General features: G+C 39.8%; 4 protein-coding genes across 8 annotated transcripts in view; 3 read left to right on the top strand and 1 right to left on the bottom strand.

The window, feature by feature from the left end:
- Nucleotides 1-51514, top strand: part of QSER1 (glutamine and serine rich 1) — a 53714-nt gene extending 2200 nt beyond the window's left edge. For 2 of the 3 annotated variants that reach the window (XM_075094904.1, XM_075094903.1), the window contains exons 2-13: nucleotides 15401-15510; nucleotides 16803-16967; nucleotides 20299-24006; nucleotides 33211-33506; nucleotides 35045-35161; nucleotides 35779-35912; nucleotides 38183-38394; nucleotides 40006-40143; nucleotides 41476-41573; nucleotides 45065-45217; nucleotides 46653-46748; nucleotides 47345-51514. In XM_075094904.1, the coding sequence (XP_074951005.1) occupies nucleotides 15401-15510; nucleotides 16803-16967; nucleotides 20299-24006; nucleotides 33211-33506; nucleotides 35045-35161; nucleotides 35779-35912; nucleotides 38183-38394; nucleotides 40006-40143; nucleotides 41476-41573; nucleotides 45065-45217; nucleotides 46653-46748; nucleotides 47345-47485 (5368 nt within the window). In that variant the 3' untranslated portion in view covers nucleotides 47486-51514. The remainder of the gene's footprint in view (nucleotides 1-15400; nucleotides 15511-16802; nucleotides 16968-20298; nucleotides 24007-33210; nucleotides 33507-35044; nucleotides 35162-35778; nucleotides 35913-38182; nucleotides 38395-40005; nucleotides 40144-41475; nucleotides 41574-45064; nucleotides 45218-46652; nucleotides 46749-47344) is intronic. The other variant, XM_075094902.1, reaches the window with a different exon arrangement.
- Nucleotides 51515-61219: 9705 nt separating this feature from the next.
- Nucleotides 61220-70673, top strand: DEPDC7 (DEP domain containing 7). Its single transcript, XM_075094901.1, has 9 exons — nucleotides 61220-61363; nucleotides 63652-64039; nucleotides 66045-66175; nucleotides 67072-67261; nucleotides 68049-68263; nucleotides 69530-69672; nucleotides 69871-69996; nucleotides 70089-70167; nucleotides 70356-70673. Exons 1-9 carry the CDS (start codon nucleotides 61291-61293, stop codon nucleotides 70568-70570), a joined length of 1560 nt encoding a protein of 519 aa, XP_074951002.1. The 5' UTR covers nucleotides 61220-61290; the 3' UTR covers nucleotides 70571-70673.
- Nucleotides 70674-72173: 1500 nt separating this feature from the next.
- Nucleotides 72174-90410, top strand: TCP11L1 (t-complex 11 like 1). 3 transcript variants are annotated; one of them, XM_075094899.1, is made up of 10 exons: nucleotides 72174-72246; nucleotides 76619-76784; nucleotides 79194-79326; nucleotides 82433-82553; nucleotides 83104-83324; nucleotides 84414-84550; nucleotides 84997-85193; nucleotides 85554-85735; nucleotides 86400-86572; nucleotides 86786-90410. In XM_075094899.1, exons 2-10 carry the CDS (start codon nucleotides 76631-76633, stop codon nucleotides 87019-87021), a joined length of 1554 nt encoding a protein of 517 aa, XP_074951000.1. In that variant the 5' UTR covers nucleotides 72174-72246; nucleotides 76619-76630; the 3' UTR covers nucleotides 87022-90410. The 3 variants fall into 3 exon arrangements, with proteins under 3 accessions (XP_074951000.1, XP_074950999.1, XP_074951001.1); XM_075094898.1 differs by lacking the exon at nucleotides 72174-72246 and adding an exon at nucleotides 72731-72877; XM_075094900.1 differs by lacking the exon at nucleotides 72174-72246 and adding an exon at nucleotides 73192-73345.
- A 2-nt stretch (nucleotides 90411-90412) lies between these two features.
- CSTF3 (cleavage stimulation factor subunit 3) lies at nucleotides 90413-142274 on the bottom strand. The gene is made up of 21 exons (XM_075094895.1): nucleotides 142068-142274; nucleotides 132098-132199; nucleotides 131873-131968; nucleotides 107249-107281; nucleotides 106765-106862; nucleotides 105265-105331; nucleotides 105136-105170; nucleotides 104903-105029; nucleotides 102187-102264; nucleotides 101831-101993; nucleotides 101197-101306; nucleotides 100669-100785; nucleotides 99424-99498; nucleotides 98008-98151; nucleotides 97804-97906; nucleotides 95851-95920; nucleotides 94340-94535; nucleotides 92795-92948; nucleotides 92302-92396; nucleotides 92114-92174; nucleotides 90413-91109 (listed from the first exon to the last, which is right to left on the bottom strand). Exons 1-21 carry the CDS (start codon nucleotides 142095-142097, stop codon nucleotides 90907-90909), a joined length of 2157 nt encoding a protein of 718 aa, XP_074950996.1. The 5' UTR covers nucleotides 142098-142274; the 3' UTR covers nucleotides 90413-90906.
- Nucleotides 142275-144179: the final 1905 nt, after the last annotated feature.

Genomic DNA, 144179 nt, shown 5'->3' with positions numbered 1-144179 from the left:
TGGAGCAAGAATGGATCTGTCTGGGACCTCAGAAGAAGCACAACTGCTTGATGATTATGTTCTATATTGAAAAAAATCCTCTAGTTTCAAAACATAACTTTGATCTTTTACATAGCTGCTATATTAAGGCAATATTGTATATTCTGGGAAGTCCTTAATTGAAATGGTATGGAGAACAGTCCCAAGACAAGTACTGTGCAGAAGCTCATTGGATCAGTGCCTGCTACCTTTACCAATGAAATTGTTAGTTTGAAAAAAAAATCAAATTAATATTACTGAATCCATTCTTGATATGGCAATATTTATGCTCTACTTCAGGAAGCAATTTCAAGAAGCCCTTGCTTTCAGTTCTCAAAAGTCTCATCTGGAGGCTGTGTAGATGGTGATGGGCGATAAGCTTTAAATGTGCTGACTGAAATGTTTCAGCTGTGGTGGTTTGGTTTTTTTGGTTCGTTTGGTTTTTTGTTTGTGTGGGGTTTTTTGTTTGTTTTTTTTTTGTTTGTTTGTTTTAACCAGAGTAAGGGCAGGGAAAATACTATGAATCATATTTTGCGCTTGAAGTTCTGCTGCACTGGGTTCTTAGAGTTCACATCATTTTAGTAAGAATTAAAATGCTCTGTCTTCAGCAAGATTTAAAGAATTGAACCATGTTGGACACAATGTCAAATACGGTCTGGGCTTGCATAGGTGTTTCTGGTTCTTCTATCACTGATAACATTTGTCTTTGTGTGGATGGAGCTGGTTGTTGGGGAATTGGGTTGTGAGAGTCATGCCTGTCACTGCCAAGGCTTGTACCAGCTGGAAGCAAATCGTGAAGGTATAGATGTACTGTAAGGGAATATGCTGTCAAGGTTCTTGACTTGTGTTACAGAGCACTTCACATTTTTCAAAATGGTGGTTCTGACTGTGGTTGACAGGTAGTGGTCTAAACAGCTGAAGCTGCATTAGCCTGATGTTAAATTAAAAAAAAAAAGCATGTAATTCATTTGGTACTTGTTTAAAAAGAATTCAGCCTTTAGGTGGTATAGATGACAATATTTCATTCAAATTTCATTTCCTATTTATGCTGTTGCAGGCTGTGTTGTGGCAAGCTATGTTCCCTTTGTGTGGAGAGCCGTGTTCACAGTCTCAGCTCATCAAAATGATTTCTCCTCCCTACAAGCGTTGCTCCTGTCTTCCTGTGCTTAACTTCAGCCATCTGGTTTTTATCCTGCTCCTTATTTCTTGCAGGCACTGTTTTGTCTGTGCAGTGGCACTATTCCTATCAGCTGAAAGGAAATGTGTGGTGAAGTATTATAAGGACATTGCTACCAGGCCTGCTGTGACATAACTTTTCCCATGGAATAGGAGAAGATAGTGAAATGGGGATGGGAGCTGATGAAAATCACCTGAATCACTGCGTTAATGGAGCAGAGATCGCTCCCGCTGAATAATATGCTTGGACAGTGCAGCCACGGCAGCCCTGTAGCAGGGGGCTGAAAGGGGTGCTCCTGTCTTCTGCGTACCCCTTCCTCCCATACCTCTTACGTAGGCTGTCAGTGTCTTCAAGGAATTTCTGATGGTTCTGTGGGCACACTGCCACTTTTGACCTTTTTCTGTAGCTGTTAGAAACCCTTAATTCTGTGCTGAAACTCTCTCTTTGTGGCACGGTCTAAAGCTAGTCCTGTATTGAATACCAGACATGTATGTCATGCTTACTCTTTACTTGCTCGAGAAAAGTGTAGTCTTCAGAAAACAGGTGAACATGTCATAGTTTGATAGACTCTTGTAACTGCTTGGAAAGAGAAATGGAGGTAGATGATAACAGATGAGGTTTCTGGCTGAGTGTATGTCTGACTTGGGGGTACTTCTAGGGTTTCATTCAGAGAAGGATTTTTACTAGTGGAGGGTTCTTACTGTTCTTGTTTGGCTTTTACCACAGCTCTAAGACCCAAATTTTCTGCTGTATGTGATCGAATGTCAGTCACAGTTACTTTGTCATTGTTATAAATTTTATGGTGTCTGCTCTGGTCTCTGACGTTTCTTTATACCTGGTAGTCTTTGTCCATCTCTGCCCTACCCAAACATGCAAGGTTTATATAATTTAATTCAAGATGGTTCTTTACAATAGGTAACGCTGACATTTGGTTAGTGCAGCCTGTATTTATAGCAGCTAATCTGAGATAATGAGGTAGTTACAGTGATAGTTCATATGCAAAGTTAAGTAAGTGGGAGACTTAAACTTTTATCATAAAATGGTTATGATGATTTTTTTAACTTGTATTTTTGCATAGCTGTCAACCTAATATTTTAACAACTGTATGATAATTGTGATTTAGTTAAGGTTCAGTTTTAAATTCTAAGGTATTTTTGCATAGCTATAGGAACTCTAAAAGTGCAGATAATGTGTTTTAGAAAAGCATAGAATATTTTCTTTCATCAAATTAAATTGTTCTGAGAGGTAAAAACTATGTTTGTTGTTAAACACATTTCCTACAAAAAATTCCCTACGGTGTAGTATTTCAAATGTTGAAAAGTAAGCTCATAAACTGTGAATATATTTAGAACACTTGCTATTAAAAGAAAAGGCACAGAAGGATTAAATAAACTGTATAAACATATAAAAAGGTAGGTCATTACAAACTATGACAGAAAGTTTGGTACGATTTTAAATCTAAAACATTTATGCACGCAAAATAACATCCAGGTACTCTACAATGTAGCACCGAAACCTTGCAGAGACTTGCTAGCTTTTGTCAGTCTTTTCTTTTACTTTCTTGTTTTATCCTGCATTCAGTACACACTGAAATAACAGCTGTGACAAGGTCAAAGATTGACTGAACAGAGAGGCTGAACGCATTCTTGCTGCATGCCCCTCAGCTTTTCACAGATGTAGATGTATGGTCATCTTGTTAAATCTTTGCTGGAGTTTCAAAATAAGTCCAATAGGCTCGTTTGGAATTACATGCTGCTTACCTGTCTAAGATTTCACGATGACTTTACATAAAGCATTTTAAGCATTTTATGTCACTTTGATGCAGTGAGAAGTGGTGACATAGAGCAGTGTGCAGAAGGAACGAGTTGAAACTTAGTCTGAGGGTGCAGTTACATGAGATGGCTGAACTTGCTGCTCAGGCTCACTGCTGCTGAAAGGGGCTTCCTTCCTCCTCCCTTGTGTTAGCTCTGGTGTTTGTGCAACTGCACAGGGAGCTGATACAATTTGTTAATCCATCAGAAAATTAACCTGACTGAGAAGGTGAATAGCTTTCTCTTGAGTTAGAGCGCCGTGCTGGTGTACCTGTGCTGTCAGGCAGGAATCCAGAGGTAGCACCAGGGGATGGGCAGGGAGCGGAGCTGTAAGGAGTGAGCCATGTAGCCTCACTGGGGACTCTGCCCTGCGACCCTGAGTGGCTTCTAGATGGGCTCAGCCTTGCCATGTCACTATCTTCAACGAGTGTCCCACCCAAATTATACTGCCTGGTTCCCTATGGGAAGCACTTAGTAAGTGTCCACGTTAGCTGAGCGCTTGACCTGTCTTTAAATCACCTAGAATGATATTTCAAGTTGGGTCCCTTTCCCATGGACCCAACAACTTCAACACAGGTTACTGAAAGGAAGGGGTCTTTTATTGTTCCAGCTATGTGAAAGGTCTTTCAGTCCCATATGTGTATTTTACCTTACATCCTGTTAACTTTAATTGTAGATGTTTACTTTATAGTGGCAGAAAACAACCTTTTTTCCCCGTTGTTTCTTCTGTACTTTTGCCCACCTTTGATTTTTTTCTTGGAGATGCTGTTGATTCTCACACAATGCTGTTATAGCAAGGAGGTTGTTTTTAGAAGAACCTTTGTTCCCGTTAGGAAAAAAGCACATATGACTGGATTATATTAATTCAAAACAATATTAGAGCTCCTTATAGAGTGGGTGTATTTTCCTAGGATTTTTTTTTTTTCTGGTATTTAGTCAAAATATTCACAACTTTGCATGCCAAAAAGTTATTTTATAGGACAAGTGCCTATTCTATCCATTAAAAAACAAACAAACAAACAAAAAAACCCCAAACAAAACCCAGTTAAAAGGCAGTACATTAATAGTCTCACTTCAAACCTTCCTCAGCAGCCATGAGAGTGACAGAAGTAACTTGGAGCAGCATGCAGGTTCAGCCTTTTCAGCATGGCATTTCTTGCTGTACCATGCAAGTGACAGAGAATTTTTAAGCAGAGAGAAATAAAGTGCTCAGAGAGAATGGAGCTCTTAGTTATTAAGTACTGGATTTACTTATCTCATCAGACAGATTTCGTAGTTTTGGTTTTGCTTCTGCTACTCTTTGTCACCTCTTCTTACATTACTTCCTCATTTTATTACTCTGAACAGACTGTTTTGGATGAATGGACACTTAGAGCCTCTTCAGAACCTCTTTGACCATGGGTTACAATAAAGAGGGGCAAGGAGCTTTTATGCCTGAATCCCCGCACACTTGGACTTCCTTATGCCAAAACAATTTAGCAAGTACCTACATAAGTTTAGACAAGCTTTTATCTGCCTGCATTGCTTTTCTTGTTTTTCATCTTCCTTCTACATGCCTACCTCTGTTGCTTAGGACTTGTAGAAGTGTAACCAATTACACTCCGCAGGAAGAAGGCACCCTTAGGCATCCTTATCTTAGAGTAATAGTGTTTACATAGGAGGATACTAAGGAATATTTATTCCTTAATAACCCCATATGAATTATACCTGGGGCTGTCATACATCTAGATTTCATTGGAGATAGCCCTCTTTTTCACCTGGCAGTGTTGTGTGAGAAGAGTTAGAGGGCTCTGGCCCTTCATCTAGTGCTTCCAGATGTCTGGCCACTTGTTCTGAAAGCTTTTGGACATCCAGAAAGCGCCAGACAAATGGCCACTGTGCCTACGTGGTGTGTGTGCAGTCGGGCTGGTGTTTTGTGGCGATACTGAATGTACCAGTGTGTGCTGCACGTTCCATGTTGCACTTTTTTCTGACCAGGAAATCCCTTTCAGAAATATTGCAACTTAGTGTTTCACACCACATCCTGTTTACTCTCTCTCTTCTTCGTGTCAAAAATTCCAGTGCTAGACAGTGAATAATCCTTCAAATCCTATGTTCCTCCTGTTTCATTATTCTGTACTGAGTCTGCCAAGGGTAGGATTCCTAATAGTTTTTTCTTGATTGTGAACATTTGCTCATTTGCTATACAAAGAATGATCCTAGAAAATTAACTCTTTAAGACTTTCAGCAGCAGCCATTTGTTAACTACCTCCAGTTGTTGCTGGAACTGGTGACCTGGAGGTTAACTATGCTCAGTGCCACTGAAGAGAGCTGAGGTTTTCTTCTTTTCCCCTCCAAAAAAAACCCCTTTTGTTATTCTTTTTGTAAGGGAATACAGGTTTTTCACCAATTAAAGGAATTTTTTAGTTTGTGTGTGTGTACTATTTTGATCTCTGTTGATACTTGTTTTGTTCAGACATCTGCCTGAATGTCAGGAAATCTTAAGTCAATACCTGGGGCATAGTTAAGGCCTTTGTTTTATATAGTGAAGTTTCTCCCATCTCAAAAGAAATGTCGTGTAGTTGTAACTATTTTTCTACAGTTGTGAACAGCACACGTTTTCTAGCTGAAGCATGCATATGCAACTGGGTTCATATGGTATTTTCAGCTAAATAGTAACTGGTGACAACATGGTGGCCACATTTCTAACATCTTTGCAAGGTTGGAAAGGTAAATTTAAACCTGTTTCGGGATGAAGAGAGCACTGATGAAGAGGTGTAAGAGCTAAATCCAAGAACTATGCTAATTTTTCGTTTAAAAGTAGGTAGTAACATCCCATGATGTTTCCTTTAATGTAAATGACTCTTGCTGATGCATTTTACAGTGAACTGTTTGTTGTTCATATGTTAGATCTGTCCTGGGCACACCTCCTAAACTGGGACAGAAGTGGTGTTAGTCATAGGGATGCCTCTTTATTGAATTTAAAGGAGTTCGTACGAGCTGCTTAGACCTTGTAGTGTGTTGTGGGAGAGGGGAAAAAAAACCACTGTACCAGACATGTAGGTGTGCTGGAAGACTTATAGATATTTAAGAGCCTTGAATTGTAGGCTGCACAGATGACCAAGGATAGGGAAGGTTTGTGGTCTCAGGCATAGGGAGTGAGTAGATGCCTCGATTCTGTGCAAGTTCTGCGTTTGTGGGGTGTGAAACCACTGATCTTCACAGTGGTTCAGTATGTTGCATACTGAGCTTTTAGAAATTTTGACTTCATGAAACAGTCCTTATTTCATTACCAAGCGTTTGCAACTCAGTTGTGAAGGCTGACCTCTTTTGTGAATCTGAGTGGGTTAGTGTTTGTGCATTAGTTTCCCTGGGTTAAAGGAGAAGATATTTCATATGGAACTGTAAAGTGCTTGGAGATTTGGTAATGAAAAGTGGTGTTGCCTGAGATTGCTCTGTCAGTCAATAGGACGTGTATTTGCACCTCTTACCTCTTTTATGATTAATACCTCAACTTCAGCATCGTCTCTTCAATATAATTGGAAAATAAAGGGCTTGTCAAGAAATGGGATAGCAAACATTCCTGTAGTATCCCGAAGGTAATACTCAAGCTTGCCGCAAAATATGGTGCTGTAATAACTGTGGGAGGATAAGGGTTGAGAAGCATTTTGATAGCTGAAATGAATTGTATTTTTAATATGGCACTGATGTGGCTAAAGCCACATCTTGAGATAATGCTCTGCTGATTTTTATATTTTGAAATAAAATTTTATTATTAAAAGTAATGAAATTTTTTTGTGCGTATATTGGCCAGCCATAATAGAGTATCATGCTGTGTGCTCAACTATTAATGCTGTGATCGTCTTGATAAGATTTTCAAGTGTCTCCAAGTATGCTCTTGACAACAGAATAGCATCTCTTATTGGAGAAAAAGTGCTAGATTTCCATTCCTGTCTGTTACAAAAATCTTGGAAATTGTGAGTAAAGCTCTGTAGGAGAGAAGTATTACTAATTTTAAAAAAATTACAGCTACTATCTCCATTCTGGCTAAAGAGAACATTCATTCATAGAGAAAAGGTAAGAGAAGAGGATAAATAAATATAGTGACAAAATAATCCAGTGCCTCAAAAGGTGAGAAAAGACAATTGTGGTCCTTTCTGTGGTGTAAACCACACAGACCGTAGTGGGTGCTTGTGTTTCAGCAGGGAGCAGTAGAGTAGAAGCTCTCAGGGAAGATGTGTGTACCCCCAAGACATTGCTTGACAAACAATTGGCTTAAAGTTATTTCTGATGCTGCATTATAATATAAATTGGGTGGTGAATGTGGGCATATTGGTGTCTGTTTAGATGTGGGGAGTGGCAATACTGAGTTAATGAGGGCATCAAAGTTAGACTTCAACATTCAGAGCAGGGACACTGAAAGCTCCTCTCCAGACCCTGAAGTCTTAAAAAGTGCATCAGGAGCTCAAAACTGGCATTATTATATAATAGTATAGGCAGGCTGTAGCCCGGTTACAGCAGGAAAGGGATGGGGGGAAAGTAGGTAGTCTGTAAAGAGCTTCTTAACTAGTGCAGTGTTCTGTGGTCAGTTTTATTTGCAATGTTCAGATCTAAACATGGTTGGCAATTTTTCCTGTGGGATGTTTCATGTAATCAATTTTAATGAATTCCTTGAAAATTCCTGATAGGGCACAGAGGGGTTTCTAACAGAAACCTGCCTTGGTGCTGCCAGCCCTGCTTGCCCTGCGGGGTAACGGCCGGAGGGACTGCAGTGATGTGGGGCTGCCACGGCCAGGCAGTCACCCCTGACCTGCAGCCCCTGCTCCTGGGCACGTGGCGGGGAGCCTGAAAGCCCTGGATGCTCCCCTGGCTTCTGGGTTCTTGCTAGTGGGCTAGGAGCTTTGGAGTTCCTCATTAAAGGAATTTGAAGTAGTTCATATTTAGAATTTTAATTCTAAATTTAAAATACCGTCACTATTTTTTGCCTTTTGTAGTGTATCTGGTTTTTGTAAGCCGCAGAATTTCTTTTAGAAAGTTGCTTCAGTTAGGCTACTGAGAATTTTAGTCAAAGCCAGGAGAAGTGCTAACTGTATTTGCCATTAAAGTAGAAAAACCCGAAACAACTTTGCTGAATATATTTGCTTTTCAGCTGTATTTAACCTCAGCAAAAAGATCGTTTACATTGTATACCTTAAAAAATAAGAACATGAGGTAGTGTGCCCAGTCCTTCCATAGTAACTGAAGTTTATAAATAGCTCATTTCTATCTGAACATTAGTTTTCACATACCTAGTTTCAAGACATAGTTTAACTGATTTTTATGAAAACAGAATTATAATTGTCTTTGTTATTAAGAACTCCACAGGTTACTTAATCAGACAAGCCAGCACTTGCACTCTGGTATTGAAGTACCATTAAGACTATTTTGGCTTTCCTGAAGCTATTTTGGGGGTTTTATTTTTAAAAGGATCAAGCATAAAAAGTTCAGACACATTAACATAGGAATAAAAGGGAGATGGACCTTTTTTGCCATAAATTCATTTTCTTCTCTTAAGGTACAACATGTATTCAGGTCAAGAATCACAGGAACCGTATGAACTTTTGCTCATTCAGGCAGTTCCCTGCATGTAATTTTCTACCTCAGAGTCTTTCTCAGAAGCTCCTATCTCAGCTCCTAGAAGGAAAGGAAGTAATGAGTGTTTCCTCTCCCAAGTACCTCGAGGCAGTCTTCAGTCCATCTCGTGGTGGTCTCAGCCATTCTCTTGGTGGCTCGGCATATGAATTGAGGTGGGAAGTTAACACTGTAACTTCATCTTTAATGAAAGAGTGAAGCGTGATTGCCTCTGGTATGTTATGATTTGATGTATTCTACATTGAATGTGTAATCTGTAATTACATTAAAAGGGAAGAATGCGACATAACCAACAGACGGTTGAGATTGTTGATAAAATATTACCCTTCTGTGTTTTACTGAAATACCATAGTACTGGAGTCTTATTCTGTATTTTCCGACTTTCTAAAAGTCATCTTCTGTCTTGAATAATAATATTATTAGATAGTTAATAATCCTTTAAAATATTGATATCAATTTACTTTTTATGTGATAATTCAAAAACAAGCCAGGCAAACGCTGAAGATGTACGCAGTTCCCAAAGGAACTCTCTACATACCTTTTAAGACCTATTAACTTTAGAGATGCTTTTCTTATTTCTTGGTCGTGGACTTTATTTTTCAAGTGGCAGATTATTTTTTCTTTTGTCTCGTGGATACCATAACTATTCTGGACTGTTAAATATTCTTTTCTTTGTGCAAGTCGTTTGAATCGTGTGGTGTTTGAATCTTCAAATGTTAAGGATTGTCTTGTCTTGTATCATCTTATGAGAGGATCAGGGAATTAGATGCAAGGTATAGGCTGGTTTCCATTTTTTCCTGAACCTGCCAACGTTTGCAACCTTTGAACCAACTTTCTTCTTGCAGTGTCTTTCTTTTTTTTTCCTCTGCCCCCCAGTCTGTCTGTGGCTGGGAAATAAAGGTGAAAAATCACATAATTGTATACACTTCTAGATAAATATTTTGCACTGAAATGAGTCTCTGGGCTGATCAGTAGTTTGTTTTCCTTTGTTTTCTATTGGAATTAATTTTTGAAACATTTTCTGTTGTCTATACGGGCTTGCTTTTAAACCTCCAGAAGTGCATTGGCCTGTCCATTGGACAGGATTGATTTGACGTTATCAAACTCATTTAAGTAGAACTTTCTTTCTAGGCAAATCACTCCGTTCTTCATGATTCTGCTTTCTTAGAGTCATTGCCTTTTAAAAATACAAGATCAAACTCATTTTTTTATTAAATATATCTACCTATAACAGTGCCTTTAAATTTTAATTTTATTGTGAGCTGCAGGTAGATGAACCCTAGATGCTGAATTACATTCTAGTCAGACTGCAGTAAAAGATGCTGAACTCCTTTGTGGTTAGATTGGGCAGCTGAAGTGCATGCTGGCTAAAAGGCCATTTACCCTCCATTTTATCTGTATTAAATTCAAGTAATGTTCCCAAACAGTATTCTTCCATTCTGTCTCTATGGGATGCTGTGAATAAAGGCAAATTAACAAAGCTAAATATTTAAGCAGAATATTAAATATCTAATATTAAAACAATTCTAAATATGAACCTGCCAGCAGATAATGCAAGCTGGAACTGTATTTTACGCATGTAAAATCAAATATAGAGGACAAAAAGGGATGTAAGCTGCATATCAGTTTATATATCTTATATCTAGAACAGCATTTTTCATATTTAGAAATGTGTTTGTCATTTTTGTGGTCTTTTGGATCTTAAGCGGCTTTGTTTTCAGCCTCTGACCAGGAATCGCTATTGCATAGCCAAGGAGCTGGTTGAAGAGAGACTCCTTTGCCAAGTACCTGACCTTTGGGGTAGAAGGGGAAATTCGAGTAATATTTCTCCTATTTCGCATGTATGTCAAGTCAGATAAAATGCAAAGTGTGAGTTTTAAGGTATTTCCTTGTCAGTACAAGGCTATCACTGTTTTTTTTAATCTCCTTTTTGGTGATTTAATAAGAAGTGGACCGTATGCCTGGTCATCTCCCTGCAGGAGTAGGGAAGCTCTTCTCATTTTCAGTAAGGTTGAGCAGGCTGCCCAAAGGTGAAATCAAATCGTTTCCCTCATCTGCCTCAAATCTGGTCACTTGTATGGTGCGTACTGGGTTGTTGCCTTTTGTCTCGTTGGGTTTGGTTGTTTTGGATCTCAGAGTTGTTAGTCTGGGCAGGAGCCTGAGGTTGGGGCGTGGAGGCTTCCCCTCTTGGGGCAGCGGGAGCACAGGGGCCTTCCCAGTTCTCCTGCAGTCAGGAGTTTCCTGTGCAACTACTTGTCTTGCAGGTGTCCGGTTTCACTTTGAGTGCAGCCTGCACCGTTTCAATACTTTGAAAATGCTCTGTGATTTAATGTGGTTTTTTAGCAATTTTCCTTTATATCAGAGGCAGAAGTAACAAAATGCCTGAGAACAAAAGAACAAGATATTGCACCCAGAAGCATGCTTTGCTGCTTAAAAGTCCAGGTCTGCTTTTGTCGCGTAGCATTGTATGTTTCCCTAGAGCTTGAATAATTGCTGTTAATAAACTTAAAAGAAAAAAAATCTTAAAAATTGCTAAGCTCTAATGAAAATTGATTTAGAAAATAAAGTAGAAAGATGGAAATGCGCTCATTCCATGTAGCGATACTTTTTGTATCAAGTAAACTAAGGTAGGTTGTTTTGTTTCTGTATTTCGTTCTTTATAGAAGCCTAGGAGAGCAAGGTTATTTCAAGAAAAAGAGAGAATTAAAAATAAAGCCTTACTTGTATGTCTAGTGCTTATTGCAACTAAATTTTGTTTCCTTGTGAAAGTGATCCTTCATTCTGAGTTTGAAATTGAGAAATGCATCTATCACTTGTGTAAAGAGCAAACCAGATAATTGTGCTGGCAGGTGAGGAGAGTGGTGAGTGCAATGTAACCCAATAACCTTCTGCAGCTGGGGACCTAAATTCATATGAAACTATTAGATTGAAGAATGCTGTGGAAACAAATTATCATAAGAATAGCAATATAAACAGAAGAGTTGATTCAGGAAGGACTTAATATGGGCTAACAAAAAGGAGTTGTAAATCAAGGTTGAGGAATTTTAGAAAACAATTAAGTGTAAAGAGTGTACTTTTTCTTCCAGAAATTTTACTGGAGAGGTAATGATCTATTTGCCCAACTGGTGGAGCTGAAAAATCCAGATTAATATTTGAGCCATTTCACTTCCATTATCATAAGGGTTTTTTGATTGCATCATTACAGCAGTGACAAATAATGATGGCTCTAAAAGGACACTTAAATATTTTAAAATTGAATGGACCTTTTCAGTGAAAAATACTTCAGTGGAACTATTTTCCAAATTTGTATGTCAAATTTGTGTTACTTTCTAGCAGTAATCACTTCATTGTGCAGTTAACTATACCAGTAGAAGTGAGAAATCACTGACTTATCACAGTGATTTCTAAGCAGGAAGTGTTTTTGGAACACTATACAGCAACTAATGATAATAAATAACAATGCACCAAGTAATGTGAATGTGTTTCTTCAGTAACTAATCTGACATTGAGTACAAGCAAGAACTCATGGAATTTTAACAAACTTGGAAAGCAGAGTACAAAAGGCTAGATAGCCATAATGTTATTTGCCACGCTTAATGTATTTTTGATATGTGAATTACATGCTGTGTAAGCTCATCTGTTTAAAAGCTAAATTTTATAAAAAGAAACCCTAAGGCAGTAATCTTCTTTCAGATTGCTGTGCTTGTGTTTGGGATAAGCTTATGTAAACTGAAGGCATATATGCAGGGTTGTGTTTTTTTTGAGATAAGAATCTACATTCCAGCAACTAGTAATTATATAATAAACAATTAACTGTTCTAATAAATACAATGTTTTTATTGAAAGACAGATTCATTTTTGAGGTTGTGGTTGTGTTAACTATGACCTGGGAGTTTGTTTTTTAAAAAACGTCATCATATACTTTGCGTATTCTCATGATGCTCATAATTACTAGAATTTTGAGATTCTGGTAATTAAAAAGGTTTTTGAGATACTAAGTCCAGAGGTTATTTTGTATCCCGGTGTTAATTCAAGCATCCTCCATGCTACAGAGTCTTTGTCTAAGTTTCTTTTACAAGTTGCTTTTATCGTTCAAAGTGTTCTGTGTCACCTCTACAAGTTTGTGTTTTAGGCTATCTTGTAGTCTTTGAGTATACAATACGTTTCCTTTACAAAAAGGATGTTTGTTGCAAGGGAGTGAAGAGGGGAAAATGGATCACAGTCTTCACCAAGCAACCAGAACAAGTAGAAGTTTCAAATTAGAAAAAAACCACACCGAAAAAACAACAACAAAAAAACCCAAAAAACCCCAGCAAAGTAATTTTTCAATTTCTCAAATTTTCAGATGGTTAATTTCAAGTGAAGTTCATACACTTTTTGCTCATGAGCTTCTACTGTGACAATGTAAGAGGAGGAATGGTGCAGTATCACTTGATGTAACCTGTACTGGCTTTTGTGGGTCTCACCTCATCTAGAAGGATGTTGTTGCAAAGCGTAGGCCCGCTTGCCTAGAATACCACTACAGTGCCAAAAGCCTCTCAGCCTGAAAATACCTGAACAGGGGAAAAGAAGGGGTTCCGCTGTATGAGCAATACATGTAGTATCACTTCATAGTTTGCCTTTTAAATGTATATGAAAGCAGAGTCAGCATCACCTACTTTTATGTAGGTAAAAGCTTTAAGAAAACTTGAGAGTAAAACTAAGTAAAACCTATTACACATGGAAAGTTTTCACAAGATTAGTGTTTGTGTTGGTGAAGATAACTCTTGCTAACAATGCATGTGCTACAGGAGAAAACAATTTCTAAACTGAATCATGGTAGCACATTTTTATTTTTTAAAAAATCTGAAGAAAACATTATGTATCCTAAGTGTTATGTTTTTTCTAGCTATGCAAGTTTGTCCAAAAAAATCAAACCACCTTAACTTTAAAATTTGTCTTGTAAAAATATTTGCATCTAAATTGGCATTATTACATGCATAATGTTTTGAGCAGAACACTACTGTAATTTTTTAAATATTAAAAACTTTAATATTGTAAATCAGAAAATAACCTAGTGTCATGTAATCATGCCTGCCAGTTGTAAAGATGCAAATCGTTAGATTTCAGCCAGCACATAATAGAAATCTGTTGCTGATACATGGTGTTGAATTGTGCAAAGATCTGTCCTCTAGGACACAAGCACATCAATGTGTTGGCTCTGAACTGACGTTTGGCTATTCTCTAAAAGGTAATTGTTTCTGGGGAAGGTGTTAAAGTGCTAGACAGGGACTGCCACTGAGGAAAGCAGCAGCTGAGGTTCGTTGTTTTTTCAAAGGATTTTGGTTCATTCTCTATGCTTGTGCCTTAGTCTGGCCTGCTGACTGTAGGAGCACTGCTATGCTCTAAGGAGCTGAACTGGAAAATATGTCCTCTGTTAGTGCATCTCAGGCATGGAGGTTAATCTAAAATGTTGTGTCCCTTGCAGACAGGGTCTTGCTAGTTCATAATGTGTGGAGGTCACGGTGCTCTTACAGGCTCATCAGATCTCTGCTGCATCCTCTTGTCATCTTAATGAAAATGAAGCAAATCCAGTGGTGTTGCCAATTTTTATGTTGTTTGGTGACTTCTATAAAAGTTTCCCATGATGTCATGATTCCTGGCATCAAGTGTTCAATTTTTCCCTTATGCAGAGTGACTGCCCCCTCATCCCAGGGGATGAAACAGAGTAGGGGAAGTCTCCCTTACAGCAGTCAGCAGGGAGGGTTGTGGGTTTCACTGTTTGGGGCTTTTTGGCATGTTTACAATTGAATTTTGAATTTAAAGCAATCTCACACGTGCACTAGAGTAAGTAGCAGCTACCTGTAAACTTAACATCCAAAACACAACAAGAGAAGATAAATGGTTACTAGGGCATGCTGGCTTTCAAGTTTTCAGTTTCACAGGTGTTGTATAGAGCTGAACCTGTGGAGTCTTGAAATCTTTGAGATTTTGTTTTGCTTCCCCCTCCTTTTTCTGCCTTTTAAGTTGGAAATCATTAGCACTTTTGACAAGTTCCTAATGTTGCTTGATGTTTAGATAGCATTTTTTTATTTTCTGCATTATTGCTTTTGCATGGCCTAGACACTGTATGTTTTCAGTTTCCTTCCATTAAGTCTGATTAAAACATCATGTTAATTTTGATGACTCATTTCAAAATGTTAAATAAAAACTGTGCATCTTTAACTTATATTTCATACTAGGAGGTCTGAAGACTGAGATTTGTCACTTGCTAGCGCTCTCACTGTCAGTTTTGTTAGAATTGTACCAAAAAACCTCAAATCTTTAAAACACCTGTTGTTCCCACAGCTTCCTAGACATGCCAGCCTTTGTATTAAATCTGGTCCTGTAAGTTTTAATGGAATCAGAAATTGAAATGTTAAAGTGGGCACGTAGTCATCTGCTTTGCAGATTTACATCAGTAAATCATTACAAAAAGTGTCCATCCGGTGTTCCTTATGGTTCAGCTAGGAAGCCCTCTCTTTTTCTGAACTAGTTCTTTGTAGACTTTTCCATGATCAACTTTGATTTTTGTAAGGTTGGTTTTGGTTTTTATCCCCCCCTCCTTTAGCTCATTAGGTTTTGTAGTACTTTTTAAAACTGCTTAACATTTTCAGTGATGTCCTAGCACAACCACATCTGTCAGAGCTCGGGCTTGTGTTCTCTTTTATTTCTGCAACTTTTTGGTTTGTGGTTGGGATTTCATAGTTGTACTTTGTTTCTATAGTTGTATATTTTTGTTAATAATGTTTAATTTATTCCTTAGCTTAAGCTATGGAGGAGGACATTCATCACATTCAGAAACAGATCTTCACAGACAGACATACACAGCTTCTCATCAGCTCTCTGGATACTCTACTACACACCATCCTGCTGGTAACTATCCATATCATGAGATTACAGTTTAAATAGCTAAAGACAAAAAAAAAACCCAAACCTGCTATGTAATTTAGATTTAAGTTGATTAATTTTATAATCGGAGTTTGTCATACAGATGGTGGCAAGTGGTATTAGGAAAGCCAAGCTTGTGGTAGAAAGTTAAGAATCAGTTCCTAGCTTTTATCAACATGTCATAAGTAGAAAGCAAAATATGAGGGGGATTATGCTCAATAACTTACTACTGGTTCTTAAAGAAACTGCATTTATTCTTTAAAATAGAGCTTTTCAGGATTTGTCCTATGCATAAGGGCCAAGCGTTAAGTATGCCCCAAAGCCAGCTGCAGGAATCATGCCAATTCTTTTAGACAGAAGCAAATGCAAAACTAATGCAAGTTTGAACAGTGTTGCTAGTACTTACATGTGCAAACTAAGCCAGGGTTGGGGAAAGTTAAAATTTACTTCAAATATATTAACAGGTCAGGTGATGTTACATCTGCATCAGGATCTGTCTGTGATCCTGATGGTATCCTCTTTCCACATCAGGAGAAGACAGGGCATGACCTCTTCACACTTGCTTTGCAACAGTTTCTAAGGAAAGATATTTGAACTCACCTACTGGCTGGAATGTGTGGTCTCTTGGCCAGGTTCCCAATCAGGATGATGGGGAGTCAGAACTGCAAAGAACGTTTCAGGGTGCAGAGCCTGCAGTCTTGACATGATCTCTTACTCAAAACTCTGGGTCTCTCCAGTGCTTCACATCAAGCCCCCTGCCCTTGAGAGGTGTGAGCAACAGGGAACATGCAAAGGTGTTTGATGAAATAGGATTTGCAACCAGAACCCCTTTTCTTGTGCCCATCCTACAGAGAAGTCCAAACTGCTACAAAGTCCAACTGCTGCCCAAAGGGAGGAAAGGTTGATGCAGAGAAGTTGAACCCATTTCAGCAGGAATTATGAATGTTTAAACAGTTCATGTAAAAAGTGGAACAGCGAATCTTCAGATGAAGGGAGAATTTTATTGGTTGACCTAAATACTGTTTTCAAGCATCGTATTTGGCATTTAATAATAGATTTTAAAATGTATACTCAAGTTTCAGTTTACACTTTCCAGTTTGCAACATTGTAAAACAGTTAAACACTGAATAATCAATGTACTTTAATCATATTGCTAATGTTTCATACATTATACATTCATAATTTACTAAAAATATCCTTGTTATTTGATTGAGCTTCTTATAAGTTCATCTGAATTGTCTGTTTCTTTTGTTTCATTTCCCTCCACCCTCATCTAGGTCTTTCAGGAATATTTGATACCAGTATGCACAGTGCTGGGAGTAACACTAAGGAAACTTCTTCAGTTATGAATTTTCTCTCTGCTATTGAGTCTCGTACCGCTCAGGCAGTCTCTTCAGGATCTACCCTTTTACCACAATTCAGGGCTCCTTCCTGGCAGACAGGTGAAAAATTTCTCTTGAAATAAAATTTTGGCATGATTATATTGAATGTTTGGGAGAACTTGAAACAAAAATATCCTGAGTAGCTGAAAAGGCTACATGTCTTCCACCTCTTTTCCTTCTCGGTATTTAAAAATCTCAAAATCAATGAAATTGTATTAGGAGAAGAATTCTACTAGAAGAATTACATGAGCAGAAGTTCTAATTGTGTAGAAGGAATTTAGATGTATAGGATATTATTTTGTCTAATGAGTCAAATTTATTCTCCAACTTTGTTTGGAATTAGTCTAACACCATAAGCGTATTCAGGTACTTGTAGACCCTAGCAGATCTTTCGTTCTCAAACTCTGTTTCCTGTCATAGTTCTTCTTCTGTGATGTTATTACTAAAAGTCTGTGGATAACTTCAGCACCTTTGTACACGGAAGTAATGAGGAAGGTGCTCTCAAAAAGAAGGTCCGAGGTTCATGTCGCATAGAAATAAGTGATCTAACTTACAAATAAACAAACATGCCATCTTTTTTGGCAGACTGAGTGCCTCCTATAAACCTCCCCCATCTGTCAAGCCTTCTGTGCAGAGCAGGAAACTTTGCATATTTTGAGCTTGCTATAGATAGCCACACCAAGATAAGTGTTGCAACTGCATCTGTGGGTAGCTTCAAGTTATGCTTAATCTTATGTAGTGATTGTGCAGCTGTACAGTGAATCAGATCTATTCACTGATCTGACAGAAAATGTTTGGGTGGGTGTTATTGGGGTTTTTTTCCATTGGTGGGATGGTTTTCCACTGTATCAGCATGCTGATCTGTGCCTCCATGCAGCTATATGATTGCTGGTTCTGATTTAGGGGAGGAGGCATAAGGTAGGAAGAAGGAAGAGTTGAGCAATCCTTTCGTTGAAGGTTTGCACTTGGTGTGTTAAGTGTAACGTGCAGCTGCATTCTGTGAAGAGCTACTCAAAAAGTTGAGGAGAGAGAATGGGGCTTTTTATTCACCATGGATAAAAGCAGAAATGTGGGAGCACAGGTGAAGACGCGCTGTTAGTCTGTAAAAAAAAAAAAAAAAAAACACACAAAAAACCAAACCCTTAATATTAATCAGTGGTGTTTAGAGTTGTGATGACCCATCCTCAATCAGATTATCAGCTGGGAAGAAATCTCTTTTTCTTTTCATCCTAGCATTTTCTCCATTGCAGCCTGCCTAACAGTGAATTGTGAAGAATGGGGAGACATGCTGTGGGTCGGGTTTGGTGTTGATACCAGTGATTGAGAGACTTCTCAGTACTCATTACTAAGAACTCCTCAGTAAGCCCACTTTCAACATTGCCAGTTCTTTGAGCTTTCTGTTGTCCTTTAATACTTTTGCTTTTCTGTATCACTCAGTCCTCCCAAGTGCCTTCTGAGAGCTTTGTCTTCTACAAACTTTTTTTGATGAGGGAAAACAAGTGCTCTTTACTCTTCTTTAGAAGGGTTTTTTACTTTGGGTTTTCTTCTGCACCCTGCAACTGCTGATTTTTGGGGGAAAAGAGGAACAGCATGTTTATTATGTTGTCCTACCAAGCCTTCCTTTGATGCAAGATGTGTTATCAGTGTTCTCATTTCTTAGGGTAGTGGGGGCTGTCTGTGCACACAACTTACTACCTTTGCCATACCTTTTGTCTGCTCTTCTATGAAAAGTAAAATGTAAAATCCAGGCGTTCTATCATAATAGTGCTTCTGTGGCTGGCTCTTTTCTGGGTTAAGAAATTACCTTCATATTAGGAAGGGCTTTAATTTATGGAAGAGAAGGCAAAAATACAGGTTAGATGAGAAATTAACATCTGCAGTTAAAATAGGTATAAATTCTTTCCCGTCTTTGATGCTTCTGGATGCCCCTACCTTTGTGTTAGTGGTAGGCATCAGTAAAAGAGAACCCAGTTGTACATGATGTTGCAGTTTTTTAGAATAGGGGGGAAAAACCGCATTAGAACACTGCTTATGCTTTTTTACTCAGAAAGACCTTATTGTTGACTCATGAAAAAATACCTTGGTATTCCTTCAGTATCACGCCTCTTCATATCAGTTTGTCTTGAACTGAAAGGGTGAAACAAAGACTTTCTTTCACAGCTTCATCTGGAACTTCCGAAGAATTGTGTGATTAAGTTGCAGTCAGTTTCAGAGGACTTAATATATTTTAAAATGAAAATCTGTCTCAAAATAAGCTTTATTTACTGAGAGTTTTTTGTTTATTCTTAAATGATCTGAAGCTAAAAGCTGTTTCAAGTATCCAAGAACTGAAAAAGGTCAATTTATTCCAGTGATTTTAATTTTCTTTTCTGATTTGCACGCTCTTGCAAATTTCCCAGTGGAAACTGATTCCTTTACAGGTTCCATTACATGAAGTTTAAGCCTCTGAGAATAAACTTCATTCTCCACTTTCATTCATAGACTTTGGAAATAGTACACAAATTTCACCAGTACCTATAAGTTACAGAGTGAAAAGCACTGAACATTATGGATCAGTGCTGTAAGCTCCAAAGCTGGCAAGGGAATTTCACACTCATATTTCAGTTGGAGTCGTATATTCTGTTGAGAAATCTTATTTAACCCAGGATGTCATACCAATGTCCAGGTGCAAATAAGTAGTAGTATACCTTTCAGTTGGATAGTTGCTATTGCACTGTGCAGATAGTTGCTGTCTGTGAGATATTTTGGACTCTCGCTTTAGAAAGTGTACAAATCATATTCAATCTTTTTATTGAAAGTTAAAGCCCTCTTTTAAGAAACATATATTGCAAAGTGTATAGGCCCTTGCCCATTTCACTGTAAGCTCTGAAATGTTTCCCATAAAGTGAGTTATAAAGTATTGGCGGGAGTAAATGCAGGATTGCTCCTATAAGTGTATATGTGTTACAGTTGGTAAGGTGTAGTTTTGCCTTTTTACTATATATTAAAGGTGTCCAGGGCTTTTGATCAGTTGTCCTCTACTACAAACTTCTTTTTAAACTGAAAGAAAAATGAATTAAGAGCCTTCAGTTTCAAAGCAGAATTAATCTTGTATGATTTTTTTATCCACGATTTGTATCTAAAAGATATGAGGTTTTTCCCTTGGCAATTCTCTGTAGGTATAGAATTTAGAATTCTTAAAAAATCCCCACACTTCCAGTTTGAAAATTACCCACAATAAGTGCCTCCCTTTATATGTTTTTGTTGAAAAGGGTGGTGACTCTAAAGGAGGTTATATTTGTAAATGCTGTAAGATTTTACAATTAAATGAGTAATAGAAATGCAGATTGTTGTAACTTGTAAAGCTCTTATGCTGTTTTTCCTGTCTTGTTTTGTTTTTGTTTTTTTCCAGGTATGCATTCGTCAACAGCCACAGAACTATTTGTTACTGGAGCTTTGCCAACCTCTGGAACATTTCCACCAACATCTGCTTTATCAGCATATCAGCATCCCAACACTTTCAGCAGTAGAAACTTTGCTACTACTCCTTCTCTTACTCTTCAGGATACTACTTTCAGTGCTACGTCAAATGGTCTCTTAACTACCCATGATCCTTTATTACAGATTAAAACGTCACAAGGCACTGTTCCAACTCCTTTGACATTTGAGCGCCTAGGCAGTTCTGTTTTAAGTACCAGCATACCACCTCAGTCATCAACATATCGTTCTGCTCAAGAATCTGCACCCCATCTTTTGCAACCTCAATTTAGTTTGTTGCCTTCAACTCTTGGAGGAGCTCAGCAGGTTTCTCAGGCATATAGCACATCTGTCTTTACTGGTTCTACTGCTTCTATTGATAGAGCACTTCAGCGAGAATGTAGTGTTATTAAACACCATCAGCGGCCTTCAAGTACTCAGTCTGTTCAGGCTCAACTGACTGTTTCACAGCATTCCTTACACAGCTATTTAACGAGTACAAGTGGTGTTAATTTTCAGGATACATCTAGGCACTCAGCATTATCCTGCAGTCCAGTTGGAGATGTTACTCAGGTGAGCAATGGAGGACCACAGCAGAAGGCTTCTCAAGTCACGGTAGAACTTGCTCAGTCATACACATCTGCAATTCCCTCACCTGGTTTTCCATCTGCTTCCACAGCAAAAGTGAAAAACTGTTCCATGAAGCAGCCTCCCAGGTCAACGAAGACCCCCAAACCTCAAAGTGTAGCTCCTGCTGTGCAGACACAAAGCTATGCCAAAACTGCACAAAACCAGAGTTCTGTCGTTGCAGGCCAAGCACAGATCTATTCTACAGCACAGCTCCCAAGCCTCTTGTCAGTCAGCCAGTCCCAAAACTATGTTTCATCCCAGGCTCAGAATGTGCCACCTGTCAGTCACTCACAGGATTTCTCAACCAGCAAGGTTGAGAAGCTGCCCTCACTGTATAAAACATTGACTTTTTCTGGGCAATCACAAGCTATTACTTCTGATAGTCAAACTCTGACTTACTCCTCAGAGGAACAGGTATTGACTTCAGTTCCAAATGAGAACTACTCTGGGCAAACAAGGGAACTTTCTTCAGTCAGTCAATCTCAGAGCTATTCTTCTGGTCACTCTCAGGGTTTATCTCCAGTTAGCCAATCCCAAGTTAGTTTTTCATCTCAATCACAAGTTTTATCAGCTGTTAGTCCTTCAGAAAGCTATTCTTCAGGACAGTCATTAACATTAACATCACCTTCTCTTTCCTTTAATGCCTCTCCTCGGATACAAACTCTTCCAGCCTCAAGTCCTAACCAGAGCTACATTTCTTTACATTCTTCTCAGAACTCTCAGTCTCAAGAATCCTCCTCACCGCAGTCTCAAAAGTTTTTGCCATGTGTTCAGTCTCCTCCTTTTGCATCCCCAGCTCATTCACAGGCACTGCAGAACAACAGGCCTCCCTCGGAAACAAAGTCATACGTTAAAAGGAAGTCTGACTCTAATTTGTATGCCTCATCAAAACAAGAGGAGGAATTATCAATGCAGGATATGCAGGCATTGCAACAGCAAGCTTCTCTTGAATCTTCTACTCAAAGGCTAACCGATGAGGAAATCAATGCTCAGGATGCATCCTATAGGGTCTCAAAAGCAGATGACAGATACTCTCAAAGTGTAATCAGAAGTAACTCTCGTCTTGAAGATCAAGTTGTCGGGCTTACTCTTCAAGGAACAAAAAAAGATGAAAGAATGGTCAATTCTGTGGAACAGCTTTCACAACATATTGGCCATATCACTAGCCTAAGCCATGATATAAAAAAGACAGCTAATTTAATGCAAACAACCCAAGTAACTGTGAGTGCTAAAGAACTAAACCAGCAACATTCTCTTATGCATAAGGTACATGAAAGTAAAGCTCACGAGCAGCAAGGCCAAGTCATTTCGCAGGTTCAACCTCATGCTTTAAGACATGGTCATCAGCTGTGTTTGCCCAGTGCACAGGTACTTCTGGAGTCAGCCTGTGACTTGCAGATTCTTCATCAGTCAATACTGCAGTCGGGTTTAGGACAAGCTAAGGCATCACCACAAGTGCAAAGAATACAGAGTCCTCAACAAGTGACTCATCCATTCCTTCAGATGGATGGCCATATTATTCAAAGTAATGGGAGTCATTCTCAGCAACAGCTTCATACTCAGAATTCAGAAGTAATGAAAATGGACATTTCCGGGCCCTCAAAACCACTACAGCAACATTTGACAACAAAAGATCATTTTACTCAGACAAATCAACACGATTCAAAGAATCAGTTTGTTTCTCTAAGTTCAATATGTTTCCCAGAATCTATACTTCTCAGTGATGAAAGGAATATATTATCCAATGTAGATGACATCTTGGCAGCAACAGCAGCAGCTTGTGGAGTGACACCATCTGACTTTGCCAAATCAGCTTCTAATGAAGAGGAAATACAGTCTGTTGAAAACAGGGAGGAGTCTAAAACACAGTTCCGAACAATGGATGTAAGACATGTGTCTTCTGGTTTCAGCGCCTCACCTGCTATAGTCGGAAAGCCAGCAAGCATAGGTAATATATCTCTGAATGGAGGCCAAATTACTATAAATCTTACACCAGTGTCAACAATACAGACAAAAGCTGTAAACCTTGATCAACAACACCTTGAAACTTCTGATCAAAATGTACCAGCGAGGATGACCTCTCCAACCCTTGGCTCTGGCCAAGAGGAGCAAGAACAAGGGTCTGCTTCAGTTAAGAAACAATCTAGCATCAGTCACGAGTCTGAAGAAGACAATGATGCTTCTGCTGATGGTATACTGAATGCAAGAGAGACAGAATTTGTTTCAAGCGGTAAGAGTCTAAGTGAAGAAAGTGCTGCTTCAGAGAATGATTTTAATATGGGTGGTGATGATGGCACAGTAGCAAGTAACCAGTCAAAGTGTCCATTGCAGCCACTATCTGTGCCCCACAGTGGAGACGGAACCATTGGTAGAGCTGAAGAAGAATGCCAAGATTTAACTCAAGGGAACCTTCAGAAGAAAAAAAGCAAAGGAAAAAGCCAAAACAAAAATGCTGCAGAAGATGACAGTGCGATTCAGAAACAGGTAAAAAGAAGTGGACAGTGTAAACTTCAAAATTCAAGAGGAAATGACTCATGTTTGACATACTCTTCTCCTGTTTCTGAAAGTTGTTATGATACTTACCAGCATCAGGAAAGAATGAGGCAAAAAATTAAAGAAGTTGAAGAAAAACAGCCTGAAGTTAAAACAGGATTTATCGCATCTTTTTTAGACTTTCTAAAGTCTGGGCCTAGGCAACAGTTTTCAGCTCCAGCTGTACGAATGCCAAATAGGACTAGGCGACCAGTTACCCAAATAGTTCGCGCCCCTTGCCTGCAGTCCTCTGCAAAGCCTCAGCCAGCAGCAGCAGCAGCAGCAGCAGCTGCAGCTGCTGAGGTTAGTGGAGAAAGTCCAACCAAAAAAGTTGATGAAGAACTTAAGAAAAATTTAGAAACATTGCCTTCATTTTCTTCTGATGAGGATGATTCTGTGGGGGGTAACCATGATCTTCAGAAGAGCATCTCTACTGCATTGTCAGCCCTGGATGATACATCTGACAGAAAGAACAAATCAGGTAAAACAGTTACTACAAGTGCATATGTTGAAGGAGATGCCCGTAGCTGATGGGGAAAAAATAAAGAATAATTATAGCTGTCTTCAGTTCAGGTAAAGGTTTTGATTGGTTTTGGTTCTAATCACAGCAATAATTAAGAGTTCTGTTCAAAAGGTGTGTTCATAATGAACTACACTAGTGTTTTCCACAATTAGAAAATACGTAGATAAACTTTTTTGTGCTACTTAAGTAGGATTCTTCTAATACCAAAAAGTTATTTTAGCCCAGAATTGGAGTACATCGACTGTTCTCCTCTGGCTTAGAATGCCAAATAGGATTTTCATCTGAAAACCTCAACAAACCATTATATCAGAAGTTTTAAATCTGTTCTAAAAACATTCTAGCAAGAGAACATATTAATAATTGCTGTTGGCAGATAGCAATTCCCAGGTGGAGTTAAACATGCACTTTCTGTGATAAGAGTTGTACAGAATATGTTTATGAAAGCAATTTTTGCACTTGTAAGCTGAGCATTGGTTTGGCTAGTCTTGTTCCAGATGGGAGTCATTTGACTTTGATTTCAGCCATATTAATCAGGAATGTTGTAGCTTCATGTTGATTCATTGCTAACAAAAGAACAAAATCTGGGAAGGGTTGTATTGGGCAGGGAGGGGCAGGCAGCAACCACTGATCACAGCAGTAGTTAGTTTTCCACACAGTTTTCAGTTTCACTTGCATTACATCTGTGCAGTACGTTACATTGTCAGTGTTCACAGCTTTTAACTGATGCTGCTTTGTTTTAAAGTATTTTCAACATATAGCATATTTTTGCCCAGGTAGACCTTTTCAGTGAAGTCTGTTTTCTCTGGTAAGCGATTACAAACTCTCCAGCCAATCACATAACTGTACCAATTCAAGAGAAATACCATTACCTTCCAAAATAATCACGGGGACAAAATGAAACTTCTTTTAAACTCTTCTCAGGACCCAAGGCCCATAGGCTGTTCTTAACAAAATAGAATGAAGCAAATTTTTGCCTTTTTAGATTGAAGGAGAGAGGGAGATGATTTTTTCCCTAGGGGTGACATGATTTACTGAGAAATACATAGCACAACTGGTAATAAACAGACCTAGAGTCCTGGAAAAGGATTGGAGAATACATCATGTACTAAACAATACTTCATCTTAATTACTGTTCTATTTCTTTTTGTGGATATTTCTATTAAGTTTGTGCATTCTGTAAAGTGTCGTGGTTTAGCCGGCAACTCAGCCCCACACAGTTGCTTGCTCACTCCCCCACCGGTGGGATGGGGGAGAGAATCAAAGGGTAACGTTCGTGGGTTGAGATAAGAACAGTTTAATAATTAAAATAAAAAAAACAACAACAAAAATGCAATGGAAAGGAAAACAACAAGAAGTGCAAAACCCGGGGAGAGGGGGATGAACCACCAAAACAAACCACACATGACGCAGCCGCTCACTGCCCGCCGACCTGACACTGCACCAACCTGAGCCACAACTACCCCCATTAATATACTGGTCATGGTGTCACATGGTATGGAATGAACATCCCATTGGCCAGTTGGGGTCAGCTGCCCTGGCCATGGCCCTGCCCCTCCCAGCCCCCTGCCCACGTGGCAGAGCATGGGAAGCTAGAAGGGTCCCTGACCACCACATGCACTACAGTGAAGAGAATTAACCCCTTCTCAGCCAAAACCAGCACATTCTCCACCCCTTATTCCATACCATTTACACCATGCCCAGGTCCCATACGATCCAATACAACATTACCAACCACCACCCCTCCCCTTCCCATCCTTTAACATAATACACAGACATCAGTCCTTAGTCTATGGAATTTCCATGTAAAATGTTCATAAAAATGTCCATTGAGTTCACTCAGTCCATGACTCTGGGCTCGATCTCTTGTATCAGTCTTTTAGGGTGGGAGAGATGGTGTGTGTGGCGTTGGGTTGCTGCATACCGAGTCAGTCATCGTTCCATCACTGCTGCACTTGCTTGTTTCATCAAAGTTCATCTTGCATGGATTGGGAGGTTTGTACTATGATATCATTGATACAACATAGAGATGGCACACGGTATTATATAGCAGTTTGCATTGTGCCATTCAGTCATCGACTGTTTTTGCCAAAAGTCAAATCCCCTTGAGGCACACATCAGACTTCTCCATCCTCATGCATCACCCACCAAGTGCACCCAGGTCCTTGAGCAAAAGCACTCCCACAAATGGGTTTGCCTTTGCCTGAGGCAGGAAGAACCCAGACTGTTTTCCCCAGCATATTTTTTTACATGCACTACAGGCACTCTATCCCCTTCCACAGTATGTAGGATTTCTGACTGGGCAGGGCCAGCTCGATTAGCAGATCCCCTTGTGTTGACTAACCAGGTGGCTTTTGCTAAATGTGTATCCCAGTGCCTGAATGTCCCACCCCCCATTGCTCTCAGTGTAGTTTTCAACAGTCCATTGTACCATTCAGTTTTCCCAGAGGCTGGTGCGCGATAGGGGATGTGATACACCCACTCAATGCCATGCTCTTTGGCCCAGGTGTCTATGAGGCTATTTCGGAAATGAGTCCCGTTGTCTGACTCAATTCTCTCTGGGGTACCATGTCGCCACAGGACTTGTTTTTCGAGATCCAGGATAGTGTTCCGGGCAGTGGCGTGGAGCACGGGGTATGTTTCCAGCCAGCCAGTTGTTGTTTCTACCATTGTAAGCACATGGTGCTTGCCTTGGCAGGTTTGTGGGAGTGTGATATAGTCAATTTGCCAGGCCTCCCCATATTTATATTTCAGCCATCGTACCCCATACCACAGAGGCTTTACCGGCTTCGCTTGCTTGATTGCAGCGCATGTTTCACATTCGTGGATAGCCTGTGCAATAGCATCCACATTCAAGTCCACCCCTCGATCATGAGCCCACCTTTATGTTGCATCTCTCCCTTGATGGCCTGAGGTGTCATGGGCCCACCGAGCTAGAAATAGTTCACCCTTACGCTGCCAGTCCAGATCCACCTCAGCCACTTCAATCTTGGCAGCCTGATCCACCTGCTGGTTATTCCAGTGTTCTTCAGTGGCCCAACTCTTGGGGACGTGAGCATCCACATGCCGTACCTTTACAACCAGGTTCTCTACCCAGGCAGCAATATCTTGCCACAATGTGGCGGCCCAGATGGGTTTGCCCCTGCGCTGCCAGTTGCTTTGCTTCCACTGCTGCAGCCAGCCCCACAGGGCATTTGCCACCATCCAGGAGTCAGTATAGAGATAGAGTACTGGCCACTTTTCCCGTTCAGCAATGTCTAAGGCCAGCTGGATGGCCTTTGCCTCTGCAGACTGGCTCGATTCACCTTCTCCTTCAGCAGTTTCTGCTATTTGTCATGTAGGACTCCATACAGCAGCCTTCCATCTCTGGTGCTTTCCCACAAGGCGACAGGACCCATCAATAAATAGGGCATACAGCTTTTCATCTTCTGACAGTTTGTTATAGAGTGGGGCTTCTTCAGCACGTGTCACCTCCTCCTCTGGTGATAATCCAAAATCTTTGCCTTCTGGCCAGTCCATGATCACTTCCAAGATTCCTGGGCGACTGGGGTTTCCTACTCGAGCCCGTTGGGTGATCAGTGCAACCCATTTACTCCATGTAGCATCAGTTGCATGGTGTGTAGAGGGGATGTTTCCTTTGAACACCCAGCCCAGCACTGGCAGTCGGGATGCCAGGATCAGCTGTGCTTCAGTACCAACCACTTCTGAAGCAGCTCGAACCCCTTCATATGCTGCCAATATCTCCTTTTTAGTTGGAGTATAGCGGGCATTGGACCCTCTGTATCCCCGACTCCAAAACCGTAGGGGTCAACCTTGGGTCTCCCCTGGCACTTTCTGTCAGAGGCTCCAGGTAGGGCCATTCTCCCCAGCCGCAGTGTAGAGCATGTTTTTTACATCTTGTCCTGCCTGGACTGGCCCAAGAGCTACTGCATGAACGATCTCCTGTTTAATCTGTTCAAAGGCTTGTCGTTGCTCAGGGCCCCATTTGAAATCATCCTTTTTCTGGGTCACTTGATAGAGAGGGCTTACGATCAGACTGTAATGTGGAATATGCATTCTCAAAAACCCACAACACCCAAGAAAGCTTGTGTTTCCTTTTTGCTAGTTGGTGGAGACATGGCTGCTACTTTGTTGGTCACATCCATTGGGATCTGACGACATCCATCTTGCCATTTGATTCGTAAGAACTGGATCTTTTGTGCAGGTCCCTTCACCTTACTTTGTTTTATGGCAAAACCAGCTTTCAGAAGGATTTGGACTACTTTCTCTCCTTTCTCAAAAAATTCTTCTGCTGCATTGCTCCACACGATGATGTCATCTTATTGAAGGTGTTCGGGAGCTTCTCTCTGTTCTAGTACAGTCTGAATCAGTCCATGACAAATGGTAGGACTGTGTTTCCACCCCTGGGGCAGTCGGTTCCAGGTCTACTGGACGCCCCTCCAAGTGAAAGCGAACTGTGGCCTGCACTCTGCTGCCAGAGGGATTGAGAAGAATGCATTAGCGGTATCGGGTGTGGCATACCACTTGGCTGCCTTTGACTCCAGTTCGTATTGAAGTTCTAGCATGTCTGGCACAGCAGCACTCAACGGTGGAGTGACTTAATTCAGGCCACAATAGTTTAATGTTAGCCTCCACTCTCCGTTAAATCTCCCCACTGGCCATATGGGACTGTTAAAGGGTGAGTATGTCTTACCGATGACTCCTTGGCTCTCCAGTTGGTGAATGAGCTCATGAATGGGGATCAGAGAGTCTCAGTTGGTGCGATATTGCTGCCAATGCACTGTTGTGGTGGCGATCGGCACCTGTTGTTCATTGACCCTCAGCAACCCCACAACAGAAGGGTCCTTCGAGAGACCAGGCAAGGTAGACAGCTGTTTAATATCCTCTGTCTCCAAGGCAGCTACACCAAAAGCCCACCTGTACCCTTTTGGGTCCTTGAAATACCCTTTCCTGACGTAGCCTATGCCAAGGATGCACGGAGCCTCTGGGCCAGTCACAACGGGGTGCTTTTGCCACTCATTCCTGGTTAGGCTCACTTCAGCCTCCAATGCAGTTAGCTCTTGGGATCCCCCTGTCACACCAGCAATACTGACGGGTTCTGCCCCTATGTTGTTTGATGGCATTAAGGTGCACCGTGCACCGGTGTCCACTAAAACTTTATACTCCTGTGGGTCGGATGTGCCAGGCCATCAGATCCACACAGTCCAATAAACCCGGTTATCCCTTTCCTCCTCCTGGCTGGAGGCAGGGCCCCTCTAGTCCTGATCATGGCATTTGAACTCACTTCCTGTAAATGTGACTTACGAGTCTCTCTATTAAGCTCAGAAATAAAATCAGCACTTCTACTCCTCTCTCTGGGGACCTGCTCACTGGAAACTGGAGCAGCAGCTTTCCTGGAAGAACCTCCCTGACTGATTGCTCTTCCTTGCAGTTCACGTACCCGTGCCTCTAGGGTCGAGGTAGGCTTGCCATCCCACCTCCTCATGTCCTCTCTGTGGTCACGCAGGTAGAACCATAGGGTGGCCCGTGGTCTGTATCCTCTCCTTTGAGCCAAAGGACGCTTATTCCTAACAGCTGAGACACTACTCTGTAGAGGTGGGGCGCAGGACATATCTTCTTTGAGTTGCTGGACCTCTCAGGATAGTTTCTCCACAGCAGAGACTAGCAAGGAAGAGATATTTGCTTCGTAATCCTGGAGTCTGTCAATCACCTCTGCCACTGTTGGTGCCTCGTCCCCTTTCCAGGACATTACTGCCAATGAGGTTGCATACAAGGATGGTGCGCTCCGTACAAACTTCCGCCACATGGGTCGTGTGCACTGGGCTTCATCTGGATCTTTGGATGACTGTTGATGGTCCAGGTCACCATAAATCACCTCAAGCGCAGCTAGTTCCCTTAGATACTGGATGCCTTTCTCCATGGTTGTCCATTTTCCTAGGCAATATGTAACATCTTTAAAGGGATACCTTTCCTTCACTCCGGACAGGAGTTGCCTCCAGAGGCTGAGGGCTTGTGGGTTTTTTCCAATTGCTTTGTCAACACCCCCTTTCCCAGAAAGGGATCCCAGTTGTTTGGCTTCTTTCCCCTCTAATTCCAGGCTACTACCTCATTATCCCAGCATCGGAGCAGCCAGGTGACAATGTGCTCACCTGAACGATGGCTAAAATCTTTTCACATGTCTCGCAACTCACTCAAGGACAGGGATTGGGTGGTCTCTGTTTCATTTATGACTTCTTCCTCTTCTCGTGATGGCCCTGCTTCTTCATCATCCCGTTCTAAATGAGTTGACATCCACTTCCAATATTTCTTCTTGTGTATGGGGGTGACTGATACTGGCACGGGTTGATTCTTTGAGTCAGCTCCAGTACTTGCCATGCAGGTTTGAGTAGCCACAGTGCTTGTCCTGGGGGTTTGAGTGGCCGCAGTGCCTGTCACTTTGCCTTTCAATCCAGAGACCTTCTCTTCCCCTTGGGAGCACTGAATACTGTTGAGCAGGGCTCGGTATGCATGGGCCAGGCCCCAGCATGTTGCAGTTATCTGTGTCTCTCTGGAGTTCCCAGCGTAACAACATACTTTCTCCAAATATTCTACTAGTTTTTCATGATTCTGCATTTTTTCAGGGGTGAAACTCCAAAATACTGGGGGTGCCCACTGCCCTAGGTTTTTGCCCATGCTATCCCACATGCCCTGCCACTCGTAACTGTCAAGCCTTGGGGCAGATTTCTGGGTGATATTCTTAAGTTGCTTAGTCAAAACCAAAACAACATGCCCAAAACCTAACAATAAATGCACCTTCACCACCCAAGGATGTTCAAGATACAAAAAGGTTGTTGTAACAAAGGCACAGACATCATAGAAAAAAATTGCAAAGATACCATTCTGTATCTCCTCCATATAAAGTCTCTCCGAGGAGGAGGTATAATTGCTAATCGCCTCAACAAGGTGGTATCCAAAGTACAGTAACGGTTTCAGCAAAAACCCCAAATACCAGATAAAGCTGAAAATGAGTGTTTGTATGACAAATCTTGTAGGCAAAACGTTACTGATCACAGCAGAACACAGCAGACTAAACAAACCAACACCAATCTTTAACACAAACCGCAAAAATGACAATATGGTGCTGTGACCAGCAGCTGTTATTATCTCCAACCCTTGAGCCCCATGTTGGGCACCAAAAAAGACTGTCGTGGTTTAGCCGGCAGCTCAGCCCCACGCAGTCGCTCGCTCACTCCCCCACCGGAGGGACAGGGGAGAGAATCAGACGGGTAATGCTCGTGGGTTGAGATAAGAACAGTTTAATAATTAAAATTAAAAAAAACAACAACAAAAATGCAATGGAAAGGAAAACAACAAGAAGTGCAAAACCCGGGGGGGGGGGGGGGGGGAGGGGGGAGGGGGATGAACCACCGAAACAGACCGCACGCGACGCAGCCGCTCACCGCCCGCCAACCCGATGCCGCCAGTCCCCGAGCTGCAACTGCCCCCTGTTAATGTACTGGTCACGGCATCACATGGTATGGAATGAACATGCCATGGGCCAGATGGGGTCAGCCGCCCTGGCCATGGCCCTGCCCCTCCCAGCCCCCTGCCCACGTGGCAGAGCGTGGGAAGCTAGAAGGGTCCCTGACCACCACATGCACTACAGTGAAGAGAATTAACCCCTTCTCAGCCAAAACCAGCACAGAAAGTCTGTTACAGAAGTTGAGGTTCCTCGTGTGTCTACATATACAGCTTAATGTGTATGTTAAACAAGAAAGTAGTTCTTTATATTTATTATTCATAAGGATGTAATATTGATACCACCGATTCCTTGAACTCACCTTCTTGTTTTGTTGTATACAAGACTGTATTTTATACAAGATGCTTAGTAGTGACTTCTTTCTTACTTGTTGGTGTTTTGCAGACTTTTTTTAGTAACTCCTTCTTTCTGTTTTTGCACATAAATGTGGAAAATCAAACATTAAAACATAGCCTTTTGTTGGTAGTATTAAGTAGCGTATGTACATTAATCTGCTGTTCTGAAGAACATGTAAATATATTTGGGGAACTAATACTGTTGTGTCTAAAGCTGTCATAGCTTTCACTGAACAAAGAAATACAACACATTTGCAATAATGTGATATGATATATCCAGAAGAACGTATTTCATGGCTTAGCGATTTGCCTGAATTGTTTCAATGAAACTTCACATATCTGGTATATAGTTATTATATTGACACATTAATTTAATATTTAAATCACTTGTTTTAAATCACTTTTAATAAAATATATGTCATATTTTTTTCTATTTTTTCAAGGGAGAAAATCAACAATTAACAGTGATTGTAACAAAACTGTAAAATGATTATTTTCTTACCAAGTTTGAAGCCAGTTTCCTAAGTGGTATTAGTAATTATGTTATAGCTAATATAACTTGATTTATTATAGATCAGCAAGTCAGTGTTAAAACTAATGTGTATAAAAGAGTGTAAAGTAATATCTAAAATGGATTCTACTTTTTTCCAGATGGGAAAGAAAAATAATTTTGAAAGATTCCTTTAGCTCTGGGGCACAGATGAGGAGAAGAATGTTCCTTCCCTTCTTTGTTTTGTATAATCAGTTCTTATTGCTCACCTCTGTTAATACTAAAAATTCTTAGGATATTGCTAAAATTTTAATCTGGAACTTCCAGTTATATTGTCGCAAGATATAAATGATAGATGTCCAAAAGTCATACAGCAAATGTTTTTATATTTCATGTGTATTTCTCTTTCCTTAATCCAATTTAAAAAGATGTCAGCAGCAGATTGGAAATAAGATTCAGTGTTGTAACCTTTACTGTTGTATTTGCTTAGTCACACAAAGTACAACAGTATTTCCCATTGATCATGTCTGTAACTATCAAATTGTTTTCTAAAGAGTTAATCTTTGTTATTTCTAGATGCTAATCAATGCAGCATTTTCATACAAACAGAGGTATATTAGCGACAATATTTTGGTTTTATTTAAGGTTTAGTTGTGGCCAAGGTAATGCTTCTATTTTAACTCTTAGAACACGCTTTTTTCCTAGAATAGTTGTTTTTCATATGTATTGTAACAGAAAAGGAGAAAAATTAATCTAGTTCCCATTTTACGTTGCTAATCCTTGATAATTTGTTTAACTAAAATTTGGATTTTTTTCTTCAGAAGCTGAAAAAGTAGCAGTTCTTACTGCTGCAGCCGCCGCCACTACGGCTGTAATAAAGCAGGAATCTCCGCAGACAACTGCTCCTGTAGTCAATGCGCAGGAGAAAATGAATCCAGCTGACCCCTTAAAAGTAGCTCAACAGGATGCTGTGACTTCAGACCAATTGGCAAAAATACAGGCAACTGTTGCAATAGAAGGATGTACTGATGAGGAGGATACGGACAGCGGAGGAGAGGGCATGTATAGAGAACGTGATGAATTTGTAGTGAAGATTGAAGATATAGAGACATTAAAGGTAATCTGAATACTTCCTGTGGGAAAGAAGAAAAAAAATCTCAAAAAATCATCCACATGAATTTAGCCTCAAGAAACTACCAAAAGGGGAAAGGCTGCAGATTAGTTTTCCGTTTCTATTCTAATATCCCCTGGCTGCGGCCAAAGTGCCTTACAGGTGGCTTTCTAGTGCAGGTTATGAATATGTTTTGTATGTACATGACCCATTTTATACTACATACATAATAAAGTAAATCTATGTGCTGGTAACCTCTGTTAGAACTTGGAATTACCTTTTTTAATATTGGCATAGATTTTTCATAGGCTGCTGGCTACCTTTTTTTTTTTTTTTAAGATAGCAGTAGGCTTTCAGTTGTAAGGCGTTGAAGAGATGACTTTTGGACTTTCGCAAAAGATCTTGGAGTTGTCTTTTTTTTTTAACGGAAGAGGGTCTGCTTGCTATTCCAACAAGAAATGTCTTCCATGAACAGCCAGTACAGCTCTCCGCATGAGTTTATGGGAATGTTCCTTGTTGGTCTTGGTTTCTTGTTTTGTTCTGGTTTTGTTGCCTGTTCATTTTAAATTCTTCTGCATGCTTACCTTTTTGTTGCTATCATAGCCAGCAATATTCTTACTTTCTAATACTTTTGATTACGTCTTACGCATTCAATCCTCTTGAGCTTAGGTTTTAAATGAATTCATGTAGCTTTGTCACATAAGACAAGTGTTATCAGTTTTAAAATATTCCCATGTCACTTATAAAACAGATTAAGTTTTATTATGAGGTATTTTGAATTTTAACCTTTGTGGTGTTTATTTCTTTAGTTATTTAAACAGTCATGAAAAAGGAGCCAATGCTTGATTATGTTTTCCAAAAAGAGTTTTTAACGTAGTAGTTTGTGTGTAGGAGTTACAGAGAATTCTCATTAGAGACAATAATTAAAAATTTGGTTTTTATCATTGTTTATTTCTTAAACTACATGAAGAAGAAAATCAGCTCAAACTCTTTTTTTTTTTTCTCTCTTCTTCCTTACATGGTTAAGTGGAACTGAAAGTACAAACTCTGGTTCACTAATTTATACTGAACTATTTCTTTTCACACTAGTGCAGACATCATGCTGTAGTGTACCTGGGCTTCTGCGACAGAATCTCTAGGGACCTCAACAAAAGCTTTTTGCTAGTTGTTGTGATTCTTGCATTTTTGTTCTAAAAATTATTTCATAGAGCAAAAGAATAAAAAATTGGAAAAATGTTATATTGTTTTAAAAAATAAAGATCTGTGGCTCAGTTGCATAGTACATGAGCTAAGACATCACACCGTAGGTAAAGCCAGTAGGCACAACTTCTTCACTGTGGAAGTAAAATTTGTAGACTGCATTACGTAGTTCATGTCCTACTCTCTTGGTGCGTATGGCACATAATGACTACGGGTTTCGAATTTTGAATTATTTATTTTCATTTTATCCCTGGGTAACTTGCTCAAAAAAAAGGTGATGCACAAACACACTAGTGGGAGAAGATTAAGCACTGCTTTTAGCAAATGATTTTCTGCTCTTACAGGTTGCTTTGCAAACAGGAAAAGAGCCTCCAGCTATTTGGAAAGTACAGAAGGCTTTATTGCAAAAGTTTGTTCCTGAAGTGCGAGATGGACAGAGAGAGTTTGCTGCTACTAACAGTGTGAGTCTTAAATTCCTTGTGAAGCTTCACGGGAACTGATGTCCTTAATGGAAGTCTAGGAAAAAATAAAATGTGATTCTGACATACATTCTTAGCAAGCGTCCTTCGGCAGGGGACGGGGACGGGGGTTCTTGATTTCCTGCTACTCTAAAATTCTCTCTGAATATATTCATGGGCAGATTCTTTACTTTCCAGCATGGGTTCTTTGATATCATTCAGGCTGTGTAAAGCAACAAGTTTTCACAACCAGAACAAAGTCAGTGGAAGCAGGCTTGTGAACCAACTGCTTTATACAATGGGAAGGATACAGATAGGATACAATTTCAACAGGCAGCCCTTTGCCAGGCAGATAATCCTTTTGGAATAACACATGGGGAGGATTAAACAAAGAGAGAAAATGAAGCCCAAAGTACCTCTTGTCTTATTTCTTACTTTAAACATTATTGGAAATCCAATAGAGAATTTCCTTTAAATTATAAATGCTGTAGGATGGCTCATCTTTGTATGTAAACAATTTGATTTTAAACTGACTTTTTTTCTTTAGTATTAAAATTTTTGATTGTTAAACTGAACAATTTTATTTAACAGAAACACTTGTGTATTTTTTTTTTTTATAGTATCTTGGGTATTTCGGGGATGCAAAAACAAAATATAAAAGAGTGTATGTGAAGTTCATTGAAAATGCAAACAAAAAGGAATATGTCAGAGTATGTTCAAAAAAACCACGAAGCAAGCCTGTACAGTCAGCAAGGTATTTCATTTTAATTTGTTTTTCATATTGACATACTGTTTTCATATTAAGAACACACACCTGTTTTAATAAACAAGACTTATAACTCAGGATTATGATAATTCTGCTTTAAGTTGGAAACTGAGAACAGTGTGTTTTGCTTTAAGAATGAGATACAAATTACTGCCATATCAAGACTTCCCTACCTTGAATCTGTGGATTGCAATAATAATTCGTTTTGGAGGTGTTAGGGCTCCACACACTATTTCTTTCTGTGATCTTTTGCCCTGTTATTCAACATAAGGATAGAAGCCTACAGGTATAATGGTTTTAAAATTTTGTGTTTCTCCTATCCTGTGGACTTTGCAAGTTAGGTATGTTTATCTGGATTGCTTTCATGACCATCCTGTACCCAGTATACTAGAAGCACCATGCTTTCTTCTCAATCCTGGAAAGTTAATTTATAATCAAAAGTTAATTGTTGAAGTTGGTTGTTGCAAGGATGTTTTTCCTTTTGTATGTCCTTGCACCATGAGGGTATTTTACTTTTCTCATTGCACCTGCCCTACTCCCCTCACCCTGCCCCAGAAAAACGTATTGCTTTGAGTCATCCCAGGTCCATGCCTTAAAATCAGGAATTCCAGTTGTATTGCTTTTAAACCACCAACAAGGATTAATAAAACCCAAACAAATCTGTCACTCTGGAGAGCCATGTAAAGAACCCAGGGCAAACATAGTTTTGATTATTCTAGTAGGTATACTACTGGTCCTACAGAGAGTTGTGACCATAAGCATCTCTCACACAGGTACATAAGCTATCTCTGAGATGTCCTCTGTCACCTTCCTTCTGACAAGATTTTCACTTCAAGTCATTCACTTGCTAAGGGTTTTGCTGTTGTGTTTTGTGTTGACTTTTGATTGTGCTTGTGGAAGATTGCAGACTCTGTATTGTACAAACTTTGTCATGCTTTAATGCTTAGTTTATTTTCTCAGAACTTCAGATGATATCTGAAACTTTTCTGTCTGTATGGCTTTTCAATAATTACAATTTAATGCAGATGTTTTCTTTATTAGATGTTAGTAAACAGTAATAAAAATACTACAGTGCTCTTCATTCAAGAAATAACTGGGGTTTTAGGTCCAGTTGCTCTCAAGAAAAACATGCCATCAGCTAATCAATTTTACAAAAGGATTGTGATCTACTTAAAACTAGCTAGGATTCTGATGCTCTTTTTTTCTTGGGCTACAGTAGGCTGTTCCAGAACCTGTTTCGCCAGTGCTCTGAAACAATCCTGTCTTTTAGCCAGAACATGATCATGATTAGCTTGTATCCATATATTCTGTTCTTAATACTGCCTTTGGCTTTTATTTCTGTCTTTCCTTGATGTTTTTACTGCATGATGTGTTTCTGGAGATCAACCAGATTCCACCTCTGTCTTCATTTCATTAAGCCGGATTAATCAAGGTCTTTCAACTTCCTCATCTTAGGCAGGCTTTCCATTCCTCTTATCACCCTAGTATCTATTGTCTCCATCCATTTCAGTTCGAAATCTTCATCTCTGACAGGTGACTAGAATTATTCACAATATTCCGGAAGATGCTAGCAATGTTTCTACTGTACATTTCTTGCTCCACCATTTCAACTTTCCTGTTTGGACAAAAAGAATCTTGCCTGGTGCTTCCCAGAGTTGTATTCCCCACTATGTTCTCAAAACTGTACGCTGCATTATTAGTCCTAAAGTACATAACTTTGTATTTATGATACTAAGTTTCCTGTTTGCTTTCCTGTTCTGGGTGGTGGGAAGAGAAAGGAGAGGAGTTGTCTGGTTTCATGTTCCAAGATCCTGCATTTCCTGCATTTCTTCCTGGTTGATATTCTTCCATCTTTGTATTGATACAATATCCCAAATTCACTTTGTCGGTGAATCTTATTGATTACTAGTATTTGTTCAAGTCTGTCAAGTCTGCTTTTTTTTCATTACATAATCAATTTCAAGATTAGCTCCAACCTCCTATAGAAATTCAACTAACATAGGGCAATTTAAACTTCCTATGCCTGGTTATAAAATTGGAATACTATTTAATCATAGGTAGCTGAGAATAATCGTTAATTATTGTATAAAAAATATAGTAGTGTAGTGTATATGACCTAATTCCTAGTTACATGTGACAATGAAATTTATATAATCTGTGGGCAATATGTTCTGATTAAATAAAGCTATAGCTATTTTATTAATGCCAAAACTTGTGTAGTAATTATTTTCATAAAGGTTGTCTTTATAACGTTGCAGGACTATTCATTGCAAACCTAGTAGTAGCAACAACAAACCCCCTGATCCACCAGCGCCAAAACCAACTGCAACAAAAGTCTCTTCTGTGAAACCCAAAGCTAAACAGCCAAAGGTAAAGGCTGAACCACCACCAAAGAAAAGGAAAAAGTGGAAAGAAGAGTTTTCATCTTCCCAGTCTGATTCTTCACCTGAGGCCCAGAGTGATGAGGATGGTGAGCACGATATTATTGTTAGCGTCCAGACCTATTCAAACTTAACTGAAAATAGTGTTGTAAAAATATGCTGCTCAGTCTTGCAAATTTTTCTTCACTAGCCTCAGAAAAAAACCCTGAAATTCGATAGTGCCATGCAAATTTAATTTCTTAAAGCTTGTTGTTTGTGTATGAACAAATATGCGCAACTGAAGTTATCTCAAACATAGTTTATCAATTAGATAAATACATTTTACTACTTACTTTTGAAGATGGCTACAATTGCAGGAGAAGGAGCTGATTTGATTTTCGAGTACATCTCAAGAATCGAGTTCTTCATTAATTTTCCATTGCAACGCCATGTCATGTCTGAAATAACATTCCTGCAATGCCTGCCTGCATGCAGATGTGGGCAGAATTCAGAGGTTACTGTTGTTTTTTCAAAACCTAAGGAGAAGCAGCAGTTGACTCTGGCTGCTTTGTTGCTTGTCTAAATTCCAGCTGTTCAAATGCAGCCTGCTGAGCAGATTCATGGTGTCTTGGAACGTTGAGAAACGATGTTTGCAGTAATTCTCCAGAACAATAAGGAATTTTTGAAGTGTACTGTTTTTATAGATTACCTGTGGTAGCAGATGCACACTGGTTTTTTGCAGTTTTTTGTTTATTTCCTGTATCTTTGATGTTGAATGATGTAGTACCCATGCTTTGAATTGCAGTGTTTCCAAAGCGTGCTGGCCTCAGTGACTTCAACTCTACATTAAATAGTGCTGGTGGACTGGAACAGTGCCTGTGCTGAAGGCAGCACCTTTAAAATAAAGTTTTTTTCAAGGAAACTTACCCAAATAGCCATTAATATGTACAACTGTCCGTATTTAAAATGTCAAGTAGCCCAGTGATGGTAGTCACCCATAGAAATGTGAATATATGAGAAAGTTTAACAGCCTTGCTAGCTGAATTAGTGCAAAATACTGGTATCGTACATGGAGCCCATAAAAACCTCCAGAATTCCAACTAATACTGGTGACTACTCCATGTGCATGTTTAAAATTGCTGTCTATGAAAAAATAAGAGCTTCCTCAGAATAAGCACAAATATGCCTACATTGCTTCACTGATACAAAATTTTACATGTTTTTTGTGAGTTGGACAGTTAGGTGGGATTGACTTTGATGGTATGCCGGCTCCTGAGTGACATTAGTGCCTTTGAATGTTTTTCTGTTGGATGACTCTGAGTTTTGTGGTTTTAGGAGGCGCTTGCATTGATATGAAACCTTCATGTAGGGCACTTTGCTTAACTGAAATTATTCCTTACCCGTTTTCTCTAGACTTTCACTTACAATAATAGAAAAATGTTTAAATTCCCTAATATATGATAATCTAAATGCCGATAGTTACAGGTAATTGTACCTGCTTCTACAAGAAATGGTACCATTTGTACCAGATTTGGTGGTTGTGCCTGGTTTTGGTGTATAAGTAGTTTTGAGAATTATTTCTGATTCTACAGAGTTTTAATCTCCTGGGATACCAGTAGAGGTCACTTGTGTTTTAAGAGAGAAAGCCTTTAGGTTTGAAAACCACAAATACTTGCCAGATATTGAAGGAAAATAATCACTATATTCTGATTAATTTTCAGAGCTTGTACCTCCAGCTCCCCTTGTTACTCGCTTTTTGAATACAAGAGCTATGAAAGAGACTTTCAAGAGCTACATGGAGTTGCTTGTTAGCATTGCCTTGGATCCAGACACAATGCAAGCCTTGGAAAAGAGTAATGGTACAGTATGTTTAACATTTGTAGGTTTTTGTTAGATTTTAAGGTTATTAATCAGTAAGGCAAATGTATTTTTTTAAAAAAGAAAAAAACTCCACCAAACTTTTAGCTACATACCCATATCTGAGAACAGTTTACGCTAATTACTTATAGGTGTGTGCATATATATACACATATATTTACACTATCTTTTTGACTAATCAAAGTAATTTAGAAATACTGTTATGTCTGCTTTGTTACATTAGGCTTGTGCTGTGAATGACAGAACTGAGCTCTTTGTTCCTGCTATTACTATCTTTTAAAATATTAGCAAACATTTATTTCAAATTAGTGTTTCAAGCGTGTGTTTACTTTCTTATGAATAAATACCCTTATAAGTAGTTCTGGTTCTTGCTACTATTAAAAACTCTGCTTTTCAAACTCTGACACCTTAAAATTCTGATCAAAGACAATTGCGTTTCACTTCTTCTTCGAGGAGAAAATGTCTGGACTGACTTATTTTAGACAACTCCAGGATACAAAAGTCAAAACTGTTCTATTTTTCAAAATTTAGCAGACCACTTTTATAAAGATTTACTTGCAGACTGTTGTTTTGTACTATGTTCTGTTTGCCTGTATTTAAAAAACCTATTTTCTAGACTCTCCTTTCCGGGTTTGCTCCGGTTGTGCATCAATGCACACTTACTTGAAGGCTTCATGCCCACGCGTTACATCAGTAGTCCCACTAAAAGCAAAGAAATTACTTTATCAATAAAAGACTCCATACTGAGCTGTAAGTTTTCATTCACGACCACATGCCTATGTTCAAATGTATATTGTGCAATTTAGGGTGGTGTATCAGATAACTTTTATCAGTAAGCACTTTCCCCAGTTTCTTTTGTTTTAAATGCCAGTAGGGTCATCTCTTGTAATATGGAATAGCGAATGTCAAAAACATGTACTTGTCTCCATAAAACTGTCAAAATGTCAAAACCACAAAACATTCACAAAAACACAACTGCCAGTTTGATGCACAGAAGAAGATTGTCTAGGAAATGGTTTGAAATTATCTAAGATTTATGATCTATATTGCTCTACCTTAGTTTTTTCCTTTCAACAAAGAAAAGTCAGAGAAGGAGCAGGGTTGCAGTCAGCAAGTAAACTGCATAATATCTAGAGCAGTTTAGCATGCTGTTCCAAAAAAAGAGATTTTTCTCTCATGTTCGAAATTAGTTTACCTGCAAATTGATTTTTAACTTCCACATGTTATGTTAATGGGTAGAATTATAGACTAAATAGCAATCTCATTACTGTGTGTCTCAATAATTAACTGCTGCATTTTTTTGTGTCTTTTAGATGAGCTACTTTTGCCTCACATGAGAAAAATTGATGGCATGCTGAATGACAATAGGAAAAGGCTGCTTTCCAAATTACGCTTGGATCATACTTTCAAGGTATTTCCTTTTAAATTCTAGGATTTTTAAAGTAATGTTATAAGTAAGTCATTGAATGCATACCGTGCAGGCACAACTTAAAACCCAGAAGGCAAATTTGTAACAAATGAATGTGGATTTGAAAGAGGTGCTATAAATTCAATGCTTGTGTGTGGCATTTGGAGAACATTTTGTGATGGAGGAGTTTATACTGCAAAGGTGAAGTTCTGGTTTTACTCCCCATGCTTTCTGGTTCCTTTTCAAGCATTTTTTCTTTTAAGCTTCTGAAGTGTGCCAAAAGAACATTTGCTGTCCTTGTGGAGCTTTTGGTGAAGTGATTCTATTGCGTAAAAATCTTAATGGACTTTTACATGAAATAGCTACACTGCAGAGCAGATGTTTGAACTTCTTTGAGGTAGAGAACATGATCGGAGTAGTTTAAAACCAGGACAGAGGGACTTGAGAACAACTCATTTGTGCACTCTCTCATGTATCTTGAAAACTATGGATAACAAGCCCATATTACAGCAACTTTGACATAGTAAAAACAAGGTCTGGATGTGAACAGGGAAGAGAGCAGCTATACTGTCTCAGTAGAGAGAAGGTGAACAGGAGCATAATCTCTCTGGTTCCTACTGTTCCCACCCTCCCTCCAAGCAACAGTGCAGATTTCAAAAGTGCAGTAAAGTGTATTAAGGTTATTTTCACTCATGTCTGAGAACTAGATGTCGATGTCTGTTATCAGACTGATTATTTCTTCCTGTAACAGTTTTGAGACCAACAAGAGTAGAGCAGACCTCTCTATAAACACCATCAGACCAAACTTGCTCTTTCATCTGTCATTCTCCTGTCCCCTTACGTCTACAGTACAGAGACACTTCTTGGAGAATCACTTGTGTGTGCTGCTGTGTGCTTATTTTTGAGAGGGGTAGGTGAGGAGGGAGACAATAGCAGACATGCCTGTTCTGCTTTTTCATCATGAAATCTTTAGAAGAACTTTTTCCCTACAGCCAATTCCTGGTAAGGCTTGTGGGGGCACTAAGTGACCTTGTTTCAGGGCTGAGAATGTCATCAGCCAGTGAAATAGCTTTAATTGACACGATTCTTGAACTTTTTTATTATCAGTTATGCTGTTTTCCCCACAGCTGTACAATTTGTACCTGCTTGAACAGAATTTCTTGTGGTTTCATCCTTACAGTAGGAAGGCATGGAGAGGGCTGTGTACTTCCAAACCATACACAGAGCCTCAGAGAAGTAGCATGTATTAACCCTCCACTTTCTTTTGCGATAAGAGTTTTGTCTTGATAGTTATTTCTATAGCTGTTTCCTTTAGACCTGCCTATGCAGAGAAGACAGGCTACATTAAGGTAGGATACAAATTTGCAGAATTCTGGTTATGTTCCCAGTACACACAAAGCGAGAGGTAGTTTATTTTGGGTTTTCTCCCAGCTTAAGGGAAAATAACTAATATAATATTCTGTAACACTTATTCAGTTGGAGTTCAGAACTAATATAATAGCTTTGCTGTGTTTCACTTAGAAGGAGATTATGTATCATATTGTAAGTTATTTTAAGCCTTTATTTCACAGTATGATCTGCAAGAAGTTTATGGAGTTCCAGATGTAAGGAAGGGACCTGCTTGTGATGTTGTAAATTGTGAGATAAAAAGCCCTTTATGTTTGCCATCTGGTATGAAGGTGCCAACTTGGCCATCCATGGGTCAATATTTTGGGTAAAAATGGATTGCCTGTTTGTCATCACAAGTGTTTGTTGGTTAGGAAAATGTGTTTGATACTCTTTAAGATTCAGGTTAATGTGATGATTAATGCAGGAAACTGCTTCTGGGCCAGCTTTGAGCAAATGACTAGCTCAGATATTAGAGCTGAATGAGGCACTGAAGCAAGCAATAAGTGAAAAATATCATTATCGTTCATGAGTTTCATTCAGTTTAAATATTTTTAATATTCTGCATTGATAAGCACAGATTAATTTAACATCTTTTTTTTCACTGGATAGTGTCTTCATAGTTCTAACAGCTGATCACATCCTTTGAGTTATAGGGTCTTTTATAAACAAAATTTGAAAATATTACTGTTGCTCTAGTTGAATCTTGCTAAATGAAACATCTTAGCTGAATTGTGTCAGTTCAATTTGGATATAAGTATCACCATTTTGTGTCTGGTGCCCTCAAAGATGTGGAAATCAGTAGTATTCTTCTTCATTCCAATTCAAATTTGTCTGGTTTAGGTCTGTGGCCCGGCCCTGTAAACTGTACTGGTTAATAGGAATTCTCCAGAGGAAGGCAGAAGTGGCCAAAGCCCCCCTGACACTCAAAGTCAACCTTCAGGAGGGCTATTACAGTGGATAGAAAAACTAAATAATTTACAGCTGTTGAAGTTGCTGTTCCAGTTCGAAAGCATTGCAATGAATATTGTATATGGACAGGTTAGCTGGTCGAGGTTACTGCTACCACTGTGCAACTATCTCTGTGCAGTAGATTTTACAGCTTTTTATGGAGAGGACTTTTTTTTATAAGGCAAAAAAAGGCTGATGTATATAAAGTGCTAAGGAGTTACAGGCAAGGGAGGTTGTTCAATTCTAGTACTGCTTGTTAAAAGAAAATACAAAAATTTAGTCACCTTCATATTTTAGCCCAGTAGCCCAAATTCAGTCCTTAAGCTGCAGCATTGATAAATTTTTCTTTATGCCTGATTTTTTCCCTCATACTGGAGTATAAAACAAAGATATATATGTTCATTTAACTCGAAAGATTTTTTTTTTTTCAGGACCAGATTACATAGCGTAACAGAACTATTTCAAAGCAGCTGCTAACATAATGCTGTATTTGTTCAACAAAGTTGTATTCAGATGTACTCGTGCAAGTAATGTAGAACTGAAGCTGATAGAAATGCAGTTCACTCCCATGAGTTAGTATGTCCTAAACACCTGTCCTTTTTTGAACTGGCCATGTACTTCACTGTGCATAAACTTTTCCACCTTATAGATATGCTAAGATGCAATTAACCTGTATTTTGCAAAAGCTGAGATAAAACCTATGAAAATATTTAGGCAACCAATCCCTGCTACAGCTGGCAGACTTCCCGTGCCTGACTAGGCATTGAGTACTTGGGCATCTCCAAGTAACTTGGCCTTAGAGATTGTTGGGTAGAAATGGAATGGAAAGCATTGTAAAAGGTAAAAATTGCCTAGTGCAGCCTTTTTTAGCTCTTTATAATGAAAGAATCAGAGATGATAATCTGAGATACAATAAAAGGATCTTCTCATCTTGAAAAATTATAGTAGTCAAGAACAAGTGGTCATGCTTTTCAAACCGTATATGGTTGCTTGATCTGATAAAGATCTTTTATCAGGTCTCTGTGGAAGAATAATTTATTTTATAATAGGCTGCACTCGAACTTTTCAAAGAAAAATGGCCGAATTATCAGTAGTCTGGGTGGCTGGCCATTCCTGAATTTTTCATAATCCTTTTTCTTTATATGCTCTGTTTAAAGAACGCTTTGGAAAACTTTCCTGAACTGACAGTGATCACTCGGGATTCTAAGACAAAAAGTGGAGGAACTTCTGTGTCTAAGATCAAAATGAATGGTAAAGCTTACAACAAGAAAACACTGAGGGCTTCTAAATCAACCACTAAAATAGCACAGGTGGGTGTCCAGAAGGTTTATTGCTGCCACCATCTGACTTCTAATATGATAACCACATTTATATAAAATACTGCTTCATATATTACATTTTTGATAGATTTATCAAAATATAAAATCTTTCTTCAGTGAGCTGCTTTTTCTGTAACAAGGGAATGTTAAAAAACAACATTTAAAGCAGTATATTAAACCATTTTTTTAACTCATCTGTGAAACAGTTATATTACAGTAGAGAGACAATCTATAATGAATCATTTCATAATTACTCTACTCCCCTATTTAAGTTCTATGTTTAGACCCAAATGCTCTAATCCTATATATTTATACAGGAAGTCCTCTGTAGCAACTACTCAAGACTGCAGGGGGGTGTAGTAGTATGCTGCTTCCCTTATGCAGGCAGCAGTCGGTAGGTGTAGTCAGATGGGAAGGGAGAAGCGAGCTCTGCTGTTGCTGTGCTGCTCACCTGTTGGAGCATGCCAAACAGCAGAGCCCTGCTAGAGCCTGCTCGGCTCCTGTCACCACCAGAGCAAGGACTGAACTGCAGACCCCGTTTCTGTGTAGCAGTCAGCCTCCTGGACTGCTGCTGAAGCAGCAACATCTTGCCTTCAACGTTGAAGGTGTGGCAACATCACTGTGTAGCTCGTAATGACAGTTGCTTTAACCTGCTGTAAAATCTCTAAAGTAAATGATGCAATGGCTTCCAGATCAAAAATGAGAAATTAATGTTAATACTGTAAAAAATTATTCTAGATAGTACTTTTTAAAAATTTAGTTCTTTATTGCTCCTTTCCTCAGTTCCAATGACAGAATGAATCTGTGGATCTTAAAAAAAAAAAAGAAAAAAAAGGAAAAGTTTTTAAAAATAACATGGTAAAGCTTGAGATGTACACATTGTTTATTTCCATAGCATTCCTAGGGACCACTATAACTAGATTTTGCTAGGTACTGGCTGACGTAGGCTTACCTCCCAGCAGTAAATAGTGGCTAGACAAATGTCCTGTAAGTACAGCCCACAGTCATTTTTCTTGCTGAAGTAACATAAGTGTGAGGTAAGTATAGATCGGCTCTTCTCAAGCACAAACTGTATGATTCTTTGCAATGAATACCCACCAGTCTGGTAGAAAAATAGTTAAACTTTGGTAATTCTTACGGTAGTTCTTGAAAAGGGGGTGTCTTGCCCATTTTAGGCTTGCAGTGCATTCAGGAGGAGGGAAAACGTGCTTAAACCTAGTTTTGATAAAACAGCTTGGTAGGGAAAGTGGAGATAGAAGATAATTGTGATGTAATATGAAATATACCAAAATATGTCAAATGATTTGAATGAAATACTCCATTTCTAAATTGTTGAAAACAAATTTGTTTACAGAAGAAAATGTCTATCATATCTCTGTCTTGGAAAATAACATGAATTTACCAAAAGTAACTGTTCTTTCTGCAGGAGTTTACCGTAGATCCAGAAAAAATACAGTTGTATTCTTTGTATCACTCACTCCATCATTACAAATATCACATATATCTCACATGTAAAGATGAGGTAAGTATTATTCTCTTCGAGATACTTTTACATTCATTGAGGGGATTTATTGAGGGAATCGAGTCCAATTAGAAGGACTGTTCCCTTCTTCTTGGTAAATGAGTATGGATTGTGGCCTCCTATTTTAATTAATTCTTTATGGCTGAGCACATATGTTGCCCCTAATGGGCACTGCTGCCCAGAACATTCAGATGTGAGGCTTACAAGGTTTGTGTAAAACCAGTTTCCCTCAGGACAGGTAAGCATTCTTCACTGTTACCCACAGTAAATGAAACAACTATTATCAGTGTGTTACTACTCAGATCCAGAAGCTGCTTTTTTGTCTTAGAATGCCCACTCCTTGATTTTTCCTGTAAATCCTTGGTAGAAATACTCCAGGTAGCAGAAATATGAGAGTTGAGCTCTGGCTCGGTTGTTAAGAAATGCATTTTTTGGGGCATTTTCCCTTGTTTTTAAAGCTTAAAGGTTGTCCTCCAAAGAAAGTTCATATTTAACTGCAGAATATTATAAAACGAAAACTCTGAAATGCTGACAGCCTAACATGTATATGTGTATACATCTCTCCCTCTTCCCCGCCCTTCTCTTCTTTTAAATAGATTTCCTCTGTTCAGAAGAAGAGTGCAGATCTAGGACAGGAAGAGATTGTTCAGCTGTGCATGAAAAATATAAAATGGGTGGAGGATCTTTTTGAAAAGTTTGGTGAACTTTTGAATCGTGTCCAGCAGAAATGCTCATAACAAAAATGCATCCCAAGTCTCGCGTTTTTCTACGGCACTAACCTGATGGAACAGAAAGCTCAGAGAGAGGCTCTGATTTCTTTCACAATGCCAGACTGCGTTCTTGTTCGTAGCCATTTTTATTTCTCTTTATGGAACTTCGTGCCTTGGCTCTTGCTAAGGAAAAGTGACGCTGCCAAGGAAATCAGTCCTTTGGAGGTGGAACTAAACATAAACCTAACCACATTTTTAACCTGAAGAATTATTTTCTATTTTGTAAACTACTGGATAACTTAGTTTTATTTTCCGAAATGGTTTTGACAAGTGATAAAGCATGCACTACATATACTTTTTTCTTTATTGCTAAAAAAATAACAACACTTAAAATACTACAGATTTTTCCATCCCTGACTAAGCAGCAACAGAAAAGTCAGCGTTGGGGTGAACTAATTTTTACATGTCTGGCCACCAAATTTAGAGTTTTGTACATTTTGTGAACAGAGCCGGAGACATCAGTTTCTGCATACGTATATTGCCATCATAAAATCCAGAAATGTCATTATGCTTTATGGACTCCTTTTACTATTGTCATGTTCAGGAGACTGAACATGGAGTTGGTGCAATCCTATGACTGCTTTTTGTGTCAAATTATATTGTAATGAAAGACAATGACCTTAACTATTTTCCCTGTTTTGAAGAAAAAAAATATTTTCCTTTATACTGTGTTTTTTTTTTTGTTTTGTTTTGTTTTGTTTTGTTTTTCTTTGGGAAAAAAAATTTCAATTGTACATTTTATCTCACTAATAGTTGTATTTTTCACAGAGAAAATATTGTGGTTAAAATTGTTTCATGTATCTTTGTAATACACTTTCCATTGTTTTCAGTAAATCGTATTCATTTATATGTTGATTTCATATTGTAAACTATATATCTTGAGGTAACCCTTTTGTTTATACAGGTTTGCTTCAGTGTTAACCAGAATAATGCATACTAGACTAGTTTTGCTTTAAGTGTAGTTGTGTTAGACACTGCAATTATTTTCTGATACGTGAAAATAAATTTCTTACTAAACTAGCACTTGATTAACTGAGAGTTTAAATGAAGAGCTACTACACTTTATCTTTGTCAACAAAGATTGATGATTGAATAGACTATATGCAGTGTTAAACACAGCTTACATAATTGTTTGTAGAACTGGCAGTTGCAGAGCTGTTCTCTTTTTGGTGCCTTTCAAGTCTTCAGACATCTTTGTAGCTTTTTCTCCCCTCCAGTTCGTTAACAGTTAGTGGTGCCACTAGTCACACTCAGACAATGAATGTAATGGGCTCTAATCAGGAGAACATTTTCTTTAAATTTGCCAACAGAATGCCTTACTGAGTCATTCAGAATGGATCTGTACTCTACAGGCGTCCTAAAAAAAATAGTCATGTTGGTCTTTTTTCAGATGATGTAGAAAAAAAAATTCATTCCTTTATCCTTTCACTGCCACTTAGTGCCTTAATTTCAGCCAAGAAAGCAGGGTTCACTATTCATTGGCCAAATGAAATAATGTTTATTGCCATGTGACCTTTTTTCCCGTTATCTGTTTTGTTCCTATTTAGTTGTTAAATATTCATTAGACCTTAGAACTATAAGGAGTTTAATGAATAGATGTGAAAATGAAACGATTTGATCTTGAGTAATCAAATAGAAGTTTGAGTATTAAAGTATGTACAGAATTTTAGCTGATTAGATTAGAGCCTTTTAGGATGTTTACCATATTTCCAAAGCTTTTCATCTTTTAAAAGCAATAATTCTCCTTTACAATTTGTATGCAGACTACAGTGAACACAAATGGGTATGCCTTGCCTTTTTTAAACCCTCTTCATAGTGGTTTTGCTTTAAAAAGGGCAGTCACTATCATGTTAATAGATGCACTGTGCTACTGCTATGTCTACTATAATCAAGGAGAGCAAGATGAGTTTTGGTTTAGGAAGAATGTGCAGATTGTTGGAGCAATCATGAAGCTAATTCATTTTCTCAGTGAAAAGAAGGGTAGACGCAGGGTTGAAGAGTTGCTATTGTTTCACTTGTATGGTGTTGAATCTGGTAAGAGCTAGAGTTTATATGGTAAAACCAAACAGCAAAGTTACCAATATTGGTAGCAATCAGCTAAAATTATTTTAATGTAAATATGCACACTGGAGATATAGTAGAAATGTGCCTGGTATACTCTTTAATCGATAGTGGGTGTTCCCAAATTTACTTAGTGTATTCCCGTATTGGTGGGGGTGGTTGGCAGTGTGTGTAGATTCATGAGAGTATTTACTTGCCCAGGCAGGGTTCTGTTGTCACATTACAGTGCTATAAACAGCACAGTTTGGGAATTCCTAATCTGTAGTTTTAAAAACTAATAGGATGCAGGCTGAAGGAACAATAAATTTGGCTCCTTGATGGTATAGTAAAGAACCTGTCAGACTTTGTGTCTCACACATCCCTTCCTAATATGACTACAAAGCAACTAATTGAGAGAGGTCTCTGTGCTAAGTTATTTCTATACTGCTTCTGTATACTTACTCTAGATTTTTGAATCTAGAAGTAGCTTTAGGAAGCTACTTGTTTTAATCCAAGTCCTTAGAAGCTGAAAAAAGAAATGAGAGGCTTTTGGAGTAGCTTGTCCCTATTTAAAAAGAAGGTAACTTTAGGGAAAAAAAAAAATTTAAAACCCCAACAAAACAAAAAACCGGCCAGGATGCTCTGCACTGCCATAGAAGGTAACCTGGCTTATTTTTGGCTGGTTTTATTCCCAAGGCCTGTTAAACAAGCACTGTGCCTGTAGAAGACAGGAAAAACCTGTCTTGAATAAAAGTAACCACCCCGGACTATTAAAATTAGTACAATGGAGCTTCCATCTTTGTCTTGGGGTGCAAAAATGATGGTCGGATTATTAATTTACCAAATCAGAATAAGTAAAAACATGGAACTCTCAAGTGTATTGAAGGATCCTAAATCAAAGTAAAGCTTTGTTAGTGGGATTGTAGAGGTTTTTTATACTGAAGCAAACTTAGAAGAAAAAGTCAATGTACAAATTACTTTTTTGCACAAATACTTTGCTTTGTTTTGTTGCAGTTTAGGTAATTAATTCTGCACCCACATCTCAATCTTATGTTTTTCTTCAAGTAACATCCCTTAACATCCAGCAGTGGAAACTGAGCACTCGTTTGACTGCAAGAGAAGATCCACTAGGAAGGAACAAAACCCTCCTTAGATTATGAATTAGCAAAACAGAAATTAAACTAATTGCATGATGAATTATTTGGTTTTTAATTCCACTATTTTTTCCTTTAGTAAGGCATCCCCATTTACATTGGGTTTTTTTAATTGAAATACAGAAATATTGAAATTTCTTTTAAAGGCAGGTTTTCTTTGAGATGCTACTTCCAAAGTTTTGCTAGCAAGAAATCAGAGACAAAATTGGATTGAAATACTATTTCTGAAAATGGCTAAGGGCTTTAGGGGCTTTGAAGTTCTAGTTCTATGGCATGTATTGTATTCATATATTGTCGAAATGAAATACTACTTTTTAAAAACGCAGATCTTACAGGTTGTCTTCCAAGTAAATGATTTCCATAGGAAAATATATTTTAAATATTATTTAAATATTTACTACTATTTAAAACAATTTTAAAACAGAAAAGCTAAAACGATGGTCGCAAAATGTCAGTGTGTCATCAATCATTTCTTACTTTTGTTGCCAACATGTCACATCTGGTCTCTCTTACCCTGTTACATACCTGTGCGTTACACAATGCACGTTCTGCCATATCTTATTGTTTAAGCTAATATTAACGTGTCATTATTAACAAATGCATGTTTTTTCTGCATATCTCCTCTACTACATAAGGCAAAAATGAAGCTAGGGCTAATTAAAAGACACTTTATGCGTTCTTAGTCCAGATTTTTCAGGTGGTCCGTAACACAATGTATGGAAATGTGAAAAAGGACAGTTTTGTACCATTCATGATGTTATTAACTAAACCCATTAAAGTGAAAACACTTTTTAAACAAAAACCTCATAACGCTTAGTCATTTATTATTAAAATATTAAGTCTTGAAAAGTTAGGTTGCTGGAAAAATTGGCAATTTAGACTATATTTTCTGATCTCAGTGTGAAGAAATAACAGTTCTAGGTTTTGGGGGTTTTGTTTGGGGTTTTTTTTGTTTGGTTTGGGTTTTTTGTTTTGTTTTTTTCATTATATTGCATGGATTGAGCATGTCTGGTTTTGGTTTTTTCGGTTTTTTGTTTTTTAACATTTATGGGTTCTAAATGTTCTGAATTAATTTTCACAATTTACCTGCTAGGTCTTAAACTGATGTGATAAATGAGGAGTCAGGCAGTTGGGTTAAGAGAGAGACTTCTGCTGTGATTCAGGTGCTTTTTAGCTATACTATTTTCTTCTATTCTCTTTCTTGCTAAACTAGAATATCATCTGTGTACCTATGGAAAGAAATGGTGCTCTAGAGGGGTTTAGTTTTTGGGTTTTTTTTTAAATCCCCAATTCCAGTGAATTGCTCTAGATATGTTCTTAGGAATATTTTTCCTACATGCAGAGAGGTGAAGTCCCGTGATGTGGATACTGGCCATACGATACATGGTAGGCATTCTCTGAGCCACTTGCTTGCAGAAAATGGTGAATCTGAAGCGCTGGAATATTTTTTTTTTAATGGTCCTGGGTATAAGAGTTGCTTCCCAAACCAAGATGAGTATAAAATGAGACATTGGCCCTTGGACTTGATTGTTGTTTTCTCCAAAAAATACTTTGGGGAAAGTGGGTAGGCACAGAGAATGTCCCATTGCAGCATGGAGGCTAAAGCTTTTGATACTGTATTCCAGGTATAGGTTATAATTTATCAAAGTTTTTTTTTTAAAAAAAAAAAAGAAAAGAAAAAAAAATGCAGCTTTTCAAAGAACAGCAGCTTCTATCAGCAATTTGTTGGTAAGTATCTTAGGCAATCAAAATAACTTGTTCTGCATTAGGTATTTGCGTCTCCTGTAGAAAACCTAACAAATCTTTGTTTCATTTCCAGAAACTAAAGAACAGAAAACTGTCTTAAAATTCTTTTAATTTGATCTCTTATAACAACACAGCAGTAAATACAGAGAACAAGCTATTAATAAAGGAGAAAAACAAAAGGTGAGTCAGGGAAAATGACAGACAGCCCTATAAAAGTTTATCTATCTCCTTTGTCCTGGGTATGTCTTAGGTTTCTGCTTCTAAAAGTTCCAGTGGGCTATTTCTTTTGTGCGTGTGTGTTTCATTTTGGTTGTTCTCTGCTGGGTATTTTTTAGCTACCTGATGCACAAAGGGTTGAGGGGAAGTAGCAATAACAGCAGTGCCCATGAGCAGGACTAAAGGAGCAGTTAAGGCCTTTTAGGAAAAGCAAACTCAGAATAAAGAGGGGGGGGCTCATATGGCTGTGATGGTTTGTATGGCAGGAATCTGAGGAAAATGAGGGGTGTGAAGTTGGAAGAAACATGGGTCAGATGTGGGCAGACATGGGAAAGGAAGAATTTGGCAAGGGTGAGGCTGGGGGAGCTTTTGGAGAGGAGGTGGTTGAGGACCAGAGCGTACGGGAGTTGGGAGCAGTCCTACTTAGGAAATAGCTTCCATTAGGTGTGCTGCAATGTATCCGTTGACTGAAAAGCAATGACAAGCCAGCAGTGCGATCTGGTGGCAGGTGGACATTCCTAGCAGAAGGTCCCACTAGAGGGCTGTTAGCATTTTGCCATACACAATGACTTTGTAAGATTAATTCAGTCTAGTCCTAATTCTGCCTTTTGTTTTGCTACAGAAGAAGGGTTTTCTTCAGTTCTGAAAAGCACAGATGCCAATATATCTTTGCATAGAAGCAGTGGTTTTTCATTGCCTGCTACTGTAATCCATTTTTGAGCATGGGTATTAATGGACCGTGGTTCCTACTCGGGTTGTCCTGTATTGTCGATGTTCCAAAAAGTATGAGAGCAAAAGCCCTTTTAAGAAGTATTTGTATTGCAGTCATCTGAGACAAGGATTTTTATTTTATTTCTGCAAAGGCAGGTCTATCATTGAAAGTTTGGCACTTACCTTTCTTCAGATGTCCTCGTGAAGGGTTATAAAAACCCCCTTTTGGCCTGTGTCATAGCAGGAATGGATTTTTCTCTGTATGTGGAGTGTTTGAATTGTTATAATTCCAAATAAAAAAAAAAAAAACACAAAAAAAATCCTACAGCCCTGTGCAAATTGGGACTTTGATGTAGCTACAGAATTTAGCTGAAAATAAGGTGCTAATATTTTAATGAATCCACTCAGGTCTTCTACCTCAATGTAGACAAATGCATATATGGTAAGCATATACTGAAACAGCCATAAGAGGGGCATTCAAGTAAGTGCACATGGGTGAGAATGGGAGTGATATGAAAATGTGTGAGTAATGACGCTAGCAGAAAACTAAACTGTAAGATTTGCATCCAGTGTACAGTTAATATCTTAAATTTGAAATACTGTAGCTGACTCCTAATGGAACGTGCTGCAGAATTAACTGTTAATGATGTAGTTCGTGTAACAGCTTCAAAACTGGAGTACTTATCTTCTTTTAGACATGCTGGGATGTTTACGCACAGGAGAATTTTAATTGTGTATCTGATCCCGTGCATACGATAAAGGTTATAGATGCTAGCAGCCACTCTAGGCTCCAGCTACTATGCTTAGCCTTAAAAATTCAGTTTAAAATGCTGTGGTTATCTTTTCATAGGTGTTTTCGGTTCAAAATATGACTAAATTAAGTCTGTCTTTATTCTACATGTTATGTGAAACCTTAAACTATATCACTGGGAGTACATCTGTAACCTTTTAAGACTTCCAGGGCTTGTGACAGCGAGACCTTTTAAGTAAAACTATATTGTTGGCATCATCCTCTCCTTTCTGACTGTGGTGGCTGGTAGTGTGATTTGCCTGTGCGTTATTTATGTATCACATTTTTGTTGCAGCAACAGAAGGTAAATAGTATGATAGTTGAATAAAAGCTGAAGCATCAATGTTTTAGCATGTGTTTAGGTGAAATTGAAATTGGTAACTCAAAGCTCCGGGAGAATAGGATTTATATCTGTTCTCTAAGTAAAGCAGCTTTGGTGGTTTCTGAAACCTCCCAGATTTTTGCTGTTGGTCATCACATAGAAATTACTATCCCAGCAGCTTCGGTAACAGAAGAGAGTAAGCGAATGCTTCTTATTTGCTTCAGTGCAAGGTCCAGCAACTTTGTTTAAAAAGTCAGAGAGGTAGTTTGACCACAGCCAATGGACTTTGCACTGAAGGAGTCAGTGAGAAAGCTTGCATGTTGTGTGAGGATCCAAGTGTCACAATTCTGGAACCAGCTGCTTTAAAAAAGTGCTTTGCTGTGGATTGTTACTTTCTTTTTGACGTGAACTCTGCAAGTTCCCTCTGAGTTTCAGTGAGGTGGCAAGGCTCTGCAGGATGCTTTCAGGGCCATTTTCCCAACCTGGACTCTGGGCCTGGGAAAACATGGTATAATTGAGTTTGGTGGCCCCAGCACGTTGTCCAGTAATACAAAAGGTGAATTATAGATTCCTGCTTGTGGCATACATAGACAATAAACCTGATCTCTGCTCTCCAACACAAGCCTTGCATTCAGTGTAAGTATAATTGGTATGTAAAGAAGCCAAAACAAATGGTCAAAATCAAGAATTCGGTTATGCTTGGCAAATTGATTCAGAGTTCTCAGTTTCACCTCCTTTATCTATCAGATCCTTCTGTCCCATTAAGCTGGTGCCACTAGTGGCCACTTACTTTGGGAGCAGGGACATGAAACTTGTCCCTGGTAGATCACCATGCCTTAGCTGGAAATAGCCGCTCGCTCAGCTGGACCTCCACAGGCTCTTCACAATTGTATAAAGGGGTGAGAGCTGCTCCCATAATCCTTTGTGAACCCACTGAAGCCGCTTCAGTAGTAACATAAGTTAGTGTGTTTGGTTTTGTGTTGCAATACACAGGAGTTAATGTTCAGTCAGCTACTGCAGCTCACCTGAGAAATGGTAATTCCCAGCAGGGCAGATGGTAACTTCTAATGTCAATTATTTGTGTCCGATAGTACTTGGTCATTCTGGCTGAACAGGTTTCTGGTGTGTAGGCGACAGCCAGTCTTTACTGTTCTGTGGGGAGTCTTTATCCAAACAGTGCTGCTAGGACCATGCCATCCTGTGCGCATTAGGCGTGCTGTAATCAATCTCTGGTTATAATATATAATCATTCTTGAAAGTCCCAGAAAACTTCCTTGAGAGGAGAAGTTGAAAAATCCATTTAAGACAAAATTCCTTGGTATTTCTTAAGACTGAGAAGCAGAGTCTTGTCCCCGTGTTTCTGATTACATCGCTAATAGTCTTTGCACCCTGTACACTTCCTTACAGTAAGCCGTCTCAAGTAATCGTGGGTCCAACTCACTCCCGTTCCAGCCCCTGTGTGTGGATTCTTGCTTGGAGTGCAGTGTGTTCCACCAGAGGTCATTGTGCACCACTGCAGGCTCAGCATGTTGCCTCCCTGCCCGTCACTCGCCATGGCCCTGGCTTGACTTGGTCCCGCAGTCGCATTGGTATTCCAGCCCAGGAATGGAAGGACTGCGCTCCTTAACAGTGCACCCTTTGTCCATTGAAACAGTCAGTCACCCAGAAGCTTCTGTCCTGGGAACTTGTTTATTGTTCCAGTCTTTCCAAAAATGCAAGGGTGGAATTCTTGTAGATTTCACATCAGTATAAAATACTGAATCTTCTGCTTTGGGAGTAAATCGTACCCTTGCCCAAGCAGGAGTGCACCTGCAAGTGGCCTCTTCGTGGAGGGGCAGATGTGGTTGGCATCGTGGCTTGGACATTGCAGGATGGTGTCACTGTATCCCACAGAACCTAGTACTGAACGATCTTTTTTAATTTGAATGTAGATGGGAAACTGGGACTCAGCAGAGTGAATTTGTGAATAACCTGCTCTGCACCGTAAGGGAGTGTCAGTCCTCTCTAACCCCTGGAGTTAAGCCACAAGCAAACCTCTTGTGCTCTTCAGTACAAATAGAACACGTTACTTAGTAATACAGCAGCTTCACTGCGGGAGTTCTTTCATCTTCCTTCATATCTATCTAGCGTACCAAACAGCCTTTTGCAATCCAATATTGTATGAATAGCTCTTCCTTTTCTTAAATTTGACATGAATAAAGGTGGAAGGGAAAGCTTTCTGATTTCTATAGGACAGTTTCAGTATTAAAAAAAACATGTACTGGATTTTGTATCTTCATGCAATGAAATAGAGGGGATTTGATAATGTTGTGATAACTGTGACTTAAAGAGTAATTTCTGTAACTGAAGCTGTTGATTTTCCCTTACAGGAGTATCTTTATGTGACAGTGAACCATATGTCAAAATATCATTTGTCTCATCATTTGTGAATGGCATGGGGCAACATTTTAAGGGTTACTGTTTAAAATGTTCTCCTTTCATCAGCTTCAGCGCTGCAGTGAATACAGCCATTGTCGATATTTAAGTGGGGAAAAAACAAAAGAGTAACTGTTCTAAATAACTGGAATATTTTTATGAATTTTTATGGTAATTATTAATTGCTGTGCTTTTTCAGAAATGACCATAAAGACTGGGTTCAATAGATCCTTGCTATTATGGCAATAAAATTGTGTGTGTATACGAATTTAAGCTGTGTTGACATACACTTAATCTTTAAAGCTTATATTGCTGTGGGAAGACATTTGAAACCTAAAGAAAAAGGTTTGGTGTAAGAGAGAGCGCCTTCTATAGTGTGATGTGTTTATGAGATGTAAGATGAGCATTTGAAAAGCTAAGTCTATGTTAATCCTTCAGAAAAGTGGGATCACTAAATTCTTTTGAAAGTAAGAAATTGGATAGTATTCTTCTGCAAGAATGCCTCTTTATTTCATAGCCAATTTCCAGTGATAAATCAATTTTATTTATAATTTTTGGCATTTAAAATGTGAATAACAATTGGCCCATCGAACACTCCTTAGTTTTACAACATTTTATTTTCCAGGTTTGGGGTCCTTCCGGTTTTTCTAAAAATTTTGAAATTGAAACACCCTTTTTCCTTTGTTTCTCTCAAGAATACATAACACTTCCCAATCACTTAACCAAGCATTGATCTGCTGTAGATACAACAGCAGCACCCCATACTTTCTATTAATATGTTTCCATCTTTTTTAGGCAACGCATCCCCAACTTTTGTCTTTTTCGTAATGATATTGAAAGAATCAGAGTCATTCTTTACTCTGTGAGGTCGTGTATTCTATATCTACTTCATTTGCGCCCAGAATACCTGGAAATTACAGGTGCTCTCACATCCAAATACTGGTTGGCTGTCCAGCTTCCAAGTTCATCATGGAAAAAAGCTAGACAGCACTTTACACAAAGGTAGTCATCAGTTTCTCACTTTGTGATGGTACAAGTTTCCATTTTGCCTTCTCTTTCCCCATAATCAGAGAAGACCTGAATGTGGGTCTTTATCATCATCTTTATCCTCAAGCAAACACTTAATTGACATGAGTAAGCTAATCAGATCCTGAGCAAGAGACATGCCTGAAATTGCAGCTGTTGAATTTGAATACTCTGATTCTGCTGTTTGCTTCTAATTAAACCCTACAGTTCTTAACATGAAACTCACAGATATTTTAGACAACTTAAGTTTGTAAGTTCTTCAAAACGTTGGCCGCTCTCTTGATCCTCTTGTAGTTGGTAGAAGCATTTCTAGATGACCTGGAAATAAATAAAAATAAAATTTTTCTTCTGCTGTTCCTCACTATAAAAAAGTTCTTTGTAACAGTTTCAAAGAATTTGACACAACTGTAAAAATTAGGACTTGGCTGCGTAATTTGTTAAAAAATACATTTTAGTTACCATAACTAGATCACAGAATTGTTGTTCTGTGCAACTTCACATAATATTCTTACATAGAGAGCCAACATTCAAGCTTTCCATATTGTCTGCCTGTCTTCACTGGTGCTGTTTGTAGGCTCCCTTGCAGGTTTACACCTGCAGACCAGGTTTTGATATATTTACCTACAGTAGCATCTGCCTCTCTATGTAGTCCTCTATCTTTCAGTGGAACTGCTTTTGGAGCAAGGTTACTGTTCTGTGTGCATGTAGGAATCCCACTAAGTTGTTCCTAAGCGATTTGATGAATTATGTTAATTATGGCTTTGTAGCTGGCATTCGCTGGTACATCCTGTGTTCAACTCTATGGAGGTTAATTTGGGGAAACCGCTGTGGAAGGTGAAACCAAATACAGCACGTTGCACTTCTATCCTGAGATCTTTCTACTGCAGCCTAAGGAATTACACCAGGTAAGAAGGACCACGCTGGCTGCACGAGATTGCATTCTTTAAAATTACTATATAAAGTATAAATTAATTATTAATATATTAATAACGGCATTAAAATATTTCTGTGCTTTAGGAAAGTTTTATTATAATGTTATTGTAAGAAATACTAAAAAAAGTATAGCATTTTTTTAACATCTTTTGATACCAGATACTGTTTGAAAACAGCTGGCTGCCCAGCCAATAGCTGCCATGTGCCCATGGAGAAACTGGTGTGTCGTGGTTGTGGTCACTGTGGGGAAACATGGAGGCAAAGGCAGAAACCCAGGGTAGACTGCTGATCACCTAGAATTAAATACAAGAATAAAAAATCTTATAATATTCTAGATCAGCAGCTCAGAGTACATTATCCGTCGATCACTCTGTTCCACGCAAGCAGTGCTTTGGCAAATTGTCCTCTGATGTATAAGGTGTAATGTTCTCGTTAACACCTCCTATTTGCAAATGTTTGTCATTCTAAATTCTCTCGAGATTGTGGTGAACCATTGCAGAATGATTGATTGCATCGCTTTATTTCAACAGCTATGCAAAAATAAATTATTTTTAAAAGTTAAAATTAACTCAGGCGTTTACTGATTTGCAGTTAACATATTTTGGCAATGCGTCAAAAAAGTAGCATCAAACTGTTACAAAAGTAGGGAATAATAAAATAATGTATCATGGAAATCCCCATCGACCCATGCATTATATATTTTTATTAGGTTCTTAATGGCAACTGTCAGACACCTGTGAGTCAGAACTTTTTTTTTTAAATCTTCCCCTCTTCTCCCAAGAAAGAAATCTCTGTTTGTCTCTTCCTGTTGCTGAAAAACAATATGAACTTTCATTTTCAAAGACTAGCGTTTTGCTACAGTTTGAATAGATTCCTTTTAGTCCGGGTTTAACCCCAGAGACTTAAGACTTCTTTATCTGAAAAAACCAAGAACTTCCACTCAGAACTCCATTATTAAATACTTTGCTGCTCTGTCAGTGAAACGTGAAGAAATGTTTCCTTTCTTTTGTCAGTGAAACATGAAGAAACGTTTCCAAAAGATGTTGTTTGCCTTAAGTTTGTGGTATCTAGTTCCCTCTATTCGATTTTTCACAGCTGAAAATGAAGCCCATTGTTTATTCATTTGTATGTGATGAACAAACTTACTGTGCCCTACCTTTAAGCGTGACAAATAAGGATAAAAAAAAGGCTGACTTGAGCTTCAGTGGATAGCAGACATCCTGCAGTTCACACCTGCCTGTGTGGAACTTGTTGTAGAACAGACTAAAGCTTTGCAGGAGATCGTTTTGCAAAACTGCCATCAACAGTTCAATAGTCTGAGAATTCAAAATGAATTTTTGTATCACTTGTAATATCCATATTGTTTAGTCTTTAATGCGCACTATATTTTTTTGAGTTTGCATACCATGAAGATCAGTCTGCCTTTGTGCTGCGCCTATTGAAATCAGTCAAAAAAATTGATCGAATTTTACATTGTTCTAATACACTTTCATTAAGTAGGAATCATCAAAATACTCCCTACTTAGTAGAAAATGATGTTGGAGATCTCAGCAGTTTGCTGCAGACAGTAGAAAAAACTTTTAAAACCCGAGGTAAATTTATTATTTCAATAAAAAATGCCTACTGCTACAATAAACAGCTCATGTAAGACATCAGAGGGAGATTTCAACCATATGTGGTTGTTGAAGCCATATGTCCTGGTAAGAAGGAAGAAGAGTTTAATTGTTCATCCGTGGTCATATACAGGGCCTATTCTAGGCTTAAAGAAGTATAGCTGACCAGTTTATTGTTTTTTTAATTACACAGGAAATACAGGGGGAAGATTGCATTGTGTGCTAGGAATAGGGGTAGCATTTTTATTGCTGTAGGATTTCACGGCTGTGGGTCTGGGCGCAGACAGCGCCGTCGTTCAGCTGAGAGCAGCAGCACCCTCCCGCACCAGAGCCATAGCGCCGGTCACCACAGACTCTCCGCTGCATTGTCCCCCCTCTCCGCCGAGGGCAGTCACGCTGTATGGATCTTGCTGGTGTTCGTGCTCACGGGAACGAAATCTCGTCCATCTGTCCGGCCGCAGGCCGAGCTACGCCCGGTTGGCGGTAGAGGCCTGGATGCGGCTCTAGGACAGCTTTCGCTGCTCTTTCTGCCCCCGCATGCCCGAGGAAGAGGAAGAGGAAAAGGAAGGAAGAAGAGGGGTGGCGCGGCAGGGCTTCTCCTCAGAGCCCCCAGCCACTCCCGCCTCGCGACAGCCCGGCGGCACGCGGGCAGCCCTTCAACCGCCGCCGCCGCCGCACTCGCCCCGCCCCCGAGCCCGGGCGCGACCAATGGGCGCGGGCGCGGGCGCGGCGGCCCCGCCCCTTGGCGGGCTACCTCTTCCCGCGGGCGGCGCGCGGGGCTCCAGTGCGCGGAGCCGCCGGCGGTGATGGCCACGGTGCGGGAGAAGGCGGCGGCCTTGAGCCTCAGCGCCGCCTGCAGCCCTGCCGCCAGGCCGCCGGGTACGGGGCGCGGAGCGGGACGGGGCGGTGGCGGCCGGGGGGGAGTGGGGCGCCCTCTGCCCGGGCTTGGCGGGGACAGCCTTGAGGTGAGGTGCGTCCGCCCTGGTGCGGGCTCGGCGGGTCGGAGCCCTCCCGCCCTGTGCCTGGCCCTCACCCGCCCGCAGCTCCGTGCCGGCGCCTTCCCCGGCTCCGCACAGGTTCAAAAGTTGGCCGCTTTCCGCCGGTGGAGGGGGGTGTTTCCGCCCGGGAGGCCCCGTCCGGGCGTCGTGCCTGCCCCGCTGCCGCCGCCCCGCACCGAGGTCGGCCGCTGCGGTGCGGGAGGGAGGCTGGGGCCGGGGCGGAACGCGGTGCCCGGGCGGTGCCCGTGGGGCTGCCGGCGGCGATGAGCCACCGGGTGGCCCGGGCAGAGACTTAAGCGGGTGACTTGTTAGTGCAACGTAAGGGGCTAAAGGTTGCTTGCAGAGGACAGTTTCTGCTTTCTTCCCACCTCGAGCACCTTACCTTTGTAAAAATCTTATGATCTTAATGCCACACTTAACACCACTTCCCCAAAAAAGATTTTGGGGGGTGTGTGTGTAAGGATGAGGTGATAAAACGGTTAATAGTGTAATTATTGCAGGTAGCATGTGCTGATATTTATTTTAGCAACAGAAACCAGTGTGAATATATGTTTGGTGGTGTTGCTTTTGGTTTTTGTTCTTACTTCTAAACAGGCTAGTTAGCTATCAAAACGTTGGGCTGGGAGGAAATTCTGTATTCTGTTTTGCTTGTTCTGCCTACCTGAAGGTGTCACCAGGTTAAAGCATGAGCAAGGGTGTGCTTTGTCTGTCTTGTACTTTTAAAGCTTTGGAAGCTGGAGGTTCTGGAAGGTTTGTACCTAGAATGCTTCAATGCCTTGTCTTAAAGTTTTTTGTTTTTCCTGACACTAATCTTTTAAGAAAGCAGGTGTCTTATTTGCTAGTGGCTCTGAAATTAACTGTTGCTGTCCTTTGTAATAGCGTTGGTGTGTTCAAATGCTATTGTGTTCCCTATTTTTTGTTTTTCTTTTTTTTAATCTTTGTTGTTCCCCTGGCTTTCCCTCTCCCCCTGCCAACCTGCCATTTTCTGGGGTTGCTGGTAGACGGATATCAGCTGGAAACTCTGGTGCCCCAAACTGGAATACAATTCTCTAACTAAAGTCACTTAAGACTAAACAGAAGAGAGAGGAAAAATACCTACTGCATCTCTGTGGAAAATGTTCATGGTAATATGTTCCAGAACGAGTTGCATGGTTTTTTTTTTGAACACTGCATCACACTGTTAATTCATTTGGTTTGAGGTCTGTCATAACCCCAGATGGCTTTCTGTAGGATTGCTGCCAACTCCTTGCTCCATATTTTGTCCTTCAGCTGTTGATTTCTCTCTTCTTCCTCCGCTTTCTCTCTTAATAAATTATTCATCTGCTTTACTGAGAAACATATATTCTAATTCTAGCCTCTAGTGGCTGCAACTCTTACCAGTTGAGTGCCACCTGCGAACTTTGAGTATATTCTGTTTTCTTAAGTCCTTGTGGAGGCTGAGTCTAGCCTCTGGTCAAACTGTTAGTTGCTAGCAGGCTATGCTAAATGAGTAATAGTTTAGTGGCTTTATTGGGGGAGGGAAGACTGGTTGGCTTAAGGAAGTGGGATTGAGTACCCACAGCTGAAATCTCAGTTGGAGCTGTGGTGGTAGAAGGCTGTTCTGTGGGATAAGTGTTGAGTGAGTGGTGTCTCAAGAGAATTCTTCATCTTGTTAGTGATATGCTAAGCACTGATACTGGGTAGCTTGTGTGTATGCACAGTCCTGTAGGAAACAAAGTTCTGCTGTGTCTCTTCATCCCTGCTTCCCTCTTCCCCTGCCCAGCTGCAGTTTTGTCAGTTTTAGTAGAGGAACTGGGGAGTTAAAGTGCATACAGCTAGCTTTTGGTTGTGGGAGGATGTACTTAGGAGTAGGTTCTGCAGGTGTAACTATTGGGTGATGGAGGAGCTTGAAAAAGGAGAGTGTCAAAGTGGCAGGTGGAAAAAGTTAAAAGTTCCAGGTTGCAAAGCTTCAGGTTAATGTAATGAGAGCAACCACCAGAGAGATACATTGGCACAAGGCAGGCAGACTTGCTAAGAAAGTAGTAGGATGTAAATAAGTGAGCAACCCAAACCAAACTGGAAATCTCAAATTTTAACAATCCATACAGGACACATGAAAGCTAGTAGCTAGAAAGGGGGCAGTTCTTCTCTAATTGCAGCATGAATTCAATCTTTATGCTTTTTTCTTAGGCTTTAGCTTGGCGCAGAAACCTTTTGGAGCAACATATGTCTGGAGCAGCATTATCAATGCACTTCAAACTCAAGTGGAAGTGAAGAAGCGTCGCCAGAACCTAAAGTGCTATCATGACTGTTTTATTGGTTCAGATGCGGTGGATGTTGTCTTTGCCCATCTTCTACAGAACAAGTATTTTGGGGATGTTGATATTTCCCGTGCTAAAATAGTGCGTGTATGTCAAGCACTGATGGATTACAAAGTATTTGAGGCTGTTTCAACTAGGGTCTTTGGAAAAGACAAGCGGTCTGTATTTGAAGACAGTAGCAGTAGCCTCTACAGATTCACAAATGTCTCAAACCAAATGGAACTTGATAAAGATTACCAGCAGTGTACGCCACAAAGGTTAGTACGTGGAATGTGAAGATAAGAAATTTTCTCAATGGGAAAATGTTACGTATTCTGGGGGAGAGGAGGGAAAGCTGCTTTACAATTACAGGACTGGGGGTGGAGGGGGGGAGTAGATATTACACAGGTGTTTGTGGTGGAGGATAGGAAGGAAACAGCAATTTGAGGTGAGTATATCACTCAGCCTGCATAGTTACTTGTTTTCAGTGTCTGTTATCACATCACCTTGGGGGAGGGGGCAGCAAGGTGGAAATTGTGTGTTATGGATACTGATCTATTGGGCTCTAACCAATACAACCAACTGGAATTCAGGTGCATCAGGCTAATGCAATGGAACAATCTTTAGTTGCTGTGCACCTGGCTCTGGCATAAGGCAGTAATCTGTCCAGTTTTTAAGGAAAACAGGTTAAAAGAGCTTTCTTCTTTCATTACCTTAGCTTCGCCACGCTTCAAAATTAGCTTTTTGAAATGTTTTCAGCTGTTTCTTCATGTGCGTATGACTTGTTCCTGCGATAGGCAGCAGGCTGTTATGCTATTGCATACTGTCATAGAACCAGAGGGAAGTGCAGTTGTGAGGCTTTGTTTCCCTGTCTCTTTAGGAGTTGGCAAAGAAAACCCTGGTACTAACGAAACCATCACAAAACAGAACACACTGCTGTGTAGATGACACTTTGCCAAATAACTTCCTTTAAACAGTTTTTGTCAAGTGTTCATCTTTGAACATGTTCCAACATTCTTACAAGAAACTACCTTCATGTAGCTATTGTGATAGTTTTAGTAATATGCACTTTTGAAAATTGCCGATAGTACTGACCTAAAAAGGAGATACCTTCTGTATTGATGTGTTCATGAGAGCAAATGTGAGCTTCAGTGCATCAGCCCAACTGCTCAGAAAACTATAGAAGCAGAGATTAAAAATGGAGAGTTCCTTGGTCCTGCTTCTCCCCTCTCTTCCTTCCCCCCTCTCCCCCCCAACTAGCTCTTGTTCTGTTCTTGTTCTGCTAAAGCAAACTGTCTGAAGTCTTTATTTGGAAAGAGGAGAATTTGTGAGAAAAAAACTTCAATCAAATGTGGTATTTAAAAATATATTAATCACAAGGACTGTTAAAGTGAGACTTGGAATATATTGGCCAAACAGTCATGAAAAAACACAAGGTTATTCATGTTCTATTAGTGTAGAATTAAGGTGTTTTTCTTCTGGGCAGGGCACAGGATCCATTGGATTACACTTCATTTAGTGAAAGGAACAGATTTATTGATACATACAGCTTGTCACATCCATAGCAAAGATGGTGGACATCAAAAGGATTTTGCATTGCCCTTAAATGATGAAGCTATAGAAATTGAAATGAAACAAATATGCTTGGAGGAATAGTAATTTTATGGCTGGAGTTGGTATGCTATCTACTCGAAAGCATATGAAAGCAGTTATGAGAAGAACCAGCTAACACACAGAAATGGGTGACAGGTTTCTGAAGCCTTCCATTAGTTGATGGCATGAACAAGGAGCATAACTTCAGGAATGCTGTTGCTACGGAGCAACCATCCTCTAGGTTTTTCAAGAATGGCTCTTAATTTTTGTCTTCACTTTGCAGTCAGGAATAATATCTTAAAACTCTGGAGGTTTTGACAGGGGAATCTTGTTTTGGTTTCTTGTTTGGGGTTTTTAAAAAATAATTTCCCCTCCTTAACCATTTCCTCTTAGATCTTCTCTGTGGTAATTGAGGTAGCTTGCTGATGCCCGCTGTGTCAAGTTCCAAGAGAGGAACTATGTGCTTGCATGCAACTGTTGCATGCAAATAATTCTTTAAGGTATCATACATTCTCCTGTGAGACTTGGACAGAGGAAGTGTCGGGTGGGGGAGAGGGGGGAGAAGATTATGTAAATATTTATAGAGAGAAAACATTTTTAAATTTTGGACAATATCCATATCTGTGTTATATGCTTGGTTATCCATATATATGGATATAAGTATATATAAAAACTGTTTCTTAATCTCAGACACGAGAAGAGCATGTTGTTTCACTCTACTCCTGTCAAACCAGAAAGCTTGGAGGATCTCTGGGAAAACCTGAGTTTAAAGCCTGCAAATACCCCTCAAGTAAACATCTCGGATAGTTTGTCCCGTCGAGGTAAGCCAAATGATGTCTCAGTCATTTTTTTGTGGGAGAAGGAAGATGATAACTGTAGGACTGGAAAGGCTTATGCCTATCAGATTGGAGAGGAAATCAAAATTAGTCTCATGGTATTTGGTATTTGGTATTGAACACCATGTCATAACAAAGGCAAATTGAATTTGTTGCAGGCTTGCTTTTTACCTTTTTATTTTATCAGACAGGACCCATTATTTCTAGCTGAAATAAATCAGTGTTGAGTTTTGTGGGGAGGAATACACAATTATGTAGAGCTTGACTTAAGTTAGGAATGTTCTTCATAATATTCAATTACCTGCACTACTTCCATGGTTGACTTAATCATGGCCAATAGCGTACTGTCAGCTAAAACTCTTCCCTAGCTTTTTAACTGTATCTGTGCTGCCTGGTGTTCCTTCAGTATTGTGCGAAATGGCTCCTCACAATTCATGTCTTCTCTCTCAGACTAAACTACAATCTAATGTGTTTTTTCTTTGCTTAAAAATGCTAATGCATCCTAGAAACTTTCAAAACTCGAACCAGATCATAATTGTGGAAACTTTGATAAGGCTAGTGTCACTGTTACCCTTTTTGGTTTTTTAATCCCTTATCTAGAACAAAGAAGGCTTGCAAATTGGAGCACAAAGAATGTAAGGCACTTCAGACTTATCCAAAAAGCAGTTCTCCAACACCTGTAGTTAACTAAACAAATGGCTAATTCTTTCCTTTTGCGGTGATAAAAAGCTGATAAGGGCCATGCTCTGTGCTACTGTAAATCTTTATTTTGGTAAAATTAATGTTAGAACTGATGGGAAGAAGGGGAGTTGTCTTTTTCATAATCTCTCTTTTTGCACATGCTGAATCTCGGTGTGCTTTGTGTATTCCACCCTCCCCAGTTATTAACGAAGTATGGCAAGAACAAACAATTGCTCGTCTGCTGCAACTTGTAGATCTTCCACTCCTTGAGTCTTTACTCAAGCAGCAAGAGATCAGACCTCAGCTTCCACAACCAAGGAAGGGAACTGGATATGTCATCACAAGTAACTACCTAGACAGAGAGATCCTCAAGGCTTTCAGTGACTCACAGTAAGTGTTCGTCGCTCACCTCTGCAACTTTGAATAACTTTCTTCTTTCATAGGAATTGAAAGCAAAGTAGATCTTTGGGTAGAAACGTAGTAGTCTCCAGTACTGCAGAAAGGATGTGTGTAGGCACTTTTCTCCATGTTAGACTTGTGTGGGTTAATTGGTAAATACTAGTTGCTAAGCTCTAAACCAGATGTAACTGAGACAATTTATGCTGAACACTGGAAGAGTTTTTGAATGCAATGACAGGATTTGATAATATTCAGAGGGGAAATTGTTTGCTGCATTGAGGGGAAGAATAGAGGTTTTTGCTATCATCTTGAAATTTTTTTCTTTAAAAAATTACCTGTGAGGGAATAGTTTAGTTTCTCTTACTATATAAAAAAAGCCAAGAATGCTGAGCCTGAAACTGTTAAAAACATGGCCTGAAAAACTTCTACCAATCTGAATCAGATCAAGGTTCAGGTTTCTGTTTATCTAGCAATAATTATGTCCTTGTATAACAGTAGAGGACATCACTAACTTTAGGTTTAACTGCTTATGACTGTTTACTTGTGTGGGTTACTAATTCTTCATCTTGATTAAATACATAACAGAGGTATATGGCTATGATCTACTTGGGTGTGTCAGGAAAAGTGGTTGGGTTTTTTTGGTGTCAATTTCTAGTGTATATAAATACTCTCATGCAGTGAGAAACCAAGTCTACTTGCTTTCTGTGAAAAACAATGCAACCAGCTCTGAAAGGCATCAGTAAGTAATGCTACAAAGTTAAACCCCTCTGTCTTTCAGAACAGATGAATGGCTCTCAGCAGCAATAGATTGCTTGGAATATCTTCCAGATCATATGGTGGTAGATATTAGCAGGAACTTGCCTGATCAACCAGATAAAGCAGACACATGGAAACTACTGCTGTTTGAAAATATTGGCAGATACTATGGCCAAAAAAAGGAGCCACTGTTAAGCCATGCATCTGAAATTCATTCAGGAATTGCCGAACTATTAGGTAAGTAAAATAAAGCTATATTCCTAAGTGTATGTGAGAGATGTACTGACAAACTGAATATTTACTACAGCAGCCAAGCTTAAAGGTTGACTTCTGCAAGTTTGTTTTTTAGTTCTAGTCATGAAGACTGTGCTTTGAAATAAAGAGAAATTGTGGTCCTGACTATATGCAGTGCTCATAGAATGGTTTAGGTTGGAAGGGACCTTTAAAGGCCATCTAGTTCAACCCCCCTGCAATAAGCAGGGACATCTTCAACTAGACTGGGTTACTCAGAGCCCTGTCCAACCTCACCTTCAATTGTTTCTAGGGATGGGGCCTCCACAACCTCTCGAGGCAACATGTCCCAGTGTTTCACCACCCTCATTGTAAAAGAAATAAATAAATTTTCCATATGTATTTCCTTATGCAGTTTGTGTTCAGTTTTGTGAAACTGGAGTGCTATGATCTAGTGGCAGTGTGTATCCATGGAAATTCATGGGAAATTAAATATAAATATGGCCTAATATTTAGATCTTATGGCCTAAGTATTTAAGTTAAAGCTGTGTGGATACTTTGTATCCCATTCACAACTCTCCTCTGTCTATAGAAATGTGCATTTCTTAAATTTTATGTTTAGACAGTATTTTAGAAAGTTTTTGATGTTTTAGTCATCAGTCAACATCTCATCCCTGTTCTTATTTTTCATCATTCTCTGCCTTGATTATTCTTGTTCCATGATGGTAGGAATATTTTGCATTTATATCCCGTTCTTCCTCCCTACATGATAAAGGGAGGATACTGGTACAAAGTACTTCATTTAAATAATCTACACATCTAAAATTGGTATTCTGCATAGGAAGGCCACTTAAAACTTAGTGAAGCTCTGCAGAATGGTTTGCAATTAACTCATCAAGCTAGCCCATTTAACTAGGACATATTTGGCATTTCTTGGCAGATCTTTATTGCTGCAACAAGAGGTCATTAACTTTCTAAACAGAATCATTTTCCTCATTCAGTATTTCACATTCCATTCAAGATGGCTGAACTGTAATTGAACTTAATTGAAAGTGAGCTTTCTTAAAAATCAGACTAAAAGCCTGGGTGTGGGCAGTTCTCGGATTGTATGGAAACAGCCCTCATCAGCCTGTGAGAAGTTTTTGTGAAAATGAATTGCTTTGTTTGGCTAGTTCTGTTTAGAGAGATGAACTTCTTAGTGGCTAATTTAGGTGTTTTGTTGTAACACTTATTTAAATAAATACGACAATAGATACCTTTATGTCTCTCCAGTGAATGGGAAGATGGAGCAATCTTTAGAAGCTGTTCAGCTCTATTTGAAACTCCTTGACAGCCAAGTCAGGGAGGAGTTCAGACGACTACTGTACTTCATGGCTGTTGCAGCACACAATTCTGAGCTCAAACTACAGAAGGAGGTAAACATGCATACTTAACTGTTATATGTTGCTTTACACTTACTGAAATCTAGAGGTCCCAAATACTGGTCAGAAACACATTTGTAGCTTAAATATGTGATGACAGGAGAAGCAAGGACTCTAGAAGAAAAGCAATGCCCTTCTTAAAGGGGGAGAGGAATTATCCTCTTCTGAACATCATTTCACATTATCCTTTAGAGCGACAACAGGATGGTTGTGAAAAGAACATTCTCTAAAGCTATTATCAACAATAAAACCTTATCCAGAGGGAAAACTGACCTCCTGATCTTGTTCCTTGTGGATCACCAAAAAGATGTGTTAAAGGTAAGTGCTGGAAAATGGCCAGGTTCTTGTTATCTTGTATGCTTATGCAGAATTGCCTTTTTCTAAGCTGCTGTCTTATCTTTCTATTGAAGATCCCAGGGACACTGCATAAAATGGTCAGCAACAAACTGGTGGCTTTGCAGAAAGGCCAAGATGCTAGTAAGATAACAGGTAACAGTTTAAACTGAACTCCATTATTCTTTTCATGTACCCGGATGAGAAACAGAAGGGACTAAGACAATGTAAAAATTCTTGCTGTCACTGTGACCAATTTGACTCTAAAGGAGGATGGGTCTGCACAATCTCGAGGGTGGTTGGCTGCAGTGGTAACTATCTGAATGCCTCATGTTTCCATTTAGGCTATACCTTTTGCCAAAAACTTGATGAAAGAGAGTATCGCTCCAATACAGAGAAGACCACAAAAGATGAGCTATTATCTCTACTGAAAGCTATTGATGAAGATTCAGAGCTCTCTGACAAAGAGAGAAAGAGACTGCTAGGTCAGTTTCATAGTAGTAATCCGAGTATTTTTATGCAGTATTTTGGAGACAGAGTTACTAATATGTGTGTGTGACTTTAAATATAGATTACTTTCTATACTCCAGCATTGAAAACACTAATATATTTGTAAGTCTTTTGTATTCATGTGTCTAATAAAATTATTTTGTGGATGTGAATGGAATTTATACAATTATTACCTAAGCCAACGGTACCCAAGTTTAGACTGTACTTTAGCTTTGTGCATTCTTAATTGCTGTGGGGCCAAAATAATCCTTCCTTTTCTTCACCTAAAGCCAAGTCTACTGCCTCCCTCTAATCAAGTATCAAAATTACTGAGATGGGAAAGCACCTCTCCACAAATAAGATCTCTCAGCCTTCTTTTGCCCCAGCACTGAATTTTATGCTGAACGGTTGTTTTTGTAGTTGGCCTTGCATTATGTGACTCTGTCACATAGAACTGATCTTTGACTTGCTGAGCGATGGACAGAGCTGAATAACACCTGCTTGATATTCCACAGCTTTTCTTCGAGCTTGCCAGCTAACCATACTTTACGTATATGACAAATTGCTATGCTGCTTTAAGCTAAAACAGCTCCATATTGAGGAATTACCAGGGAAGATGACTTTTTTCCAGCTGAAAATCCTACTCCATATCCTGAACTCCCATTGACTCTCCTGGGATGGCAAAGATATTCTGGATTTTTAAGTCAGTCTGGCTTTGGTTGTCATAGAATATGCTGTCTATGGCTAGCTGTCTTCATCCCTGCAGTGTTTTACTGTCTGTCTTGTTGGTGTCACCAGCTGTAACTGGAAAGGAGCTAGAACAAATGAAAGGCCTTTGGGTTTTCTTATGGCTGTATATTTTATCTGTGTCTTGTCTACAGTGGAAATCCCAAGCTGTGCAACACAGGCAATCGCAAACAGGGAAATACAGAGCACAATCAAACATCTAATTTTGACTCTTGTGGAGTTATTTTTGGGATGATGCCAGCAAAACTTCTTGAGAGTTACTGCTGCAAGAAATCACAAATTTTGTTCCATATGCACTGTAGATAGAGCTCTGTTTTCTTTCATTTTGGGGGGAAGGGGGGAGAAGCTAGTTAATTAGCATCAAAGGTAATTTAATCATGAAAACAAAGTAGTAATAACTTACAAAGCCATGTGGTGAGCTGTTTTTAAAAAACACAATCTTGCTTGAGATAATACTCTGTAATATCACTAACTCTTCCATCATTAGTGATGTCTGTGGCCACTGGTTATTGCTTCTCCAGGGTACTGCCAGAGAAAGTGGAGGGGGCAGCTGAACCCCTTTTCAGTAGTTTTTTTTCTTGTTGTTCCTAGTTTTAACTGAAAGCTTTTAATTATAAATGCCCTTTCTCAGAAAAAGTGGCTTAACCCACGCTTTAAAATATAGGGGTGGAAAGGCAGTTTCATGTTAGTATTTCTGATCATATTTTTCTGAAGATACTTGTGGTGTTGCATTGGTTACACTTCTGCTGAAGAGGCATTTCCTTTTTAACTCCTGGCTCTACGGGCTGTCTGGGCTGACCTCACTGGTAAAAGGGTGAGATTTCTATCTTGAAAATGAGTTCCTGCCTATGGGCATCGCCTGCTGGAGTTCTGAACTGCAGCTAGGGCTGCACTGTATGAGTCACTGGCTGGGCTTTGGTGCCAAGCTTGCTCTCAGGCTACTGAAAAGCAGTCTGCAGAGAGGAACCAGGCAGGAGGGATGGTGGGGAGCGCTTGCCGGTGGGTACAAGGCAGGGCCAGCGTGGCCTTTTCTCTGCTTGGGTGTGATACGGCTCAGCTAACGGTACCTAACGTTTACATGGGCCTGGTGCTCACAGTGTGAGCTGGGGAGGGGCTGTAAGCGAGTGCAGCCCACCGGGGTAGCAAGCAAAAGCCAGGGCTTTTTTCCCTGGTTGCTCTGGGCCCCGAACAGCGCCTTCCCTTGCTGGGTGGGTTTAATCTAAGCAAGCCCCGTGCGATAGGGGCGGACGCCTCGGTGGCTGTGTTGGAGTCCCGGTGGAGGCCATCGGCCTTGCTTCGGCGCAGCTGTGAGGGCTGTAGGGAGCTGCTCCGCGCTTACTTACACAGAGGCAACCCCCCCCCAGTCCCTCCGAAGCCGCGGCGAGCCCTAATACCGAGAGTGGTTGTGGCGCGCTCGGCGCGGAGGGCAACCGTGCAGCCCCGCGCCCGCTCTGGGGGACAGAGCCCCGCCCCCCCAGCACGGGGCGGGGAGCGGGAGTGGGAGCCGGAGCCGCTCCCCCGCTGCTCGGCAGCCGCTGCGGCCCGGGTCCCCGAACCGCACCGAGCCGGCGGCAGGGAGCCGGGGCCGCCCCCTTAGCGCTGGTGGCCGCGGCCCCTTCTCCCAGCGGCGGTAAGGCGGCGGGGCCTGGGCTCGGGAGGCAGCCGGAGGCGGCGCGGAGGTGCGGGGTTGGGCTGGGCTGGGCGGCCGCTGGGCCGCGGCAGGTCTGGGGCGGCGGGCAGGGCTCCGGGCCCGGCCAGGCTCCGGGCTCCGTGGCTGCTGGCGGGGCTGGGCCCGGGCCGCCCTGCCTCCGGGCCGCGCTGGCGGGCGTCCGGTGCCGGCCGAAGGAGGACGTTACGTCCCCGCTTCTCTCCGTGCCTCGCGCGTTCGGCGTCCGGAAGAACACCCAGCCACCCACCCCCGCCAGCCCCCCGCAGCGCTGCAGGGGCCCGGTTGCCGCGTGGGCCGCTGGTGAGGCGCTGTGGTGTCTGCGGCCGGAGTGCCGCCGCCACCCCGGCTGGGCAGCGCCGTCGAGCGCCGTCCAACTTGGGATCCCGCCTGGAAGTGTTGCAGGAGAACGGGAGCCCTGCGCTGGGGAGGGTAAGGGGTGGGAGGTAACATCGCTGCTGTGAGGTGGGGTGTTCTTGCTACGATACCCGGTATGCTCGCGCTTGGTAGACCCTGCCGATGGAGCAGGGCTTTCAGGGCAGGTTGCAGAGAGGGGCAGCAGCAGCAGTTCACAAGTATCCATTTTAATTTAGAAGGGGGACAGGCGGTAGCTTCACCACACGGAGCTGAGGTGTGGCTTGCCTTTTAGTGGATTACAAGGGGAAGTAGGTTTTGATGCGGCAGGTGAAGAGAGGGAAGAAGAGAGGGTTCAGTGCTGGAGCACAGCTTGGAGAAAGCTGGCCTTCAGGGCTTTGGCCTGCAGGTAAGGGGGTTGCCGAGCCTTAGCCTGTGCAGAGCAGTGGGGCTGCGCTTCGAGTTAGGAGGAACTGCCTCGCTCTTGTGCGTGCTCCGTAGAAGTACAGTGAAGTTTAATGCAGGTGTGCATCAGATAATTTGAGGACCTTCGATGAAAAGAACCTGTGGAAAATACTTTGTGTAAATTTTAATTTGTTGTGTTTTCTTTTGCCCTTCTCCTTTTATTAAAAATAAACTGAAGGAAAGTGCCACGAAGTAGACTTTGTTCTATTAAGAATGAGAATTGTTTCTGTGAAAGGAAAGATGATGATCATGCTTTTGGAAGAGGTATTGTCAAGCTTTTATTTACCTAGTGGAAAGAGGTTTTGTTCTAGATGTGTTCTGGCAAATAATAGCAGTAATCCAGCAGAAAAGAGTAGACTATTGCAAACTAAAGAACTAAACCAACAAGTGTGCCTGTTCTGCTGAACAGTCATTCGGTAGAATGGCCGAGGAGTTCTTGTACCCACTTTCCACAGCTGAAATAGGACTTTTTTTTTTTTTTTAGCAAGTGGTAGTTAAATGAAATTGGTTTTTTTGAGACTAGCTCTTGAGCTGCTGTTTTATGGAAAGCAATATTTTAGGATGTAGTCTGCTTGGTGGGCAAAGCTGAGGGTAGTCGTCATGAGACTGATTATCATCTTGGCCCTGCCATTTATCTTCTGTGAGTCCTCAAGCACCTTAACTCACACCTCAGTTTCCTCTCTGTAAGTAAGATATAATATTTCTCTATGTTTCTAAGGGTAGTGAGGATGAAGTGCAGTGAGAGATTGCAAGGCACTCTGAAGTGTCATGTGCATTAAAGACATAAGTGGGTCTTAGTTGAGTCAGCTTTGCTCTTTGTATTTTGACTTCAGAAGGATGCTTTGTGGAAGGGAATGGGTAGGAAGAACAACCGTCTAGTCTGGTTGAATGAATGTAGAATCCTTTATGGTAACACTCTTATTCTAGCCAAATTCAACAACATATTTCCCTCCTCTGCTTAACTAGTCTTATAATTTCTATTGCAGCTGTTGCTATGATCTTCCCTATTAACTGCTTCTCCACTGACAGAGCTACTCATCCTCTTGCTGCTAGAATGTTTGCAGTAACAGAACTTTTGTCTGCTAGACCGGAGATCCGCGTCTCCTGGAGCACGTCTCTGGTTTCCCACCAGTGGTTTCCACTGGTTTCACACTTGCGTGCTGGTTTGGTCCCTTGCATTACACCTAGCTGGAGGCTCTCTCTGCCATAGTTAAAAGGGTGGCAATACGGCTGCAGCTCTGCACAAGCTACTGCTTCCTTGTGCCAGCTGGGATTGTCTGTGTGTGCGAAGGGGGAGATGATCAAGCCTTTGGGGCAGGGCCATCAGTGGCTCTGCTTCAGCTAGAGGTGGGGACTAATATATGGGTGTAACAATATCTGTACTGATGTCTTAGTTTTCCTATGTAATTAATCCCATGCTTTTTATGCTTTGTTTTCTTTTCTAAAATAGAAATTACACAGTGCTGTGGAGAAGTGTTGCATGTTGTTGTGTATCTCGTGCATCTAGCAAGATGCTGATCCTGAGTCATTGCTGTAGAACAAAACCATTTCTTGTATGCACTGAGCTTTCCAGCTGTCTGGTAGAATCACATTGTTGTAATCAATTTAAGCGCTGATGGAGTAGGGTTAGTTATTACAGCTGTTGTATGAAAATTTAAAAAATCTCAGTGCTGCATTTTATATTTGTACACTGTTGCTTGCTTATGCTGCGTCCTCTTCAAGTGTAGTCTTTGATGCTGCAAGTATTTTTTCCTAGTAGCTGTGGGGTGCCTCCGGAGGCTGTATCTCTTGCTGAGAGCTTGTTTCCTTCAAATTTTGAAAGCAGGGATGGTGGGATACCAGGTGAAAGAGGAAGTTGTTGGTTTTCCAGGAGCCTTTTTTTTTTTGTTGGGTTTTTTTTTTGAAAGGCAGACTCTTCCTGACTTCCCACTTCACTGAACATCCATGTTATTTATTGAGTTAGAGACATCATATGCTCTTTAATAGATTTTTTGTAAAGTTGAAGTCTGAACAGTACCTTCTTGTGTGATAGAGAGTTTTCGATGGTAATATGTGCAGATTATGTTCCTCAGAGAGACATATGAATATGGAATAATGGTGAGATGCTTTTTTAATGGTCCTTTTTTCAGTGTAACTCTGGGTACACTGCAGGTATCGGTGATGTAATATAAATCTTATTTAATATCTAATGTTTAATAAACTAATATTTTAAATACTGTAACTATGTTCTATGCTGTCTTAGTGTTTTTGTTGGTTTTTTTTTAAATAATCCTCATTTTATGCATAAATCCTGACTCTTGCATGGAATGAAAATGTGGGGGTAGAATTTTGTCTTAATTTATCTCTAGTCCTTTTCTTGCTTCTTAATGCATTTGGATGGCTCAGAGTGAAAACTTCTAAGTTCTGAGCAGTTGGAGGAGATCATAGTTCAGGAGTACGTTAAGTTCAGAAAGTTTTTTCATTATGTAGTGGGGAAATGTCTCATTTGGCATGATCTTTTTGTAAAATATGTTTGTAGTACTATTCTGAAGGTGTTTTTCACTGCTGTTACAAGCAATGCTAGGAAAGAAAATAAAATATATATTTTCTCATCTTTATGCATTACGGCGAGGGAACAGTTTCAGAATTTTGAGGACTTGTTAGGAATGCAGATTAAGTAAATGGTAGCTGTGTTGAAAGCATCCCGTTTTGTGTAAGATGGGAAGTGAGTCATTGAGTCCAGGTCCCCTACCATTATGGGAATGACGTCATATAATTCCTCATAAGATTTCTTTTATTCTTATTTTTTTCTTAATCAGGAGAACTCCTGGTGATGTTTTCCCACTCAGGCATGTCAACAAAAGGCTTATTCATTTCCTTTTTCATCTTTTTCCTTTTTCTGAAAAGAACCAACTGAAGATGTCTCAGAATCCTGACAAGCCACATTCAAGTGAAGAAAAGTCCAGTGGTTTGGACGATGGTCAAGAGGAGAGCTTAGACAACCCAGATCAGTCTATCAGAAAAATAATACGACAGAGTGCTCCAGGGTCACACAGAGATGATACACCGAAGTGTAAGCAAATCTGCTTTATTTAAAAAAAAAAAAAAGTAAATGCTATTTTTTTTGGTGGAGACAATCATGGCATTTTATAGCATTCTGTGCAAGTTTTGACTGTTTTGCAATTAAATATTGTGTGACTCCTGATCACTTGCTTTTACTTTTACTTTTACTGTTTGTAACACCTTTCCCCCCATTTTTTTTTAAGTACTTAATTGTTCACAATGACCATGTTGCTCTGAGCCACATGTATCTCAGATACTTTCCGTGTCTGCACTCACGAAAGGGATAAGCACTACTCTGGTATATTCCAGCTAAACTATTGCTGCTGTTTGCATTATTGGCTGAATCTTCTGGATTGTTGCAGCCTCTGTTTCTACTGCAGGGCAAGGAAGGCTGTTATCAACAAAGTAATGTCCTGTCACCCCCCTCTCAATACAGATGGAAAGTTGTATATTTAATCCTTACACTAGTTTTAGTGTCAAGCAGGACTGCATGTTTTAAGTTTATTCCTAGGGTATATTTTTCTTTGTCATTCTGCTTTTAACATGAGAAGCTGGATGCAATATGGCTTCCGATTATTTCTGACAGATCTGTAGATAAAACCAAGGGGAAGTTTCTGGTCCCAGGGGTTCAGTTCAAAGAGGCAGAATTGCTCAGATAACTAGTTCAAAATTTCTGTAGAGAGTGTCTCAGCGTGTAACATTTTATTCGTTGCATTCTTTTTATTTTTTAATAGTGTTCATTATTACTTGAGGTTTAGTGTTTTGTTTAGTGTCATGTTACACAGAGGAGATGTTCTGAGGGAGCTTATGTTCTTACATCTTGCTGGTTGCCTGGTAGGAAAGGAGGTGTGTTTGTGGGGAGAGGCTGTGAACACATGGAAGTAAAATGCATAGCACAGTCTTGCACTGCATTGTACCACAAAGAAGTCGGTCTCAAGCCCTCCCCTCTTGTAAGGGAGCAGATCTAATATGAGAATGAAGTAACATGACTTAAGAGCATTCTCTGGTAAATGAAAGAGTCTTAGCTTTTAGTGCATCCACTGCTGGAGTGAAGTCATTTGGCTGTCTGACAAGAGCACTCTCATTCAGCTGTGAACTTTGTTGTCCTGCTGGTTCTCAGAATATCAATCCTTGCTGTGTTCCCAGAGTCACTGTGCAAGATTAATCTCCAAGCACAAGGAAATAAGGGTTTAAGAGTGCTGTGAAAAGAAAAGAGCAAGCTAATGATCTAGCTGCCTGCTTTTTCTCAAATACCTGGACCAGGGAAGAGCTGTGGTGCTTCTCCTAACTTTTGTCAAGGCATTGCAGGGCACCCACAAGCACTGCTTGCTCCAATTCTAGCACAGCTAGGAGGAATCTTTATCAAAAAGAATCAGTGGCAAAAGGTTTCAGTTAGCTTTAGTGAGGATGGGATTACTCACTAAACAGCATGGCTCTTCTTTGGTGGCCCTTCCCTTGCCACCTTCTCTGCCTTTATGTTGACTTGTTTTTAGGCCTGTGACACTTCCTGCTCTACAGTGACGCCAGTAGTGTCTCAGGAGAATGTTACGTAGTCCAGAACAATTAAGAGTTGTAATTCTCACTGCATCCAGGAAGCAAATTAAGTTTTCTGAAATTATCCCTGTTGCTCTGCTACCTCCTTGATTTCTACAGTCACCACTACCTTTGTCTCGTGCCTGATGAAAACTGGCCTGTTTTTTCAGGTTTGGCGCTTCCTCCTACTTGCTTGTATGCCCAAGGGCCCAATTTGAAGCTGCTTGTTCATCCTTGTCAGTCCCAAATGCCTGCTAGAGGAATAAGTCTTAGGCATTGGTGCTGGGACTAGGTCTTGATGTCCTTTGTCACTCGGATGATGGCCTCTGGGGAAAAAGAGCTTGGAGAAGTGCCAGTTGCACTGGAAGTAGAATAATCAGCTACTAGTATGTTAGTGCTTAATGTTAATGGTGGTTTGTTTGCTGATAGCTTTAGGGATGAAGTCACTTCCTTGAAAAATATAAAATTAAAATGGCAACATCTGCACAGTAACTGGGGAAATAGTGCGGTGAAAATGCTAGTATTTTTAACAATTTCCTCCTACAGTATGGAGAAAGATGTATTAAGCAATCCTGAAGAAGTTGGGGTTTTGGTGTGAGGTTTGTTTTTGTTTTTAAAAAGAGCTTGATGGAACTTGGAAGCAATTGACATACTGAGCCCAGAATATCAACTTGGGTTCACTCCTTTGTTTCCTGTAATACTCCAAATCTGCGTCATCCACCAGATGGGAAGAGGAAGGGAAGGAAAGGAGAAGAATCTTCAGATGTTACTGTCTTTTGGCCCTTTGTACCGTCAAGAAGGTGGAAAGGGTCCAAAAATATTAGCAGACTACTTTTTTCCACAGACTTTTATAGATAACTGCCTGACAGTTTAATTTATGTTGCAGCTAGTCCTCCTCGGCCTGTGTCAATAGAAGAGCTCATGGAAACAGCTAAGGGAGTAACCAACATGGCATTAGCACATGAAATTGTTGTTAATGGAGACTTCCAGATAAAACCAGCTGAATTACCAGAACACAGGTAAGATTGTTACTGAACAGATAGATAAATTAAATTTGCATTCGTAGAACTGCGGAACAGCTCTAGTGGATCGGGTAATGGCTCTGGCTAGTATCTTGTCTGACAGTGCCTGACATGAGATAGGAAAGAACATAAGAAGAATGTAAGCATGCAGTTCTGCTTCCTCAGAAACGTGTGTGCATGAAAGTTGAACTTCTTGGAGTAGTTGTTTGAGCATGTGTGGTGTGGTTTCTGTTGGTGTCCCCTTGCCCCAGGAGCCTGAGACTCCAGTCTTCTCAATACCCACGCGTAGCTGCAGATGCAAGTAGTGCTCTTAGCATCTTTTAAGCTTTCTCCTCCTGTGGGAGTAAGATGAAACTGATCATTTTAGCTTTTTCTGAGACTACTTTCTGTTTCTCCAGGGATTTTTTTTGGGAAGAGATTCCTATGTTTTATTAGGTTAGTCCTAGTCCGTTCTCCTTTTAGGTTTGAAGTCTTTCCTTTTCTTTCTGACCTACAGTAATCATATCCCCTGCTGAGAGGGGAGAGGGAGAACAGAAAAGGCCTTGATGTCTAGTCACATATTGGCCTGCATAGCTGACCTAGTCCTGTCGACAGATGCTTCATCTGTTGCTCCTTTTTCTTTCACACACAGAGAGATGTGGCTGACAGTGTGTTTCCTGGGTTAATTTGTGAAAGATGAGTGCATATTTCATGGAAGAAACTTGGTCCACATTGCAACCAGTGTTGCCCGTAGGTGTCTACGTTTCAGAGAGACCCCAGAGCACATTACCTTCACGGGTGCTGCAAGAGAATATGCTATGGGTGGCTCTTAGAAGACTGGCATTGGTTGTCTTCTGTAGAAAGTGGTCATACTGAGACAAAAGGTCTGATGCCTGTCTCCACCAAAACAAGGTGACGGTGGTTCCCGTTAGTGTTAGTAATGAGAGGATGTTGCTTGGAACTAGAATCATCCCTGACTGAGAAGGCAATAATGGGAACATTCCCATCTTCTCTCCTCACCTGGACTATTCCTGTCTTTCCAGCTCTGACACTAGCATATTATACCAGTGGTGTTTTATCAGTGGCTGTAGACTGCTGAACAACAGTAACCAAAGAAAACATGCTTGTATGATTAAATACACTGAATCTTATGGTCCTGGCAGGAATTGCCTTTGAGTGGGGTTGAACGGAGCAGATGAGGGTCTTTGCTATACTTTTTTCACTTCTCTCAGCCTCTGAGTTGGTAGGAAACGGAATTGTGGCCCTCTTAAATGCTGAGGACAAACAACATTTAACTGAGCTAGCACAGGACAATAGACATCTGTTGTCCATCAAGACTCGTATGCTTTAGAGCTCAAGCAGTGATTTGATCTGCCTCCTCCGCACTGTCTTTCAGTGTCTGCCTTGTCTGTTAGGCAGACGCTGGCAGTGTGGTCTGATTCTCCTTTGTGGCCTTACTTGCAGGTCGCATGCAATTCATGTGTGGTCCCATGAACCGGGACCTGTCCCTAGCCTGCACAAATTCTGCCTCCGAAGGAAACATTTGGAAAGTACACCTGAGACACGTAAAGCTCATTCTCCCCATTCTACGTTATCTTCTCTGTCCCAGCATTTTTTGGGGGAACTTCCATCAGGTGTACTTCCATCAGGTGTTTTCTGCTCGGTAGTTGGCTGAGTATAAATTCTTCATCTAAAGTCCCACAGTTAAGAGAGTGTTGTTCTATTCAGTGTCCACTTCTGTTCCTTCACATGAACTTGTCATGTGAAAATGTGCTGTGATGGTGGATAACTTTTCTGGTGTGCCTCAGTGCCATAAAATTAATCTCATCATTTTTCAGGGAAGAAGGATTTTAGCATTTTCCATCTTTTCTTCTTTTTTTCCATCATTTCTTCTTTCCCGCCCTCTTTAAAAATATAAGAAAAAGGAGGGAAGGAACTGGGGACCTATGCTGTACTTTGGAAAGTTGGATGCTTTTGCTCACTGATGGTGAGCAGTGGTGGTAGTTGTTCACCAGAGTGGCTGATTTGCATCTCTTCACCTGATGACAGAAACAGATGTACTGCAGAGGTGCCCTTGCCCACGAGTGCCGGAGGTTTGTGATGGGCCAGGCCTGCTTTGGTACAAGATCCCTGTATTTGGCTTTTGTGAGGGTTTTGTGTACAGCTATTTGCCACCTAGAAAAGAAAGAGCAGTCCTTCACATTTTGCTTGAAGAGGGACTCTGGAAGCTTCCTTGGATTAAATGTTTTGTGTGTGTGTATGTGTACAGCTTCAAGTTCCCCGCAGCGTGAGTGTACATGTAGGCAAGTGGCCGGAGGAGAAAGCAGTTGTGTCTGTGTTTGCAGTTGCACACACTGTCAGTAGAGCACGTATTGCCTGGTCTTAGAGGGCCACGGGGCATAAGTGCCTCTGGGCGCTGCCTCAGCTGCGCATGGAGTCAGAGCCCTGGGAATCTGATGTTTGTTGTGGGCACTCTGTGCGCGCCTGTACGTGCCAGCATTTTACTGCTTCGGTGTGAACAGGAGCCTACCTGCTGAAGAGGAATAACTTTCAGTATTTTGAATTAGGAATTGGTACTGAAGCAGTGGGATTAATTTATTTTTTTACACAAGCTGAGCTGAGCTGGGCCTTTTTCTCAGAGTAGGCTCAATATTTATGCGTTGAAACGCAGAACCTTTTATGTCAGGGAACTTACTTCATTTCTGTTGGATTTACTTAATGAATTTTACTTAGTAGAACTGCATTTCCTCAGGCTTTTGAAAAGGAGATGAATACTGGTCTTCTGAAGATAAGCTGTAATTTTTTGTAGCTTTTTTTTTTTTCTTCCAGTTGTTTACTTTAGAGGTAGCATATGATAGATACTTTCGAAGGTTTTAATTTGTATCCGCCTTTGCTTGTACGTAACCCTTTATTATGATAGAAGCCATTCCAAATCCTGTGTCCAGTTTTTCTTGCTTTTCTGAGTAACTAAAAATGACAGATCTCTTCTCTGCTAATCATCATATATTCATTATTACATTATATTAATATTATTACATGCTGTTCTTCAGGAGCTGCAGGTTATCTATGTAAGGTGGTGCAGAGGCAAATATCATTCTTTTTAACTGGTCATATTTCCCCACAGCTTAGAAAAAAAAGTAAGGGATATTGTGCATAAAGCTTTCTGGGATTGTCTGGAAGCTCAGCTAAAGGAGGATCCACCAACATATGACCATGCAATTAAACTATTGGGAGAAATTAAAGAGGTAAGATGGTGTGATATCAAGGTAACTTACTGGATTTGTGTAGCTGCATTGATATAAATGGGCAAAAGTGACTGAAGTTTGGCTTTTTATAAAGGATTCTCTTGATCTTTTTCATTACTGTATCATTGTCTGTGAACATATAAAAGTTGTATAACCCCAGAGGAGAAATTTGAATGTAAAAACAAATGCCAAACCTTGCAAGACGAGTAAAAGGTAAGTAATAGTAGTTTCATAACTCCAAGCTTCCTTCACGTTATGACAGTTGTATTAGTTACGGAATCAGTGAGATCCCCCAACACTGGGGTGACAAAACCAAGTACAGTAGGCTTAAGTATGATCTATACTACAGAGTATTTACCACTTAGTAACTTCAGTGCCATACAGAATGAGGTGAAACACTTGGAGCTGGTGAGTAGTTGGGTTAAAAAAAAAAAAAAAAAGAGAGAGAGATTCCACTTGTAAAGGGCAATTAGTTTAAATAAAAAGTGGTTCAGTAACTGTTGTCTTTGATATGTAGAACTAATGCACTGTTAAAAACTTTCCATTTCAGAATCTCCTGTCTTTTTTATTGCCTGGCCATACTAGACTGAGAAACCAGATTACAGAAGTTCTTGATCTGGATTTGATAAAACAGGAAGCAGAGAATGGGGCCCTTGACATTTCTAAGTTGGTCGAATTTGTTATTGGGATGATGGGGACTCTCTGTGCTCCAGCTCGAGATGAAGAAATTAAGAAACTGAAAGATATTAATGAAATAGTTCCTCTGTTCAGGTACTGAAATTGTATTTATTAATCATGTTGAGAGTCCCTTAAATAATTTTAGGGGGGGGGGCCTTCCAGCAGGGCAAGCTACAAACCTTTGTAGAAAAAAAGAGTGATGGGGAAAGGGATATAGTTGTGGGTGTGAAGGGGAGAGATGCTCCAGAAGTTTTTAAGAAGGACCATCATTGTTCTGGTGAATTGGAATATTTGTCTGGCTCCTGCATGTCAATGGAAAACATTTTCGTAAATACCAAATGCATATTAGCCTTCAGATAGCAGGTGAATGGGCAGTTTGTATCAGAATTTAATATTGTCAACAGAAGGGAAGAAAAACAAGCAGGAGCATAGGAAAAAGGTATTATTGATCTCCAACCAATTCTTCCTTTCCCCCAGTTTGAGCTCTGTTTACCCCCATCCCACTCCCTGTATAATATCCTTCCAGTTCTAAAGGGAGTGTACATACCACGCCCGGGAGCACAGAGGCTTCTGCTTTGTCACCGTGTTCTCAGTTGAACAGCTCAAGGTTAAATTTCATTAACCTTGTTTTCTAATTTGATAAGCTTCCAAGAGTTCAGGATTGACTTGGCAGAAGTATTGCCAACAGGAATTATGTTGCTTTGAAATGAAGGTGCTTTTCTTTGTGTGGTTTTTGCGTGTGTGTTTTGTTTTATTTGGGTTTGGTTTTTTTTCCTTTTTTTTCCCCCCCTCTCTTGGGTCTGATTATTCACTTCCCACCGAGCCTGGCTTTATAGGCTACCGACAGAGATCGTATGCAATCTTGGAAATCCAGATGTCTTTTTATGTATTCAACATACAATATTGCACATCCTGGGAAATATAATCTATGGAGCTAGTAAAGTTAATTCCATGGAGGCTTTTTTACAGGAGAGCAATTTTTATTTCCTACTTGGAAGATGCACATGCATGCATGTACATGCCTGCTCAAGCTTTCTGTCTGTCTCATGCTCTTAAATTGTTAATGTTAATGTTTCCCATGCATGTTTTTGCTCTTTCCTTAGACAACCTGTAATAAATCTTGTAAGTAGTATCTCTTAAACATCTGCAGCCTTGAATAACTTTTTCTGTTTGTTTGTTTAGAGCAATTTTCTCTGTATTAGACCTAATGAAAATGGATATGGCAAACTTCGCTGTCAGTAGTATTAGGCCAAAATTAATGCAGCAGTCTGCTGAATATGAAAGAAAGAAGTTTCAGGAGTTTCTTGAGAAGCAGCCAAGTATGACTTTGTTCCTTTCTTTCTTCCCCTCTGACCTCCCAGTAAACTGCGTGTCTTTGCTTGTCGATCATGAAAATAAATCAGATTTTTTTGTAAGTTCTAGAATTCGTATGGTAAATGACAGCTTGTGCCCCAAAATCATGGTTTGAAAAAATCTTCTGGAATAACAGTTCTGCACTCAGTACACTGGAGTTTAGTTTCATTTTGCTACAGTGTAGGGCATAATTAGCTAGCATCATCTCACCTCCAGTTTCCTGTAGCTGTGTGGTCTTAGTTCTGGTTTAGATGTTCCACTTAATGCAGTAAATGAAATGCATGTCAATAACTGATATTATGGGTATGAGTAACAGTAACTAATGGGATTATTTAGAAATCATTGGTGGAAAAACCTAACTTTGAAAAGGAGTTTTCTTAACATTATTTTTTTCTCCCCCCCGCTCTTCCAGATTCTTTAGACCTTGTCACAAGGTGGTTGCAAGAAGCAGCAGATGATCTTGCAAAGCTGAGATGTAAAACGTTGCCTCCCCACTGCAGTGCTGATGGTGCCACTGGTGGAGCTTCCCCCTTGTGCTCCACTGCTGTACAAAATCAGGCCTATCTGAAGCTCCTAAAGTGGGATCATGTAAACAGGCCTTTTCCAGAAGTAGGTGTTTAACAGAAAAATTGATTTCTGTGCTTGTTCTACTTTTCTATTTCTGGGACATAACAGAAGCTGTTTGGATTTGTAACCTTGCACAAATACAATACTAAAACAGTCGTCTCTTCATTGGGAGCTTTTGTAGCTCCTCTAATGGGTACTTCTTTTTCAGTATTGAAACTAACTTAGTTGGAAAAGAGGAGTTAGTTCGTTTCACTTTGTTCCTGTTACTCACCTGCTCAGCATGCGTTGCTCTTTTCTGTGTCTTTGTCTCATCTTCACTGCTGTGAACAGGCAGGCATCACAGTGTCACTCCCAGCCCAGCGTTCTGACTCTGTTCTGTGCTGGCTTCCTCGTCCTTTGCAGACAGTGCTGATGGACCAGACCCGTTTCCAGGAAATACAGCTGGAGCTGGAGCAGCTCCTCCTGACCGGGACTATCCTTCTGGTCACGTTCAGCGCAGCAGGCTCGGTGCTTGTTGATGTGCCTGGATTTGCTGAGAAAATCAAAACCATTGTCAAGGTGCTGCTCACCGGAATGCATCTTCCGTGAGTATTGTATAATCCTTGTCACGCAGAGGCAGGTGTAGTTCTGTTTTCACGCTAGTAAATAATCAGTTTAAGCCTCTCTCTGGCCGTGGACTGCAGAATATGTAGAGGAGGTGATGAGGGCTCTTTATGAGCCCAGGCTGACAATTTTTATTCAGCTTACTCAGACAGAACTGTCTTTTCTTGCCTGTTCTTTTCTGATATGTACATGCTCCTTTTTTTAGAGTATGTTTTTGACACACGAGAGTGCAAGCAGCCAGCTGTGCTCACAGTTTGGGCCAGGCTCCCTCAAGGATTCGAGTGTGGTACAGTAAGCTGCTTGCAGATTTAGAATGATTGCTGCACACGTTATGGATTGATAACTGTTTTTTGCGTTAGTCAGAGCTGTCTGTGTAGGCAGAAAGTCAGCTCTTATTTGTATGGATTATTCAGGCTGGAAATCTGTAATGCTATCCTCCCTCCCTGTTTTACGTCTCAACTTTTCTATATTTTATTTTTTATATATGAAAAATAAATTCTTTATAGTTCTGGCTTTATCAGGATTATGCTTCTTCCATTACATTTGATAAATAAGGCAACTGTAATTGGATAGTTTACTTTTAAAGGGTGAGCAAAAAGTGAATGACTAGTACAGCTAAGTAATGCTCTAATCCGCATTCTCTAGCTCCTTTAACCTGCAGGAGTCTTTGGCCACCATCGGTGAAAAGGTGTGTGCTGAAGTTAACAGCTGCCTTTCCCAGCATGGGTTCACACCGTTCTCAGCTGAGAGAGAGATGGGACTTAAAGGACAAATCCAGGCAGTGGCCAATCCGGGGAACACCATATGCAAGCTAATAGGTAAGCTTTGACAAAAACACTGCTCTGTTCTTGAGTGACCACTCGTCTGTCTTTGTAAAACTGTTGGTGGCATGTCGTGCATGGTTTCCCATTTCATGTTTCCAGTACTTGCTCGCTATGTTCAGGCTTTCTGTGTTTTACATGCGATTACACTGTATCTAATTGACTGTCTCTTTTGAAAACAAACCAAAACCTTTGGTCCAATTTTTCCAGATTCTCGAATTGAAAAGTTTCTGGAGAACTATCTTGCATCTAGTCATCAGAAATCATTGCCTGCTGTTCCTGGAGGATTAGGCCCTATTCAAAGAGAGCTGGAAGAGATTGCTGTCAAGTATGTTCGTCTTGTCAACTACAACAAAATGGTCTTCAGCCCTTACTATGATGCAGTCCTTGGCAAAATACTGACTAAGGAAGAATCCCAACTTGTAGGGAAGTCAGAAGAATCATAAAACCAGTTTGTATGCTACCAATACGGTATTGTCAGCTATTTTTAAAAATTGCACCAATATTTGTCTAGGAAAACAGCTTTCCATGTAAATACTGGTTCCTTTTAATTCACTAGTGGTGACTGAAAACACATGAGGTGCAAAAGGGGTTCTGAAGTAAATGATGAATGAGATGCATTTTTAATGTATGTATGCAACCTGGGGAGGGATGTCTTGGTAGTTTTCTGGCTGCAGTTTTTAGATTTTTGAGCTGATGCTAGGTAGGACAAGTTTAAGAACCAAACTTTGTATTTAAGTAAGTGGCTCATTTTAGGGCATTTTACTCCAATTTACCGTGAGTTTAGTTTAATTAATCCAGAGCAGATAAGCAATGGTCCTTCCCAGAAGGGGCAATTTGGCTTTAAAAAAAAAATCTTACTTGAAAAACTTGAGAAGTCCTAGATAGGAGGAACTTTAACAGGCAAAAAACCAAGCCAAACAGCACTTTATTGTACCATTATGGTTAGTATGGTAGGCTACTAGTTTTTTCTGCATTTTACTGCATTTTTAATAGCATTTTTTTGCTGTTTACCTGCAAATGTTACAAAACACATAATATATTTTTGTAGCAAATTTTCTGGTTATTGGGTAACTGTCCTCTGCTATGTACAGTACTTACAAAGGTGGCAATCTTATAGATTGCAGCTGTATTTATCTCTTGTAAAGACTTCAGAAGGGCAGAGCTAAAATGTTTTGATAAAAGTGGCATTTCTTACCTATTTTTTTTTTGCTAGTAGTTTACTCCTTTTTATGTGAAATACTAATTTTAAAGTAAATCCTTTGCATTTTCAGAAGGTGGATTTAAAGTGTGTGAAATTTTAGGCTGAAAATTTTACTTGTTTTTTTTAAAACTACAACTGGCGATGGTTGCATATTCAATCATGTCTTCAACAATATCCAGGAAGTGCAGAGCACTATCGGAAGTATAAGTGATTTTAATGTACTGTGAGAAGTGAATGATTTAATGTTAGTTTGAGTATACAGGGAATATTTTCAGTAGAAGATTTTTTTTCACTTTGTAGAGGCATTCTCAAAACTTAAAATATTTGTAGGTTTTGAATTTATTTAGCTACGTGTTATATAGACAAATGTTCACAGAAGAGCTCAATGATCTTACAACTTTATTGCAATTTCAGACTCAGCTAGGAGGTAAGTACATTTGAAACTTTCCTCTAGTTGAGCACAGTGCTGTATTACAGTAATAAAAATCTGATGATGATTTTATGAAAGCAAAGTTCATAGCTGTAAACAGTGAGTGTCCCAAGTGCTAGACTACCCACAGTAGAATGTGTTGGCTTCTTTTAAAAATCCCAACCAGTTATGTAAAATAAAGGGCCCTTTTATTGCCAACATCCGCGTTCATTTTATTAATCAACCAGTCAACCAAAATAATAGACCTTCTAGAAGGTCTATCTTCCTTCTAGAAGGAAGCGGTTGATTATGAACCAGCGTTGATGCTTCCCTTTCCAGTTTGCCTTTAAATGTCAGTGTGGCTATAGCTGCACTAACTTTGAGTTTGGAGGAAGGTGGGATAAGTAAGACCTTTTATTCTGTATTAGCTTATAAAACAAAACTTTTCTCATTCATTACAAACCCTCTTCCCTGAGGGGAAAAAAAAAAAACAACACCAAAACCCCATGGGAGATCACTGGCTCAGACAAGTGATTTTTCTCTTGGCTAAATGGATTCAAATAGTAAAATGGACACCTGCCTTTGAATCTTTCTTTGATAACTCAAACATGAGTAGGTTGGCTAGCCAGAAAAAAAGAAGTTCTGAGTGTTTTTGGTGTGGTCTATTTCATTGTTTGACTTGGCAAAGGATACTACAGAGGTCTTCAAGATTGCTGCATCTGCTTACTGTACTTCGTTATTAGCGCCGGATCCACCTCAAAATACAGCCTGTAGCTCTGCAGCTCCAAAAAAATGAATTCAGTCATCTGCGTAACAAAAGAGCTACCACTAACATTATTGCTAGAGCTATAAATGAAGGAAATAACCAAGACAAAGCCGGTTTTGTTCTTGCTAATTGAGAGTTGCAGAAGTTATAAATGGCTGCTGTTATTTTATATTTCAGTATTGCCTAGAACCTGCCTTTAAAGGCCCCTGTGAATTATGCATACTACTAAAATTCAGGTGCTGTAGGGGATGATCTCAAGGATGTGGGGAGGAACACCACCATGGTGAAACAACATACTCAGGAAAGTCTTTGAAAAGTACATGACCGATGCCAGAGTGACTGGCACTGCGTTATCAATAGATAAAACTGTATGTGCTTAATCTAGGAGAGGGCTGCTCCCAGTTCTGGAATTCAGTGTCCGGATGTCCACGACGGCTAACTCCTCCCTGCTCTGCCATCAAAGCAGGGATTGTGCTGCCACTCGCGCATGCGTGTTGCTCACAGGGCGCCTCAGTAAGTCCCGTTTCTCCTCGCAGTAGGGGTTTGATCCTAAGGCTTCATGTAGAAAGAAGTGCAGTACCCGCACGTGGCTCCAGTCTCACCGCGGGGGTACACGCAGCGGGGACGAGTGCCTCCCTGGGTGGGTGGTGTAGGCCTTTCGACAGTAAAGATGTAAAGAGCCTGCAATAAATGCTGCAATAAATCACATTAGTGATTTTCCCAGGTTGTTTTTTTTATGACAGTGGTTGACAAATAGTTTGTCTACATCCTCTGTAAAAGACATAGCGAGATACGATGAAGTGAAGTGGCAAAGGAAAAAAGAAATTCTAGGATTGATGAGGCCAGACCCTACCTCCGCGTGAACACTTAAATGGTTATACATACGCTGTTTCACCTTTCAGTCCGGTAGGTAGGAGCGCTGATGTACAGCCATCGATGCTGCAGGTGCTGGGCAGGGTGTTCAACTTGTCGGGGTATCTGAATTTCCTGTAGTCCACGGGGGTTCTTACAGTCTTATCAGAGTGCAGTTCTGAACGGTCAATTACAGCTAAAGTATGTACCGAAACTGCTTCGGGAGTTCATGTAGTGTTTTGTTAGCTTGTTTGAAAATAACAGGTTAAACTATGTAGCTAATATAGTAACATTTTGCTTTGTACATTAAGTGGAAGACCAATGCAGTTATCCAGGAACAGACCGTGTTCGCTAATGCTCCTGGACAATCCACAATAGAAATATGTACCGAGTTTGTCTTATGATGCTGTCTTCTTTAAACAGTCATGGAATTAAAAGCAAAAGTATACTGTATCCTCTAGAAAAAAATGGAAAAAAAGCTCATTCTAATATGTATGCTCTGATCAATTTCCTGTGACGGTCTTATTAACATCGCTTTTGAAGTGGCTGAGTAATATTTAAGAAGTAACTTGTTGTGTTTGAATAAAACCAGAATGAGGCATGATGTTATGGATATCCTTTTATTTTAAAGGAATGTTTTTTTCCATTTTCAACTACAAAACAGATCCCATACATTCTGCCATAAATAAAAACGAACAATAAGGCAGGACACTACATGAACAAACTGAGAACAACTGTTTTCCAGAAAATGTGAATTAAAAATGCTTCACAAGTATAAGCCATCCAGTTTTTAAAATAAAACTGTTGAAAACCCACAAGATTTCAAGTGGTAGATGTGAACACCCTTGAAGAACAAAATGCAGTTTTGACATTTTGCACTTTTGGCTTTGAAAACCTGGTTTTGTTCAGAGCACATTCTAAGGTTGTTCCGGCTGTTTTCAGATCAAGAACCATATGGGAGAAGAGGCACCACAGTAACAAAACCATTTTCAAGATTTTTTTTGTTTGTTTGCAGCTGTCCCTTTTAAATGCTTGACTTTTAAGAGACTGACGGACTCAATGCAAGTCTTTGTCTGCCACAGTAGAACTCCAGACTTGTTTCACCGGATTCTCTTTTGCTGTCGTGCTCTGTAAATGTCGTGTACAGGGGGAACTACGGATCCTTTCTCCTCGTCATCGTCAGAATCTTCATGTGGTCTCTTAACAGCCTTATTAAGCATAGCGTTATTTTCCACAGGTCCATTGCCTTCCACAGCTATTTCAGGTAGGCCTCCAGTAATTATTCGTACAGCTTCATCAACAGCTTTAGAAAGAGAAAAAGATTAATGTAATTTGTGAAACTAAATTCCCTGATTAGAAACAAGCCCAAGAACAGGGACACAAAGACTGATACATTGTGGAGATCTGTGGAACATGAGATGTTTTCCTACCCTGTTCTACAAATATTAAGAATTAATTCTCAACTGTCTAAAACTCCAAGCTATGGCAAACACTAATGATAAAGTAAATGCTGCTGCTTCAGCTTGAGACCTCCCCATACACAAGCACTGAGGTCATTTGCAAGCTTAATAAAACAGGAAAGCCTGCTGGGGAGACAGGACAGCTAGTTCATCAGAAGGTATGCAGAGCAAGTCAGTCTCTGCTTATCAACGGAGAAAGCTTCAAAAATACCAGGTATAATTTGAAGAGATGTTTTATTTTCACTCTAAAAGAAATTAAATCCTAGCTTGCTTTCTCTCTGATCATTTGCTTCTTAAACTAACAGAATGGGTGAAAAGTAGCATATTATCACCTGCCATAGTTTACATGAAGCCTGGAGTATGGCTCTGTCCTGTTTTTGTATTTCAGAACTCTACCACCTTCTTTGTAGCAGCTCAGAAAACGCTGCTCTGGAATTACTCCCAAGCACCGCAACAACGTGCATTCAGAGTTATGCCTACCAATGAAGTTACCGAACTGCAAAGTTGTAACGTCATGTTACAGTGCTGCTAGAAATAATGCCTTGCTTTGTTTAAAGGATATTCTGAACATCTTTGTTTCTTTCTTGTAATGGTTACCACCAAAGCGCTATTAAAGTAGCAGGCAGTGATTTTCAGCTTTTTGACTTTTTCTTGATCTCCCCACGGTTAAAAATACAAACATTGCTATGTAGATTCCGACCTACAAAGGTGGCTGCTTCAGCAGCACGCTCTTAAATAATAATTACACAGCTGTAAATAGGGTCTGGATTTTAGACAGCAATATCCATATGTAAAACGAAGTCATATGCAGCACTATCACGGACTCCAGAGCGAACATGTAACTTACTGTCTGGCAGTTTGCATCTTCTAAATATCTCCATGAGCTCGTCCACTTGAACAAAGGGACCCTGATTTGTTACCCAAAAAAAAAAAAAAAGTTCAGAAGATGATTTTCAATGGAGTGTTATTGCGGTTCTGTCAAAACAGAATCTCTTCTACAACTTCTTGAAGTTTTCAGAATTAATTAAAACAAACCTGAAAACAAACAGGAGGTGGCAGGAGCTTCATGAGAACTACAGCTGCTGGTGGAACAGGAAATACACCGCCTGGGACGGGATGTAAACCTGGAGCTGTGGGAAACAAAACGGTATGAAGCCAGTGCAAGACAGCCAGACTTGTATTGCTTTTGCAGCATTACTTTTTGATGCAAGTAATTACTACCCTGTCACTTTTGCCTCTACTAATTACATACTGTTTAGTCAGTGATCTGAAGCCTATAAGCAGTGTGTATAACAGCTTATTACCATTCAGCAGACCCCAAACTACTCGTTCTTATTTCCATGTGACCTTAGTATTACGTAAAATATATATGCCTTTAGCAATCCAGTTAAATAACAGCCTAAAATTTAAGTACATGTTTAGATGACTGAAGCTCGGGAAAGTCTCTGTGATTAGGTTTGCTAAACACACGGGTTAGTAACTTGCCGCCAGGTGAAATATAACCACTTCCGACTGACGCCTGACTTACGTGCTAAGTGTCTTGGCTGAAATGGAATCATTTGCTGAGTGTCTGGTTTTGGATATTCAGGTTTTCTGTCTACTTCATCTTTGAGAACAGGCACGATGGAAGGTGCAACCACAGGGTCTGGAATTATAGCTGCCAGCTTGGCACGGGAGACGTCCTGCGAAAGCCAATGAGAGGGTACTGAGCTTGGCTTGTGTAAATTACAGAACAAAACATCTCTCTAGATCAGTCGCCTATTCTCACTTTGTTATCATTGTAATTTCAGATGTCCTCTTAGAAGACCATCTGGGCAGAACTTGCATGTTTTCATCAAACATTTTAGTCCTACGGTGTCCCAGCTGGGAGCGGAAACACTTGGTTTTGTCACCGAATGGGACCATATTTGTCATTTTTCAGTGGCTCCTTTTTTTTAGGTTAGAAAGATTTAGGTGAACAGGTGCAGGCCACTAGGCCTTCACAACTATCATTTCTCCCTCATTTCATTCCCTAGATGGCTATTAGCTGGAAGAGAAATAAAGCATAAGGCAGTCAGCAGGCTTGAAAAGCATCAGTTCAAGTAGGATTCTATTTTGGCACGTTACAAGCATTAGAAATGAGCCCAAGGAGTGCATCACGTTAGGTACGCACCACCTCACATACCTTTATCAACACATAGTCTCTTGTAAGCACACCTGTACCTTCAAAATAACTGTCCCGACTGCATTAGGAGAAAAGTATTCAGTGGCTCGATGTGCCTCTTCTTTCCACCTACTATCAGATTATTTACAACTGCATGAAGACCAAAAATTCAGCTGCTTTGCTACCTTTGTTGGCTTCCGTATTTTTCAAAAATCACTTTTCTGTGTAAGAAATAAATGGAAGCTGAGGCACAATTTTTGAGACATGAATTGAAGGCTCTCTTCCTGTTCATGCAAATGGCAAACAGCAGTTCCTCAACAGAGCTGTTTCTGCTTCTCTGGCAGCCTATTTTACATCATGCTTTAAAAAAAGCCCCCAAAACCCCAACATTTTATTCTGTTCCAGTGGTTTCCCAAAGTGTTATGGCCTTCCATGTGACTAACATAGTAGTTGAAATACATGGGGTCAGAAACGAGATGGGAGACCACCAGATACAGGTGTCTGGCCTAGGCTTCAGAATCTGAACAGCGACACTAGAGCACTTTAGTCATAATAAACAACTGGAAAAAAAAAGGCAGCCACTGATCTCTATAGATAATTTTCCTCAGCCATTTCCAGCAATCATTGGGACTGCGGTATGTTTGTTTTGATACGGTTCTCAGTGAAGTGAGCGGAGTTCTGCCAACTGGAGCGGAAGGGCAGCCAGCGATGTTTCATACAGAGGACCTGATTCTACAAACTTCCAAAAGAACATTGGTTTTTGAAGGAGCTCAGGATTAAGCCTGAGGTGAGGCCTGTGGCTGCATGGTGATGGCATTAACATGTCCACCTTTCCATGGGAACTGTAAGGCAAGTCCTAAACAAGGAATTGCTGAAGTTTGCAATGACTGAAAAGAATAACAGTAAAACCAAGTGTTCTTATCCACTTACCTTGTAACCAAGGGCCTTCAGTTCGCTAGCGGAGCAAGGGTACAAATCCATGAACTTATACCTGTCTACCAGCAGAGCTGTTTCTTTACCCTCATATTCTTCCTTGAATGCCGTAAATCTCCGTTTTTCAACTTTCAGGATACTAGCTAGATCACCAATGTTACTTTCAAAAGCTAAAAACCGAGCCCAGATTTCCCTATAAAAGAACAGATAGAAGAGAGAGTTGCTGAAGGAGAAAGAGCTACTCATCACGACCCAATTAAGAGACACAGGAGAGGAGAGATTCAAAGGAGGTAATCTGAGGACACATGACCATTTCTATTATTTACTTTAGGTGCATCTATAACATGCATTACCTGCCCAGTGCCTTATATATTTCTGCAAAAGCTTTCAATCTAGTGGATCGTAAAGGACTTTGTTATGGAAAGGAGAGGATTACTGGTGTAAATGACTTCAGCATTTGAGGTGAGCTTTTCTCATCAATGTAAGATACGCTTTACTCATCCCGCTACACAGAATTTCACTCTGATCCTGGTATGTGAAGGACTTTTCAACATAGATAATGATTCAGTTCATCTGTATAGACTAGCATATTCTAGCAGGCAGGAGCAATAAAATACCCTGTAACGCAACAGGCAGCACTTCAGATTTTTACGTAGCCCAAAGTATATAGAGTCACTGCTCATTTCTCTGTGGAAAATCTCACATGTAACTTAAGCAACATCTGACCGTATTTCTGGACTTGATTCAACTTTCATTTTAGTTTTGGAGTTCACCTTTGAAGAAGATACAGCCTTTAAAGTCTTGGTTTTTCTCACTTTTAAAATGGACATAAAAATATTTCTCATGAAAGATCAGAATTGAAGTACAGAACGAATGTGCACAGCAGTGCCGTGTTCGATTTCTTAGTTTTGATGCCTATGTCTGCCAGGAAAATAACGGTGAACCTTCAGACCGTAAAGGGTTTAGCAAGCACTTTTTCAGAGAAACAAATTTAAAAAGTAGTAATGGAAATGTGGCGGTGAGTGGTTAATCCAAGTCTTTTCTGGTTCCTTCCCTATTTTATTCTCAGTTGGCCGGGAGTTGTTCAGCATTCTCCTCAATAAATTCCTGGCTCACCTTCTCTAACATAGTGCTCCCAAAAGATGGTCTCACCTCCCTCTCCCCATCTATCACAGGCATCTCTCTGGGGAGCGATACACGTCATTAGCCACACCACACGCTCAAACCATTGAGTCCTTACCGTGCAGGAGGATTTTGCACTCTGTCCTCAACGTCCCGCATCAGTGACATTTTAAAGTCAATAAATTAATGGATTTCACTGCCAGCGGGATAGGGACTTTCACAAATCTGTCACAGTTGTTGCTATTTTAGACAGCGTGAAGGGGGGGAAGGAACAGCTGTACCTAGTTTTGTCCTGCTGTTCACTTTTCTAATTTCTTTGGGATGTTTGTAGTTGAAAGGGATTATGTATCTCTTTTAGCACAGTGAAACTGCTTTTGTAGACATACCCAGATTTCTCAGGTGGAAGGCTCCCTGAAGTTAAAACACGTTCAAACAAAACTCTTGTATTATTGTCCTCTTTAAAAATAGAAAGAAAAAAGAAAAATCACACTGAGTAAAATATATTAAAGACAATTTAAAATCATGTCCATTCAAAGAAATATGTACATTGAATTAAACAGAAGGCTGACATTCTGATACCTAGCTTTGAATTTCAGTAAGTAGAAAAAAAATCTGAACGCCTACATAAAACTTAACCAATGTTAAATTCTAGTGTGAATTTGTTATTTGAAAGTCTATTTTTGTTGATAGCAACAAACCGATCCTAATACGGGTTCTTTTATAGGAGCACATCTATTGCTTGGCACCTCTTCAGGATGTCTAGGTTTTCCCATTTTCTTTAATTATCACAATGGCATATGTCGGTAATTTTAAATTTGGCGTTTCAATTCATTACTTCCCTTTTAAATTAGGGCAATATTAATACACTTGCATATTCCTCAGAAGTCCTCCCAGACTTATCGGCCCCGGTCCCCAGTGAGCGGTCAGCCTTTGTACGTCGCCAGGTGGGGGAATGCAGTGGTTGGTTGTTTTGTTCTTAAAACCACTCGCTTCTGCCCTGTCTCTCTCGCTGTATGCTTTATCATATCTTACATTTACAGGAGTTTAGCGCTCAATTTCCTTGTTTTTCAGTAACGTCTGCTGGATTGCTAAGACAGAGCGATACAATGGCAAGCTTTAAGATAATTTTTTCTGACGGCCCTCTATGGAAAGGCATTGCAAATATTCACGTAGACTTAAAATAATTTCTTTCAAAATTAAATATATTTTGACTTGGAAAAAAAAAATCTGTTCCAGCTGACACGAGGAAAAAAAAGCTCTAAATCTGTTCAAACTTTCAGAGCCTTAAAAAAAAAGAAAAAGGGTACTGCAGCCTGACAGGAGAGATTCATGTGCCTGGTGCCTGCGGAATGCACCGGCAGGTTCAGAAGACGCAGCAGCACGGCTAGCTGCAGCCACCGCTCACACCAGCGGCGTCAGGCTGGCTCACAACACTGAGCTAGCAATTAGTAATAAAACCCAGATTGTGTTACACCTCTGTGTTGTTATAATACAAATACTGGGCTAGAGCATTGAATACTTGAAGAAATACCTGAAGAAATCTGAAAATCTAGTGGGTATCTGGCAGGCAGGACTGGGCAGGGGGAGAGCCTGGGATGAACCACTCTTCTCCCTCTTCTCCAATTCTCCATCAAACATGGACCAGGACAGTTCCACACAAAGGTCTCTCTAGCCCCTGCTCCCCACAGCAGCTCGGGTTTCTTGTAACCTCGCTAATAACTCCTGCATCAGGGAATCCCACGTAGAGGCCTTCCGCCACCACCGCCACCTCCTGCCCGGGGCTCCCCAGCCCCCTGTGCCGGCGGAGGCAGGGAGCTGCCTGCCCTGTCCGTGCCCTGCTCTTTGCATTGCAAACCAGCTCCCCGGCAACTTCCAAGCAGGAGCAATATTCACTATGTTGCTTTTGTATCTTGCTCATCTCATCTGTTTGGGAAGAACGAGTTTAAACTGATTCTAGTAGGGACCAATTAACCCATCACTCCTCTCATGCCGATTTCAACCTCCTAGAGATCTTTTTCCTCGGGTTTTAGGTTTCTCAGTGTACTCCCACTGTTCATGGCAGATGCTGTCAAACTGCTGCAACGCAAGTGAGTTGCACTTTGGAAAGCTCACTCTCCTCTATTCAGCAGAATCAAGATCTAATGTCAACGCACTTCTAGAAGTTCAGTAAGGACAAAAGAGCATGGATTTCTTTTTTTCCCCCAAATTAATTGCCAAGTTTTATGAAGAGGTTTCATTGCTCTTCAAGAAGAATCAAAACTAAAATGCAAAGAACTCGGCCTGAACCTAAACTCACAGAGAAGGAACATTAATGCTCCATTAGACCTCTTAAAGCTTACCATTAAGGTGAGAAAGGTAGTCGATATACGCCAGTACATATTCTGGAATGTCCCCATATTTTTTCAGCCCTAGCTCAAAAATCTTAAAGGCCACAGACTTATCCTGCAAACATTAAAAAAAAAAAAAAAAAAAAATGTTATTAGCTTCCCTAATATGCACCCTCCTGACACATCTTTAATATCAAACCAAGCATATATGATTACCTTACTACAATAATACTCCATTAAAGCTGCTGTAACATAGACGTGATGGCGGGTCCGGGCATCCTCTCTTGCCTTCTTAAATATCATCCTTCCAGATTTTATGCCTTCTGCTCGCCTTGCAAATTTCATATATTGGATATAAACCTAAGGTGCATATTAACGTTTATATAGTATCAGTGCTAACAAAGAATACTAGGAATAATAAAGTTTTTTACTATATCTGAAATAATCTTTACTCACAAAGTACAGCTAATAAGTCATAATAGAACCAAGACTGTGTTGTGCCTCTATGCTGTTTTGCTATAAATACTGAGGCAAAGCTTTTTAGATATTGTTTTTTTAAAAATGGAATATACCTAAGACTGGTCCCCTGAAACAACAATAGTTAATACAGATTTTTCAAGGAAGGGGAGATAAGCAAGCTGATGCCTTCAGAGAACTAGAGGCTTATTGTAAAAACAGTAACTTTCCAATAAAGTTAAGACATCCATAAGGCTAAAGAACCTTCAAAAGGCCTGATGAAGCATTTTACTGTACATTATACAAGCCAAGATACAAATCATCGACCCGATCAAGGAAATAATGAATGTGCTATTTAATTCAGTGGCCAATTTGTGATTTGCATTTCTTTGGGATTTAACTTTCCTCCACTCTGAATTAGATCACAAATAACAGCATTCCTCAAACAGGAGGAACTGGTATGTGGTTTCTCACAAAATGTGTATTTGGGAAGGATTATGATCTGTGTCTAATGAATAGAACACATCAGTAAATAGACACCTTTCGTCTGACCCTGACCTGGTGTTTAATTTTAGACCTCAGACCTTCTTTTTCCTTCTCATGCTTTGTTGCATCTATTTATAAACGAAATAATTTTTGAGGCCGGGTTACTTTCTCAACACCACTTGTTCAGTACTGGCACAACAATGCTGTTTACTATATCACCTAAGCAGCTGTACAGCAATACTCTTTGGCACTTACACGGTGCCCTACAAATTTATTTGCAAACTCTATCTATGCAGTACGGTGTATTTCTGTGTAGGGAGAGCAACGGGCAAAGGCAAGGTGCTTTTAATCAGTTAAGGGGGGGCAAAGTGAAATTTTAGTTGAGCCAACAAAACATACACCAATTCTTATGAGCTGCTTAATATCTTATATCTTCATTGCTTGTTTTAAGAGATTTTCCAAAAGAGACAGAGGAGAAAAGTACACGTGACTTAGTGTATCTAAGTGGATTAAATGCTATAATTATCAACCATGCTGAAATTTTAATCTAATTCTGTCATCTCAGCACTCCACCTGCTCAATCGTCCTTGTGAGCCAATGAACTCCTGTAAGCACCTCCCCATTCTTTGCATGTACTCAGGTGACTATCCCTGCAACTGTGGAAAAACTCAGTACTAAGGATCATCTTACCAGAGTGGGATCAATGTCTTCAATAGCCAAGAGTCGGTTATATATGCTGTGTACTTTCTCATACTTCATTCGACTCTAAGTAAATAAAAAGGAAATACAGACTGCTTAGTAAAACTATACAAATCACCTGTGAGAATGCAAAAAATCAACCTCAAGAAAAAACTAAAATTTTTCTGTTTCCTTTTTTCCCCAGTTGAACACTATGTATGGCAGTCCCTTTGCTCAGGTGCATTTTTTGTCTTGTGCAGTCATTTCTTTACTTCCCACATTAATTTCTCACTAGCGCTTACACACGTGCTTTTCAAGAATTTCTGAAGTCTTTTTCTAATTTAGTAGTACTGCAGCAGAACTGCCGCTGCAGGTGTCTGGGATAAGACGACTGTTTCCTTTACCACCGTCTAACAGTAACGTGCAGGCAGCTAGGCAAACCACCTTCTTCACTCTCCAACCTACGCATCTCAGATAATCCATTCTGCTCCCATTCTGCCAGCTGCAGCCCTCCAAGTTGGATTGTGTAACATTAAAAAAAAAAAAAAAATCTAAATTGCCAGTATGCTTAGGATACAAGAGGCTGCGCTGAAAGCCAAGGAAGGCTTTTTCTTTTAAGGGCAAAGGGGTGTTTTACTGTTGGCCTCAGGATCTTCCTGAAAAGACTCTTCCATGTTATAAGTGGGCAAAATATATCCTGCAAAGGATTCCATAGTCCTCATCTGATCAGAGGGAAATGGCCCTTACTGCTGGTGGTTCACGTGCCGAACCAACCACTGGCGGGGCATTACTCATTACGGAGGCTGTGCAATATGGTGGTAGCCTGGGAAGAGAGATTTCACAAGAAAGCCGCAGTATAGGGTGCCTCCCATCTTCCCTCAGAGCCATGCAAATACAAACATTAAGCCCCCAAGAATTAGACAGGAAAGGTGCCCTTTATCCCCATATTAAAAGTGAAGAAGCTGATGCTTTGGTAAATGTAAATCTGTCAGCCTTTGAACTTCAGAGTCATTTGAAAAATAGCATCAATATTAAAGTGGAAAGACAGATTTTTAAAAATTTTTGTAACTCATACTATGCGCTTTTCCTCTCTACTTTGCCAGCTCAGTCCCAGAAACACTGAACGAGGTTAAGGCTAGAAGAATCAGTAAATTAATTCTATAGAATTCTGTGTATTCCGTATGTTTCAAATAAATTACATTATTGACGAGAGATGTCTTTGGGTTTTGACATCAGTACATCACTATTTTTGCTCACCTCTTCATAATCTGCATATGCAAAATAAAGAAGCATATTCTTCTTTAATAAAGTGCTGATCGCTCTTTCATAAATATTAGCAGCCTCATCACTGAAAAGCTTAGCATTGTTCATGTCCTGTTATAAAATAAGTATGATAATATAATTGTTCAGCATCTGCGACAATGAACGCCAATCTATGGAATATCTTCCGCGTGTGAAAAGTCCCGGTGAACTTCCATGCAGTACTCCAATGAAGAGAGAATCATCTCCTCGGTACTCAGGGAATCACAAAAATCAGGCCCAAAACCTCCCCCCAGACCTAAAACTGGCCAACACTGAAATAGTTTTTCATTATTCTTATCTCAAATGCAAATATTTTTATTTCTTAAAATAGCCCCAATTTTAAAATTCTGAACACGACACAACTTATGGCGCTAAATATTTTGCACACCCCCCTCCTTGGTTCATAAGTATTTGAGGAAAAATTAACAGTACACCATGTCAAAGCAATGAAATAACTGAGAAAAGCAATGGCAATGCGCTTACCCCTTTTTCAGCTAGCAGTTTACTAGATTGCTCGAGGTACTGCGCAGCTTCATACCAGATATCTGGGTGATGTCCCAGAACCAAAAGGCATTGCTCATAGGCAAACATAACTGCCGGGGGAAAAGAAAGAAATACTCCTTGTACACTATCGCAGAACTGGTACCGTCTTGCACAGTGGAAGTATGAAATACAAAAACCAGCAAACAAATCAGATGATATTAACACTAATTGGCTTTGAATACAATGATCACAACTGCAGTTGTTTTATATTGCCAGGAACATGAATCATAACCAGCAGCTACCACCTGCCTCCTCCACAGAGGAAGAAGCAGAACCCGTTCAAGAACATCAGCCACAAAATCAGGCTGTGATCCACTGTTTCGTGACCTCCAGTGAAAGTTCAGTGGCACATGACTACAGCACTGACCCCCAAAATCCAGGTCTGGCTTTCAGCTTCACTTGAGCGAAAAGAGACGAGTAATTTTGAAAAACACACCCACACAATTCAAGAAACTTGATCAACTTCTGCTCCAGCATGATCCCTGAACGCTAAATCATGTCATTACTTGCGCTGGAGGTCATTAATGGAGCTAAGAAACACAGCTGTACACGTCCTAGCGCAACATCTAATTACCTCTTTTTGTTATAAGAGTTTGATCTTCTGTACGCAGAGGATTGCTCTTTTCCCACTGGATGTATTTCTTCCACATGTCCACCTGCTGAGCCTCCTGTGGGGTATTTTGTGGGGGGACAGAGGGAGCATTGCGGTCCAGACCTTTCATCACTGTCTCATATTCCTGAAACAGGAGCAGTGTTTTGAACAGCAGGTTTAAACACATTAAACACTTATTTTAGGTTATGCTTTCTAAAACTGATACAAATACTTTAGCATACCAACCTTATTAGTCTAACGCACTCAAAAATAAGAACCAAGTTTAATGCTAGTTTGTAGAGTTAAACAGAACAATAAAAAAAGTCAACGCAAGGTACCTTTGCTACACGTCGTGCATTCATATAATCTCTACTCCTGTCTTCAATCATCTTCTTAGCTAAGTGAATATTGATGCCCTGGAGAAAGGTGGAAAAAAAGGAATTGGGAATGTGCAATTCCACTTTGGAAATACTGAATCTCATTTCATACAGAAGAGAGCTTGAAAGGGGATGCAAAAGTGAGCAAAAAGGACAAAGTTAGTTTAAAATACTGATCTCTAAAGGTACCACATTTCTCCTAATAAACGTATGGGCAAGAACTTATGTCCCAGAGAATAAAATCACTGCTGAAAATCAACTGACTGGAATATTTTTAATAACTTAAGGCTTTCAAAAATACAATGAACTTTAGATATACCTGCTAGGGGAGAAAGCAGAAAGAATGCGATTTACATTTTTCCTTTAAATCCTGGGCAGTACCTAGTCAAGAGTCCCAGCTCCCTGCCTTGCTGCTGCCCACTGCTCACCCGGGAAGACTCAGCATATGAGCAATTCAGTTTCTCGGACAGGTATTAACAGAGATTGACCTCAAAGCTCTGCCTTCTCCTCTGTTCCCAAAGTAACTAACAGCTTTTAAAAGAGATTTTGTTCAACACACACCCTGCCACACACATACCTTTGTCAGCTGAGACTTGAGACCTGTCACTGCAGAGAGTGACACCCCTCCAGGACCGCATGCAGGTGCAGAGGGCCCTGCTGGGCTGCTGAGCAAGAGCACCAGGGGACTGGGGGCAGCCGGGCCCCCAGGCACAACCCTCATCTCAACATCAGCAACACAGGCCTGCCCACAGGGTCCCAGGCACGAACAAAATGTTGAAGAACCGCTCTTATGGCAGGATAAGCAACTGCCCTTTCGTTCATGCCTGTGTCAGGGTGGATTTTGCTGGCGTGGCTTGCCAGGGCTTTGAGGAAGGTGAGCACAGCTTTCAGGCCTATTCCAAAGCGGCACCTGAGCCGGGTGCTGACTCATTACAGAAGCAGGGTACCGTGTGGACTCTCGCAGAGTGCTGTCTGGGATAGCTATCTGGGCCGGTTCACCTACAAACCCAGCAATGCCCCATTTAATACAGGACTGGGCTGAGGAAGCAGCAATGCTCTCCCAGGACGCACTCCCAGCCCCGTGAGGGGCAGCCGCGCGGCTTTGTGAGCCACTGACACTCCTCTGCCTCGTGCGGGGTGTTACCACTTTTGGCCATCTGTTTAATTAAAGACACTGGTGACTGACAGGCTGATATTGCTACCCGGTGGCTACCAACCAAGCTAAAGGGAAGCTTGAGAGTATTTTAATTGCAGCAAATAGCCAGCAACCTTTTGTACCGAGACCTGAACATGATCTGTGTGTTGCTGGGCTACTGATGCGGGGAATCACCTTCCCCTCACAGAGCCCTTCTGGTGAGGAGCATTTCCTTCCCCATGCCAGGACACCTGTACGCAGCAGCCCTTTCCCTCGAGGTCAGCCTAGCCAGAACAGGACGTGCAGAAACCCATGTCTGAGGCAGGGCACCAGCCCTTGGCTTCCAGCAGCTCTGAACAGCCCGAGGTACTGGTTTGTGTTACAGGTGTCAGCCAGAGGTGCCTCAACTAGAAGATATAGAATGAACGTAGGACAGGTTTCAGCTATTGTTTTGACAGCCTCCCTACATATTAATGAAAGTAGTGGGAACCAGCAGTGACAGCCTTCATTTGCTAAGTGGGAGGGGAAGAGGAGGAGGTTTACAGGGAAGTTGTACTGGGGATTTTCCTATGCAGGAGAAGGCATGTCACTGGATATCTTCCCTGGTGGTCAGCAGGCTACCCCTGAATACTGACGGGGCGATTAGCTGTTACAGCACGTGCTCGTGGCTGTGGATGCCAGGAGGTACTCCCACTGGCTAAGCACACTGGCCCTCTTAGTGTCAGGTCACCAATCCTACAACTTGCATAATTATTGACAAGGAAAGATAAATTGTCCCTTTTCTCCTGCTCAGTGCACGGCTGACCCGCAGCGTGCCAGCGTCTGCAACCCCGGGTGCAATACGCAGGACAAGGGAGAGTGCTGCATGAGCACCCCTTCTGAGCACGAGGGCCAGCTACCCTCAGTTCCGCATCCTCACCTCTTCTGACGGGGAAAGGTTAACAAGCCATTACCAAACGTGTTCACAAATATGCTATAAAGGTGCAGCTACAAATTAGCGTGCAAGGTCAATGAGTTGAGGTTACGCTTGCCGAAGACAGTGTGGTAACAGGCTCACCTGCTGTAATGGCTTCAGGTGAAGGATGGTGCGGAACATTTTAGATGTACTTGAGACCAAACAACTTAATACTGTGAAGGAAGTCCAAACCATCATAGCTGAATGCCATTTTTACCCTGTTCAACTACAACTGAAAGGAGGGGAGTGCCTCCTTGGGGAAGGAAGCCCTCACTGCCAGCTTCCATTAAATATATTCTCTGTCATTGATACCAGTGATTTCTAATTCACCAGCAGTTCTAATGGGCCAACTGGGAAATGGAACAGTTAAATGTATCCTATAGAAAAATCTTTAAAATAAAAAATAATTGTAATTCGGGTACCTGTACAGGTTTACCAAGACTTGGTTCATACTGTATGTGCAAAACACAGTTTTTATACTCCTGGTCATCTTTTACACAAAATTATTTAGTTGATACAGTTTGGGCACCACATGTAGTTATACAATATTTTTGAATGTCACAAACAGATTTCATGTTCTTGATTACCTCTTCGTATTTGTTATAATCTCTCCAGAGCTGTTCTATGTTTATCATTGGATTCACACAACCACGCTGGTAAACCCTACGGACAGCTGTTATCCTCTGGTTTTCTGCATAAGATCCTACTGCTTCTCTAAATAGTGGGAAGAGAGATTAATGTCAGCTATTACAGATCATAACTGGTATGAACGTCAATATTAGATTAACTGAGCTTAAAAAAATTCTTTTAATGTACTTACACGCCCTTCAAAAAATTGATGTAATCCACCCAGATCTATGTGAGAAAAAACATTACATATAATGAAACCAATGTTTAGTTGTACTTAAAAAGTATGAAATAAAATGGGTTTTGATTAAAAAAAACATACCTGGTATGACATGATTTCCATGCCAATCTTATCCAGAGCAAAATCATATGCCTGAGCCATTTTTTCTCTGAGGAAGAAAACAAACCACAAAGGCCATAGAGCAAGTCTTTAGTATTTAAAAAATTCTTTATTTAAAAGTATTCTTTCGTGCAGCAAATTCTAAACAAACATTGAGGTATGAAATGTATCATTCAACAGCTGAGAGTAAAAATTGGCATTCAGATAGCTTTATTCTGCATTTAGGCTTTTGTTTGCTTATTTTAAAGTAGATTATTTAAATCTATTGGTGGCAATCCAGCACACTAACAGCTCCCAAGACACACACCCCACCCCTTAATTAAGTGGAAATGCACGTGTACTATGTGCACTGGAAGCAGAGAAAAGAGAAAACTGCTCTCCACAACATCTTAGATGACGGATGTACCCCTCGTTTCGTTTTATTCCCAGAATTCCCCAAACTTTGTTGTAATTCTCCATGAACACCAAAAGGCTGGGGCAATTAGGAATAGCTCCCCTGTGTGGAAACTGGCCAAAATCTTTCACGATTTCTTATCTCCCCAAATTCAAAGTATTTTTCCCCAAATTTAATATGTTCACAGAATACTTCCTCGACCAAGTTTCAATGAAAACACTTTTTCTCTCCCCCAGTTTCCTTTACTCAAACATTTTCAGTACCTTACTACCTCCTTGACCATACTGGCAGGAAAAACGGAGGAAAGTTAAATTAGATAAAAGATGGAGGGGGGCGCTGGTACGTTTTTAATTGTTTCAAAACAGTCTTGTAAAAATAAATTTAAAGAATCCTGCTTTTTTTGTGTTAATGCATTAGCTACCTTGCCGGTTTTAATACAAAGAAATTATGGTGCAATGGGAAAGAAACACTTTATAGATGCTGACAGGTATCGATATATTTTGAAACTTCAAGCAGGAAGAAAAAGCATTAAAGGCAGCCTGCAGAATTATAAACAAGCAAAATGTAGTAAATGAAAAGGGATGAAGATTAACGCATCCCAAAACTATGATACCCTGTTTTTTATGCCTTTTTATGCCTTCTGAAACTTCCTCTAATTCCTTAACTATTTACTAGTACTAGTCCAATATAATACCTCAGCTAGAATCAATGCTGAACTTTGTGGAGACTCTAAACGGGGCACTAAGGGGGAGGACAGCAAAAGGTCCTGACTGCGGAAGTGTGCTTCAGGCTGGCGCAAGCACCGACTGCATCTGCAGGGAACCACCATGGATAGGGCAGCTACTCCCCTGCTCTTGTCCCACCTCGTTGTATGGATCCAGACTAAGAAGTAATTTTACCTAGCAAGCTCACTTAAAGAAACTTTAAATAATATGTTTTCTATAAGCAAATTATATATTATCCCCGACACTCTACTGGAAGATCCCCAGGCAGGTTTGCCACCCAGGTTCCTCCCCATCCCCTAGTCAAAAATCAAGAAGAGATTCACCATAAAACTAGAATAATCCAGAGCGACTCTGTTAACTTACTTGTAACTAGGTAGCTTCCCCTTGGTTTCTCGTACATAGGAAAGGTAACATTTCCATAAATCAATGTGTAAAACCTTCATAAGGCATCGCTGAAATAACTGTTCAATACATCAAGAAGACGTGATCAGGATTCCAGACACAGAAATCAAGTTTCTACTTTTAATGCTATACAGTATGAATTAGAATAATCTTTGTAATTATGATTGAGATTTGTAAGAAGGAATAAGTTAAAGTACTCCTCCTTTTGACTAAAGCATTTCCATGCTATGCAAGGGAACCGGAGAGAATTACAGGGAGTAATTCCTCTGCACGCTTCACTGATTATAGCTTGGTAACAACAGCAAATCCACTTTAGTGGATTCTTATCTGTGCTTTTGAATAGTGCATTCAATGACAGCTATAGTTCTTTCTAATCTGCTTTAGCCTAAACACAAGATACTTGTTCTTGCTATAGAGATATATTACATACATTGATAGGACTCACCTTTTCCACTTTGTCATAATTTTTTGCTTTAATCTATAGGGAAGCAGAAAAAAACAAATCACTTAAGAAATTATTTTAGAATAGTAGGAATATATTCTTCATACAGTACTAGAGCATTCCAGTTTGTACTTTGTTTGCTTAAACTAATTACATCGTAACACCACATAAAGTTGCAAAATTATAATTAAACATACAAAAATCATGTATTTTGCTTCGCTTATTCACAATAATTTTTTTTTTTTTTTAAATTATGTTTTTACTTCCACTAGGGCCAAAATTTAGGTATCAGTAGGTAAAGTTGCTTTCCTGTATTCTGGTTTGGACATCCAGACTTAGCCTCTTATTTTAAGGTACTCTGTTGCCTTAAGTACATATATTGACTTAGACACCAAAGCCTCGAGATCAGGATTTAGTAAAATTAACTGTAAAACACCATATTTACAAAACTAATAGACAAATAAATATATTATATTTGAACATTTATTTCTAAAAGTACACTTTGTTATAACATGCCGAATAAGGGAATAATAAGCCACATAGAATCTGTTTTTCAACAGGCGCCCCCAGCCCTGATGCTCTCTTCCAGGAAGGACCAAACCACGCTCACATCTCGGCACTCATTTCGTTCAGACAGCACGCACACCGCAAGGGTAGAGGGTGACACCTGGTCTCGAAGTAACAGGTTGCCTTTCAGATAGGACACAGAAAAGCACGAGACAGATGTAGAGGGCAGACCGGCACCCATCATTTATTTGTTAGCTCCAGTTACGTTAACATACTAGGCAATCTGTAGAGACACACCCTGAAGAAACAAGGAAAATCTACAATGCCTCTAGAAGACATTTCTCTGTGTTAAAATAAAGGTGCTTTAATGAAATAAGCATTTGTTAGGCTCTATTGCATTTTTTTAAAAGCATCAAAACTCCCTTTTATAGCTCATTGGTCTTTGTTTATTTAGGGGATTCACAGCTTTTTTTCTTGGTGTGAAACACAAGAGCCACAAGAGCAGCTCTGGAAGTAGGCAGTAAACAGCACCCCTTTACAGCAGGTATTAATTATATAATTTTTACATCATTCTCATTCTAAAACACAAGAGAATTTTTAATGGAAGCATTAGGAAACAGTCATCTGCAGAAGACCTAAAATAAACAGTATGTCCTGTACCACACTGTGCAGTGCCTTTCCTGGTTGCTGTTTCTCAGGTTTCTGTACTCTTGCAAAACCCTGCCCTCCAAGACCCTGAACACAGGGGTCCCACATAGGATCCCCATTTTTCTCACTCTTGAACAAGATCAATTAAAAATGAGAGAATTCAAACAAGTTTTGCAGAAAAATTTTAATGGTACACATGGCAGACCGGACCCTTGTGTCTGTACCACTTTCCAACCGGAGCAGTATCCTGCCCTGGTCAAAATGATTTTAAAAACTACAGGTTTGCATGAAATTAAGCCTAATTACATCTTGCACACATGATTTTCTCAAAGTCTTTCTGCAGACTATTCAGTTAAAAGATAGCGGAGCAGAGAAATAAATGATTACAGAAATATCATTGCTCTGAGGTAACACTTAGAGCAGATCAGGAGGCAGCATGACCGTGCTACGGAGGACACGTCTAACCTCTGCCTGAGACATGCAGACCCAAGACGCCCTCAGGTATGGGTACGTAACCCACCGCCACTTTCTCACAGCTTGTTGTGAGACAAGCACAATCTTTCAATCTTTAAAAAGCACTTACAATAATTGTAGGGTTGTTTAGACAGAAGGCTTCTGTGGATACAAATTAAGGAGTCTGATCCTGCCCTGTTTCTAGTTGAAGGAAAATAACTACTTCTATTTTAAACTTCTCCTCCACCATAAAGTCCAAAAAAGACATCTTCCATTTTTACTTCATCCTTTTTTACAGTAAAAGTAACTTTTCAGGTTTCTCAACACCTCTTAAAATATGACAAAAAGGATTCAACTCTCACTAAAGAGCAAGAGCTCTCAGTCTGTTGCTCCAAGCCCTTCCTTGGACACCAAGTGGAAAAGAACAAATGAATCAGTTTCTATGTCTAGCACAAAGCACAGCTGCCTGCACTTTTTTCCCCTGCTACTTGCTCAAGTAGTCTTCAATAAAATGAACAGAAACTTTTTTTCTTTAAAAAAAAAGGTGTATCCCAAGGAGACAGTATAAATCCTTTTTTTGTGAAAATTAAATAAAATTAATCCAATGCTTTGCCACTGACAAAAGGCATCACCTTGCAGTTATTCAAGAACAAGGCTAAAAATAATTTTTAAAAGCTCAGAATGAAAAGCTGGAAGCAGGTAGGGCAAAAATTAGTGTGCCTTCCAGGTTTAGTCATATAAAAAGATGTTTAGTATGTCGGCCTTGAGTTACTACACCAAAGAATCCCTAGACATAGCTGATAGGGCTGTGAGCGCTAAGCAGGCTAGTACATCTCCCTGCCCCTTGTCACTCAAAAGCCCAATGACAACTATTACTTGGCAGAAGTGACCCAGACTGACCTCAGTAATTGTATATGGCGTCAAGTGCGTGCACAGTAATTCCACCTCATTGTTTACTAGAGCAGTTTTATTAGTGCATGGCACGACTGCCACCAAGCAACATCGACAAGACAGAGCACAAGGAGTACTTATCAATTAGATTACTTGCACTTCCAATAACCAAAGGCCTCAAGAAGTAAATATTTTGCTAAGAAAAAAAGCTATATTCTTTATTTGCATGTGTTATGACTCAAAGAAGAAAATATTTGCTACACGAATTATCAGATATACAAAAAGCTGCCGTCCACATCCAGACTTCAAGTCAGCATTATGTATTGGTTAAATCCACACAAGTGGTTTGATATTGATTTCTGAAAATTTGGAAGGTGTGGTACCAATGAAGTTAGGAGGTCGGAGATTGACGGGATTTCTTAAAAATAAGGAAAGAGCAATATTGGCCAATGCTTAATGGGTGTCTCTCCCTGGAGAGTTTTTACCAAGCCCCCAGCGCCAGAGGGAAGAACAGCTATTTCTCCTGCAGGAACTTGTTTGTGTTTCTTGGCTCACCGCTCCCAAGCAAACATCCTGGCAGCACTGGCACAGGGACTCCACAGGGATGGGGAAAGCCCATCACCAGAGAGGGTACACGCCGCCTCCGGGACCCACCATCACACATTTGTTACATTTCTTGGTTTTCCTATTACAGACAGGAACAGGCAGTGATTAGTCATGGACAAGCATTAAAGGATTGACATTAATACTCTATTTTTGTCCTTAAGGACAAACACAACAAAGTGTACTACAGATCTTTACAATAGATTATCCTTCAATTTCTAGCACTGTCTATACTCCTGTTCCAACAGCTTTAATTCAAGAGGTCGGCGTTACCCTCCTGAAGGCTAACATAAGAGTGTCTCCACCACAAATCCACCACCTGCAGAATGAGCATAGGCATATTATCATTCTAAGGTAAAACTGGTATATATGAATATCTCCCCTCCATCCCTGAAGACTAAACAAAGACCACCTAGTCTGATCAGCTATACTTGGGCACTCCTGTAGTAAAACACATCTGGCCTTGCCTCCTTCTGCCTGTGACAATGAGAAATTCCACCCGTTTTGTGGAAGGAGCAACTGTAAATTTGATGCTCCAGTAGGAAATCTAAGTCACTACTGAATCAGCTTCGTACAAGATGAATTTATAATTACAGGGTCAAATTTCTTCCCAGAATACACAACATGCCAAATAATGAGCTTCACAAATGTTCAAGGGCAACATTTAATCCATAAATTACACTGCACTTCACCCTTTGTAATAGACTTAGTAAAACACACATGTATCATTTACGATTATGCAAAGCAATTGATTTTATTAATCTAGAGATTTAAGACTACTTGTAGTTGTCTCGAAACATACAACACAAACCTAAAAAATTTGCTTTTTTATTTTAACCTTTTCAGTGTTCCTTGGTTTCAACTAAGCCCCTAAGGAAGCAAGGTCAGCACATGGTACTTAAGGGTCTGCATGACTTTTCCTGCCACGGCTCTCATTTCCTTCTTCTGGGCCTTATCTATTTCTCAATCCCAACACTCCCTCTCCTTCTCCAATGGTTAGCTTCCAAGGCAAAAAAAAAAATTTCTCAAGCATAAAATCTAATGTTCCCTTATCCACTGCCTCCAGCTCTCCCCTTGGTGAGGCAGATCCCCTTGCCCCCTCCCCTCCTCACCACCCCTGCACAGCTCTCCAATGTTTTTTGGAACTTTTTTGGAAGAGGGGCCTGAAGAGAAATGCCACACATCACTGGCAGACTGCACCAGCTGATGAGGGACAGGATGGGAGAGGAGGAAACACCACAGCAGAGCAGCATTAATTTTCCAAGGATTTAGTTCACAGTGACTGGTATTTTTAGAACCACTACTTCCGAAAATCTGGTTTCATTATAAGTACTACAATGTATGCAACATTAATGTTTTTTTTCAAAAATACATATACAGCATATGTTTCAGAGTATTACAACCGGAGCATACACGTATGCATTTGGAAGTATTGCTTTTGTTTATTAACTGAAGGGAGCTCACTGTTGAAGACCTATATTCATTCACACAATGAGATTACTAGGTATTAGGTAATTAAAAAGTTAACATTTTAAAAATAAAATCACAAAAATTTATCATCACTGAATCCATTTGTGTTGATCGTTTGCCTTTTATTTTTTACATCTTGATCATCAGGGTAAAATAACCAACTACTCACTGTCAAGTCCATTAGGATGTAATTTGAGTCTCTATTAGTATAGAGCTATAGGTGTAATAAGACACATTCACATTTCTCTACCTGTTTTGAAAATATAGGTTAGGGCTGGCTGGAGAGAATTTAATGCTTTATTTGCAAAATAAATACTGCTTGGACCATAGCAGTTCAGACTTCTCAGACTGCCTCAAAGAAATGTAATCTTTGAAAGGATGAAGAGAGTGCAAGATGCTAATTCATTCTTCCACCATTAGCACATTCAGCCTTTTGCTATTTGCTGAGGCTTCCACTCAGTGACTAATGGCGTGAACGCTTAACAAGACAAGCTCATTTTCCCACAGGTCAAAAAAAAGCAATTACCTTCACGAACAGCAAACCAAGCTCTGCTCAAGCACATGAAATGCAGGTGAAATGCAGGACTAACACTGCACTTGCATGTGGTCATTAACCCAAAGAGGTTGGATTATAACTGCTGAGACAACTAGACATAAAACTTCTTATGTATGCTGAACAAAGCAGATTTCACTTACGCAAGCTATTCCAAGGCTTAACCAATAAAATCCTTTATTTAAAAATATTAGCATATAATTGTAGATGTAATTTCTGTAATATATAGTTTTACTACAATTTGTACCAGACAAGGATTGGATGATTCGGTATTTCTGCAGTTTTCATTTTGAGTTTTAATATTCCTTGTGAAAATACAGCTTTTATCTTGCTATTAGTAAGACTGCAAGGAAGAGATATAGTACACCGAGTATGGAAAAACTCATTTTCTCAAAGTGTAATAAGATGACAATCTAAGTATTTTCATTCTGTATGGTGTAATTTTTCACATTCACGTGGTTATGTGCCTCAATTTCAGTGTCTGCCACACTATATGAAATACCTACTACTACTATTACATGTATTATTTCTAGAGCTCCCACAACCATGGCATTAAATCAAAATTTAAAAATCATGTTGTTTCCACTAGATAGATCATCACTTGAAGAAGTCCCCTTACAGGATGCAGTCATAGCTACCATATAGATGGCTACAATATAGAGCCAAGAAAAAGCACCATTTTGCAGTCTTCTTCCTTATCACAACCATTTTTTAGGTTTTACAGTTGTTTCCTGATTAACAAAATAGTGGCCTATTATGTACACGATCCTGGGTTTGTATTTATATTTAGATACTTTGAATTTGCTCACAGTGTTTAAGAATAAATCAACTATTCGGTAACTAAGAATACCGTCTAAACTAATGAACAGGACCTGTAATTCTGCAAACCCAAATACCAGTTAATATCCTACGTATACGACAGCAGGCACTTACTGGGCAGCTAGTGAAAATGTTAACTTTCTATAGCAAAACTCTGAGCCACGTCACCATTTTCTGTTAAAGACCAAAAAACCAGCAAAAGGCGGCTGTTTCTACAGGAAAAGTGATCGCTAGTAAACGAAGGGCAGCATTTTTCATAAGGAGCCAAGCTGCTGCTTAAAACTAAAAAACCCAACACCTTCAATTTTCAGATGCAGCAGGAAAGAAATTAATCGAGAAGAATATGTGAATATCCTTAGGTATCAGCAAGCTGTCTGCATTCTAGAAGTGCAGTAACACAAGGACTGAGAATCTGGACAACCTTGCTGAATAAACTTACAGTATATGGATTGATCTAGAAGTTAATAAAGATTAACACATCGCAGTAAAGAAACTTAACTTTGCTACTAATATAGTTTAGGATATTAAAGACCTATCTACCCCATCTGATTCCTCAATATCTACTCCAGTGTAAAGAACAAGAACTTCATTAAGAAATAAGAGAGAACAGAGACGAAGCTACCAAAAAATAGCTATTGTGCTTTAATTCACACCTTGGTGCAATCTGAATTAATTTCTACATCCAAACAAATCTTTAGGATTAGCATCTGCCTCTATTCCCCTACAGAAAAATGTTGGCCTCCTGGTCCTGCAGTGAGGCACTTTACTCATGTTAATGCTTTGAAAAACAAGCATAAATTTCAGGCACCACTATCAATAGATAGCCAGAGGGTGTACAGAGAAATATTTCTTTATAGGCAGCCTTAAAAAAAAAGTTTTCCGGTGACAAAACTGATAAATTATTTTTTAGTTGGAAAATGGTACTGAACTGCAATCACTGATTCACCCACTACCTCATTAATTTCTGATGTCACATATACTTATTTTTTTCTTTCATTTTCAATCTGGATTATAAAAGTGAAGCAATTTCTCAAGCTTATTGCCCCTTCCTTCCCACCTATTTCATTCTGCTGCTATCTATTCTCATTTTGCTTGTTTGCATGTTTTATCTCCTTTCCAAAACACACTTTAAAAACAAAACAGAAACAATTTCAGATTTCCACTCATGTTTAAACACCAAACCCACCTCATTTTATTCCTTGCACTGTTATTTTCCTTCCTGACAAACTGAGTCCCATTATTGCAAATATCTCTTGTGGATTAGTACAATTCAAGTAAAGCTGCAGAAACAGCCCTTTTCAAGTCACGATGAAAAGCACACTCCATGCTCTTCAAAACAAACAAAAAAAGACAACTTCAGCTTTAGTTCCCTGCCCTATGGATCAGACATTTCAATATTGCCTAGAAATCGGGGATGAAGTAGACAGTTGCTGCATCTCTAAGTTTTGTCTACCTGCGAGTACTGCCTCAGTTTACTGAACTGACTGTTCTTTGCTGTATGGGTAAAGCTCACATCTATACAGCTCACATAAAGGAGTGGTACTGCTAGCTTTTCTTCCTTGTGCTGTTTCCCCAAACTCTTCCATGCAAAGCGATTAAGTTTTCTCTACAAATGTTTTAAAGCAACTGTCCCCAACAGCATTTGATATTAGGTATATAATCAAGAGTTAAACTTTCCCCCACAAACCACTTTTCATGTATCTGCTTTTTACCTAGCATAAGCAGTTCTTACATGCCAATTTAAAAATTAAAAGACAGTAAGAGACCTCTTTAATAAGCAACTTCTGTTTGTGGTCATACCACGTTTAGTAGATGGCAACAAGTATTTTCTGGTTAGAGAAAGAGAGGACTACTTTATCACTAGCTACTTAAAAAAAAAATTTCTAGAAATTTTGATCCATTCCTTCCTGTTTAGTCAATTTTGCTCCCATATTACCTTTTGCTCATGTTTTGCATCTAACAGCTTCACATGGTCATTCTGAGATACCAGCCCTTCCCCACTGATTTCACCTGAACTGCACCATCCGCTTCACACTCCATGTTCTAAAACGTGCCTGTAAAACTGTGGCAGCCTCCCAACATGCACGTGTGACTAACAGCACCAAGACCTCCCATCTAACATCAGCAAGATGTCTTTCATACACCTTGCTCAGCGCTATTTGAGAAAACAAGAACTTGCCTTAGGTGTTTAGGTCCTGCCATGTACAAACACATTTTCTGTGACAGCATCTAGCTTTATGCTTATAATTGGGGAGGACGAGCTGCCTACTCCAATCATTTTTCCAAATAAAGGGAGACTATCCAGTGCACTTTGCTCCTTCGGTATTTATTATATTTCCTTGTATGATATCTTTATCTGTGGTACCCATTCTTTAATACCTTCTCCAAATCAGGAAAATCATTACCTACTTTGTTAGGCGATTTGCCCATTATGAACAGTATGCAGCAATTTACAAATGCGAAGCATCCTTCTGGTTTCCACTCTTTTCTAGCCAGACTCAACTTCATACCTAGGATTCTCAATTTGTCTGCAAATCTCATTTTAATAAAAAGTCAATTTTCAACATGTGCCATGGCTTGTAATTTCCTCTTTAATTTCACACTCACTTTAAGCCCCTGCAGAAAACATCACCCCACATTCACACTCCTGCAATCTACCTTGCTTCCTTCACAACTCGCACATTTTGGTTCTTCCTACATACTTCACTTCTGCTTCTCATTCCCATTTCTCAATGTCTTTTGTATTTTACAGAAGCAGTGCGAAGTTTTAAAAAGTGTTTTCAGACAGCTAACATTAACAGATCTACTGTTATCCTTTGCAGTTATTAGTGAGTACGCCATTTCACAAAGAAGCAGTGCTTTTTTGCCTAGAATTAATTTTCTATTGGTTTAACACTCAGAGGAACAAATTTATAGGACTCAAAAGCACATATAGCACCCATGGATTGCAAGATAATCTGTTAACGTGACAAAATGTTATGAGATAAAGACTTGCTGTCTTATTTATTGGCCAGAACATTGAAGTTAAAAAGTTAAATTAAGAGGGAAGCAGAAAAGCAAGGTATTTGGCCCACCTCATTGGGCTAGAGATCCCCAATTCGTAAACTCGGACAAATTACACCGGTTGCCTACCTCAACCACAGATCATAAACAGTGCCTCAGCAGGGGCAAGGGAATTGGACATACGCAGTCCTCTAATGCTTTTTTCAGCTGATTTAGTAAGCTAACAGGCACCAGTATCTTACACAAGGTTGCCAAACTGAGGAGCCTAGATACACTGCATTCTGCCATCACCACTAGCGATGCACTGACCCCTTAAACAAAGCTTAAAACTCCTTGCAATACTAAGATGTTAAAAACAAGGCAGGGATCAGACCGCTGCAACAGATGGCATATTATAAGGGGTACGTGATGTATTACTACCTAGAAAAAATAATAGCCACCTTCAAATGCTCTAAGATCTAACTTAAGACCCTTAATTTAAAATCATCTAGTTGCTTTTATCAGAACTGAGCATTCATTACAGTAACATACAGCTGATTAAAAAAATCGTTCCTCCTTTGATTTTGGTATCTTTAAAATACCTCAGAGAATGTAAAAAAGCAAAATTTATAAAAAAAGTGATGGTTTTCTATGTAATTTGATTATACAGCTGGGGAAAACAGGACATTTTAGGGGGCATTAAGTTCTCCATTAGGCTTATAGCTTGATGATTTCTCACTACACTCATTGTGTGCCTAGAGTTTTGAGATATTCTTTTCAAATATGCTTGCATAAAAGTGCTGAAAAGGATAAGTTTGATAACCATAATTGTTTCACACTGGGAATGATGATATTCCAGAAAATTTATTTTAACTTTTTTTTAATGGAAGGTTTTAAGAATTCTCCATTCATTCACCAAGCTATTTGAATAATACAACTGAGCAAGCTAGAATTTCAGAGAGACCTTACTTTTTAAAGGGATCCTTGAACATCTATTTAAAACAAGAAGCAACACATCTAGAGGGCAAAGGTCCTTTAAACAGTCTCCACACTGACTTAGCAAAAAGGGCTAACAGGCTAAATGAAGAAATCTTAGTCCCAGAAAGAACTTCTGCCCTTTTGAATAGTCAAATTCATTCAGAGACCATGCATTAATTTCTTCCATTTTCTAGAGTGGACCTGGTCTAATAAAGGCTGTCTCCAAAATAAAGACAGTCAAACAAGCAATTATCCTAAGAAAAAGGAACACAAGTTGCTCAAGGAGTAAAAAAATTATACTAGAAGATGTAATTTTATCACACAGCATAATCTTCTTACTGCTACAATATTAGCACAAGAGTAGCTTGGCCTGTCAGCGGAGGACAAATTGTTATTAATGGTTCGTCTCCATGGCTAGAATGTAAAGAGCAATTTTCCAATAATTTGTTGCAAAAATGGCCCAGAGAATGGTTCTCAAAACCATCAGATTGGTCCTAAGTCTCCAAAGGTGCCTAGTGGCTCTAATGTTTGATCACAGAAGACAGTTGTCTCATCACAGGAAAACACGAATCAGAAATGTAGAAGTTAACAGTGAAAAACAACGCTCAGGCACAAGTCATCCTCTGCAACCACGTCGCATCATCCACTTGTGCTTGACAGGATGGATCCTGCATTACAAAATAAACCTTACTAAACCCAAACCAAGAGCACTTGAACTGCAATGCTACAAAAATAATCTTATGAGGAAGGGACGTGGGTTCTGGCTTTGCCATGGATTTCCTAAGGAATCATGAAGAAACATTTATTACATCAGTCATTTACTAAACCAGGAAAATAATCTGCCTCAGAAATATAAGATTAACCTAATGTGTGAGCTGGTTTTGTTCTACAACAATGAGATATTCCAGCTAAAGTTTAGGGATTTAGCATATTTTTCTAATACAGGCAGCTACCCTAACCAAAAATCCTTCATATAGCTGTCAGAAATCAAGGAAACTCTACTGTTTCCTTTCTGAGAATGCATATTCTTAATCATGGTTACTGAAAAGTTTCATCTTTAAGGTTAAAAAAGGAAAGACTGTACTTTAAAAGTCGATTACAGAATTAAATGTCCAGATTTCTGTCTTTTGGCAATGAAGAGGAAACAAAATTCACTATAAATGTAGCATTCAGTTGTAGGAATTAGTTTCCTTAAATGTAGGAGTTTTACTGCAGGTCTTCTCAATATCTCATTACCAAGTCTGGACTGATGACAAACAGCCTAATCCAAAACCAAGTGAGCAATGCAAATTTTTTTTGTAAAAGATCCAAACACATTTAAGTGGATTGACTCTGCACAACTATTCTGGGACCTGTTTCCAGAATACCTGAATCTGAGTGTATTTACTAGCCCAGCTAATCAGAGTTAGTACATTAAAAAACAGGTTCCTAGAACGTTTAAATGATGTATGGCTATCCCCACTTAAACACTGTACAAGTACAGTTTTTGAAGTGGCTTCGCCTTCTTCCTCCCTTTTAAACTTCAGCTTGATGCCTTCAAAGGTTAAAGCTAATCCTCCCACTACTCACAAAACAGGGTAAGACAAAAATACACCTACAGGTACTTTTAAATCTTTGAGTTTATATTAGTGCTTAGACACCTAATTAAGCTACCTTACACTTGAATAATTGGCTACATAGAGAAGTACTGAAGTTAGAAAATAGAAATACAGATTACACATTCCCATGCTTTAGAAATGAAAGCTATGTAGGTGACACTTATACTGAAAGAGGAGGGGGGTTAGCTCTACAGTGTCTTTAATTTTACAGGTCAACTCAAAATAACTTAGACCTTATGTGAGGTTGGTTCGTGGGTTTTTTCTTTTAAACACTCCACACAATTAGAATGAAAAGATTAAAACCCACATAGGTCAGCTGTACTTTTTGTAAGACAAAGGACTTGTAACGAGAATTGTCTTTACAAGTTCATCATGTTGTTCCCACTTGAAATTCATTGGCGTCAGATTAGCAGAGAGAAGAGTTGCTCCGACTTCAGATTTCAATATAAAAAAGGTAATGCTAATATTCATTTCACATGCAGCTACATAGGTGCATTTAGTTTTTTTCACACGTTATGAGAAAGATGAGATGCAAAAGCCTGTCATAAAAGCAGTACAGAAACGTACAGCCCATGCATCCTAACAAAAGAAAGAGAAAAAATACAACTGACATCCCAGTTTCCTCCCACCTCTCCCCATCTCAGTATATGAAGAAGGAATACCCGAAGTTAGGGTCCAGTATTTAAGCTAAAGACTCTGATTTTACAGTAATGAAAGGACACTGGCACAGGTAAATGCCTAGACTTGCCAAAGAAAGGTTAGCCTGACCCAATGAGCTAAAAGAAAACCCTCCTTACTGACCAGAAACTGAATTGCTACTTGTATGTATACCTGTACAGAACAAAAGTATACAGCAGGTAGTTCTGCCCCCCTTGCTAGAGAGCACTCTGAATAATGGGTTTCTTTTCAGTAAAGCACTGTTTGATACTCTTATTTCTTTGTTGCTTTTCACAGTGAAAAATGAGTTTGCTTCTACACCCTGACACCAACAAGTGGTGTTCATGTAGAATTAGACATGTTCTAGTAAACTGTTGTTTGAAACAGCAGTGATCACAGTTTAATACTTCCTCCCTCACCCCTCAAACCGAGCATTTTGTGGCTTTTCTGCTATACCTGATGATTCAGAAACCCTGAGCAAAGTGTTCTAAAACTTTCTGTAAAAAAGAGCCTCTTCAGTAGATAGGCAGCAGGAAATTACTGGATTCGGGCTGTGAGGATTTTACTTTAAATGCTAGGATAGACGCATTGTTATGTAGACAAAGCCTGGACAGAAAAAATACAAAATACTTTCAGATAGCATTTGCATTAAAGAATGCTGCAAAATGCCTGCCAGTTTCAAGCACTGCATTAAAAAATAGTACGTAGGCTCCCAGCTGATTCCTGGCATCTAATTTACACAGAGGCACACAAGGGATCTCAAATAACTTTTGTTGTATTCAGCTGCATTAAGCTAGGATGCCAAGAGCAGTACTTGGTCTGATGTAAGGACACCAAGCACACAATACCAAACCACCATCTGTAAAAGCAACATGTAACTAACGCAGTAGCTTTACTGATAATCTCGATCACTGGCAGAAAATATTTCATTAAGTATAAACCAGAGAACTACTATAACATATCATAAACTATCTAAATTGAGAAGCTGCAGCTCACAGTAAGGCAGACAAGGTTCTCAAGAGAAGGTGTGCATTTCCCCGCTTTCAGACTTCAGCCTAGTGTTGGAAGACAACGGTGCTCGCCTCGTTTTTAGTGCACGTCATCATGGTGACACAGCGCGCTTAAAAGCCCAGACTGAAGACTTAGCAATGTGGTGAAGTATCACTACAAAACCTCCGTGATTCACTTCATCAGAACTGATCTGGAATACAGGCCATAGCAGAAAACTCTGCTCACACTGGGGAAAAAAACGGTAGCCTAGGCAGTCTGTAGCAACTCTGCCAGCCTGGGAGAAAGGCAAAACACAGACAACCCCACCAAGTTCAAATAGTTTCTGCAACTTCAGTTGGTCAAGATTTCTATGTATCGGAGGCACAAAAGTCCACTCTAATAGCAGTGAAGAACGTTTGACCATGATGTTTTTGCAGAAATGACAGACTGCTCTAAGTCTGTCATGCAGGCTAACGATAACGCCTCATCAGGGCGGTTTCTTCATTTGATTTGGACCAAAGATCAACAAGAATTAACAAACAATTATTTAGAAACACCTGTATTGTTCTCATTAGGAAATTAAGAAAACCCACAGATTGACCTTATTTTTAGAATTTCTGCAAATAGGAAACAAAAAACCCACAAAACTTTTCTGAGGATAAAAATGAATTTTAGGAACATCAGTAAAATGACAAACACGGAACATCTAAGTTTGCCCCTTTTTTTTTTTTAGTAAATAGATGAGATTTCTTATGTCAGAGTTGGGTTTAACAGCTAAAACTAGTAATTAGAAGAGCAGAAACTCTGTGGCATTACAAAAAGAGAAACTTACCTCCATCTGCTTAGTGCCAGAAAAATATTTCTGCTGAATTAAAGTCTGTCAGCTAATTTTAAAATTCCATAGTACTTCCCTTTTAATACTCAAATACTCACAAAAAGCACGTGTGATATAATTTTTAAATATCAATCTTAAATTGAATTTACAAAAAAGTAAAAGGCCTGAATTATGCTTAGTCAAATCTTATGTGGATAAATCAAAGTTTTATCCTGTAACAGTAAATTGTACAGTCAGTGTCCTGTTCAGGCTTACCAGCACTGAGATTTTATCAAGGGCAAATACCATGGAACATTGAGGTTTTAAACAACTACTTATACTGCCCATCCTGATCAGGTACTACGGTGCAGAATTTCAGTTGACAGAAATATATTGATAGCATTTCCCTGAGGAATGCTAGCTAGCGGGCAACAATAACAGGCAAGTAACACATACTTACCAGGGCAGCAATTCCTTTTTTTTTAGGGGGTGGCGTAGGGCTGCGGACACAGCTCAGTATTAAGCATTTTAGCTTGCATCCACAGCATTTCTTCAGGTAACTCGCAACCAAAAATTAGTGAATTGGGGACTATTTTAGAGTGCATTTTTATAAAGAAAACTTAAGTAGCTAGTAGGGGTGTCAGGGGCACCTATTTGTCCATTTTAAGATTCACCCCAGTTTATTCCATTTGAGACTTTATGTTCATTACAAATGACCTGTACTTTCTTTCAGTTACTTTTCATATAATGATCAGTCATCATCACCACGGAGTAAGCATTTCTAGCACAATTTTACGGTTAGACAGAATTTAAAATTCCCAAAGCCAGTCACCCAGTACTAGAATGATGAAATTCCCCTAGTGAAATTAAAACCGCTAGATTAAGGCTCTTGGTGTAAGGCTTGCCATTCCGATTTAGTGTGAAGGAAAAAACATTTCTTCATGTATGAACTTGTTGGCACTATTAGGTTATACAGGCAGACTTTCAGAGCATACTGCTTGTACTAAAACTATTAATTACTGCAACATCTATGGAAAAGGCGGGGAGAGGAGTCAATTGACATAGCCGAGGGAAGGAAAGCTGCAAGCTCGACTTCCACCAGCAAGATCTGTTACCAAAGCAATTTTCTGTACTTATTCACCATCACTTATCTTTAACTTATATTAATCGTATGTTAGTAAAAGTGTGTAACACCTTTAAGTAGGTGAAAGCCTACCTGTATTAAGTTACCATCATTCTACTCTCCACAATAGTAACATTAATGAGAGGGCTTCTTACACATCAAGCGTCTGCATGATATGATGTAATTACCATTTTATCTTCTCAGTATCTGTGATACAGTACCAAGGAGTAAACTGTAGAGATGAACTAAACCGAATTTCATGGAAAGTTTAAATGAAACTCTACTCAGATCTGTTCCCACATCATACTGCACATCATAGGCTGCTAACGTGCCTACGTGCTTTACAAATCAATACTGTTACACCTCACCAGCAGCCATGCAGTTGCATATGCATAATTAAAATATCTTAAGAGCACTAGATTTCTTCTGCAATAATTAGGATGTAAAAAGGTTTATCACATTATTACCTTGGAATTTTTTTTTTTTAACGCAATATCAGCAAAGTTACAGAAAGGTAGAAGAAAGTTACAAGTATTTCATTACTAGGGAATCTCTCCCCCTGCCCCCACTTTCTGCCCCATCAAAAATGTTAAGTAGAATCATGTTTCTTAAATTCAAAGAGCATGTCTGAACCATCCAAGGACAGCTTCTTGGTAAGGATTCCTGGGACCTCCTTGTCATCTGAAGGATGAATTGCATGGGCACATAGAAAGGTAACGGCCCACAGGGATATGTGATAGAAACAACTCTTCCAGCAAACACTTCTAATTCTGCCCATGAAAGCATACCAAAACAAAAATCTTTCGATGGATAGGGAGGAACGGAGAGAAGGCAGGCCAATACCGTGTTCATGACAAGAAAAGTTAAGTGGGAAATCTAGCTCTATTTTTCCCACCATTTACACACTGTATCAAGGCATGTTTTTGCACTCAGACTGAAGCCATATGTAATATAGAAAAATTCCCTTAATTGTTATTCTAAATATATTCCACTTGAAGATTATGCACAAATTATTTTTGTAAGTTATGGGTACCTATAAACTTTTAAGTAATCTAAATTATCTGTAGACAATTTCCACTGATACGCTCATACACTCAGATTTCTATTTAGTATGATTTTAAAAGAACGTTAATTATGCTGGGGAACCTTATTACATAAACTTGTATATATACATCAGTGAACACGTATACATATACAGAGTTTGAGAAGTTCCTGAGGAATCCACAGGCATGGAACCTACAGCATGTTTTAATTTAACCATAAACCATAAAATAAAAATTTTGTCAGTGTATTTTAAATAGTGCATTTGACTGTTGCTTTACCTCCCTTTTTAACTTTGGAAAGACTAAGTATGGGTTGTATTTTTTTAATACTTCTGATCCATCACTTAAGTAATATATACATTTGTGTATATTTTGGGGAACACGCCCTTAACTGAGGCTGCAAGGATGCAGAATTTGACAGAAATCAAATACAACATTCATTTCCTCCCCTTCATATAGCCTGAAAGCAGATTTGAGATGAATGGTATCAGTATTAAAATAGGACAAGTCACTTCATAGTTCCAATTCCAATTTGAAACTAAATATGCTAAACCAGTTCCTAAATTAAGAGAGAACTTAACTGGAAGTTTTACAGGCACCCATACATACACTCTGAAATGCCACCAACTATAGCCAACGGTGCTACGTATTTTATTTCTCCAAGCAGGAGAAATAAATGGAAGATGAGGGCAGGGGCAAAGTCCCTTGCAACTTCTTGTTCTTTGACAAGGCATCTTCACCTTTCCTAAGGAAAACAAAACAAAGACCCAGCTGCAACTGAGTTACCCTCTTCCCTATTTGGTCACACTATGAACATTTTAAACATACTTAGATTCATGTATAAATGTAGTCCCAACTAAGCACAATGAAGTTAGCTCACATGCCAACTTCACCATGTCTGCTTTATCTGCAGGACAGCACATACGGAACTACATACCTGGTGCACCATTTTTGTAAATCTAAACCATTTTAATCTGAGTTTATTTTTATTTTGTTTAAGCAGTAAGAACAGTGGTTGAAAATCCATACTTCCAGGAAAGATGATATCTGAAGGAAGTTGATGGCTTTGCTGCAGTGAGGACACAGAAAATACTAACTCAAACAACTAGGCATCATTTTGCAAGTTATCTTTCTAGTCCAAATGCATGACTTGCAAAGTATTTTTAAAAATGTGTTTGCTATTCCTTCTCACATAAACCAATACAGAAGTATCAGACTTCATAGGAAGAGTTTGCTCTGCTATCATCATGGGTTAACTCTTCCAAGAGCATACACTCATTTCTCTTTCCAGTTTCACACACTGGTTATTTCTTTTTCTCTTATTTCATGCACTAATGCAAACCATGGGGAACTGAAGAGAGTAAGCTGCCCTTGTTAGAAAGTCTAAGTCTTATAGAGTCACATTACAGGAATCAAACAAGGTAAGACAGCTGACCCTCCATCACACTACTGAAGCATAGACTCCGGAACCATTTTGCTGAAACACAGAGTGAGCATCAATGCATGAGAACAACCAAGCTTCCTCAGCATACCAACAATTCTAGCTCTCCTCCTTTTGGAGAAAGTTGAAGACATCAGAGATCTGAAAGCCTTTAAGCCCAGCAGTCAGTCTAGACGACCTTTGGCAACAGGATCTACTAACAGATCAGCAATGTGTGCTGTGCTCACTGGAACTTGTGAAAACTAAGGTTAAAACATGGACCCTGTCACATGGCTTAGAACAACCTGCTTTTAAGGGAGCAGACCCAGACAAAATGTTTACACTTCAGGTTAGAAGTGAGCTCTATTAAAAGTTTTGTCTCAAGATACAATAGGACTCTGCTCTATAGCAGTATCACTGAGAAATGTCCATGAACTAAATTTAAAAAGAACACCTTTCTACTTGTGATGCCTAGCCTTCAACTGAAACATTTCTGATGCCACAGTTCCAATGAACTCTGGAAATGCTCCCATGCTTCTACGCTACGAACATTTGTCACTACCAAACTAGTTAAACCCCAATATGGATCAGATTCCAATCACTGTAAGACCTTCTCACATGTAGTTAACTGCATGTATACAATGTGCCACAACAAAACGTGAATGCCATCTGTGCAACCGTAGAGTTATGCACCAATGCATATAACTTCTTCTCACTATTGTTTTATCTGAAAAAGTGCCAAAGCTTACTGTATTATGTACACAACACTTCACTGCAGAAGTCCAAAGTTGTTACTGGATGCAGAACACCTGTCACATTGAAGCCATCAGTAAGAAAAAGTATACCCTAATGAGGGGAAAAAAATCAATGTACACTCTTAAACGAAGATTTGTACTACCAGGACACAGAAGTGCAAAAATGAATGGCTTGCCTTCACAGAAGTTTCTAGCTAAGAGAAGCCACTGTATTTCATCACAGCAGTGACTCAAATCCTTTTTGTAGTCTGCAAAGAGAATCTGCAGCAAATAAAATCAAACATTATTTTATGTAGTAGCACTAATAGATAAGGTACAACAGAAAGTGTCCTCTCAGCCATCAGGCTTCTCAAAATCTGTATAAAGAGCATCAGGTAACTCAACCAGCTGACAACTAGAAGCTGGAAGAGGTGTAGAAATGAATGAGAAATTATGATAATAGTTCCCTCACCCACACAGATAAAAATAACCAATCTGTAGCTAATACAGGGCACACAAGAAAGCTCTGTATTTTTACTTCTGGTTCCTTCAGGTTCAGACATGAGAAAAAAGCTCAACTTTGTGCCTGACCTAACACGGATATTTCCCCCTCAAAACATCAACAGAAGGATCAGCAAATGACTTGAAAAAAAGAAAGCACACCATGAAAAGTTTTCTCTGTCCTCATTATCTTTAAAAATGAGACTTCAAAAGTGTTGTGAGCAAGAGTTTTATATAACTAACACTTCTAATAGGGATGTTTCTGTCACCCCACACAGAAAGAATACAACAGAACAGAAAACAGTTCATGTTTATTCATGTGAAAACAGCAACACACTATAGAAGAGTGTTCATAGTGATCTCTTTACTAGGCATCAATTCCTAAAGTTCCTAACACCTTCCCATGATGTTATGATCAAATACAGAAAATAGAATCATAAAGAAATGCACTAGTGTTGTACCACATGTCTTCTGAAGCTACAAATGTCAATTACATGGATAACTTTTTGATATAAAACAACTTGTAGAACCACAGCACCTAGGCAAGATGTACATGCCTGTATTTACATATTGAGTAGAAAGACAGGAAAGAAGTTGGATTCACTTTCTAGTGCAAGTCTACAATAATCACACAGACAGAACAACATTTATTAACAGGAATGGAACAAGTCCACACATGAGTAAAAGATCATAAATCATACAGTTGTAAAAAAGATTAAAAATCTCAGACTGAGGTAGTCAAGAATGTGCAATATGGATGTTTGTACAGAGCACCTGTATGGCAGTTTCTCAAAAGTAGAAGTTTACTAAGAGAAATGTGGTAGACTAGCAGGGTGGGCATGGATTATAATGGTTATGTCTTCCATTAAGAAATTAACAAAGATCAGCTAGTGATACATATAATATATTCAGCTGAAAGTACCACTAAAGAGAATCTCAGCCAAGAAGTCTATTCTACTTTGACTTCTGACCACTCCAACTTCATCCTGGACAGAAGTCCGTTCCCATTTTTCCCCAAGCAAAAGAATTTTGGTGGTATGCATAACAATTTTTTTCTGAACTCAGAACCAGATTAGAAGTAAAACGGGAAGAAAATGCTTTGAAGAAACACAAACATTTTAAACAAAAACAATCATTTTTCTAAATGGTTTTATTTACATTTTTCATATACAAGAACGTTAAATGATACATTCTGACTAGTATCCACACCAGTGTGAATTACATGAGTTAAAGATACTGATGTATTGCATATAATGAAATGCAAAACAATCAACCCTAAGCTTTAGTCCCACCCTCTGAATCCTCATACAGCATCTGGTTTGTTACTGAGACATCTAAAATTCAAAGTGTTCATACCAAATAGAAATTATCTGAACAAATATATCTAGTTTCATTTCTTTAGAACAAGCAGTAACACAGGAGTCTTACTTGCAGAATTCGCAAGATGAAAAATACATATTGACAGCCAAACACTTTACATGCACGTTACTAGCTTTGTATTTATTGTTTCTAGACTTGGGTTATTTGTCACAACTGTCTTGTGCTTATGATTTTTCAATCTTTAATTATGGCAACCTTTCAACCCCTACTAACAACAGTTCAAAGTGACCAGGACATAATGCAATATGCTCAACAATGAGAAAGGTAAAAAGGTGTGGTGTGAACTGCCCTGAAACGTTCAGGACAATTACAGATTAAAGTTTCCACTTAGGGCAACTGGAACTAAAAATTCTTTAGATCATTAAAAAAGTGTTGCAAATACATGAACATAGTTTAATAAATGTGCTTAAGAGGATTTTCAACCTGATGATTTCTCAAAGGAAACTAGCAGGAAAAAATGTGACGACTTCAAATGCTTGCTTCAGAACTACTGAAATATTTACAACACTGGTAAAAGTTCTTTCAAGTGCATGAAAAGCATTATCAAGTCTTTCTGTATCTAAAAGACGGTTCAAACAGTCAGAGAGACAAAGAAAATAGTAATAGACAGCTGGGCCTGTAGGATCATAGGGTGTATTACATCAGAATTTATTTTTTACATTTCTGTAGCACCTTTTAGCCAGATGCCAAAAGCACTTTAATCACTAAAGTGAGCCTCACAACAACCCTGTGAGGTAGGTCAGTATCTGTTTCAATAATGGCAAAACAGGTTAAATAACTTACCGAAGACGACACAGCAAATCAGCAGAGCAGGCTAGAATCCAGATCATGTGAACTATGAATTTAACATTATAGCACACGTGGGACAGACTTACATGCTCCTTTAAAACTGTGTAAGAGGCACTGACGTGGAATTGATTCAAGTTTTCTGGAAGTAGATTTTTATGGGAAAGGTATCAAGGGAAAAATATGCTTTAAGCGACTAGAGAACACAAAAGCCTGAGGAAGAAGAGTGGCATTACTGTACCACTTCCTAAATTTTGGTAGATGCAGAATAGCAAGTTAACTATTTTACTTGCTAAAATATGTATCAAAAATAGACTTTAGTCTGTCAAATTCACTAAACGAAACTCTATTCTCACAAGTCTTAAGCATTCAAATGCTATGACCCAAAAACGTTGTGGGCTGGGAGTTGTTTCATCCAATTCTACTATTTCTATGTCCTGCAACTGCTTCTTTGAACATCAGAAGAAATAAGAATCAGTGTGAGAATCAGAATTTTTTGACCAATTCAAACTTTAATAGTAGAGTTCCCATTAACAAACTGTCAAAGCACGCTCTGCCCAGTTCATCTCCACATTCTACTGACTACCAAACCAGTCATAACAGAGAGACCAGGGCATATAAATCAGCACTTGGCACATAAAATGGAAACATGAAGTAGTCAGTTACTTCAGGACAGTCTGTATATCAATAGTGGTAAGTTAGATGATACACCAAGCACTGCTTTACACTACATTCCACTAGGGAACAAAGTCATACACAAAAAAGAAAAGAGAGTCAGTGAGCTGAACAAACACTCTCATGAAAACAAGAGGTAATCACAGCAGTAAGGCCTGCACTTCAAAGTTTTACATTACAAAATGAACTGGCATGCACAAGGAAACAGTTTTTGTTTGTGTAGGTTATAAACAATGACTTCTACTTGAAGATCTGAAGTGACTAAAAAGAAAGTATTCCTCGAGGTAGACAAAGGGAAGTCTTTGACTTCTAACAATTTTATAAAGAATATAACTGTTGAAGGGCTAATTCCTTTTTTATAAGGCCATAATCATAACCCTCACCGTAGCTCATCTTCCAGTAATAAACCACCACTATGTAATGATATTCAGCTCAGATTTATGTTTTTCAGAGGACAAAATTCTCTAGTGAAAGACAACCTGAGAGAGAACAACCCCCACTTTCCTCTCCCTTTTTTTCCTCTGTGATACAAAGAAGAAACATTATCATATTAAAGAGGAAAGGGATATGCTTGTTTTGACATCAGGAAAAACGGAGCTTACAGATGACTGAAGATTTAGCGATTTTCAGATTTAAATACCGAGGCAGCAAAAGCGAATCAAAAGCAATGCTAAGCAAAGATTTACCACAGGTTTACTTTCCCAACTCAAGGCTGGAAAGATCTATACTTCTGAAGTGTCCAAGAGAAACTTGGTAGCAGGAGACGACTACTAAGATTTCCAGAGAAAAAAAAGCTTTTGGAAAATACCTTCCCTATGTTCCTTGTACATCTTAAGGCTGCAATAAAAGAAGCCTCAAAACAATTCCTCTATCTCAGGTAGCCTTCAAAAATTAATTGAAGTCTGAATTTATATTCAACCATGCTGCTAAAAGAACATTTGAGAAAACATTTCATTCTGAATTTACTCTGAGATGGGACCGTACATGTGATATGCAACGTAAAACACTGACAGTGTCCAATTGTGTCAATATATATATTTTAGAGAAGAAGGTGGAAATAAAAAATTATTTCAACTTATAGCTATAAATGGTTACACATACTAAAAAAAGGCAGAGAGAAGTATGTTGCTTTTTAGTTAAATCGGTCACTATGGAAGTTTTGAGAAAAGTTACTGGAATCAGGAAAGAAAAGTTGAAAATTTAAGTCATACCAGGGATTTTTAAAATTTGCCATTAAGATGAAGGGTAAATTTCTGAAAATATAACCCTTTTCAAGTGTAACCTCTACCAGAATGCTACAGTTCACTTTGAACAACAGAACCATGTATTCCATATCACTTATATTTGAAGTGTAGTTACAGACAGACACACGCACATGTGAGCTAGTGATCTTTATGCCAATTCTTTCCTTCTCACATTTACCTTGTTAGCTGGTTACCATACCTGCTGGGTAGAAGCTGACCTTCCTCCCTTGAAGCAGCACGTAAAAAATTATACCCCAGACTCTTTTAAGCTCTGCCACTGTTAATGTTTCTAAATACTACTGGATTATAAATTAGTTAAAAGGTATCGATTAAGGGAAGTAATGTCTGTCAATTCATCTCTGAACATGGTTCAAGTCAAGAAGACTCAGACAAGAAGCTTTACACTGGTAATAGTACTTTCTGCTGAAAGATCTACAATGTAGTAGAGGCTTTCCGAGGTGGTCTTATTCAACTTCAAATTTGAGACATGGGAGAGATAAAGGTTTTAAATAAGCACAGAAATCAGATAACTTAATTTAATCATCAACCTAGATTAGATTCTAAAGACTAGCTCGTGTAGCAAACATTGCAGGGTTCAAGAGGCTAATGGATTTGGCTGCAGGGTCCCAAAAGGAAAAACATACATCTGTATGTGTTAGTGCATTCACAGTCTCCCAAGTGTTCAATCGCCGACATTCCAACTACTACTACAAACTACTGGAAACAAAAGTGAAAATTCTATGATTTTTAATTAGGTAATATTAAATTTAGGTTGCACTATTTTGCACTATAACATCTTACTATAAACTGCAATATAAAAATTTGTTAGATTCCCATGATCCCAATTTTATTTAATAATCTTTGAAATTTACTGCCCAAACACATTTGGATACATAAGTTAATGTAAAGTAAGATAACTATACAATGGAGTTTTGCCACTCAGATTGCTGCTTAGTGATTTTCACATAAAATGGAAAAAATTTAGCTATCTCATTTCTCATCTACAGAACACAGGTCCCCACCCCTGTGGTTTAGCATGTAGAAGATCTGCGTCTTAAGAAAAATGTGCAGCTAGAAGAGGCCCACAAAAAGCATGTGTATTAGTATTAAATATCAGCTACAGAAAATAAAAAAATCTGATTATACAGTGCATTTCATTGCACATCATTAAAGGCTGTTTAAATGATCAATGCACTTAGTGGGAGCTTTTATATATTTACATAAAGAACCACAATTTTGTTAGCATTTTTAGAATCTAATGAGTTGTGCTAATGCATTTTCCCAGCATTTTCATTCCAGAAATCAGCTTCCATCCCACACCCTCCCTGAAAGCACTGTTCAGAGAAACACTCAATTCCTTAAGAAAGCAAAAAAATTAAAAGGTCCAAACATTCACAGAAAGTCATTCAAATAAGTTTGTACGTATAAATGAAAAAAAAAAAGTCCTCTAAATAAATGACACAGGAGGCAATAAATTGACACGACAAGTAAATAAAAGGCTAAAGCACTCCAATACCATTGAAACGGTTTTAATGTTGTTGCAATTCCATAATGCAACAATCATCAACTTATAAAAGACCCAATACTTCAGAATTCATTTTAATCACTCCTTTGTACCTATTTTACAAAATAAAGGCAAGGCATATTTAAAAACCCCTTTTCCCTAGATATCATGTGCCTATCTTATTTATGCTTATGAAAGTGTAAACTTAAACTCCTATTAAATGTTATATAAGAAAAAAAAGTAAAAATATTAACCTCTGCTTCAATGTACAGTTTCCAGAATCTGCCAGAACTGGGGAACTGGGCAACAAGGCGTTCATAGGTCTTCCGTGCTTTGTCTATAGGTTGATTCTAAAAATTGAAAATCAAAACAGCATTTACAATATTATGATTTATGTAAATGAATATGCTGATTTTACTCCAGAACCAAATAGTGTGAGTGGACCATAGATAAGGAAATGTAATCCTATGTCACTAAACCTGTGCCTCTCGAATGAGAATGCTCCAAGCGTCAAGGTCATATGGATTTTCTTCTAATTTCTTTTCAGCTTTCTTCACTTTTTCTGGGACATATTCAGCAGCCTAGAAAAATTAAAAAGACGACATAAGACATCACAAGTAGAGCTTGAAAAGTTTTGTCCCAGCTACCAAATCAAGCTAACAACAACATTCCAGATCTCAGTTTTACACTGCAGTTAATAAATTTTAATTTTATCTGGAAAACAGGTTGTCCCAGTAAAAGAATGCACCCTTGCCACAAGAAGTTCTACATATTTGGTAATCCAGCAAAAAGTTAGACTAAACTGACTATATGTTTCTAAAACACATTTGAGTTTGCCAGAAAATTTATTGCACTATGAATTTTAAACAGTTTTACCAACCTGAAATTTCTAAGATGAAAAACGCAAATTGAGACTGATTTTTCTATTACAGAACCCAGCCAAACAAATCCCAGTTACTGCACGAGTCATTCTGTATATGCAGGACAGGAAGTATTTCGTATCATAAGTTACAGATTTCACAAGAAAACCAGATGATGACAGTTCTAGCAGCAACATACATCTTATCCAAGCACAGTTTGTTAACTTTCTGACCTGTCAGTCAGTGCATTCCTACAGTTGCCTTCCTGTAGCTTTGATACTAACTACCTTAAATACTTTTTTACACTCAGACATTCGTACTGGAGTTTAAAAGCTGTTTTTGATACTAAAAGCTTTACCAAATTGAATATTAACTTGTTAACATAGTTACTATTACAGTATAGGTTTAAGAGCTCTTTTAAAGACTTGCAGAAATACCTTACTTTATGATCTCCAGAAATTTTTTTCCAGATTCAACAGTTAGCACAAGGTAGATCAAAATAATTACAATCTGATTATCACATACAGACAAGCCATAAAATACATGCTTCTTACAACCCTAAGTGATATGAAGCTTTTTATTAAGCATGAAATATTGTTCTGACCTGTATTCCAAGCAGCTTATTTACTAACTTTCCAAACTTCACTCATTTTCAGGCAGGTGTTAGCAGTCCCAAATCACATGATCAAGTAAATTCTTGCCTTCGTGAGATGTAACAATAATAACCTGTAAATTATTACTCTGAGACCCTTCTTGTGAAATTTTACAACTTAGCTACATCATTACTGTTAGAATATATGATTCTGTATTGTATAGTGCAGTGTGACTGATTTACTGTACAGAAAGTTCTAAAAAAACCTGTCAATGGCTAACAGATTTTTTTTCATGGAATTTTAATTCTTATTATTGGATCCAGGTCAATACATATCTCTGAAGATGAAAAAGGCAGTAAACAGGAAAGAGAACTGATAATACTATCAAAGGTGCCATCACAGTTACAAAGGGAAAGAGAAGGTAACTAGACAATACACAGGTATGACTTCTGGTAAAATTAACAAGCATGACTATTGGGCATCACTACTGCACGTTACTCCTGAAGGAAAGCAGATGTTCCAAGAATACAAATCCAAGGTATTATTAATGGATTTTAATGGAATACCATTGGCAGTGGCATTATACAAAGATAAGCTGCCAGTGAAGTATGTTGTACAATGCACTGAGTTAAAAAAAGAAAAAGCTGGAGCTAGCAAATGCAGTAACCTGAGTTACTTAGGAACATCAACTTTATTTTCAGGAGTGTCCTGCCCCTTTGCTTTTGTCAACCTCTGCAAATGCACTATGATACAACAGTTGCTTATGTTATACATGGCAATTCAACTTGATAATTTAAAAAAACTACCATATTTTGGAATGTTTTCAGCACTACCAGTTTTTGTATGTCCTACTGGCAGGACATAATTCAAGGCATATCCCTTAAAATATTTTAAATTAAATGTACTTATAAAATGGACAAATGATCAAAAATGTTTCAGAACTGTTAAACTGACATGTAATAGCAGCCATGCATGAAAGGGAAAAGGGAAAAAAAAAATCAGTAGGAGGGGCTTTAGGAGTTTAATGACCATTCTTCTTTTTGATTCAGTTTTCAAGTAATTCTTAACATCTATTGCTCAGTGCAAAGCAGTGTAGCTTGGAAGGCAAGTATCAAGTTCCACAAAGTAAATTATAAAATTACTGATTAAAAAAATCAGATTAAAAATTAGTAGCTCAGAGTTGTCAGCTCAGAAGTAGTAAATTTAAAATTACCATGAGTATTTTTACGTCCCTAAGTCCATCAAAATTTTTACTGTAATACTGCACGTTACAGTTCAACTGATACAGGCTTAAGACGCAAAACAGTATGAAATGAACTAGTGCTTTTATTTATTCCAAAATGACATACATAAACATATTTCATCTTACAGAACACAGCACTGAAGCTGAAATTTCCAAAGTTTAAAGACTACTCATATAAGTTTTCTCTACAGATGACCCAAAGTTGAAATGTTGTTTATTCAATAAAGCATTAATTCAATCAGTGGTAGGCACTGCTTCTCATTATATTTCATTTCAGTGAAATCTACTTGTGTCAAATATTGTGTACTGTGTCTAGTTTTGGGCCCCCCAGCTCAAGAAAGACAGGGAACTGTTCAAGCAAGTCCAGCGGAGAGCTACCAAGATGGTCGGGGGCTGGAGCATCTCCCTTATGAGAAAAGGCTGAGACACCTGGGGTTGTTCAGCCTGGAGAAGACTGAGCGGGATCTTATCAATGCTTATAAGCATGTAAAGGGTGGGTGTCAGGATGATGGGACTGGAACCATTTCAGTGGTGCCCAGTGACAGGCCAAGGGGCAATGGGCACAAGTTGGAACACAGGAAGTTCCACTTAAATATGAGGAAAAAAAGTCTTTCCTGTGAGGGTGCCAGAGCAGTTGAACAGGCTGCCCAGGGAGGCTGTAAAGTCTCCTTCCCTGGAGACATCCAAAACCCACCTGGACGCGTTTCTGTGCCCCCTGCTCTGGGTGTGCCTGCTCAAGCAGAAGGGTTGGACAAGATCACCTTCTAGAGGTCCCTTCCAACTCCTGCCACTCTGTGATTCAATCAAGCACATACTATTCTGCGTTCAATTACACAAAAATGACTATCAGGAGTACTATTAATGTCAGCTGCAATAAAAAAACCCCACCCCTTAAAAACAACTGAAGCATTTGTGGAAGCACAGGGTCCTGCACTGTAAGTAGTGACTTTCAAACAGGAAAAAGCAGAATGGGCCATTGAAGCACACAACTTTTAGTAGTAGTTCAGTTGTACTATCTCAAACCTTTCCACTGACTCACAGAACTCAGCTGACGCTGCAGTGAAACAGTGTCCAGGAATTTGACTTCACCTATGCAGGTACAGGGCAATAAACTCAGAAAGGCTGAATTAAGCTGGTGAAAAAGTAAATGCTGGTAAGATGCATAATCATAGCAATCCTACATTTATTTTGTATGTTTGATACAAGACTCCTAATCCGTGTAAGCAGCACAATATTCATTTTTTCACTGGAAAAAAAAGGCTAATTTCCTAAATTAGCAAATACGCACTTAGCAGCAGCAGATTAAGTTGTCCATGCAGTTACAAAAGACAAAAATTACTGGAGCTCTGCTCAATTTAAAATAATGGTATGATCAGGGTTTAAACTGGACTACTTGGAATTGCAAGAATGCAAGAAAACATCCAACTTCTTATAAGGCCAGTCAGCACTCCTTCTCCTGTCCCTATCCATCTCCAGGTTAGGTAAAAGCCATCCACATTTTAGAGAGGCAAACTGCACTGCAGTCAAATCAGTGTCCTGGTTACATCTGTGCTAAAGTAAGGCCTCATTACCTTACACCTTCACAAATAATCACTTCTAATACATTGCAGAACTCAACACCTGGGATTTCCAGTCTGGACCATTTTGCCAGAAAGTAGGAGCGTGAGCAAAGATGCATTCAGTTACACACCAAACCACGTGAGGACATTTACTGCTAGCATACAGCGAAAGGGAACAAGGAGCTTGACTTTTAACCTAGCTCAACTACAGCCAGAAAGACATTTGATCCCAGTTTTCAAAACTGCATAGTAACTGCACTCTGTCCTTAGATCTGCTGTTACCACAGTTCAAGGGTATGAGACTTTTGCATATGTCTTTTTAATTGTACTGGTTGCACAACAGCCGATATCCAGTATCCTGTGAATACTTACTCTTGAATATCTGTTCACTGCCATGGCCCTGCCCCATGATAAGTATTTTCAGTCCCTGCCTCTGGTTAAGAGGCACCTGAGTTAATATCATCCCATAACAAGTGAGTTCAGGGAGTTAAATCAGCAGAAAAATAATCCTATTAGAAAAGTGATTAGCTTTCAAATGGTTCAACTTCTTGATTTCAGGATCAGATGTGATGCAGAATAAAGGACGCAAAACTGTACAGGACTTTAGCAGTCCCAACTTAGGTCAGCTTAAACTACCATAAAACTGCACCTAATCAGGTAGAAACTGGCTTTTAACTTTTCTTTACTGCCTGGGGAAAAGCTGCACAGAATTGTTTAATACAAACTGGAAAAATACTTTTTTCCTCTGCTTTTGACAAGTGTGTTCAGTACACCTCCCACATAATTGGGCTCCTATCCCACAAACAATCCACTCAAGATCATGGAGGGTTTTTTAGCACTTGAGGTTCCACGTTCATAAGTATCTATTATTACCATCTGTCTGATGTTAATAATCACAGCTTCCCTTTCATTATTTATACACAAATAGCAATGGATTTTTAGTTTCACAGATATTAAGAGTGTAAAATGATCTTTTTGACCACAATTTCCAAAATCTGAAAAGACCTAAAACCAAATTAACCAACAAGAAGTCTACGATCTCTTGCCTGCAAAATACATCAACTGCACAAAATCAAAACTTGAATTCAGAAAGGATGTCTGACAGAACAGGAACAGAAGAAACAAAGTTGACTTTCTGTATTCACTAGAAATTTTTTATCAATCGCCTCAAAGGAAGAATTCTTGGTTTATACCCTACTGCTATAAGCCACAGTTAACAGTTTCCCCAGGCCTCTGAGAATGAGCCCTCACAGCTCTATAAAGTGTGTAAGAAAATACCTAGCCAAACACCTCTTTCAACTATTTGTACCACCTAACACATCCAATTGCTTGAAGTATCCTCCTGTTTCCACAAAAGGATCTTCCACAGTGAAAAGGAAACATTTAAACAGCTGTTCCACATGTGAAGCAGCCAGTTTAATATGCTTTAAAAACTACCACTAATTATCAAATAAGAACCTCTACAAACAAGACCTATAGGCCACTGCACACAAAAAGGCAGGAATTTTAATGGCTAGTTCAGTCAAATTGGTTCAACATCCAAAGGGAATTTTATGTCCATTAAGATAGACGCTACTGTTTGGAGGTTTTGGCTGGCTGTTGCACAGTTTAGTATAGCCTGGACTGTAACAGACCCAATGAATATAATTTCAAACATATTAACATGCAACCTAACAAGCACTGTTAGTTGTCCAGTTAGGTTAATTTACAGGTTAGTCTAGCCTAAGCTTTTTTTTCCTTAAAGTTTAGTTAGAGCTCTCTCTGCACAGAACAAGTTTTAAAATCCTATCCTTCAGTAACACATCCCTTCACTACACTAGTTACCCATTATCAATCCTTACACTTTCTTGAATGTTTTTAATGCCTTGCCTTCTTCTATTCTACCACTAAATCAATTCAATTGTGAACAATATCTTGAAAAAAATTTGTATCCTTTAAGACTGGGTCTCTATTAACAGACATAACCCAGCATATTCATCTTAAATTTTAAAAGGATACTTTTTAAAATACTGCCTTCCCCCAACATAATCTGGGATGTTTTATATCTCTGAACAAATCAAGAGTTTTATATTAGTAATGATTACCACTCTTCCCTCAATGGACTACTTTCCCAAAGTTAGCATTTAGACAGACTCATTTTCTGCTTTAACTTCTTGATACACCTGGAACTTGCTGACCCTGGAAATGCAGCTAAAATCTAGAGATTGTTTACAGCTGTGTAAAAATTGGGAAAAAACCACTGCACTACCAACTCAAAAGTCTTTCTCCACCAACCCTTGTCTTCATTCTGTGTATTACCCATTCCTACAGTAAATGTAAACAGTGACAGTAAACCCAGTACAGTATGCTCTTAGAGGAGTTTATTTCAAATGGCTCCTCCTGACATGCTAAACGCACACAACCCTGCAAGATTAAACTTCTGCTTTCAGTACTGCAGTGACATTTATTTTAAAAAATTTTAGCTAAAGTTAATTACAGTAACTTTTACTATTGCATTTAGAAATCAGAAATTTAAATGACATGCCTGCATCAAACAGACCTGAGGCATGAACACCACCAAGGAGTAGGAAGGAACAGAAGTACGAGAAGGAAACCAGAATAGACCACTTCAGAGGTCTTTTCTGTAGATACTGAGACAATAGAGACATTTTCCCCCCCACAGCTCAGTCTTTGACCAGATTCACATATTCACGTAAAGTAACATGCACCACAGACTAGGGTACATATCTTCGAAACGGTTACAGGAAGTATGACATGCATGTTCTAGCCTTAAAAGATTAGAAGGCAACTAATGCAGGGATAAAGCAAATACTGTATCGATATTACTTCAGAAAAAATTGATGCCTGGCAAGTATATATTTTATTAAGTGGATAAAAACAGTGGTTCTGCCACAGTAGAAAGAGGCAGAGAGCACAACAAATTTAGGTCTTGTTAGACAGTACATGAAACAACCTCCACACAATGGAAATGAAACTAGATGTGTACATTAAGGTCCAGAAAAACAAAGACATACATAGGTGCAAGCATGAACTCTTTGTAAGCTCAATACATGAAGAGATTGGGAGGACCTTGTCAGGGAATTCTGACAAACAGTGGCAGATGCAGCCTCTCAGTCTACAAACATGGATTTCTGTTATATAGACAGGGCTAAGTATTCAGTATTCTAAAAACCAACCTTTGAAATTCTAGTTTGTTAAACATCATGTAGACCTTGCCAGGAGTCTGGCAGGGACTTAACAGATTTTAAGTCCTGACTGCATTCAACTGGTTCTGCAGAAATTGATTTGGGCCCAGCATAGTTAACACTGCAAGAATTTAAAAAATACACTGCAATAGTGGTGGCTCCATCACATTTCTTTGCCCTCCTGCCCCTGTCTGTTCTACAATAATGATCCAAGGAGACAACATCCTACCTAACAGTAGCTTTTCACCCAGCTCTTTTTGGAAGTCCTCTCCAAACCCTAAGATCCGGCAAACAAGAGGCAGACACCACTGTGTATCAGAGAGTCAGAGCTAACAATTCTCATTTGTCAAAGATCTTTAACAGCTGCATCATACAGTATCATGTGTACATCTTATGTACAACATAGATGCATAGATGACTGTACAGTCACCCCTCATACTGATCTAACAATGTGACCATCAATGAAAACGGTACCCAAAAACTCAGAAGCTGTTCATGGACCAGATGAAACCTGTAACAGGAAAGCCAGATGCAATCCAACCTCTGCCTATCCTCAGCTTCCTACAGAATGGAATATTTAAAACCATAATAATATTGTGGATGTAAAGCCAGAGAACCTTTCAGACAGAACTAGGTTACAATCTATAGCAGCTGCAGTGTGGGGAAGGGAGCATGGCACAACTGCCCCAATGACAATGCTTTGTTGCTCCCCCTTCCATAGAGACAAAGTGAATTTAGGCCCATCATGCTCAGTCAGACCACAGTTAGACTGGCATCAACACTTACTTAATGTACACCTGCCTCACTACACAACTGGATGAGTGGTAGCCTAGGGTGCAGAAAACTTCATGGTAGTATTGCTAAATACACTGAGATCAAATTATGGCCTATCTTAACATTAGCAGTAAGAAACAGAATTCTGCCGGGGTAAGGAGCAAAAAAAGTTGAGGACAGCTTAGAACTGAAGAAAATTGAAGGAAGGAAGGTAACTGCCCATAGCAAAATTAGAGACTTCTAGGAAACCAGAAGCCTTCGTAGAGAAGATGGAGTAGGAAAAAAAAATAATTTAACCCAACCTACAAAAGAGTTAGGGGTGGGTATTTTTTTATTTAAAGTGCACACAATGCGAAAATGGTAATCACAACAGGTAAAAAGGATGAACCTTAATATAGATTTAAAAACCAAATTCCAAGCCATATATTAAACTACATGTTTTACGTAGGCTGCAAACAATGATTTACAATTTTTTGAATGCTAAAACCCTCTGTCATATGACATCAAAATATTTAAGCTGCTATTTTCCGGAATAGCTTTTACTTCAGTATGCAGACAAGAATTCAACCTTTTGCATATTAAAATCTCCCTTGCAAAAGAAAATAAAACTTAAAGTCAGTGTTGTTTTTAAGTTAAATAGTAACACATTACAAGCTACAGAAGCAGACTACTTTAACCAGCAGTTTAATTATGCAATGCAAACATCAATGTAATTCTTTATAAAATATATTGGTGCGGGTAAACTTAAATGTGAACATACTACACATCAGGATTATCAAAATTTTACTGCAGCATATTCTTACTTCTTTGGAGCCATCTACCTTGTGATTAAGTAAACCATTCTGAAGAATCTCTTGCTTAAATATACTACAAGTACACTTATTAACCTGACCAGCTTTGAGCATACAGGCTAGTAATTCATAGGATATTTCCCTAATGAGACAAAAACTGGGTATTTTACATTCTCAGCACCTGTCTTTCCTACCTCCCCTAGAACTGGGGACCTTACAAAGAGTTTACACACCACCCTTTCAGAGTACAGGCCCAGACATGCAGAAACATAACCTGTTTTGTAAAGAGACTGACATTCTACAAAGAAAAGCTTCTTAAGGGAACACTAAGCCATCATCTTAAGTATTTTTGTAGGTTACATTGGCTGCTAAGGCATGCCACAGTGTTATCAATCGCTCCTCCCTCAGTCAGGAACTTTCATCCAATTAATACTGATTTTAAACACAGCCCTAACTATAAAAAAAGCCTATTTAGAGAAATTCTGCCAGTAAGTAGGAGATCATGATAATACCAGATTTGAAGAGATTACATACAACACTGACTGCACCTGCCCAGAAAATAATGAGTTATAATAAATACATATTTCGGTGTATTAAAAAAACAAGCCAAACCCAACTGAAGCAGTGGCTATTCCCCCCAAGAGCACGAATGCTATACTACAAAGACTCTTTATTAAATAAGTATTTTAATTGTTTTTAATATAAAGTTGTTTTAAGAATGCCTTATTCTGGAGGAAAAGCGTATTGTTAAAGAAGTAGACAGCCTCGTATGTTAAGCGCGTATATCCAGCAAACGTCCACTTTACAGACTACTACGAATGTATCGGTATAAACAGCTTTTCCGGGTTTCAATTTTCTTCTGGAGTGAGTGTACTCAATGACCACCAATAAATGGGATCGGGAAAGCAAAGCTCTTTGGAGCGTTTATTGTTCACTTCGACCTGAATTAAAGCTTGCTTACCAGGAACGCGAAGGCCGAAACAGACATAGTTTGGAAGCGTTACCGGTTTTACCGCGGGCGGGCGTTGGGAGCGGCCCCGCGCACTCCCTTTCCCCCGCGGAAGGCTTCGCTGACGGAAGAAACTCGAGTTCCTCAAAATGGGTGTGTGCGGCGGGGGAGGGGAGCCCTGCGGCGGCCGCGCCGCGCTGCTGGGTAGGCCGGCGGGGCTCAGGGGCGCAGGGAAAGGGCCAGGGCGGCGCTCCCGCCCCGGCCGCGCTCCCCTCAGCCCCCGCCGGGCGGCCCACGGCGCTGCCACCAGCCCCACAGGCAGCTCCAGGCGGCGGCCATCCCCGTACGCCGCGCCACACGCTCGGCCCCGCCGGGGCCTGCACAGCGTGGCCGCTACCAGGCAGCCCCGGGCTGGGCCGGGCCGCCCCGGCACCCCCGCCCCGTACTGTCTCCCTCTCAGGGAGCGGCCTGCCACCTCACCCTCCTCCTCCTCACCTGGTCGCCAGCGGCGCTCTCTCCAGACATGGCGTGTTAAAACAGGGCTGAGGGCACAGAGGCCCCCGAACAGATTAAAAACCCCTTTAAAAAGTGCCCGCCGCCGCGGGCAGCCCCACCGGCCGCGCCGAGCGCCGCGGCCCGCAGTTCCAGTAGCGTTAGCAACAAAATGGCGGCGGGCCACCTCCGGCCCGGCTTTCAGCGGGGGCGGGAGGAGGAGCCGCGCCGCGCGGGGGGTGCCGGGAAAGGCCGGGGGCGGTGCCGGGCGGCCGCCGTGTGGCGGGAGGAAGCGCGTCATGACAGCGCGCGGCTCTGGGGCGGAAGTGGTGAGGGAGCGCGTCCTCTCGCGGGCGGGCTTGGGAGAGGCGCTGGTGGTGGGACCCGGTACCGGCCCCGGCCCCGGTACAGGCCCGGTCTCCCTCCCGCTGGCAGCCCCGCCCGCCTCCCGCCGCGCAGGGGCAGGGCGAAGCCGCCCCGGCGCCGCGAATTGGGCGTTCCCTGTAGGGCGCTCGGAGGCTCGCGGAGTGGGCGTTTTCTCCCGTGGCCGGGTCCCCGTTCTCTGGCGGGCTGCTTGTTGAAGCTCTGAAGGGCGGTCGGCAGAAACTAGGAGGCTTGAGTGACCTCTAGCCCTGGCCCTGCGGGCTCGTCACGGGCTCTTTCGTTAACGAAGCATTGCCTCTCGAGCAGTCGCTTCTCTGCAGCAAGCCGGCACTCTGCCCTCGGTGAGGGAGCCTTAGCCATGCCTGTTAGCAGCACACCCAACCCTTCCATTGCACAAGAGCTCTTGTTAATCGGAGAGGCAAGTTCAAAGACAGTCTAAGAGGTCATCCTTTCAAAAGATCTCAAGGACGTAGGAGGGAGCTCCCCCTAAACCTACTTCACTTTATTTACAAAGTAATCACCACTGTGTCGGTGAGAGAAGGGCTTTGAATTAGCCACTGCAGAGAAACTGCTATATGAAACAAATTTATTGAAGGAGGCGTGGCCGATACAAGGTGAAAGCTGACTTAGCTGCCTTCACAACAGCAGTGTAAGTGTTCTTAAAATTGTATAATACAGTCATGTTTATGCAGAAATATTTGAAGTAGCTTGATACTAGCACTCCTTGGGTTCCCTTCTTCATCTTCCAAAAGTCACCTTCTTAAACCACAGTAATGTGTGGAAAAAGGACATAGAAAAACCTTATATGTAACCTGTCCTGAAGCTTGACCCAAGAAAAAGGGAGCAGATACTAAGCACTTGTTTGACCAATCGTGGACTAACATTTTTCTTTTCAGTATTGAAGAATTTTGATTCTGTTACTCTTCAGAAGTGAAATATGAACACACCTATCAATCTCTCCTGACAGATATGCTGTCCTGTTCCCAATTGCTTAGAAAACAGTGATTTTGTGATACAATTCTAATTTGTTTCTTATGGGATGTTTCTTCCACGTCACAACAGGCTCCATTTTGAAAATATTTGGTACATAAATACAATTTCTTCCCTAAAAAATGCATTTCTAATTCATCAGTGTGATGTTTTTCTATTTCCCATCTAGGAACCAATTCCTTATAAGTAATTGCTTAAAGCAATGCTGGTGAAACTTCTAATTAGATAATACGTATGTTATTCTAGGTCTACAGAGTGTCAGCAGGCTTAGTAGCCTGGTTGAAATTTTGTTCTAGTTCTTTGGTTTTTTTATTCAAGTATATTTCTAGTCTAATTTTAGCTGCTTCTAGTTTTGGGATTGCCTTCTTCAGTTTCTTAAAAAGATAAAGATGTTTTAGAAAGATGAGAGCACCAACGACATCTTGCTTATCTGATAGAATGAGTTAGTAAAGAGCAAAATAAGTGATGCCTAATGTTATTAAGACTTCTGTTCCTTCTGCCCTATAGCCCCTCACCCCACATAATAAAGTGCTATCTCTTAAGCTGACGTTGGTCTTGATTTCTGTAATTCCATGCATAGAACAGACCTCGGGCAAAACCCTAATGGCTGTAAATACAAGTAGTGCCTATTGCCTCTCTGTCAAGTGTTGCTGTGATAGCTTCAATTAATTGCAGCTCTAATATATGGCCTTAACTCTAATGGATTAGTTGGAGAAAATTAAAGGGAGCACTGATGTATAG

Source organism: Phalacrocorax aristotelis, chromosome 5, assembly GCF_949628215.1.
Source record: "Phalacrocorax aristotelis chromosome 5, bGulAri2.1, whole genome shotgun sequence".
NCBI lineage: Eukaryota > Metazoa > Chordata > Aves > Suliformes > Phalacrocoracidae > Phalacrocorax > Phalacrocorax aristotelis.
The sequence above is the reverse complement of the archived record's forward strand: the minus strand, read 5'-3'. Positions and strand labels throughout refer to the sequence as shown.

Bases quoted from the DNA above. Each gene is read 5' to 3' on its own strand.
- DEPDC7 (XM_075094901.1), top strand. From the start codon at position 61,291: ATGGCCACGGTGCGGGAGAAGGCGGCGGCCTTGAGCCTCAGCGCCGCC. The intron at 69,673-69,870 runs GTAAACATGCAT...ATTATCCTTTAG, and splicing joins AGCTCAAACTACAGAAGGAG to AGCGACAACAGGATGGTTGT. The intron at 69,997-70,088 runs GTAAGTGCTGGA...TTTCTATTGAAG, and splicing joins ACCAAAAAGATGTGTTAAAG to ATCCCAGGGACACTGCATAA.
- TCP11L1 (XM_075094899.1), top strand. From the start codon at position 76,631: ATGTCTCAGAATCCTGACAAGCCACATTCAAGTGAAGAAAAGTCCAGT. The intron at 82,554-83,103 runs GTAAGATGGTGT...TTTCCATTTCAG, and splicing joins TATTGGGAGAAATTAAAGAG to AATCTCCTGTCTTTTTTATT. The intron at 85,194-85,553 runs GTAGGTGTTTAA...CGTCCTTTGCAG, and splicing joins TAAACAGGCCTTTTCCAGAA to ACAGTGCTGATGGACCAGAC.
- CSTF3 (XM_075094895.1), bottom strand. From the start codon at position 142,097: ATGTCTGGAGAGAGCGCCGCTGGCGACCAG. The intron at 105,171-105,264 runs GTATGTTTTTTT...TTTCTCACATAG, and splicing joins TGGAAATCATGTCATACCAG to ATCTGGGTGGATTACATCAA. The intron at 105,030-105,135 runs GTAAGTACATTA...CCCACTATTTAG, and splicing joins ATCAATTTTTTGAAGGGCGT to AGAAGCAGTAGGATCTTATG.